This window comes from Gymnoscopelus braueri (genome assembly GCF_963280865.1).
Source record: "Gymnoscopelus braueri genome assembly, chromosome: 7".
Taxonomy (NCBI): Eukaryota; Metazoa; Chordata; class Actinopteri; order Myctophiformes; family Myctophidae; genus Gymnoscopelus; species Gymnoscopelus braueri.
In genome coordinates this window covers 31,115,097-31,259,275 of record NC_137608.1, presented here as the reverse complement: position 1 = coordinate 31,259,275, position 144,179 = coordinate 31,115,097, and the positions used below count along the sequence as shown (strand labels likewise).

At 41.1% G+C, this 144,179-nt stretch overlaps 6 protein-coding genes across 9 annotated transcripts; 4 read left to right on the top strand and 2 right to left on the bottom strand.

Moving 5' to 3' along the window:
* The first annotated feature begins 885 nt into the window (after positions 1–885).
* On the top strand, positions 886–27,000 carry ssh1a (slingshot protein phosphatase 1a). Of its 4 annotated transcripts, none has more exons than XM_080434363.1 (15): positions 886–1,014; positions 5,294–5,331; positions 13,106–13,203; positions 17,355–17,419; positions 17,992–18,113; positions 19,406–19,468; positions 19,655–19,720; positions 20,639–20,830; positions 20,969–21,062; positions 21,668–21,796; positions 22,013–22,059; positions 22,187–22,333; positions 22,847–23,047; positions 23,385–24,066; positions 24,222–27,000. In XM_080434363.1, exons 1-15 carry the CDS (start codon positions 934–936, stop codon positions 25,344–25,346), a joined length of 3,150 nt encoding a protein of 1,049 aa, XP_080290489.1. In that variant the 5' UTR covers positions 886–933; the 3' UTR covers positions 25,347–27,000. The 4 variants fall into 4 exon arrangements, with proteins under 4 accessions (XP_080290489.1, XP_080290488.1, XP_080290491.1 ...); XM_080434362.1 differs by having other exon boundaries at positions 19,400–19,468; XM_080434365.1 differs by lacking the exons at positions 886–1,014; positions 5,294–5,331 and adding an exon at positions 7,539–7,642 and having other exon boundaries at positions 19,400–19,468.
* A 9,172-nt stretch (positions 27,001–36,172) lies between these two features.
* On the top strand, positions 36,173–93,588 carry coro1ca (coronin, actin binding protein, 1Ca). Its single transcript, XM_080432537.1, has 11 exons — positions 36,173–36,301; positions 66,226–66,425; positions 81,817–81,939; positions 83,014–83,143; positions 83,492–83,673; positions 84,264–84,383; positions 85,641–85,745; positions 85,850–85,995; positions 88,869–88,926; positions 89,066–89,308; positions 90,224–93,588. The coding sequence occupies exons 2-11, from the start codon at positions 66,228–66,230 to the stop codon at positions 90,341–90,343; spliced, it is 1,425 nt and encodes a 474-aa protein (XP_080288663.1). The 5' UTR covers positions 36,173–36,301; positions 66,226–66,227; the 3' UTR covers positions 90,344–93,588.
* Positions 93,589–95,168: 1,580 nt separating this feature from the next.
* On the top strand, positions 95,169–99,708 carry tmem119a (transmembrane protein 119a). The gene is made up of 2 exons (XM_080433285.1): positions 95,169–95,299; positions 97,749–99,708. The coding sequence occupies exon 2, from the start codon at positions 97,764–97,766 to the stop codon at positions 98,502–98,504; it is 741 nt and encodes a 246-aa protein (XP_080289411.1). The 5' UTR covers positions 95,169–95,299; positions 97,749–97,763; the 3' UTR covers positions 98,505–99,708.
* A 4,635-nt stretch (positions 99,709–104,343) lies between these two features.
* iscua (iron-sulfur cluster assembly enzyme a) lies at positions 104,344–106,966 on the bottom strand. Its single transcript, XM_080433196.1, has 5 exons — positions 106,828–106,966; positions 106,144–106,257; positions 105,917–106,027; positions 105,127–105,205; positions 104,344–104,953 (listed from the first exon to the last, which is right to left on the bottom strand). Exons 1-5 carry the CDS (start codon positions 106,924–106,926, stop codon positions 104,862–104,864), a joined length of 495 nt encoding a protein of 164 aa, XP_080289322.1. The 5' UTR covers positions 106,927–106,966; the 3' UTR covers positions 104,344–104,861.
* A 967-nt stretch (positions 106,967–107,933) lies between these two features.
* Positions 107,934–122,038, top strand: sart3 (spliceosome associated factor 3, U4/U6 recycling protein). Its single transcript, XM_080434160.1, has 19 exons — positions 107,934–108,140; positions 108,682–108,808; positions 109,376–109,480; positions 109,573–109,757; positions 110,086–110,191; positions 111,241–111,365; positions 111,548–111,703; positions 114,845–114,983; positions 116,376–116,483; positions 116,576–116,653; positions 116,737–116,795; positions 117,510–117,619; positions 117,716–117,828; positions 119,277–119,353; positions 119,441–119,603; positions 119,701–120,164; positions 120,276–120,428; positions 120,816–121,012; positions 121,458–122,038. Exons 1-19 carry the CDS (start codon positions 107,943–107,945, stop codon positions 121,666–121,668), a joined length of 2,874 nt encoding a protein of 957 aa, XP_080290286.1. The 5' UTR covers positions 107,934–107,942; the 3' UTR covers positions 121,669–122,038.
* Positions 122,039–123,466: 1,428 nt separating this feature from the next.
* Positions 123,467–126,152, bottom strand: ficd (FIC domain protein adenylyltransferase). Its single transcript, XM_080434161.1, has 2 exons — positions 125,225–126,152; positions 123,467–125,131 (listed from the first exon to the last, which is right to left on the bottom strand). Exons 1-2 carry the CDS (start codon positions 125,490–125,492, stop codon positions 124,044–124,046), a joined length of 1,356 nt encoding a protein of 451 aa, XP_080290287.1. The 5' UTR covers positions 125,493–126,152; the 3' UTR covers positions 123,467–124,043.
* Between the last annotated feature and the right edge of the window lie 18,027 nt (positions 126,153–144,179).

The following is a 144,179-nucleotide window of genomic DNA, read 5'->3' as shown; positions in this document are numbered from 1 at the left end:
TGAGTTAGTTAGCTAATTAATTGAATTATCTTAGGCATGGTTTAAAGTTCGTCATCATATTATTATCGATGGCCTATACAACATTGTTATTACACAATACGACTTAATCTGGTAATCAATTACATTTGCATGTTCAAATTGTTGTCCAGCTGTTATGAATAATCAATCAATAATGAATAAAGGTTTCCGTGGGGCACTTTTGCAAACGGCTAATATGGCAGATGAAATATTCCATATCGCATCACTTTGGTTGGCGGTCGTCAAGAAAAATGAGGGATTTTAAAAGGCGGTCTTCCACCACTGACAGTTCTGCCTCCGGAGTCCCGATGGAATAATCCTGCTCTCATCCAGTGGTGGAAAAAGTACTCAAATGTTTTACTTAAGTAATATCACTGCAACGTAGAAATACTAAGTTACAAGTAAAAGTCCGGTATTAAATGAAAATTTACTTGAGTAAAAAAGTACTTAAAGTAGAAAGTGCTCATTTATGCAGAATGTCCCATTTCACAAGTTTTCAAATGTATAAAAATCTTTTGAAAATAGCAGATCTACAAGCTCACAATGTGTTGCATAGTGAGGCATTGTGAGCATAGATCTGCTATTTTCAAATAGCCGAAAAGGAATGGGCTGTATGTTTTATGTGAATATGTTTTGTAATAATAATTAAAATCTACAAAGTAACTAGTAACTAAAGTTGTCAAATAATTGTAGTGGAGTAAAAACAATATTTGCCTCTGAGATGTAGTGGAGTAGAAGTAAAAGTTCTGAACATTGGAAATACTCCAGTAAATTAAAAGTACCTCCAAATTGTACTTAGAGTACTACAGTACATGAGTAAATGTACTCAGTTACTTTACACACCGCTCTCATCCATCATCACCCGTTAGCCCACTATAGCAGCGGCCACGGCCAGTGCATCCTCGACTTCCAACCATGGCGCTGGTGACTCTGCAGCGTTCCCCGACCCCCAGCGCCGCGTCCACCGCCAGCACCACCACCACTACCGCGGGGGAGGTAAGATGGACGTGGGTTTAAAGTGGCTCGAGGACGGAAAAGCGTTTGTGGAAACCCGGAGGATGACTGGGAATGGTGCTGTAGTCAGGCCCGACGAATGAAGCTAAACTAGCATAATTCAGCCAGTTGTAACCGGGAAGACTCGCCCCAAAACACGCTCGCCCCCTTTTTTTTTTATCCCCCACGGACCGCTCGAAAAAGTGGTTATTGTATTCATGTATTTGTTTTTATTGAGGATAAGGTTAGAAATAAGTTTATGGTTAGGCATAGTTTTACTGAGGCCAAGTATAGGAATAAGGTTAGGTTTTGGCACCGTTTTACTGAGGTTACGTTTAGGAATAAGGTTGAGTTTAGGCACAGTTTACTGAGGTTGCGTTTAGGAATACCAGGTGGGATTTGTGTTTTGGGGCGAGCGTTATGGTATTCCAGCCAGCGCATTATGCTAGCTATAGCCACATAACGTTTAATCTGTGGTAAAACATGTATTGTAGATAGATTGCTCAGCCCTCCACAATCCACAGTCTCCATTCTCCACACACACCAACATAGCTGCCATTCGTAGGAACCCGCAGGAGGTATGAATTTAACGTTGTTCCACGTTGCGTCTCTTTACTCTGGCTAGGGACCAATTGGAGGTAGAAGCGAGGAGCATATGGAGCTTAGTTAGGATAGCAAAAATGCATAAAAGTGTAGCTGCTTACTGTAGCTAGCTTCTAAGGATATATACCTGACTTACTGACATTCCACATCATGTATCAATCGTTTTTTCCTTTAACATGTTATGGCCAGGTTCGCCAAACGCCACTGGAGTCCATTCATTTGGGCATCATCCATAGGTTAAATGATAATATGCAGAATGATTTATATTATGTACTTGCATGATCAAACTATGTTTTAGGTAAAAGGGTGGCAGTGACCGTATGTAAAAGATTAGGTATCAAATTTCTTGTGGTCTTCTGCTTTGATCACTATAACAAGGAAAGGGGTGTCTGTTATTTATACAGACTGGAAAGCAGTCATGTGGAAAGAGTCAGCTCATATTCCAAATTATAAACCAATTGGCAAGAGGATGTGAGGTGAATGGTCACTCACAATAAGAATTATTTGTTATGTTCATCATTGAACCGTTGCCATAAAGCAATATTTTCACATTGATATTTTCAACTGCAGTAATGTTCCAGTAAGACAGAGCTGTCTCTTATCACACTGTTTCGTTCTACCAGTTGGGGGAGCTAAGTCCTAGCTAAAAACAAGATAACGCTTCAATCCAACCTATATGACTGCACTGGTAAATAACATTTTAGAGCAGTAGATGGATTTATTTTGAACCACAGGTGTTTTAATTAGCATGTATTTAGAGTTGTCTAGAGATCTAAGTGTAGTGGAGTTAGTAGGTTTTGTTTCATTGAACTAGATCAATAAAATAACACAGCTTTGTAGTCTCAGAGTAGCAATTTAAGACATGGGTATAATGAGATTTTCTTGGTAGTTCTTGCATTAGTTTGACAAGCTTTCAGTGCCTAGTGCTCTAATTCACTGTCACAAGTGTAGCTATTGTGGTCCAGCACCTCCTGAGGTGGAAATGACCAGCCTCACAGGAGGCTGCTGCAGCTATGATGTCATCTTCTTATGAGGGGTGGAGGGGTGCAGCTACTGTAGGAAGGAACTGGTGGAAAAAACAATATAGGTAATGATCGGTTAAGGAGACTGTGATGTGAGACATTGATCTTTGTGAGATTATTAGTCATTGCATTGTGAAGGTAATATAATACAGAGTACAGACTGCCTCTGTATTTCATACTGCATTGCTCTTCTCTGCAAACAGTTACCTATTTTTATTTTTAGTCCACCCTAAAGGTGGCATTCTCATATTTCTATTCTATTCTATTCTTACTGCTTCTGTCAGGGTTTCTGTGCTACTAAATCATGGCTGGAATTTAAATTCTAGTCTGTTGAACGAAGCAAAGTGAGAGAAAAAAGAGACTGGCTTGTGAGGCTACACTTGTAGTAACTGCAAGTGAACAGCAACAGCACTACTCTTAAGAATCTCTTAAAATGCTACAATGATGGGAATTTCTTTGTGCCCTTGTGACCTCTCTGTTATCTGTGTCACCAATCATGGTCTCATCAATTTACCTTTTATTTAGGTCTAGGCATTTATTTTCCCTAACTTATGCTTTCCAGTGTGAACATATAAGATCAGCATTATTCCACTATGTTGATTGCACTAAACGTTTTAATAAAGCTTTATCTGGAGTTAGGGTTGCCTTTTGATGAACCACCCAATATAGGAAATATTATCTGTATATTAGCATCTTAAAATAGGTGAAGCTTTGGTTTACTTCTTTAGCATTCACATCCCATAACATTGCCTGATGCCCTTTAGGCTAATGTTAACACTACACTCCACTGTCCCAATACAATGAATCCATCTGTAGTGATCATAATGGCTATTCTCACTATGTAGTGCAACTCGCCTCTCTTAGAATACAGGGGAACAGTTATCAGGTATCATATTGCTCTCATGATGAAATGTATTAAACTATTGTTGTTCTTTTTTATAATATAGGTCATGTAGCTATTATACAGATGCCTGACACTCCAGATATTAACTGTGTTTTGTACTTTTCATAAGCGTTATTTTATATCTCTCATAAAAACTAATTTAGCAGTTCATACAATACCACCATTCTAATTTGTATGGAACATTATTAAGACCACTTGACCTTGTGTAACACCCGGGATTCAAACCTGTGTCTCCCGTGTGGGAAGCCAAACATCTTAACCACTAAATAGGGAATCCCCCATTGGCCAGGGGAGATATATTAGGCTCTTCTACACTCACCCCCCTTTGTTAATATAGCATCAAAACAATGTTTTAAATACAGTTTTATCAGCACATGCATTCCATACATTCCATAGGGCTGGACCACACACGTATAGACAAATTACATCATCAACTTGCAACAGGCATTGTCCCCCTCGAGTAAAAGATGAACTATTTATAAAATATTTAAAGTGTTTTTAATTGTAGTTCTAGAGGGCAATTATAATGATATTTGGCTTATTAGCCAGTGATCCTTTTACTGACTTTATTATCATTTATGATTAGGTAATAGGAGAGCCTACATGCTTTGTCTTGCCAATCAGCTTAACGGAATACTTCAACCCCAAAATGACTAGCCTATCATTGACTCACCCTGTGATGGCTTAAATGCAAGGAGAAGTTTCATTTGTATCACATTACTTTATGGTGAATGAAAAATCCAAAAATGAAGAGAATATAGTTTGGAGAAAATAGGGGTCAGTGTTTAAAAACGGCAATACTTCATCAAAAATCTTATAAATGCTCAGAGGGTTAACCCAAGTGTCCTTTATGTAGTCGTATGTTTAATACTTCCAAAACATCGCTGTTAAGGTGAAGATATTACTTTCTAAATCACTTCCGGTGGAAACCGTCTCATACACTTACTGGGAGGAATGCGCCTGGGCATGCCTGTGGGGATCAACAGGAGCTCAGTTCACACGCATGCGTGCTCCCAGGCGTGTGCATCATTTGTTCTTTCTTTTCAACAATAAAGTTTCAGTGAAATAGTGATATTTTGTAAATACTGAGGACACAGACTGGTTACAAGATACTTGGTTGGGATTACACTGTGAGCATTGTTTTGGAGTTTATAAACAAATGTTTGATAAAGTTTTTATGTTTTTACTCGAGGACCCCACAAGTCAGGAATGATGCAAGTCGGGAACAAATTACAAATTAGTAAGTTGGGAATGCTTACCCAGCCTGGTAATGCAATACCCGTTGTACCCGTCTGTTCGTCCGTTTCCCTTTTATGCCCATAGAAGGGAGTTCTTTGTCGGGCATGCCCAAATAAGGAGTCCAGGCCTGTCTACTGACGTGATATTGATGAAATCAGGGTACTCTATTTATGGGGATTTGCAGAGTTATCAATATTTTTTGGAGATCCGTTGATGCGACTGACTTTCTACTCTGCGGATTATAGGATAGGATTGACCCCTATTTTTTCAAATTCTCAAGAATCAATAAGGATTGTTTTTGTCTCTAACTTATACAAGTACAAGCAGTAGGTTGGCGAGACTTGTTCTGCAGAATTGTGGTAACATAATAATATAATAGAAAATAAGTATAAATAAATACTACGATTTGGGGGTGAAGTATTCCTTTATCCACTGTATTTTCTAACAATGTCATTGTAAATGTATTATTGTAATATTTAATATGTGATATGTTTCCTTCTTGTCTGTATTTCAGGATTTGGGGAGTGATGATGAACGGCGAATAAATCTGAGGTAAGTTTAACTAAGCCTTTTCCCTCAAGTTTCATTTGACAAAATGACGTCGGATAACAGGCAAGTAATATTTGCTGTTGACTGAATCCAGTGTAATGCATCATTATGTGTCTGTGTGGGAGAGTAATGAATTCCCTTGAGCTAATTAGATAACATGTTATTGTCACCAGTCAAACAAGCATGTTTAAAAAAATGTTTTAATTTAAACGGTGTAAGATCAGTTTATGCCTAATTTATTCTTTAGAACTACTTTACAATACTTGACTGACCAAGAACAACTGATTTACAACTTTTAGAAGCCTAGATTTATGCTGCATGCCTATTCTCATTTAAATATATTGTATATGCACACAATATTGCCATCATATCACCCCACATTAATGTTTGAAAAAATAAGAGTAGACAATAACCATTGTGGGATGAATCACAAAAACACTGTTATGTTTTTGTAAATCATGACCGAAATAAATAAACTAACTAACTAACTAATCAAGTTAAATAGTTTGCATATAACCAGTATTCCGTTATTTGGACGGTCGGATCGCGGTTCTGGACAACCACCTTTCCGAACAACTCGACAGCGGGCACTGCACTCCCTCGAGTCCTCGCTGATGCGTGTGCCGAGTTTGAAGTCGGTTGGTCCCAAATATGCGCATAACCATATATGGGTTAAGCCTATATGTAGGCATATCGGTCAGAACGGCGGTTCTGGTCAACCGCCTATTTGACGACTCGACCCCGGGCAGATAAATGTCCCTCGGGTCATCGACGACGTGTGCGCCGAGTTTGAAGTTGGTTGGTTGGACCGTTCTCGAGATACGTGAACAACAGACGGACATACAGACATTTACTTTGTAAGATTAGAATTTTCGTCATAGATTATCGGATTTGTATTTGTGGACTATGGGATTTGAAGTTGCAGTGCCATAGCCTAGACAGACGGTGGGAGGAAATGCATGTATGGGATAGTACAGTGATTCTCAACCTTTTATATTTCAAGGACCCCCCAGTTTGATTTGTATTCGGCCACGGACTCTCATTTGATACCATTTATTATTTTTTTATCTCAGGGATCCCAAATCTGCTCTGTAAAATTCTCAGTGTTAATTTAACTCTTGAGTGTACAGACAGAAGGTCCATTTAGGCCCCTGGTGGTTCACAGACCCCACGTTGAGAACCAGTATATGCATTATTAGTATAGACCAATATATGCATTATTATCCCCGTCAGGAAGCCGGAACGGCCTCCTGAAAATTATGTTTTCACCCCTGTGAGGCTGTCCGTCTGTCTGTCTGTCTGTGAACAGCTCATCGCTGACACCGTTGGACTAATCGGTGTGAAACTTTGCACGCACACTCCCAGAAGGCCTAGGAAGAACCTCTACCCAAAAATGTTCAAATGTTTTGGCCTATAACTCTTGAACTGTAGGTCGTACAATCAAAATCGTTTTTCCTTGGATCAGGATGCAACTCACCACATAGGCCACGCCCATTTCCACCTGACAAGATTTTCGGCCATTTTGTGTTTTCTTCCAATTACACTTTTTGCTACTACTCCTACAAAACGCACACATATTATTTCTGGAGTCATGTGAGCAAGATGTATCTTTATTTATATTTTCAAGATGTATATTTAGCAGATTCCATTCCAATTGGCTATGACTGGCTTCCAAATTTTTCAGGCCCTGGGTAGGCATCCCGGCCTGGCGGGGATCTGCGCTCTGAGGAGCACACTTTTGAATTGTGGCTAAACAGTGAAAGTCAGTCCACGCTGTATGTCTCTTACATGTCATTAACACATGGAATATTATTTGTGTTTGTGTGAATGAATCAGTGGCGATCTTCTGTTTTTTGTCAAGATCTGTCAAGAACTTGACCAACAGCATTTCCTCATTGGAATAATTACATTTCTCATTGTTATAACTCTGATGCTACAAAATTTAAGAGCATTTTTCTGAAGAAATAGATTTTTTCTTCTCTGAATATTATAAGCGTGTTTATTTCAGATCAATCCAACAAATGTTCAACTATTTGGGACAACAACGCAGCAGACCTTTACTGCTTCATTAGCGTCAGATATTTGCTTGTCAAGCTGTCTTGTTGTTATGGTGCAGGCTGTATGACAGAGAAAGTCTCTCTTTAGACCCTTTTGTCCCTATGTCTTTTGTGTGGATCTGACATTATAGTCTTTCTGTCGCTGCTGAAAACAGGATGCCTGAAAACAGGTCACAGCTTCCTGCCCTACTGTGGATAACAACAAATACAGGAGGAACTGGCCAGCCTGTGGTATCAAAGATGGCAATGTAATACTGGTAACTATCAGCAATCACAGGAAGTGGTGAGGTGGCATAGGTAGATATTGATTATGATGTTCAAGTTGCTGTGGTTAGGATTATCAGCTAAAGGCTGTCCCCTTCTGTATCTGGGCATTCAGACACATCTTAGGGAATAAAGGGTATTGTGGGCTACATCTTGAACAATTCCTCTCATGGACCATAATGAAAATTAAATTACACTAACTAGAATGTTGTGTAGCACTTGGAACACATAAAAGCAGCCTGGAAATTGTGCTCACAAGCTGCAATCTATTACAACATTCTACTTTGTTTTCACTCACATATATTAAGAGAGCCTAGTTTCAATTATTTTCCGTAATTGGTCTGAAAGTCATTGGGATCAGCTGCTGTGCATTATCATCTGAACTTTACTGATTAAAGGCTTCACACAGTTTCAGGAGTAGAGGGTGCTGTGAGAAAGCCGATGACCCAGGCTAAAAGCATTGTCGTGACCTTGAAATAAAATGCAGGCAAAGCTATTAAGATTTCAGTTTATCTAACCAATGTGCTTTGCATGGATGGAGTAAAGATCTATGCGTTATGAGTTGGGGCCTGTCTTGCCTCTATATTGCTCCAGTTTCTGGAGGTTACTGACACTATTATGCAATGACACAGCTAGTACAAGCACAGCTTATATCATTTTTCATTAGTTATTAATTTGTAGTTTTTATTTTGAGAGGGGCAGAATTTGCCTGTTGTATATACTATATATTAGGTTGACAGCTATATGAATGCTGAGGGGTGCGTTTGCACTTGCTGTATCCCTCTTGAATTTTGTGTGTGCGTGCGTGTGTTCTTGCTGTGTGCATGTGTGTGGGCATGCCCATGTGAACGCTTTAGAGAGCTTTAAAATGTGAGAAGAGGGGGTCCAAAGAAGCACCCCTCAACCATGTTTTGTCATGTGGGGGTATCATAATGAATAACTTTTGAACTTTATGTAACCCATACTTGTTTACTCAAAAGGCACACTTCAGAACTGCTAATGATCATCATGAAAATGGACTGGTGTGTCTGCATGTGCGTGCAAGGTTGTTTGTGTGTGTGGTGGTTTGTATCAGTGGTGTGCTACTGTGCTTGTGTGTAGAGTGTAGACCGGTCGAAAAAGAATTGCACAAGCCACAAAGGAACTGGAGTAGAACTGGGCCTGTAGGTTATCATTTCTTTAGAACGTGCTGATGTCATTTGTATCCTGTGCTGCCCCCCGCCCCTAACACCTGAGGAGAGTTCTTACTCCATGTACAGTGTGCTCAGCTTAACCCTCCCCCTGCACTTTTCAATGGAGTCAGTGAGAAAGCGGCAACATTATGCAACAGCCAGCCACAAGAAACTGCTTCTCTTCCATTGTACTGCTAGTATGTGCAGATCACAGAGAAAGCGTAATAATAAACTAGCCTGGTGACTGCCTCTGTGTAGCCTCTTTGTAGTGAAGTTTGTGTAATCCGCTGCACCTCTCTCATACACCTGGTGACTCAGAGCAGTGGCTAAGATGACTCCTGCTACTCCTCTGCCCTAGTAATAACCGCTGGCTTACAAAACTGATTTTCATCTCAAAGCGTGGTGACGTATGACAGTTAAATTAGCTGTAACCCAGCCTCCATTCCTCTCTACTGCTCCTGAATCTGGTCTTACTGTATAGAGGCGCTACCTGTAGCAAGCCGAATCCTATTGCCGTACATACAGCTCACACAATGATATTATAATTGTAAGCTATTGACCATTTCGTCCTGTTGACAAGTTAGGATGGTCTTGTGTTATCTACCTTGTCACGTAGCCATTGCTCTCACCAGTGTCCACTGTCTGCAAATTCTCCCAATGCAAGAGAGACAAGAAAGTGGGGTGATAGGGGTCTATGACAGACTGTTGTCCACTGTCTTAAGGCATACCTTACACTGTAACAGGGACCCATTTGTGAGCTAACCTTTAAACAAGTCTTTAGGTTAGCCTTCACATGATTATGTTACATTCTTTCCCTGAGTTCAGTGAATCTCCCCCTCGGTATTTACCACTATAAAGAACAATGATTGTTGTAAGGCTACTCCATCAGACTTCAGCCAGGGGTGTTAAGAAATATGTTCTCCCTATATTATCATTGCACCTTCTGTCAATGTCACACATTGTGGTCAGTGTGAGGCACACTGGAGTGACAGGCACCACCGGCCACTTGTATGATAGCGCCAGCAAGGGAATCCCTCCCCTATAAGCCTGAATGTAATGAGATTTGGAGAGAACCCATTGCCAGTTCATCCAGTCCGCTCCACTCATGCTTGGCTCATGTGGGAAGCTCCCTGGTAGTGCTGCCTGGGAGTCAGTTGATTCTTGGGTTGGTATGCAGCTCTAAAGTCCACACTAAAAAGATCAAGATATCCCATTTGAAGGGTTTGTGCCAAAACTCCTCTTGTTTCCTATTTGTCTTTTGCAGTTTAGAAAGTGGGTGTTGCTTGTGGTGCCAGGCTAAAGGAGAGAAAAGGGGCATTCTTTAATGTTCTGTAGAGCTGGTGTCTGTTGGATAAAGCATTGCAAGGTCCTGGGTCTGGACATGTTTCACACAGCTAAATTGGGAACCTCTCACTACTTAAATCTGAAAAGTAGGACATTGTTTGGTGTCTGCATCAGATCTGATGGAGTATGGTAAACAATCACAGAGTTCATGCTCATGGAATAGGAGTGGAATAGGAAACGTGCGCGTGTGTGCGCACGCGCGAAAGAGAGAGGGAGAAAGTAGTAAGGGAAGGAGACGGCAAGCACAGCCCTCTCAGCCTCAGGCAACGGGTGGAGACTGCAGCAACTCCCTCCAGGCAGGAGCCTGACAAAGCTTTTTCTTATAAGTCTACTCGCAGATGAAGAAGCAGAGGCGGACAGAGGGATTGACATATGAATAGGCAGCGCTTATGCACTGATCAACGCCGATGAGTGCAGACTCCTCAGCTTGAACTGTCTGTCACTCAGAAGTGCGGGATGAGACCTGGCACATTGTATCTACATATTACACTCCATTACTAATTCTCGGAGCTGCTGGAGAGGAGGTAGCTCAATAGTGGAGAGAGCTGCGGGTTCGCCCGGGTCAACAACAGGATGCATCTGGTTGTAGAGTCACCTCAGGAGGCTGTGATGAAGATGCTGCCCTATTTTGTGGAGAATGCTGTGTTGAACCAGCGCGAGATACGCCGCATGTGAGTTCAGCGCACAGAAGTCACTCCAGTGGCTTGGGAAACCGTTAAATAGGTCCTTTACAGATGAAACGTGAGAACAGTCGATCTGAATCTTAAGTAACCTTATGCCTAGTACCATTATTAAGCTTATTTCTTTATGATTCTGAAAGCCAAGCCACTGTTAAACCTTTCTTTTTTTGCAGTTTTTACAGTTAAACTTGTTCAAAGTGTCCTTCGAATGACTTACTTTAGTGCAAGAGTAGTAAATATCTGCTTATGATTTGACGTTTCTTGGCATTTACACCGTAAGCTTCAGAAGTACTTAGAGCTGTAGTGTTGTATCAGACCAGTGAACTGGATCAGTAACTTACGTCCTTGAGTTCTTTTGAGATATTGAACTACAGTCAGAAGGATAAGCTATCATCCCCAAAAAACTATTGTGATTGAAAGGGATACGATGCTTGGGACACGGTGTTGCCTTCCTACCCCATTCTTCTGTATAACCTGATGTCTTTTTTTTGCCATCAATGGCAAAGAGCCTGTGCTGAATGTCTTTGGACTGTAGGTACTGTAGGTTATAATCATGTGGAATCATTGCGGCTCTCTGGCAAGCCTTTCTGTCAGTCTTTGTTTGCCTTGATACCAGATGTATTTTTAGCTGTAGCGTTTGTGGAGAGGCTGATAGCAGGGTGCTGGAGGGTGAGAGACACCAGAGCTGAGGCTATTTAATTAGGCTGTCTGAGTATGGCCTTCAGAGTGGTGGCCACAGATTTTGATTTACACCCCAGGAGAAATGCAAGTTTCACATATCCTCAGCTGTCAAAAGAATGAATTGTTTGCACTGATAGCTTATCATGTATCATTTAAGTCCACTGAATCCATTGCTGGTCTGCCAGATGAAGTAGGTTGCATTGTGACCAGTTGGTGTTTGCACGCAACACTGTGTTTAGCTGAGTTTATATTCTCTAGCCTATGTTTTTCTCTTGCTACTGCAGCTCTTGCCTCATAATATCCATCATCCCCTGACAGAGTAGGCACCTCACAGCTTCATAATTCTCTTGCGGAGAGAGAATAGACAGAAAAGTAGCCAAATGTGAGACAAACACTACCTGAGTGGCTACATATGGTGTTATGGTCACTAGAGAACTTTGTATCTTTCCAGTGGGATTGGGGGGGAGTTTAGTGTGAGAAGCACAAGACGGGGACTGTTGTTCTCTATTTGGTCCAGTCCCGGTCTGCTATACTAGACAATGGAAGTGTGGCCAGAGAGAGGTCGTTTTGAGAACACATCTCATTCGGTCTCATTCGGTCTAAAAATGTAACTATTGATATAAAAAGTCACCCAGATACATCTGTTAAGACCTGGGATTTGCTGGCACGCAGTACTGTTTGTGTTTCTGGTTGGGATTTTGTTATGTTTCAATCTGTCGTCACACCTGTGCTTTTATTTTTATGATGTCTTGCTTTGCCAGATTGAACACACAATACTACGAGTGTGTTCCACCCTGCTGCCAGCCAGGTAGATTTACGAGCGTGCCGATGTAGTGACTTTGTAAGAACAGTCAAACGGAATAATTGATGTAAGCTCAAGGGCAGGACCTCAGTCCCACTTTCACTGTAGTCTCTTCTGCTGTTGTCATCTGCAGATTTCCCAGAAGCATAAGAAACCTGAGAGGATTTTATTTACGAAGGCAGGTGTGAAGGCACACAGTTTTAACATCTCAGAGTTCAATTAACACTTCAGATTTTACTATGCAAAAGACAGATGTATCAGCCATTAGAAACATTTGGTATCACAAACAACTGCAGTTGGGTCAATTATTTAGGTCTGTTTCCCATTAGGGCCCATCCAGCAGCAGACTCGACAAATCAAATCAGAATGCAGCTCATGCAGCACAAAAAAGGCCAGATAAGCATTCGGGCTGAAGCCTGATTTATCACTGCTGCAGAACCATAGGCCTCCCTCTCTATGGTGGCTGACAACTGGGCTTTCCCCAGTTGGCTGTCGTGGTAATGTACCGGCAGCAGACATCCATGATTTATCCTCATCTCATTGCTTTAATATTTGGTACTGCACCTCCGTATTGAAACAGAATGCCATTTGTCTCACTTCTCAGCTACCACTCGGTGCACGCTGAAAAGTAGATGGAGTGATGCTTCTAATAAACAGGTGGAACGCAGTCCCATTTAGAGCCGATGTGCAGTGCTGAGGCCCTGCAGCACAGTGTCTGATGGAGAGTACTGTTACTATAGTATAACGCCCGCCCCCTGTCTCCTGTTTGTTTCACAGCCTAAGCGAGAGCTTCTTCATGGTGAAGGGGGCTGCACTCTTTCTGCAGGGAAGCTGTGCTCAGGGCCAGAAAGTACATCCCCACCACAAACATGCAGGTAAGAACCACAAGGCATGACACTATCAAGTCCCAGCTGAAGTTGACACTGGTAGGCAAACCGCTATGAATACACTTGCTACTGAAGCAGTATTTTTTTTTTTTTTTTTTTTTTTTTTTTATCCCACGATTTTGTAACCCTATTTTTTACACCCAGTGCCAATTGTCTATGTAATCCTGGGCACTACCTTCCCTCTGCCAACCTAGGGAGGCCAGGGCCGAGCTCATGCCTCCTTCAATGCATGAGAGCCAACTGACCTTCTTGTCACCTGACAGGGGAGAGTTTCCCTGGTAGGACGTAGCGCGTGGAAGGAACACGTTATTCCAACCAGTTCCCTTCCCCTCCATCAGGCGCCCCGGCTGGCCAGGGGGAGGCAGTATAGTGACCAGGATTACTGCATGTTTTTGTGAGGGTACCTACCCTAGGAGACACGGGGAGAACATGCAAACTCCACACAGAAAGGCCCTTTCGCCAACCCCACCTAGGGTATGGGCACTGATGACGCGGAGGAGAGAACACACCCCCAGCGCCCACAGCGTCCCCTGCGGGAATCGAACCCAGGACCTTCTAGCTGTGAGGCGACAGCGCTACCGACTGCGCCACCGTGCCCCCTAAAAGCAGTATTTTTTAGCTCATAAACCATTGCCACACAGTAGACAAGTTGCTCTTACTTCATGGTTGAGTCACAACGGCATCTAGTTTGTCTCTTGGACAGACTATGAAGTAAGAGCAATATGCTGAGTGAAAATGGTCAATTAACTTCCTAATTTCAGATGTTTCACTGTATGTAGTGTGTTTGTTTGATAGTTCTTATGTTCAGATGTTTGCTCCTGAGTGGAGTTGGAGGAAAGGTGCCTGGTTGTTAAGCACGCTCCAGTCTTGTAGATTAAGCAGATTAGCAAGCAAGTGCTGTGCACGGTACAACTGTGGGCACACTTTATTTTCACAATAAAGAGAGGACATCAGTGTTTCTGTCCATGTCCATCCACCATCTATTGTATGATAGCGTTAATGTGAATCTAGTGAATAGACTGTAGTAGAAGGAAGGGATGTATACACCATGTGGTGAAGTTAGTTGTGGTGTAAAGAGCAACCTTTAGAAATGACAAACAGATAAAGAACACTGATGACTGGAGCCCCAGTAATGGGTAAACTCCTCATACAGTTCATATAACTTACAGCGTGTGAATGAATGTTTGTCCACTTGTGTAAAATTTGTGTTTGTTGTTTTAATTGTTTAAGATAATTTAGTTGGCGGTTGGAGAAGTTTGCGTCACTGTCCTCTTGTTAAAGACATTTAAATTTTAAATGGGTTAAACAAAAGGACATTAAAGGTACTATGCAGGCTGCAGTCTACTTCAAGTGATTACACATATTGTTAAATATATAGAGAAAGTACATGCTGGCTTTGGGAAATCACCTGGCCTAGGTCTGGTAATCAGAGGTCTCACCTGGCCTAGGTCTGGTTATCGGAGGTCATTTTCAAAGCTACTGATAAATGTTTCAAACACACAGGGCTGGTCTGATTTATCTAGTGGCATGTTGGGAAATCTGTATGCCAGCCACCAGCCAAATCCTCCTACTGTAAGTCTTTGACACCTGCTGGCAAGTTTGTCTTTCTTTTTACTAGCCACTTTGGCAGGTAACCAACCAATTTGGAGGCCCTGGCCTACTTTATTCTACAAACCTAGTTGGCAGGGAAAGCATTTGGGGAATTTACCAGCAGTCACTGTGGCCTTTAGTCAAGAAAGTTGTCTTCTCTGTGTTGTAGTTTGTAAATTACTGCGTATTTACGTTTGTAAGGACACAGCTTGCTTTTTACATGTTTTGCTCCATGACAGCCCTTATGACTTTAGACCCCACAAGTTAAATCTCAGATTAGCAACTCTACACAGCAAAACCCTCAGTGTAATTCAACTCGGAGAGTGTCAAAATCCATGAGTCCATGCCATGGAACTAAATTGCCGGTCCCTTTGACCCTTACCGGTCCATTTGGGTCATGCGATTGTAGATCTTGAAGCTATTACATTGATTGCAATTGAGTCACTGACTCTTATGAATCTGTGAATATGTTTGCACATTAAAGTGAACCCTGTATGACACAGTAGTTGTCCGTTCCCACTTCCCAGAGAGGAAATAAATATGCCCTGGTCCTGAGAAAATCAGCCCACTTTACCTCTGTCTCTTCCCTGTTTCCCAGCAGATTTGTTCATTGGTGTGACATTATGGATTACAAGCTCTGTCTTGTCACTGGGTATCGCCCATAGCAAATACTAACTAGTTCATACATACGTCATAAGAATAATTTATTTCAAAGCTGAAATTCAATGCTAATGTTCTTGCAATCAGTAAAAACCACAGACTCAACTGGCCTTAAGGCCAATTGATAGCAGATGTACTGTAACATACATGGACTAGACCCCGCTGGGGTCTAGTCCATGTATGTGTCTCCGTGTTTGTGTCACACAAAGCATGGCTCGGTATGAACATGATTGGTGTTCTGCAAATGCATCCTTTGCATTTCTCAACAAACTATGGAAAATTGTGCTTTTACAAACGGCCAAACTTGGAAATTCATCCACACAGCATTGAAACCAATAAGCCAAATCATGGGTAGATTATGAAAAGGCAAATGACTGTGAACATGCCTATCCCTGGACTGTCCACACAATGTTTGGGCCCTGCACTTAAAGACTCTTGTCAGTGCCTTCAGACGTCCTTAACAGATATGTGTCTGTATAGAGTAGACGTATGTTTCTGGGTAAGGCAGGCAGACTGCCTCTGAGCTCGACTGGCTGGGAAGAACACCTATGGCCTCCAGCTGTTGTTATCCAGAACAGATGCCAACTTGGCTGCCAAATTAGGTATAGCTATTTGAGCTAAACCCCTGTATGCACTCAAGTGCTTTAAAATATTTTGACAAGCATTGTTGTGGTTCATTGGAACACACTCCGATCCACACTTACTTACATGATGGGGTTAAGACTGTTTTTCAGTCTGACCTACTTGGGATCTGGGATTGGAAACGGTTTGAAAACAACTGAAGGGTTGTAGTTGAGGGTCATATGAACCGGTGTTCATGGAATGGTTAATGAAATGCTATCAACGCATAATAGTATCACTGTACTTAAAGTGGGGTCCCATACATTGCATTAAAATCCAACTCCAAGCGTATTCTAACAGGATAAATCAATCTAGCACGTGCAACTCTGCCAACAGTAAGGAGAGCACTTATATCATGTCTGCCTCATTGATAGTGCTCCTGTTGCTGTCAATGAGAACATTGTGAAGTCCCTGATGCTGATAGTTAAATTATGTTTTTTTTTTTCTTTTTGCATTTTGTGAATGTGCACAGACTTCAGAAAATTGTGAAACTGAAATATTTCCAGAATAAATCCCTTAAATGTATTAATGAATACTATGAGAAACCTTAAATGTATTAATGAATACTATGAGAAACCTTAAATGTATGCCTGAATACTACCACTGTCATTGGGTGCAGAAGGGAGCATGTCCAGGTAGATGGCCTGGCATGTTGTGCACTGTGCTGAAAGCGGTAATTAAAACCACCTAGGAGGGCATTCATTCTTACCTGTTGTGACACACTGAAGCATACTTGGCTCCCTCTCTGAGTCTATAGCTGAATACCACTGCAGTTGTAGGAGATGTCATGTTACCGTAATCCACAGCCCATGTTCTCACCCCATTTTTCTGGGCTAATTTACCTCCACAGAAGACACCAAGAACTGCCAACAGAACACAGGAGGAAGTGTTTTGTTGTAGTTTCATGGTTAACCATGTCATTTGACTGCAAGATAACATGTACCCAGTGCCCACTGTCCATGCACAGACCAGTGCAGATCTGGAGTAGTTTGACTTTAACACCAGGGAGCACTCTAATGTCACACATTGTCAGCCAGATTAGAGCAGAGCGTTACATTACACCAACTCCTCAAATGCCTTGCCATTCAGCAGTTAATATTCTCACATAAAATATCCCAGTAATATGGGCTGGATCTCATTTGGTTTGAAGTTCAGATTAATTGGCAATATGACTACACAGTTTTATAATCACATAAAACAATGTTGTGAGATGATATTGAATCGCCACACAGCTGTTGTCATGGATCTGTTTGTTTGTCTCTCAACAGGCGACTTACCTCAGCACCTGCAAGTGATGATAAACATTCTTCGTTCCGAAGACAGAATCAAACTGGTGAGAGATGACACATACACACACACGCGCACACACACACACACAGAATCAAGGTCAGTGAGTAACAATCTGGCACCCTGGCATGGCAAACTTTCTGAATGCATTTTATTGTGTACTTAAGACTCTCATTTGCTCGCTATAATTATTAGCTCATGAAGACATGTTTGAACACACAGAGGAGAGCATTACCCAATGTTTCCATGGATATGTGTTAAACAATGTGTGTTAGTTTAGTGTTCGTAAGGGTTATGTTATCCACCAGGATGCTCACATTTGAGGACTTAATTGCCACACTATGCTATAGTACCTTTGCACAATCAAGAGGGAAATACATGTGCATACAATATGACCAGGATATTCAGCTGTCTGTGAGGGCACTTGAAAGTTGCTTTGTTTGAATGAACTCCATGCATTTAGCTGAGAGAAGTGGATTGTTGTTATTTGATGCTATATTGTCACATGTTTTTGCATCTGACACAACTGATAGGGATGGTATCAATATACCGTTATATACACTTACAATCAGTGCAGTGGTACACTGGCATGTAACATGTGGACTACCTTGCATCCAGGCAGTGCGGTTGGAGAGTGCGTGGTCAGACCGCGTGCGCTACATGGTGGTGGTTTACACCAGTGGGCGACAGGACACGGAGGAAAACATCCTGCTGGGAATGGACTTCACCAACAAGGACAGGTATGAACATACAACCGGTACAGGAATTCACCTGCCCTGCTTGCCAAAAAAGCAAATATCTGTTCAAGGGGACTAATATTGAAAAAACAAATTAATACATGTGATTCTCAATCACTTAGCCGTGGTGCATTTCTTTTGTACTCTCCAGAGTGTTAAATGAGCACTCAGTGCATTGCTGTGTGATTTGAACTGTCTTGTGCGCTGTCCACGTTATTGCAAAGTCCTCAGGTTTATTTGGATACAACCGCTGTCTCTACACTCTACTGAACTAGACAATGAAGCTGTAATTGTATTTTTAAAACATATTTGTGATTGAGCGCACTCGTCATCTTAGACTCACAGTTCAGACATTGCGTGGTATCAAATTTGGACATGATCCAACAGTGTATTTGTTTGAGGTTTTATACCCAGGTGAACTTTGTTCCGTCGCATTGTTATCACTTAGTCAAAGGAAATTCCCTGCTAGGTCCTAGGGAGTTGTTCCATCGTTTATAATTCATCCCCAGTGGAGCAGTTGCAAAATTACGCATGATCACATTGCAAGTTTAGTGCCACATTTGTCCCAGGTTTGCATATGACCTCTCTGATTTCTAGTTTTTGCAGAAATGTGTTCATGTTCAAAAATATTTCCTGGGCTTTCCCAGACCATATGAATATCATAGCCTGTAGATATTTCTAAACTTAAAGGTAGGGTAAGTGATATGTTTTGGTTAAAACAAAAAGTATTTTGTTAAAAGGTTAAAGCACTATGTTCTGATAGTAATCATTGCTATAGAGTGTTTGTTCCGTAACAGGAGTCTCCCCAGCTCTTTAATAAACAGAAAATACATTTTCCGGTAGGTGTCAAAATCTCAGCCAATCAGGAGAAAGTACCCATTTTTAAGCTTCATTTTTTATAGTGTTCCAGTTCCAAATTTGCCTGCTCATTTCTTAGTGTCATCACTTCCAATTTCACTTGTTTAATCTATATCCTGATTGAGTTCTCTATCCTGATTGGATAAAATTGGAAATGAAACTGAAACTGAAACGAAAATGCATTTTCTGTTTTATAAAGAGCTGGAGAGACAAGGAGACTCCTTTTACTGAATAAACACTCTATAGCAATGAGTACTATCAGAATATAGAGCTATTTAACACTTATTTTGAAGAAAATCACTTACCCTACCTTTAAATTCTGGGTAGGTTTCCACTATAGCCTACTTTTGTAAATGTGTCTTTCTCATTGCAATTGAGCAATTTCAGAGAAACACAGATGTTTTGTATTAATTTGCCATTTTTTTGGTCAGCAAAAGCTGTTCCATAGGCATGGTGCTGCCTCTGTGGAGTGATACAAAGATTCATCTGGACGGAGATGGGTAAGTTCCCTCTGTCACCCTAACCTCCTACTGTCAGGACACAGACACGAGACCTAGTGTGAATATACTGAAATATGAAGATACAGATTATATTTTATGTTCTTTTATAATAGTTCAAGCTAACGTTGTCATGTAGTAGACCTATTGTGCTCCAGGGAATGATCGTCTGTTTTATTTTCTCCCCAGGGGGTTTACAGTGAACACAGCAGGTCGGACTCATGTCTTCAAACCGGTGTCAGTACAGGCAATGTGGTGAGTAACAATCAACCTATGGAGCCACTGTGGCAGCGTACAAATTATACTGGGTAATAAATCAGTCACACGTGACAATAAATCTTCTGACTGCACATGACAGGCATTTGCACCACAACACTTCTAAAGACCAGTCAGTTGAGGCAGTGCAGACTCATTCTGCCACCTGCTGGTACAAGTATGCATAGACTTTAAGCTTTGGTAGAGGTTTTGGTTGGGGAGAGTCTCTTTTCCCGGTGTTTGGCCCAGGTAGACAGGGTTTTGAGGTTAGATTTAGGCATAATTTCTGTGAGGTTAAGGTTAGGGTTAGGTATAGTGTTTGTGAGGTTAAGGTTAAGTTTAGGTATAGTTTTTGTGCAGTAAAATGTTAGGGTTTAGGCGCAACCTTGGCGACACACCAATGAAAGAGGGAGTTCCGTTTTGGTTGTGTGAGTTACCTAGCCATGATGTAACTGCAAATATTGCTGCGATATCTCAAATAGTTGCTCCATAGATAAAAATAATAATAATAATACAAAATATTCTCCCGATTGACTTACATTGGATTCTGTCAATAATAAAATGACAAAACCTGACCCAATGTTTTTTTCCGCCCGTTTACAATGATTGGTAAAGTGTTACCATTGTTGTTTCTTACATGTGCAAAAACAAACACGGTGGTAAGGTCTCGAAAGCATACTGTACCACTACCTATTGGATCTTCTTACTAATTCAAATTGTAACATCAATTAAAATTTCCAAAAAACATTTCAGAATCTGCTTTTGTTCACGTGGTGCTAAAAGTTTGCTAAAAGTGTGACGTAAATTTGCAATGTAAATTTTGGATTATCAATTTTCTTCTAAGCAATCTGAGCCACTATCATGAACTATAAACGTATCGACTCTGACCATTATTTTTTACATACAATCTCAATGTAGGTCAGCGTTGCAGGTCCTGCACAAGGCGTGCGAGGTGTCCCGCAGGTACAACTACTTCCCGGGGGGGATGGCCCTCACCTGGATAGGCTACTATGAGAGCTGCATTGCTTCAGAGCAGAGCTCTATCAACGAGTGGAATGCCATGAAGGATTTGGAGACCACTCGGCCTGACTCGCCAACCATATTTGTTGGGTCAGTTAACGTAAATTGGCTCTGGAGAAGAGTATATGATTCACTCATACAGAAGCCCATGTACTGATTTATAGTAGCCATGTTTGTGTGAATGCTGTTTAATTGTAGGTCTCTAACAAGACTTGTTATCTTTGGTAGGCCTTCAGAACGAGAGAGGACAGAGTGCCTTGTCAAAGCCAAACTCAGAAGCCTCATGATGTGCCAGGATCTGGAGAATGTCACCTCCAAACAGGTGAAAAGAGAACCTATTCAGGAGTATAACTCCATTTAACTTTTGTCTGTGGTGTTGTTGTTTCAATCAATTGTTGGATCAATTTAAACACATTGAATGGCTAGTTTGTTGATGGTTAACCCACTTGAAGTATTTTTTCACTTTATGGAATTGTGAAGTTACATGTTCATTATTTTGAGCACCACCCGGAAACCAAAACATAATGCATTTGTCCTATTTCTTTTTCTGGCGGTCTGGCCATTGACTGACACACGGTATACTTGAGATCACTGCTGATCACTTTCCAAATCCACTGTTTGTTAGATTGTCAGGGAAACCATTTATTTCAGTACGGTATGAAAATGATCTTGCAGAGACTTGAAACTTGCTCGATAAGTAATTAAACACTGAACTTTTTTATTCCTTTATTTTATGCCAAAGGTACCTTATTATCATTGAAGTTTTAATGCATTTTAAAGCACAGATTGATTTGAATGGTCTGTTCATGTACGTTATATGGCTGAAGCTGTGAATAGACAAGGACATGTATTAACAGCTGGTCTTGTAAGAGTATTACTTTTTGAGGCTCTAAAATAACAGCGTCTGCGATCTAATGCTTTTCCCAGATCCGTACAGAGCTGGAGAAGCACATGAACTGTAACCTGAATGAGTACAAAGAGTTCATCGACAACGAGATGCTACTGATCCTGGGTCAGATGGACAAGGCCACACTCATTTTTGACCATTTGTACTTGGTAAGATGCCTCATGTCACTTCCTACATCTGCTGAAGCATTTAGTCACACTATGGTTTACTGTGAAAGGTATTGGTCTCTTGTCCTGGTCAGCTCAGTGAATGTCCGGTGTCTGACTAATGTTGCTTGTGAACCTTTTATTTTATGAGAAGAGAACAATTATACAGAGTGGGTGAAAACAGAGTATAAACAGTACTTTCATGTCATTTGTTGGCAGGGATCAGAATGGAATGCCTCCAATCTGGAAGAGCTACAAGAGACGGGGTAATTATTTTGCAATTACAGAGGCGCTAAGATACAGCAACCTTGTTCAAAACATCTTTCACTGTGTTTTGTTCAACTAGGAATGTTGATGGAAAAGTGTCCAAGTAACACTATCTTTCCTCCCCAGGGTGGGCTATATCCTCAATGTCACCAGGGAGATAGACAACTTCTTTCCAGGCACATTCAGTTATCACAACATACGCGTCTATGATGAGGAGGCCACTGACCTGCTGGCTCACTGGAATGACACATACAACTTCATTGTTAAAGCAAAGTGAGTTTGTTAACGCCACAGAGGTCAATAAGTCACTGCATGTTAAGCATGTTTTAGAAACACTTCGTCATCACCGGAGTCAGACATGCCATTCTTTTATGCTGACTGCCAAATCAGTGAAATCTCATTTCCTATGTTCCTTCTTCGCAAACGACTGGATCATAGAAAATATTACCCCTCTATTGACGAAGGACATAGAAACAGACTATGGTTACAACTATGGTTACCTCAATGTAGCTAGTAATCTTGACCGTAGTCTTGACAAGTGTCGTCCAGTATTCATTCACATTTTACACAGACGATTGCGCTAATCTATTCACCTGTTTCCTAGGCTGTGTGTTTTCCACTTCCTGTCGGATTTCATTGGCTATCATTAGTCATCTGACCAGTTTCATTGGATTTCATTGGATCAAATTGACAGGAAGTGGAACACACACAGGAAGTGAAAAGCCTAGGAAACAGGTGGATAAACCACTTGTTAAGGCAGAGTTATTTTTGATTTATCCTGAATAGGAAGAACCACTCCAAGTGTCTGGTCCACTGCAAGATGGGCGTCAGTCGGTCTGCCTCCACAGTTATTGCCTATGCCATGAAAGAGTTCGGCTGGTCACTAGAGAAGGCCTACAACTTTGTTAAGGAGAAGAGGAGCATCACACGACCAAATGCAAGCTTTATGAGACAGCTAGCAGAGTACGAGGGCATCCTGGATGCCAGGTACAGACCCCTCTAAACTGTGTGTGTGTGTGTGTGTGTGTGTGTGTGTGTGTGTGTGTGTGTGTGTGTGTGTGTGTGTGTGTGTGTGTGTGTGTGTGTGTGTGTGTGTGTGTGTGTGTGTGTGTGTGTGTGTGTGTGTGTGTGTGTGTGTGTGTGTGTGTGTGTGTGTGTGTGTGTGTGTGTGTGTGTGTGTGTAAACTCATTCCTTCTATTGGAATTATAATTATAATAAAATTATAATAATTAATGATTATTGGAATAATCAAGTATATACATTAGTTGTCTTTCTCATTTGAATGCCTCTTGCCCTCATCCTCTCCATTTTGCTGTGTCACAGTAAGCAGCGTCACAACAAGCTATGGCGTCCGGACCCAGACTGTGAAATGACGGAGGGGCAACAGGGGATGACGCATTGTTGCGTAGGGGAGGAGACAGGCCACCCCACCCCAGAGCCAGGCATGTCCCCCTGCTGCGAGGAAGCTCTGACCGACAAGGGGGCGGCATGCCTCACCCCGCACAGGACGGTTGCATTGGAGGTAGACCCCGCCTACAACAACTATTACTTCCGCCGGCTCTCTGACACGGCCCTGGACAGCGAGCCATCGACACCCGTGCGTGGCCCTCCCCTCCTGAACATGGACAAGGTCTTCATCGAAATCGAGGATGTGGAGCGGGATGCCCTGCTAGATGACGCCTTCGAGGGGCGGGAAGGCCCGCCGGCTGCCCAGTTTGCTCCATCCGGGGAGGGCACAGCTGCTCAGACCTGCTGCCGTGGTCCAGAGCCCCTGGAGGAGCTGCGCCTGAGGCTGGAGTTCAGCACCGTGGAGGAAGAGGATGAGGAGGAGGTGCAGAAAGAGGAGGCTGAGATGGAGGTACTCATGCAGCCTGATGGAGGAGGCGGGGGTGACGGTGATGACGCGGAAGAATTGGTTGACACAGAGAGTAACGGGATGGACCTGGCAACCCTGAATGAAAACTGCAACAATAACAACCACTTGAGCAGTCCGCACAACCTCAATGTAAGTTTTGGGCAGCAGGGGCAGTATGTGGTGCTGGATTATGCAAGTAGATAAAGATCCACATTGTAGCATTTTTCAAGTCACGGAGAAACCGTAGTGGTATTCCAGTTTGTAGGAATTTCACTTCACTGCTCCATTCTTCTCTGTGTGTTTAGGAAACTGCCTCTTCAAACCCTCAGCTGGTTGATCCCTCTCTGCTTGCTCGCTGGGACTGTCAGTTGAGGCAGCAAGAAGGGCCTTCGCTTCTGGCCACAACACTTTGCCTTAACACTGACCCTGCTTCCATTGAGCCCCCTGGTTCTTCATACCCGCTCTCGTCCACCTCATCCCCAGATGTCCTGCATTCCTCTGGGCAGCTGCTGAAACCCTGTAGCCCTCTGTGCAACTGTGCCAACTGTGCCATCTCCCCTTCCATGGACGTAGCTGATGCTGACCGAAAGGATCAGCTGGGAGACTCGCCACACATAGCAGAACCTGAGGATGGTTGTGATGGTCTGGAAATGGAGTGTGAGAAGGAGACTCTGCCGTCTCCAGGAGCTTCAGAGGCTCTCCCTGAGTTGATGAGTTTGGCTCTGGAGGAAGAGAAGCCTGTGTTGACATGCCACCTTGGCCTGCAGCAGGAGATGCTAATGCAGCTAAAGAGGTCTGGGCTTGTACGCCGCCGGGCAGAGAGACTGGAGAGGCTATCAGGTTCATCCCAGGAGAGCCTTCCCTCTTTTCAGCATTTTCACTCCTGTTGCAGGCCCAAGAATAGCTCTGTTCACACCGATGAGGAAGAGGAGTTCTCAGTCTTACCTGACGACTTCACTAAAGCTTCCACACCGTGCCAGTTACGCCTCGAGCCACTGGTGGTGCCACCTACCAATGAGGCCTTGCTGGGTGTGATGGGGTCTGGGTTGCTGACGCCCACCTCCTCACCTCATGGCTCCACTCTGACACGTAGCTCCAGCAGTGACAGCCTGCGTAGCGTGCGGGGGAAACCCGGCTTAGTGCATCAAAGGGCCCAAGAGATCGAGACACGCATGCGCCTAGCGGGCCTCACTTTACCCTCCAGACTCAAACGCTCCAACTCACTAGCCAAGCTGGGGAGCCTCAACTTCTCTTCTGAGGACATATGTTCAGCCTGCTCCTCAGATGCAGGCACTCTCCTGCTCCTCTCCCTGTCCCCAGAGCCAGACCCTGGCCTTGATTGGGACTGCCACACCATCCCTGCCCAGCCTCGGCCTGGCAGGGACCTGCACAGCCCAGAGAGAGCACCGGCCCAGGAGCCGAGAAGCTGACAGGAAGGATGGAGGTACACTCCTCCACCCCTATCCCACCACCCTCCCTCTGGTGACTTGGAGGGGATCAGGCAGATTCTGGAAAGGGGAGAGTTGTCTCATGAAATGGATGAAAAAAATGTGTGTGCCAATATCATTGGCTTGTTGACTAAAGGAGCCTGCAGAAAACGTATGCCAACCTTTGTTATGAAGAGTTTAGTATAGTGCCCATCAACACCCTCCTTTGCCACTTTGTTTCTGATACTGCTGCTTACAGTGAGGAGGGTCATATTGCTGTATCTGTCAAGTATGTAAGCCATCAATTCACCTCCACCTTGGTTTAATTCATGGACACTAAAGTGCCTTACCCGAGAGAGCAGAGGCACAGAGCTGTGTGTAAGGCAAGGACTATGATGGGGTAAAACCCTTAACTTTACAGTCTTTTACGCTCTTACTATGACCTCGTATTTACCAAATTATGGTCTGGTACTATCATTACCTGTCTGGTACATTGATGAACTTGAGTTGAAATGTGGAGGAAAGCAAAGTATTTGTAAATTGGTTTCCCACACAATACCTTACTAGATGGTAGAGTGGTAGATTGTAAAATAAAGGGTTACCTCATGGTACATGCATAAGAGTTCTTTCTCAAATCAACACTGGTTTAGAATTTCAATTCAGTTCTCTTATTGAATTCACCAATAAGCTATATAAAAGCAAATAGGAATTTTACAGAAATACATTTAAAACCCATAATGTTAAATTATTCATAATGCATGAATGCGATAGTGTATGTGAGTCTTTGGGTGGACACTGGACAGGATAAGAGTGAAGAGAGAAGGTTTTATCTTCCTCGTACAAGAGTGGGGGTGGGGTCATTTGTATGTATGGTTTTCCTTTTTGTTTGCACTGCTTGTAATGAGTGGATGCTAGTACAAAAGCTATTTTCCAATATAACATGAGAACAATGTTATTGACCTCATTATTCCCTACTGTGTTATTGGGAAGGGCAGGGTGAGGGTCACATTGCATGGCTTGAAATCATCTTACAATGCGAGAGCACCTCTGGTGACATAGACTTTAGGTCATCAAATCAAATAATGTGAAACATTTACGTTTTGTTTTTTTCGCCCAGACTTATGCATTCTGAACATTTTATAGTGTAGAAAACAAAAACCAGAATATTCCATACTGAATCTTCTATGTCTTATATTTTTATGTTCACGAGCATTGCCAAGGTTTAAAACTCATTTGTGCTCATTGAAATGTGGAAGACCAAAGTTCTATGGCTGTCTCAACAAATTGGATACACCATTGAAGCTGTATAAAACTTGTGAGTCATAATGTCAATCATATACAGTATTTAAACGCTGTAACACCTTGTTTGCACCTTTTTGAAAGAAACTAAAGCGAGACAGTGGAGTGTCACTGGGCTCATCAAAGCTGTCATGTTTTTGCTCATATCGTCAATGAAATTTACAGCCGTTGTCACGCTGATGTGACAAGGCTCACAATAGGTTACTTTACAGTTTTTGTAACCATTTTCTTTTTATATTTAATTATGCAGTAACTTTTTTTACTGTACATTTGCTGTAGTTTGAATGCATATTGCACTTTTTATGTTCGTTAAAATGTACTGTATGTGTTTATTATGGAAATAAATACTTTCATAATATTATGATCCCTGTTGTATAATTTAACCAAATCAAAATTTTTATCAACCTGTACCTATGTAACACATTTTGTTAATATAAATCTTTTATACGTATATTGTTGACAATTGAGTCCATTAATGTTGAGTGCTGTTAAACTGTATGAAGACAATGAGAACATTTGATTGTACTACACTACATACGGTAGTTGCATTGATTTGTCGGTCACAGGGCAGGAATTTCACGACGGCCATGGCCGTCGTTGCCCCTCTCTTTGGCCGTGTGCCCCTTGGAAAATTACATGCCCTACTGATGTGTGAGGAGACCGCGTTTTTTCAATTACTTTTTACATTTATTTCTTTTTTTTGCTGAAAATAAGGTCATTGAAAAGACATGGTCTCCTCACGCATTAGATGGACAATATCAGTCACCAGGACCAAGAACGGGTGTTTTTCGAGGAATCCATCATGGTTACAATGGGTTTGTATAGGAAGGTGGCGTGTCTGATAAAATGAATATCAAATATCTAAACACTGAATCAAGCAACTTAAAAACTGTCTGGGGGGCTCACAAAAGCCTGAGCACACGATAAAATTACCCCAAACATGTTTGAATGTGAAATATCCCTTTAATGTTAATATAACAAAGAGAGGATGGGTTTTATTGAACTTTCAGTATACTGGAAATTCTTAATTGATGCACAAACTGTGGATCGATCAGAACCCAAACTTGGGTCACGAGGGATATCTATTGGGTCGTGGAATTGTACTGGAGTTGGTCATGACAAGCATGGATCAGTATTTCCTGGGTCGTCGCTGAAGAAGTTTGTGCCACACTGGAACTTGATTATCAAAGCTTCTATATGAATTACATGTCTATTAAACATTTTAATGTCTGTGAGGTCAGATACGAGACTTACTAAATGGCGCTTCTGAATCTTTGGCTTGTATTGGACACTGTGGGGAGGTTGACTGCCATACCCTTAGAAATCATTTTCAAATAGCTGTTATCTGGAGGAAGATTTGCTGATGATTTACAACAATGCAATGTTCTAAGTACTCTATCACTCTTAGTAAACAAACAGATACCAGTTTCCAGTAGAACACTTTCAGTGAACACGAGCTGTCTGTATGTCAGCACAGTAACCCCTCAGAATCTACACCAACAGGCTGTGGGCTGAGCCCCCCTCCCCTTCTTCTGCCGATGGTGCTGGTGAATTCTTGGCTGCACATGCCTTTGTTTTATTATCTGAGCAAGTATCCTGTTTTGGGTGTTACTATAGAGACTGAGGTAAAAACAGAAATTTCTCAGCTATTGTTCATGTCAATTACACTAGCAGTCCTCCTGGCTAGACGAGCCCAGGATGGTTATGATTTATTTTATTTACAACGAAGGAGAGTAACTCAACCTCTACCACAGCCACACTCCTCTAACATTCCTCTACTTGACTGCTTATCTGAAGGTTTTCTGGCATGACTTTCTGTGTACAGGCCATGGCATTGGCATGTGAACCGTGGTGGGTAAGAAGGAAAGCATACAATTCCTCATCTTCACTCTGATGGAGTTATGGAATTATAGTGTCTGGCTCTACATTGGTCATAGTCCATGAAACCATGCAGTTTAATTCCCCTCTTTCTGAGGCGGTGGGTAAAAGTGTTCTATTCATAAAAAATACCTCATACACAAAACACAATCACTTTTCTTTATATCTTCCCTAATGAATATGAACAAATATTCAGAGTTTTCATTTTTTCACACAGTAGAAAGTAAACCCACAAGTCAGAGCTTTCTCTGATTGTATTAGTCAAATGTGCTGTGACATCACATGGCTAGAATATAAGGCTCCCATTGCTTCTGCAATTGAGGGAGGACTGGACATCACCAAACAACCAACAAAGAGCACTCTGTCGATCCTGGGAGAGCAATCGGGTGGACGACGTCTTGCCGGTGAGTGTCAGCCCTGATAGAACTGGACAGGATAGGACAGGTCGGTACAATATTTGTAAGATCGCAATAGTAGAGAACTGTTACAGTATGTGCCAGGCCTAAATGACTATTTTTCATATCAATCAGAATGATCAGGGTCGCCAGAATAAGTTGTTTGTCTACTTTCTGTTTTTGAACAACTTTTCCCCCAAGGTTTCTTGGTTTGGTTGGCTGAAATTCCTGCATGTCTGTGAATGTTGAAACAGCAGAGCACAAGTTGATCAAGTGATCAGCCTTATGCAGGCAGGGAGGAGGATGCCATACAATGGTCTAGTTGTAAACAGGGATGGGATCCCCAAAGGGCAAGGGATCGTCACGTTAACCATAGTCCTGATGGCGACTGAAGTTGGGGATGCAGTATGAGGACAGGTGATAAGTTCACATGATTTGCTGGATGACAAGACAGTTACTTTGCACGGGTGTGCTCAGAAACAGTACTGTATTTTTAAGTTTAATGTAGGTAATAACATTTATGTTGATTCTTACATTTTGTAACTTCTCCACACAGTTATGGCACGGTGCTAGTTAGATAACATGAGCTCATGTCTCTGGTGAATGTTCAGTCCTGTCAGATGATAAGACAGCCATATGTTGTAACACAGAGGCAGTATGAGGCCATCGACAGGAAGCAGACGCCTGCTCCTGATCATTGTTCATTGTACTTCACCATCTACTCTGCTTACCACTGCAGTTCAGTGGGACAGTGTAAGCTCAGGCGCTTGACAAAAAAACAGCCATAATCTCATGTGATATTATGTCACTCTACATTATGTCCATTGATGCTTGAAGGTATCTCCAACTTTGCTCACATTCAGGAAATGGTCCAATGGTAGGACAGTAGGTTAATGAGGCAATATCATCATGGTCTATATTACTGTTTCTCAGTAAGTGGTCCATGGACCACTAGTGGTATAATACAGGTGTTATGATTACAGGTGGTCCATGGGAAAAAGTTTTAAAATTATTAAAATATATCTATTGTACCTCTGTTAAATGTATCAAAGATATAGATATAATATTTAATTAGATGTTTTTTTCAACTAATAAGTGTAGTGTGGGAAAAAAGCTTGAAATTAAATAATCTGACTCATTGTGAGCTTGTAGATTGGCTACTTCAGGTGCGCATGACTGGCGCGCAACTAAGTTTGAATCCGTATCTCAGATCATTGATGTTAATATTCATTTAAATATATATATGAATGACTATTATGCCTTCTTATATAAATATATACCTTGTTTTGAGGAGGTGGGGTGGGGTGGTCCTTGAGGATTGATTGAAGTATACAAATGGTACAGAGCCCAACAAAGGTTGAGAGAAACTGGTCTATATGAATGGTACTACTACTGCAAATAATAATGATTGTTATTATTACTATTACTATTGTTATTATTATATAATAAAACCATAGCCTTGAAATCCATGCAACAATTCACAATTTGCAAAGTACACGATTGCCATCTAATTGAGGCCCACTAAAGATTGATTGAATGTTTGGGCAGTTGAACAAAATAAATCTGAAATACTTTTAAAAATGTATAAATAAAAAAGAACTTTAATGCCACTACTTCATAAATCATATCGTATTCCAATTCCAATTTAGTAAAGTAAAATGTCAGCAAAATAGTATATTTTTTGTTGGTAAAATGTTTCAGAAGAGCTGCATAAGACCTCATAAGCTTCCAGTACTGAGGATTAATGTATCAGTCTGACTGTAGTCTTCTTATTTCTCTCAGCCTCATCTGCTGATGATTATCCCAAACCAAGAATCAAAGGTTATGCCTTACTCCACAAATCTATCGTTAAATTAGATTAAATTGAAATCATGTAAAATATTTTAGATAATACTTTATGTCTTTGGATTGGATACTTGATATTCACTCAAAATGTCTCTATTTTCTAAGAACAGGTTTTAATTCATTCTAAGTATAGCCTGATATAAATCTGACTTGGTAAAAAGAAAGAATATACATATACATATATACATACATACATACCGGTATATACATATTCCAATTAGTTCTTTTAGAGAGAGAGAGAGAGAGAGAGAGAGAGAGAGAGAGAGAGAGAGAGAGATCAGCCCAAGGAAGGCTTATGATTTGAAGCTTAAGAATTTGATTCGATTTATTTTATTTTATTTGATTTTGGTAAAAGAAATACAAGTAATCACAATACTTAAACCCAGGATAAACACATGAAAGCGTAATGAAACACTTGTTTCCAATGTGGTCCTGCAGTGAGTTTGCAGGAAAACCTGTGACACTAATTTCTATCTTAAAGCTATAAGGGTGAACATTGCAAGAGCATGAGCAATCAACAGAGTTTATAGTGGTTCCAGTCATAGGGTATCTAGCTCTGCCTATTTCCTTGAAAATGGATCCTGTGTGACAATTCATTCTTTTCGAATGGCCACAATGGCCTTCTCTCTCTTCTCTCAAGTCATGCACAATTTCTACTCCATGACAAAAGTATGTACTGTATAGTTTAACGTAACAGGCTCTGACATTAAATGTGGGTGTCTGGTAACTCATTTCACTGCCCATATTTAAATTTCCTAACTTCATTTCCACTTCATGTTCCAATTTGCCACTGTGCTTACAGCAAATGGCTCAGACCCGTAGAATGCTGTTAGGGGTAATAAACGTGGGAGTATGGAGACCAGTAATAGTCGACAGACATAAAAAAAAACTCCTGGGCTGGCATGCCACAGGCATGGCATCATTTGGAAGGACCGGTCTTTTATTGTGAGGTTAACAGCATGTCTCTCTCCGCAGACCAGTATGGGACAGAACCAAGTCAAAGTGGAAGGGGGAAAGCAGGCCGTCGGTGAAGGATCCGAGGAGAAAGGGCCTTGCCTTGACACGGGGGATGCGAGTAATGATACAGGTGTTGTCACGGAGGGCGGAGGCCTTTGTAACACTGGGGAAGATGCAGGAAAACCAGACGCTCAGGGCTTGGATGAGAGCCCAGATGGGGAGCCAACAACACCTTCCTCTATGAAGCAACTCACAGGCTTGCAAAGACGGGTGAGTCCTTTCACAGACGGGGAGGTGAGAGAGGGAGGGGCTGCAGGAAAGGGAGGAGAACACGAAGAAGGAGAAGGAGGCAGAAATGCTCGGCAAGCTCCACAGGAGTCGGACAATAGCCAGAATCCGAAGAGTAGCTCAAAGATCCAGGAGAGGGACAGAACATACACACATCTCAATCAGATCAACAGAGAGAAGAGAGCTAAGCAGCAAACTCACAGTTTGTCAAGGAACAACATGGAGTACAAAGCAGAGGAAAAAGACCTACACTACGAGAACCAACATGGAAATCTCTCACCAGGAGATTCTGATGAGAAGCATAGCCCTTCCATTGGGGGGACTGTGGCCTTTACCTCAGTGGATGCGAGCTCCACTGAAAACAAGGAGGAAGCCTCGATAATGAAGATCAGTGAGGGTGGAGCTCATTTCAGAACTGATGATGACCTAATCCACAGACTAGGAGGAGACTTGGTAATGTCTGTTCAGGATGAAGATAGTAGGCGCTGTGGTGAAACAGTGGGCCATTTGAGTGAGATGAAGGAACTGCCTGTAGCTGAACTCCAACCTCCTTTGAAAAACATTCAGGATAAAGAGTCTTTATCAGCAATAAGTGGTACTTTATACTGCAGTCCTCCAAGAGAGAGGGTAAAAAATAACATGGCATCGGAAAGGCATTCACACGTTAACATTCATACCAAATTTGAAGAGAGCAATCATTTTAATGAGATGAATCCACTGCTTAGTGAACATTTGGAGAGGATGCCAGAACAGTCTGATATTGATAAACAAAGTGAGCTTGTGAACCTGTCATTGCACATGGCAAGAGCATCACAGAATGACAAGAACAACACTACCAGCAGAGATGGCTGTGATATTTTCTCAGAGTCTACAACATCGGAGAACCAGCATCCATCAGCGGATGAATTTCATGAAACCCACAACGCTGAAGAAGACGCAACCATGGATGAAAATGAAATTGATGAAACCCAAAACAACCCACCATGGTCAACCTCAACACCAGCTATGTCCATGGAACCCAGTTCCATTTTAGAGAAGCTACTGAAACGAAATAAAAATGAGGCAACCCCAGATCTCTCAAAGACAAAAGTGGTTGACACAGAACACAAGATTGCCATTATCGTCCCCGAGGACATGAGTGCTAAGCGAAGCCTACATCCCCAAGGTGTGGGGTCAGAAAATGCAGCGAAGATCACCAATGATATTATGGAGGTTAATCAGTCTGACCTAAATATACCTCTGCAATTGTGTGACACTGAGGGGATTATTCTTAACTCAATTGATACAACAGAGACCCCACATGACATAAACCTTGTCCAAAATGGACAGCAAATCTGCAGCACAAAGCAGGCCATGAAGCAGATAGGAAATGTTGACAGCGTGGCATCTGGAGATACTGGGACCCATTGTGAGATATCACAAACAAAATCACATTCAAATGCTGATTGCCAGCATTTTGAGCAGGATGTCAGCACAACATATGCCTCATTCCAGGAGGAGGGGAATATCTTACTGAACGACGCAACCTTTAAAAACATTTCCCCAGAGAACATACAGTCAACTGTTCCTGATGAAAGCGGGCCCTGTGAAGTGAGCGGCATGATCACAGATGAATGCTTATCTCCTGCATCATCCATTGCACCTGACAGCATCAGAGATGCTCAGCCTTCTCCCAAAGAAAAGGATGACCACGCCACAGATTCACTCAGTTTACATAACAATGAGAAACAACGATTGGTCACTATTACCGAAATACCCCCATCTCCATCATGTCCAGCTCAGTCTGTGGAGAAGATAAACAAGATAAAGGACACCATTCAAGACAGTGACAGTCCTTCACTGGTGGCAGCTAGTTTGTCTCAGTATGTGACAGAAAATAAAATGGCAGTGCAGCCTGATCAACATTCTGACAAGGTGAAAGGTGAAAGTGTTAAACTGAGAGACAAATCTCCACACTCTCACAAATCTAGACCTCTCTCAGATCTCATAAAGGGGAACGTTCTTCTTCTTGAAAAGCTGCAGCAGCAAGACAGACCGAAGCCAATAGAGGTCAATCACGATGGGTCCTCTGAGCAAGGCCACTCTGTGAAGATTGCAGAGATGATGGCAACTTTTGACGTGCCTCATAAATCCCCAGAAAAGTCGCTTGAGAGGAAGCCATCTGTGAGAAAAGGTAAGGGACTTCACTACAGTGCCAAGTAAGAAGGTGCATGTTGAATGAACTACAAATAACAGGGCAGAAGGTGAATTGTTTAATCATCCATGATAAATGCAATGATCCAGTGAAGTTAGCCTTCCTGGACCTGAGGACAGGACCTGAGGGTTTGGGTTAAGTTAAAGGAAGGGTAAGTGATATTTTTGGGTTAAAACAAAAAGTATTTTGTTAAAAGGTTAAAACACTATATTCTGATAGTAATCATTGCTATAGAGTGTTTGTTCAGTAACAGGAGTCTCCCCGTCTCTCCAGCTCTTTAATAAACAGAAAATACATGTTCCGGTAGGTGTCAAAATCTCAGCCAATCAGGAGAAAGTACCCATTCTTAAGCTTCATTTTTATAGTGTTCCAGTTCCAATTTTGCCTGCTCATTTCTTAGTGTCATGCATCATTTCCAATTTCACTTGTTTAATCTATATCCTGATTGAGTTCTCTATCCTGATTGGATAAAATTGGAAATGAAAATGCATTTTCTGTTTTATAAAGAGCTGGAGAGACAAGGAGACTCCTTTTACTGAACAAACACTCTATAGCAATGAGTACTATCAGAATATAGAGCTATTTAACACTTATTTTAACCAAAGAAAATCACTTACCTGCCTTTAAGAGATTTGCCACAATCCACCTTTATCTACAAAACAAGGAAGATGATCTTCCATGATGCAATACAGCTGTTTCCACATTTAGATGCCTGACATTTTAATATTTGAAATAGTGCCATCTTGTGGTGTTAAATACATAATAATAAATCAGTGGAGTGGTACATTTTGTTCTGCATTTTGAAATGCATTATTAATACGTGTAAACTATTATTCTGGTTTATTATGAAGCAAATTGTCATATTCACATGTAGAGCCTGCATATAGATAATAATATACAGGGATTTACAACCACCACAACAGAAGCTAGAGAGAAGTCAATGAAATACAAACTTCATTAGATAGGCAAGAGTCACCTCAAGAATCACCTCCTCATTCATTTCAATATGGATAATCTTATTAATTCCGTACACACACGCACGCACGTGCATGCACTCTCTCTCTCTCTCTCACACACACACACACACACACACACACACACACACACACACACACACACACACACACACACACACACACACACACACACACACACACACACACACACACAAGCACACAAGCACACAGGTAATGTCAGCATGGCGTTCTCTGGTCTCACCTAATCATGGTACCTGAAGGATGCAACAGTCAGATCAGACGGGTAGACTGTAGACAGACAGCGGCAGGCAGGCAGCCCTAGAGGCATGTGGTTTACAGTGGTGTAACTAACTATTAAAGTACATTTACTCAAGTACTGTACTTAAGTACAGTTTTAAGGTATTTTACTTTACTGGAGTATTTCTAATTGTTAGTACTTTTATTTCTACTGGACTCTCAGAGGCAAATGTTATACTTTTATTCCACCACAATTATTTGAAAACATTAGTTAGTTAGTAGGCCTGCTGTGCCTGTTACTTTGTAGATTTTTATTATTATTACAAAACATACATTAACCACTTCAACCCTAAATACATTTCGGCCATTTGATAATAGCCGATCCACGAGCTCACAATGCGTCGCAATGGGACACATTGTGAGCTTGTAGATCTGCTATTTTCAAAAGATTGTTATACATTTGAAAACGTGTGAAGCGCGCACATTCTGCATAATGAGTACTTTCTACTTTTGGTACCTTGGTACTTTTACTCAAGTACATTTAGAATTCCTGACTTTTACTAGTAACAGAGTATTTCTACGTTGCACTATTGATACTTTTACTTAGGTAAAAAAAAAATGTGAGTACTTTTTTCACCGCTGGTGGTTTGTTGTTCGTTGATTGGTGGCCGTGGCTGCTGCTCACCATGGCCAGAACCAATAGGGCTAGAACAGAGGCGGGACTAACGGGAGGGCGTGTCAAACTGCACCGCGCAGTGACAGACAGTGAGGAAAGAGACACACAACCGACTTGTCAGCAGCGGCTCGCTCCAGCAGGGTGGAATTAGGATAAACTCTCTCTCTTAGATCATTCATCTTTCAGGAATATTTTTATTTTCACCCGGGAAGGTACGTTTCAATCATATATATTATCTGAATTGGCGGGGGGAGGTTTCTTTCTTCCCGAATTGGTGTTTTTTTTTTTTGCCGCGAGCTTATCTGCTGTGGCCATCAAGACAGGAAAGTGCATGCGCTAGCTAAACGAACTGGACGAATACCAAAACGCTCGCCCCAAAACACAGTCGCCCCGGGGCAAATCCGGCAGTATTCACCTGGTATTCCGGGTAACCTCAGTAAACTATACACAAACCTAACCTTATTCCTAAACTTATCCTCAGTAAAAATCATGCCTAACCCTAAACTTATTTCTAACCTTATCCTCAGTAAAACAAGTAGAAGAATACAAGAACCGCTGGTCTGCGAAGGAAATGGGAGCGAGCGTGTTTTGGGGCGAGTCTTCCGGTTACCAACTGGACTGGTCCATAGAATGTGAATTGGGTTTGCAGCTAGCGTTAGCCGACGGTTAGGTAGCCTAGTACACAACCAAGAATACCCCATCCATCTTTGTGAAGAAAGAGTAATAATCAGACAGTGTTTTGGACTCGTGTCGTCCTGTGTTGTTGTTAGTAGTTCCATGGTAGTTCCATGGTAGTCTACAGTATTATGTCCAGTGAGTCGCTCGTGCAGGGGTGGGGTAGCTAACGCTATTACGGAAGCATAACTTATCAACGATAGATCCATAGAGGCGGGGATACAGGAGGTGCAGGCAGTGCAACCGCACCCAGGCCCGTGGCCATGGGATCTATTCATGTCAACCCCTCCAGCGATGAATAGTGGGCGCCACGACATGAAAACGTGCAATAGATGCAAGACACACTTGCCTTACCCATGCTGGTGAAGTGTGCTTAAAATATACACAGCTTTAAGATTAGCACTAGTCTACGATGTAAGATTGGTTTAAAAAAAGAAAGTGACCTACTAATGCAATGACATAATATGTGGGGTTATGGTCGGTGTGGATGAGGAGGAATGGTGTGCACTGACAGACATGCTTGCAATTGAACTGGGGCCATCATGACCCAGCTGCATGGTTCCTGTGTATATCTGTCATGGTCTTTCGCATTCCGCTTGTTTAGCCATAACACGTGGAAAAGTGTTAGTGCAAAAGTATGCACTATAGTCACAATAACCTAGAATTTCGTCGTGATAGGTTGCTGAGTGAAAACTGAATGAAGTATTATACTCTCGTAAATGTGCTCTTGTACTTCTTTAATGGTGATGGTGATAGAGCTTAGTTGCATTATGTTGAAACCATACTGCTTTAGTCAGAGTCTATTATGAGATTTCTCATGAGGTGGACAAACTGGATAAGAAAATGTGTAAAAGGAATGGACGAGAGCTCTCCCTGAACCACAACAGTTAGCTTATTGTATCTCTCTCAGCCTGGTTATAGGGTGCATATTCGCTGTGTTGAGTGTGCCTTCTATTGAACATCGCTTTGTGATTAGTCCCATTATTTGTCTGGATTCTTCTACAGTGCCAAACAAGTGTAACCAGGGAAAAGCCTATTGAACAAGTCAATTTCTCAAATATAAACATTTTTTCCCATTAATTGTTTTTAATGCATCTGGTTGCCAATCAAGATTGTCAGTTATGTAGCATCAGAAGAACGAATTCAATCATGTGGCATAAATAAGTGGGGTTTGATTGGCCCTGTAATCCCCTACTTGCCTCCTCTGGGAACAGTGCCTAGTTTGAGACAGCAATGGTTATATTCTGGGAGAGCAATATTTTGAAAATTGATTGGTGAACGGATCCACAAATGCTTGCAAATAGTAATACTCCAGTCAGACCATAGTAGCTGGTGATGAACATGGTGTCTATGGTGATCAAATAGTCCTCTGTCATTATTCCATCATTGTGGTGTGGCTGATGTGTTCACATAATGACAATAAGTCAGTTTGAGTTGTAATGACTATGGTTTGTGTACCAAAAGGGTGTAAACTACTCTGTTCAACTATCTTACTCAATGCACTTGTGTAATTGGCTTGGGGGGTTCTGGGAGTTCCCTGGTTGATTTTTGTCATTGTAGAGATGTAGAGCAGGTGAAGGCTGACTGGTAGACTGAATGGTTTTATGTCAACAGTTCTAAAAGCCATGTTTGGTCTTGCTGTCCACTTTAGGCGCATCAACCTCTGAGGGCCCTTTATGTTGCAATACACAAGCTCTTTAGAAGTGGGTAGTCTGAGTTCCCCTGTCTGTTCTGAGAGAGGAAGTGGGTCAGGAAACAGAGGGAAATTAAGCATGAGATTTGAGGAAGTGTTGGTTAGGGGCAGACTTCATTTTTTATTTAACCAGCAGGGCAAGACACAGTGATGTGCCATGGAGAGAAGAGTGCTTTCAAGATAAAATCGTTTAGAAGTCTAGTCTAACTTTCACTTCCAAGGCAAGCAGCTACATGTATGTTGACCCCCATGTACTGTGTGACCATAGCCATACAAGACTTTGTGTGACATTTTGAAGAAGTTGCCGGGCCTTTAAATTGTGTTGTTTTGCTGTAGTTCTCATTCAGTGTTCATGTCTTTTTTATTGTTACTGAAAATCACTATTTTGAGAAAGCTTGGCTGATCAGAGAATGGAATTGCATTTTGCACTTCGTAGAATAGATCTCATGTTTTACCAGACCTCAGTCTGTTCACATGTTTGACATTCCTCAGTTTGTGTCAGGTCCTGTCTGTGTGAGAGCAGATGTTATCAGTCCTCACCCTCAAGTAGCAGTACGACTATTCTTGAAATATTTCAGAATGTAAAGACTTAACTAAGTTTTTGTTTTATTTTACAAGTTTTAATTATATTTTTTTCTAATGTTGTGTGAGGAGGGCAGGTGGGAAGATATCCGCACAGATCAGTACTACTGTACGACATTCTTTATTTGTACTTGCCTAGCGAGTGTGGAAAGCTGCAAAGGTTAATCACACTCATAAGTCATCACTCCCAAACAGTCAATGTTACTGTGGAACACATGTACACACACATTACAAAACAAACATGGGAAGTTAACAATTCAAATAAATCTCAACAGCAGCGCATAGACTACTGTGATTGTTGCGAGACAGTGGCCTCACCTTTCGTACCGTACCTACCTGGCTTACAGTCATAGCCAATGTCCATGTAATACTGTTTTTATCCCCCAATAGCCATTCTTTTGTTTTATTTTTTTGTAGGCAATTTAGTCAGGCATTGGCAATGAGGACCTTTTTGTAATTTCAGAAGGAGTTCAAGTGCCTTTCTCCATTTTGCCCCATCCTGCTTTTAGAGCGTTATGATGCTCTGTAACACAAAACGTCCAGCAGATGCACAGGCTAATAGTAATTCTTCCATTCATTCTTACACCCACATGACAACATCTGGTGAAATGGGGCAGTGGCTGGGAGGACTGTTCATTGGGGGGAGGGGAAACTGGCTGAACAGGAAGAGGACAGAGCAGGCTCAGCCTGTCATATATGGAAGTACTAGAAGTACAGTATTTTATTTATTCTCATCTTCTTTTACTGACTGTGATAAAGTTCAAGTTTTTAGCACTCTATCCGACTACTATTATTAATCAGGCTATTTTTGTAAGTGTAATTCATGTTGGGATGTTACATTTTATCATGAGATTTCCTGCCTTTTATCGCCATTTAAAGTATGTGTAGAGTTTGAAAAGAAACCTACAGTATGAAAGCTAATGATTTTTTTCAATCAAACCATGTGAGTGATCCCCCACTTTTCAATATGAGAAAATATAGCACTTCTTAAAAGTTTAAGTAGCATTATAGTATTTCTCAAGTAGCCTAGACTCTTTCAAAACTTGGAATTAAGCTGGATAAGAACCAGCTTAGGTGGCAGCCTCCCTTTTGAGAGACAGTCAACATCTTCAACTTTGAGCTTTAAATCCTTGTGTTTTAAATGTTCCTGTTTTGGGATCTGGAAATCGGTGCAATCTCATCGTTTGACTCCTGCAGCTATTGACATTTTAGTCAATGTCTGGTATGCTAATTGGCTCAGATATGGCAGATGGTTCTATCTGTTGTGGAGAGATTAATAATGAGGTAGCACGAGGCTATTTGTCCCATTAAGTATTGGAAGCATCCCATCATGGAACACCCATGCAAATTATACATTCTGTTGCATACTACATTGTGTTTCCGTTGTATTTTACAATGAGCAGAGCATGGACCACATGGTTGCTCTGAGGCAGAGAGAGGTGAAAAAGCAGCACCTTAACTCATTGTTGCAAAAAGTGCTGGAATGTAGCTGGAATCTGATTACAATGGTGGTCCATGGACTTGGATACAGGAAGGGGATTTAGGTGGCGTCTCATGCGTTCTTGGTGACAAAAGGCAAAAGGCTGCCAGTGTATGTAGAGCATTGAGGCGACAGCATTGGGGGTGAGAACCATGGGGCAATATGGCCAGCAGACTGTGGGAAAAGAGAGTGGTTGTCTCTGTAGTAAAGATTGTATATAGTGTTATGTGTGTAACAACTACAGCTTTCTGCCCCCCATATTGGTTTAATAGAAAAACACAATCTGCTTTACAGGCCTGGTCCTTGTTGAATATTACAATAACTGTGCTACACAAAAATGAGAAATCACAAGGATGTGGCAGATGTCTCCAAAGTTAACTGCAAAGTGTCTGTATCTCACTCTGCTTGCTGCAGTGTGAGGTCTTAATTTCTGGTCTCTGCCAGGGAAAATTCATCCTATGATGATGAAGAAGCTAGCCTGTAAAGAAAATTGTCTGGGCTACACATTGTAACACCAGCTTCCTCATCATGGTTAATTCCTTAAGTTAAGTTAGTTGGACATGTTTTATATAGAAAGCCTGCATTGCTTATACTTATGCATTTAGAATAGACTCTGATGTAGGCTATATCAAACTTTTGAGCTTTATTGACAATGTTGTTTTTGATAGTCTTGATAGTTGTTTTTGACTAATGCCTAGTACAGGTTTAGAAATATTAGTCGGACACAATTGGGCAGACTGCATTCAGAAAGCCTGAGTGAAAATTTGTATGTTTTACTTATGTTATACGCCATTTATCCTGATTTTGTTTGTGGGACTTCCTTATTATTCCATATCTCACTCACCAAAGGCGGCTTTCCATATACATGGACTTACCTAGCCCCACCCCACACCGCCCACCACAGCAACGGTTTCCACTACAATTAAGTGGGTAGAGTGGTGTGTAAGTGGTACTAAACTGGTGCCTAAAAAGTACCCAGTCTTGGGTAGGTCTGAGCTGGGCTAAGCGGGGCTAAAGCTGTGACTGCTACTGATTGGTCGGCTCACAGCTGTGTCTGTCCACTCAGGTCTCTGTAAAATGTAAACACTACGGTAGCAGTGTTGCCATGTCCACTTATTATAAGCGACATTGGGCTTATGTTTCTGTAAAGTTGCTTGTAAATATTGGTAGTACTTTTACTCCACTACAATTATCTGAAAACGTATTAGTTACTAGTTACTTTTCAGATATAAATGATTACATTATAAAACATACATTAACCACTTAAGCCCTATTTTATACCTAGGCTATTTGAAAATAGCCGATCTACAAGCTCACAACGCATCGCATCATTGTAGATCTGCTATTTTCAAACATTTTAGTACTTACTTTTGGTACCTTAAGTACATTTTGATACCAATAGTTTTTGTACTTTTACTCAAGTAATTCCAGACTTTCACTTGTAGATGCTTCTACATTGCAGTATTGATACTTTTACTTAAGTAAAACATTTGAGTACTTTTTCCACCACTGCTTGTTTCTAAAATGTAGTTGATTATTTGGGGCTTGTTTCCATATGTTGTTGAAACCAGTGGTTCTTAAACATTTTCATGTCAAGGACCCCCAAATTAATATGTATTTGTCAACATTATATATGTATATATTTTTTTTAAATAGCAGATGCACACACTCACAATGAGTCGCATCGCTACGCGTTGTGAGTTTGTAGATCTGCTATTTTCAAATAGCCGTAGATAGTCGCTTCTTTTGGGATTGTTTTCATAGACCTGATTGCTTATTTTTCTCTGCTAAACCTGGCAACAATGAATGTGCGACGATACACGCTAATAATGTTTTTTATATAAGTGATGGCAACGTGTTTAGACACCACACAGGTCTTCCCAACAATAGCGAAGATTAAAGTCAGGGTGAACATGGCCAAATAATAACTTAAGAGCCAAACTAGCTCTGAGGAAGCACGCTAGCATTTAGGCTAACCCTGTAGCCTGAGGCTAAGTTGGTGTGTTAAAGAAAGGGGCGTTGATTTCCTTCGGGAGGGGAGGGGAGGGTGGGGATTTTGTGAGTGGGGACTTTTGTGCAATGGAAACGCAAGAAATTTTTAAGCGGTGAGGTGCGGTTCTGGACTGTACTGGACAGTGTCGTGCTTAAGCTGTGATGGAAAAGCGGCTTAAGAAGTGTACTGTAGTGTACTGTGAAATTTTGCTGCAAGAGAAGAGAACACCAGATGGAGTTTGGCTCCCCAACAACCAGATATGAATATCGAGGAGATGGAGTAGCATGATCAATTTGGACTGACATTGTTCACCTTGGATTTAATCAACGAGCTTAATCCCATCCCAGATAATAATTTGCTATGAGTATGTCAATCCATGCTGTAGGCAGGTTAGCAGTTCTCTGTACCTGGATGTTGGAGCTTGGCACTTCAGCTGACTGCTACTTATCTAGATTTTCAGATTGATCAGTAGTGCCACTTTCAGACATGCACTGTATTATGGAGGTTTTCCAGAGTTCAAACGGAGGGGCTGTATGTATGAACGCAACATTTTCCGGATCAGTTGGATCAGACATGCAACAGACTTCACGCGAGCAGGACCCTTGGCTTAAGTCAGGGTAATGTCCGATTTGGCTCAAACCGCTCTGTGTGAATGGAAGCAGTGACTGTCCGGTGAATTTATTTTCAGCGTGGACGTGTTGCTTCTATTGTTGCCGGGTGGAGCCTCCCCTCCTCCCGAGGTGTTTGGCGAGAAAGAGAACTGAAAACCAGTTTAATCATTCTGCTATTTCTTAGCGTTCGAGTTGGAATATTCACCGATTATTAGCGTTCGAGTTGGAATATTCACAGATCAAACATAAACGTTTCTTTACTACTGCAGTAGCCTAATTGTAAACGAGCAGTGCGCACTTGGCTGCATATAGAGATATATTGCATTTGATCCTCTTATCTCCCTCAGGCTGTGCCTGTGTTAAATTTACGTGGGAGTAGCTACTACCCAGACCCCTCCCCTCACCTCACCTTAGGAGTATTTACCTTAAAACCCTCTGGCGTCTCACATTTTGTTTTAGAATGCCTTGGGACATGGCCTCCTGGGTCATGGGTGTCCTAGCCTCAGAAACCCATGCCTTTTTTTTTGTTACAAAATAAAAAAAGTCTGGGGAAACCATGCAGGAACGGTGGTTTCGGAGTGGGAGTGAACCTTGTTATCTCCTAACCAGAGGGGCAGAGGGGCGTCGCTCTAAATTTGGTGACGTCAGCGTGTTCCCTGCACAGGCCGGGGGGGAGGGGAGGCGGGGACATATATTGGTGAAGCAATAGGAAGCGGCGCTGGAATCCAACCGCCTGGGTTTGGATCCGCCCTTCAAGAGCATCGATAGGGCTCGCTCTAGTAGTTACCCCAAAAAAATATTTTCTATCAATTATTTACCCCATGAAACCTTGAATTCATGGAGATTTTTTAGTTTTTGTCACATTCCTAAGCCAATAATTCGAGGGCCGGGTCATCGGTCAATAGGAGACTCCGCCGTCATCAAATTATTGAAGGATAAATGAATAGGAAATAAGTAATGTTTTGGGTGAACTACTCCTTTAAATGTGTGAATGCATCTAAAACGGACATTCTCCTGCTACATGCTACATGAACGACCAACACCGGACCTGATTCCCCGGACATTTTCCATTGTGAATGTAGGCCCATTTCCTCATTGCTATTGTATTTTACTGTCAGCCCTGTGGCTCATTCTCAGGGTGTGGCAGTAGTATCTCTGTTGCAGCCCTCTCAATGACAAACCAGTTGGAGTACAAATAGCCATTGACAGAACGGGGTGGCCAAAGCCTTAATTAGAATGCATGAACGTCACCATGTATGGCAGGGACAACATTCATTGCTTTAGTCACCAAAAAAGGGTGCTGGAATCCTCAGATGTTTATGTTTGAGTATACTGTACATGCGCTGATGTAAAACCCACACGTATTCATAGCCTAATGCATAGCAGTCGCATACACACAATTTGCAAACTGTACTGGCTGTATAATGTTGTTGAGGACTTGAGATTAAATGTATGAGATCTAAGAGCGTTTTATACACTATATTATATTTTCAGTTACACATGCGTTTCTTGTCTTGTATTAAATAAGTATGGAATTATATTCTAGATTCTAGACCTAGTTAGGTCTCAAACAATAAACAGGCTAAGTTAAGTAGTAAATTATGCAATTAAATTTAGCGTGAACTATTTTAGATTTATGAAAGTATTCCTATTAGAAACTTTCTAATGTAGTATGTCTCACAAACTCACATGGAATCATGGGTTGTGAATAACGTGTGTGGGCCTAAAGGTGGGTTGACTGGATGAGTATTACTATGTAATAAGAACTATTTTGACCTGTAGAGATTTTACAAATAATTATTTATTCCTTTCAGTGACAGGCTGACAGCAGTCACAGCACACAATTTGAGATTGGGTTTTAGCTATTACGTTGGTCACAATGATCATCATTATTACTAAATGTTAATGTATGAGTACTTGGTGGGTATGGGTGACTGATCTAGCCTTTGGGCCATCAGTGATTCATCACTGTTGTGTGTTGAGACACCATCTCCACAGCACAGGCAATAAAAGAAGGCATTCTGGCAATCAGGGCAGATATGAGCCTTCTCTCTCTCCTTCTCTGCTCTGTTCCTGCTTTTCAGTGAAGGCATAACAATTCCCCTTGGTTTAATAGAAGGCAGCCGTTTGCCTCCCTTATTAGTTATGATAGAGTTAAGAAGAAAAGGCTGCAAGATCTTACTCCCTGTGTGCCCTGAGTGACCTCATTGCATTCCCTTATCACTTCACATATTGTGCCCAATCCCCCAGGGTAGCCTTATTGATTATGTTGTGAGATTGTCTAATGTATATGACACCAATGGCACAGGGCAGGGTTGCAATAATATAGCTGCCTCTGAGATAAGCGTGACCTGGTAATATCAGATGACATGATGGAACAAGAGATCTTGGCCTCTGTATGTTCAAGTTTTAGCCAGACTAACTACTGAAAGACACAACAATAAACTTACCATTAATGCCACTCTACAGAGTTTTGCTGTCAGAGCTGTGACAGAGCTCCATACAGACATTCATCTAATGTCTGTATGGAGGGAGTAGTGGATTGCAGAGTAGGATGTTAAGCCTGTACAGTACTCACAAACCACACCACATCACTGTGATTTTTACATCACTTGACAACATGGCAGGCGTGACTGCCAACAGCTAGGTCTTGAGGCTCAGTGATGTTGAAACGCTGTGCATCGCCCGTCTCTGACACATTATTAAGCATTCAACTCATCATCCACAGGACGTATCCTAATACCTTGTTAATGAACAACAACATTTTTGTTGAAACAATCTTAGAAAACTTAAGAAACATCACTGTAAACCACAAGTGCACCTTAACTATGCAATCGCCGAAATTGCTTATTCCTCTTCATAATTCACAACATAGCAGGGTTTCCTACAGGAAAAAACTTAGCCTGGGGGGGTGCATGTGGGGGGTGAATGTGCGTGCGCACTGGGGCTGCACGATATGGACAAAGTTTCATGCCATTTTGGTAGATTATATCTTTCTGACGTTTAGCTAAATTAGTCTGCCGTAGCATAGTGTCATAGTGATATAGTTGTATAACATAGTGGTATAACACTTGCTATGCATCCCATGTCTATAATGCATTATAGACATACTTATAGTGCATTATAATCTGCTTATACACTTACACTTTTATACTTCTGACAATGATCCCCTCCCTCCCTCAGCCTGTACACAGCCTACCATATACACAGTAGAAAGCTGTACTGTCTGCCTGCTATACTAAGTTGACTGTTACAGTAGATACTACAGTTCTATATTCCTTCACTGATTGTTACTCTTCATGTTCTAATAGATATTTTTCTTCGATTCAATTTCGATTTTAAATTTTGGGATTGTCTTTGTTAAATTTTCAGATCAACTGAACATAGTACATACAGTACATGAATATAACCATAATTATAACAATAGGATATCAAAGACGAGTTAAGCACTACAATTTGTCAAAAACACACACCATTCAATTTCCCTGTGACCCACTTGAATGATTCCCATTGGGTCCTGGGACCCATTGCAATGAAAATAGTTCAACATCACTGGAGGCTCGTGAAGTGCACCTGAGTGACCTGCTAGGTGAGTGCTAGGTGAGTGAGTGCCTGCACCAAGCAGCAAATGGCCTCATGCGTTGACAAGCGAGCCATCCCAGTTGGCAAGCTGTGGTGGAGAGACTAGGGTGGAGACGGACAGAATAGGTTATCACCAGTTTCCAAATAGCACATAGTTGTACTTGACAGTGACGCGTGCGTTAGGCTAGCTAACGTTACCGGGTGCACGTCACTTCCAACCAGCCAAAGGGAGGACAGAGTAGCCTAGCCAATGAAAATGATGGGTCGTGGTTTGTGAAATTTGCTGGTGCAAAAGGTATACATGTGATTCCTAAACCATGTCACACTGGTCAAATTTACTGCAAGTCATTTCCTGGTGGGGGCCTAATATCAGTGGTAGGCAAACACAAGGTGTATCTGTCTCTGGAGCTCCTTCTGTCTTCACAGTCAGTCCTGCTGGCGGGTGGGTATGCACTCCTCCATTGGCTTCTTTTCCATTGATCTGACCAGTGGGTCTTTGAGGACTTTCTGCCAGAGTATGCGCTGCTCCAGTGACCAATGACCCAGATTAGTGTGGCCACTGACGAGGCATCACTGCTTGCCCCGAGGATGTGTCTGCCTGTCTGACATGATGTCAGTGCAGTGGCTCGCAGAGTGGTGGCATTTCCTTATTATTCCACCACAGTCTCCATGACTTTGCTGCATGCATTTGCTGGGCGAATCAATATATTGTGAACTTCGATTCAATATTTTAATAATGCTCTGGAAAAGGTAATATTGAGTATTATTTTGTAAATTACTGTACTTCCAAGTTGAACACAAGATTTCATTGTGCTTGTTTTTTTGTCAGTGGCAGCGCTCCTTCCTTGGTATGTGTGGACAACAACAAGGAAGGGGCAGAGACTCCACACCCGCTGCTGAATATAGCTCTCATAGGCAATAAATGATGGAGAAAAAAGATGCAAGCGTGAACAAATTGGTTTAAAAAAGAGACTGTCGTTTGGTAATGGTTTGGTTGCTGGTAAAATGATACCCAGGCAAAAAAACAACCATAGACTGTAAGACATTTGTGAAAGATATTGCGGTGATGACAGGCAAGACTACAAATATGTTGAGTCAGATAAAATGTTATTGAGTCAGATTAAAGTATCAAGCTAAAGAGAGCTCCTTCGTTGAAAAAGTTGTGAACTGTAAATCACTTTTATATGAAGAACGTCCAGTTCTGAGCACTATGTCAAAGATTGGAAGCTGAGAAATATGTGCTTGCAGTCAGACAAGCTACGCACCAGAGGGTCATATAGGCGAGACAGTTACTTAAAGATGCCTTAAAATCGTGGATGTTTTACAAGGAGGGGCTGGTCTGTGTCACCCCCAATAATGGCAGCAATATTATCAAGGCAATTGGCCTAAATGGATGCTAAAGACTGCAATGGTTTGGGCACAAGTTTTAATGCATCATCTGTAAGAGAATGCCATCTCTCATTCTCTCTCACTCACACACTCACACACACACACACACACACACACACACACACACACACACACACACACACACACACACACACAGACACACACACAGACACAGACACACACACACACACACACACAATTTGAAGTCGATCGAGTGTCCAAGTTATGCCCAGGACAGATTTTTTTCACAGGTTCTGTGAATTAATTGATTGATAGATAAATTAGTTTAGTTTATTAGCACATTGTAATATAAAATAGAAACAATACATATCAAAAGAAAACAAGTTATTGTGCAAGAAAAGGAAGAAGCCAACAGGCTTATTTGCAATCCTTTCCTTAATGGAAGGAGTCTATAGCATACATTTAAAGTTCAATAAGAACAATACAAAAGACTTACAAGCTTACAAGGGGACCAGCAGTGCAATAAAGAAATAAAACAAATGGCACAGAAGAAGAAAAAAACTAATTAGCAAAAAGTATACATGAGGATGAAATTATAAGTATTTGTTTTATGTTTCTTAAATATTGGCAAGGATAGTGATGACTTAAGTGATGTGTTCCACAACCGAGGGCCTCTATATTTTTTGAAAAATGTATGTTTTGAAGTACGACAAAAGGGTTAATTAAAGTCGGATACATTATTTATACAGGTTATATAAATATACTCTATCATTAAAACCTCACAAATGTGCACTGGGAGGTGGAGACACCTTCATTTTTGTAGAGCAATATTAGGTGATTTATCAACTTTGATAAAGTTTCACAATGAAGTATTGGTTATGTCGGTACTGTTGCTTTAAGAGATTGCCGTTTTGATTATGTCATTGTGCTATTGTGCTGATGAATGTGTTATTTTTAGCGTAGGTTTGTATATTGCCAACAAACTACCCTCGATGCAGTTATAAATATTAGTGGCATTGAGATCCGTTAAAGAGAGAGTCATTTGGAATGGAAATTGGCCGATTGATTGGCGGCCAATTGATCAGAGCCTGCCTAGTTTAGAGGCATCTGTAGTGCACAGAAGTGGTTCTTTTGGTTCATGAATTGCCCCCTCCCCCTCATCCCATTTTTCTAAGATGCATTTTTTTAAAGAGACAGGCAGTTCTTCATTCAAGCATACAGAAGTGAGCCGTTCTCTCTGGTACAGTGGTCATATGAAGCAACACACATATCTACATGTACTGTATTCTAAACTAGACTTTGATGGGTTTTCACCTGCCTTGATACACAATTAGTGTGTCTATTTAAACATAGCACAAAAGTTCAGAAATGTGTGTTTTGTAGATAATTTCTCTGTTACAATGCTTCTTTGCATTAACTACATTTTCTTCTCTTCCAATGCCCACTCACTCACTCACTCTTCTTTCATTTCTCTGATGTCTCTCTTGCGTGTTGAGTTGTGCCAATGAAATTTGCTCCTTGTTGTTACCGGGTCAACTCCATAGAATTAATATCTAGAGTATGGACGGCCCCACCCCCAACTATTCATGTCAATGAAGTTGCTCAACCAGCGCATGAAGCCATGGAAGTACACTCTACTTCAAGCACCAAACATGCACATTATGATGATACAAGTAAGACGCGCGAACGCAGCTCGAAAATATTGTGTATTTACGGACTTGTAGTGTGTGTGTGTGTGTGTGTGTGTGTGTGTGTGTGTGTGTGTGTGTGTGTGTGTGTGGGTGTGGGTGTGGGTGTGGCAGGCAGGCAGGCAGGCAGGCAGGCAGGCAGGCAGGCTGTTGTGCATTTTAATCAGAGCATTGTCTAAATTCCTGCACTCTGACGCCCTCTGGCGGCTGCACACAGGCAGTGCACGCACGTGAGTCACATGGGGGCGCGAGCCAATGAGAGCGCGGCTGCACACAGAGACACAAACACACAACCCGAGCACGGTTACATAGTAAGCTCCACTTGGTCGGAGGCTTCCGCATGCGCAGTAGCGTTTTAAATGTGGACGTCTTGCAATACCAGATTTGACCACCAGGATATGGCAGCTTCAATAATCCTCTGATCCTGGGGGCTTGGTCAGGAAGAGTAATTCCCCTCTCTGGTCGTTTTGCATGGTTTTCCATTATTTGTGTGAGATGTGCAGAACTATATAGCAGCCACAAGCTGCTGTAAAACATATGTGTTGTAATACAAACAGACACTACCGCCAAGTCGCCTACAGAATGACTCCGCAGTGCAGGCCTATGGCAATCAGGATAAATTGAGTCCTGAATGTTGAGTCCTGAAGAGTTTTTGGTAGATTGGGTCCAAGGTGGATTTAATACACAGAGGCAGCTGAAGTCTCTCATGTGTTTGGCACGACGATGTCATCAAAATAAACTGCACATGTGCACTGATGGCATCCCACTCCCCCAATGAGATGATTATAGTTGGCATTTGTTTTAATAATTGGGTGATGATCATCAATCAGCATTACAAATGCCATGACTGCGACAGCTCTATTAGTATCTCCAGTAGAGCCAGGGACAGCTAGCCATGACGGTGACAACACCATTATCCTTTACTATAAAGGGAACGTTTTGAGAAAGTTATTATCAGGCTATGGCATCACATCACAACTGCCGGCGCCACATAAAGAGGGAATCAGTTGCCACAATAACCTAAACATGTTTTATTTGATTGATGAATGGCCCAAACAACACAGCACTCCTCCCCTATCTGACAAAGTTGACGGCGGTCTGTCTGATACAATAGCCTAGTCAAATTCTTAGATCATTAGAAACTCTGTGGCCGCAATGAGGGACTCAGGTCAGGATTGTATTACATACAAATTAATAGATTAATAAGAATGAAATTAGCTATGTCTCTGAAACATTGTTCAAAGGAGTTGAATGTTATACTGCAGTTTGTATTAGAAGCCTAGTACTTGTAAGTTATTTTTGTTTATGTTTACAGTTAGATGTTGGATTGTTTGTGCCTGTAAGAGTGCATTGATCCACTACTGAGCTTTAGCTGTGAAAGGCACCTTAATTTAACTCTTTTAATATATATATTTTTGGTAATGTTTTGTAAGATGCAGGAGTCATGACAGTACTTTTCAAGGTCACAAGCTGGTATGATATGACAATTCAAACAATACCCAACCCCCTAGTGATAAACAAAATATTGATTTATGGGTCTAGCTCTAAACGGCACCAATGGTGAAGATCCAACAACAGTGAAGTAATGGCGGAAGCTTCCTCCTCCTGACAAGCATTGTCAGGCTACAGCAGACATGGGCAACATACGGCCCGGGGGCCGGACCCGGCCCTTTGACCATCTTAATCCGGCCCGCCTCAAAGTCCTCAAAGAAAACAAAATGACCCCCAACAAAAATGTACATTCTAAAAGGCTGCCATACAGTATGTTAATGGTTTTTAGAAATAATTATTTAACTACACCAATTAATAGGAATTAATGTTTACCATTTGAGTACTATACCTACCTGCATTCCTCCATTCCTAATTAAGAGTGAAGGAGTACTCAAATGTTTTATGTTTATAATGTTACAGTGAAACAGTCAACCTTACAAAATAGATAGTCAAATATCTAAATAAATAGTCCATATTTATAACATTAATGCAATGTATTTAATCAGTGACCCATGGAGTGGTGCATATCAGATAAGATGCTGTATACATTTATAGGCTAATTTAAAAGTTGATACAGCATTGACGTGGATTGTTTTATGCTAGTCAACTTTTTATTGTAAGGCCAGAGTACACCCGAGTGATACAGTAGGCCTACAGCTGTAAAAAATATTATTGTTGTGAAAGCAAGTACCTTATTGTAAAGTATTCTGGCATGTCTACCAAATCCATGCAGTTTTAACGTAATTCAGCACTATGCGTTTCAAAATTCAATTCAATTGTACAATGTGTGGCCCCTCACTCACTTTATGGAAGTCAGTATGGCCCCTTGGAAAGAAATCTTGCCCACCCCTGGGCTACAGCAGTGAATGACACCCACTGGCCAAGCTTCACTGTTGCACAACCAGCAGCACACCCCACCCAAGTCACTTATGTATCCTTCTATAGTTGTAAAAGCTCTACCCTCCCTCTATAAATGTGTAATATATCATGCCTCTAATCTAGCTTCTATAAAAATGTTGGAAGAAGGAACACTGCATTGACTTGAACACTTTGTATAAGCGATAGGTGCTCTGTGCGAAAAGGACAATATTTGTACAAAGTTGCATTGAATTGGTGTGTTACTTTAATCTTATGTAGCCTATATAATAAAGTCTCTTTAGTCTTCTGAGAAGAGAGAGTGCATTGTTTGGAATTAGTTGAATGTTTTCCCTAGTTTATACAATATTCTTTAAGATATTAAAGTATGTGTAAATTTAACCAAAACATCTATCTTTGGATGTCTGTCTTTAGTACTGCCAAAGTGAATGATAAATAATGTCTTTTAATTTAGCCCACTCTCGGAGGCACTCTTGAAAACATCTGCCTATTCTCAGTGTTTCATTTGTCATGTCATCAATGATCACTTGATCAGTGAGAGTTTGTATAGTCTTTGGGCGAAAAATTAATTATGTTTATTTATTCAGCGATAAAAACGCAACGTTTTGGCCTCTACGGCCTTCGTCAGGTATCACCTGGCTGCCGTAGAGGCCGAAACGTTGTGTTTTTACAGCTGAATAATTACATATTTTTGGGAGCATTAAGATGGTGAGCGGACCTTCTCCTTCTCTACAATGTTATCTATTTGATCCAGCACCCGTCGAAATAGCCTACTTGTGGATATGCGTGCACCTGTTGTACTGCTAATAATTTCTGTTTAAACAACATTTTTGTAGAAAGTATATAGTAAATAGGTTTGTAGTTGGTCACTGAATATTCCTCAGACTTTGCTACTAGGGCTGGGGCGGTATGGATTTTTATTTTCCGCTGTAATTACTCCCCGTTACGGTACGGCGGTATTTACCGCCTCATGCACGCGCGCGAAGTTTTTTTTGTAATACCGCAGCCAATTTTAAAGAACCGCGGGTTACCGTTACCGTTACCGCGCCATTACCGCTACCGCGTTGTTACCGTTACCGCGCCGCGCCGTTACCGCGCCGTTACCGACGGTGGGTTTTGTACCGTCGTCATTATTATTATTATCATCACCTATGCTGTTGCATTGTCTGAAGTAAGCCGAACAAAAATAAGTTTTGCTCTTAAGCAGTGGTGGAAAAATGCTCAAATCTTGTACTTAAGTAAAAGTATCAATACTGAAATGTGAAAATACTCAGTTACAAGTAAAAGAGAGAAATACCTGGATGATGTTTTCTCATCTCTCGTAGTTAACCAGTCTGCGTGGCCGACTGGCATCGTTCCTAATGTTTATATTCCATGACCATGATGTTAGCGTAATCCGTTAAAGATTATTGGAAAGCTATCTCAGATAAAAACTATTAGGATTAAGTAAAGTAGGGAATCTATCGTATCCCCGTTTGTTATGAAACTTATGAAAGAAATGAAACCGTCGTATGTTTTGCGTCAGTGCCGTGAATGCCGTCAATCGATTGGTCTCGGGTGCCGGAAATAGCAGATCTACAAGCTTGGTGAGCTTGTAGATCTGCTCTTTTTGTTACGTGATGTAAGACACTATCGTACGACGAGGTATATATATGAGAGTGAAATTACACTGGTGACTCCGACCCAAGCTATATATATATATCTATATATATCTATATATATCTATATCTATATATATATATAGATATAGATATATATCAGAGTCCTGCAACGGGCCGGATACCCGCGTTTGACGGGTGAAAACGGGTGAAAATTTTACTTTGATAAGATAACGGGTACGGGGACGGGCGGTACTGAACTAATCGCGGGCGGGTATTTATTGTGAAAATCAGAGAGCACTGTTTCCGCCCAAACAACGTAACTTGTGTAACTTAACACAGCACAACTGCACGGAGCATGCTCATGCTGGTCAGTTATCTTAACTCACAAAAACACATTGAACATCCTGTTAAACCTTCAAATTAAAACTATGTGATGACGTAAACAACGACACATGTGTGCTGCGTAGATGCGCGTTCGCGCGTGGCTTAAGCTCGCTCCTCCGTCTTCACTTGATTTCTGTACAAACCTGACCACTGAATGTAGCGCTGTTGTTGAAGGCTGCTATCTTTTTCAACACACTTTTCAATAGGATTTACATTTTACACGGATAAACGGGCGGACAACGGGTCGTTTATTTGACGGGCGGGGCGGGTCTGGTTCGTATTTTGAAATAATCACGGGTGATGGGTCGGTCTACGGATCTGAGTATATGTATATATATATATATATATATATATATATATATATATATATATATATATATATATACACACACACATATACACATATACATATACACATATACATATACACATATATATATATATATATATATATATATATATATATATATATATATATATATATATATATATATATATATATATATATATATATGTAAGCTAAGTACTTGAAAATAATGTAACTCAAACAGCTTATGCTTACTTTTTATATGTCTGTGTTGTGTGGGTAGACTATATATATATTCAATCTAACAATTTCTGTAATACTAAAGCCAAGAAATAATTAATTATCAGGCACACACACAAAAGCAAACCCCCAGTTTAATAATAATGGACTGGCCCTGCTCCGACTCCTGTCGACCCCCGGCCCCGGGGTACCTCCACAAAAAATAATTTAAAACATATTTAAAAAATATATATATATATAATTTTTTTTTCTTCTTTTTTTTTTTTCGCGGTAATGAACCTGACGTGCAGTGCGGTATACCGTACCGCGGTATGGCGGTATTGCGGTTACCGCACCCAGCCCTATTTGCTACTATCTATTCTTCAATCCAGTTGTCCTTACATAGTCATAATATAATACAACAGCAGGTCCAATATCAGAACGTAACAGAATTGGCCCAGGTTTGTTCTCCTATCAGTGGTTGGCTTTAATAGCAACATATGATAAAACATATTATTTTGTGTAGTGCTGTGTATGGTGTGTCTGCCTGCCTAGTAAACTTTGTGCAGGCCCATTTGACCTCAAGAATGCAGATTGTTTTGTCGAGGCTGGCTACACTTTTGTGATAAAATGTCATGTTAAAAACTGCACAAAGACAATGCCCTCCTCACATGCGATTTTATTGTAAATTAACAGCCAATAGCGTCCCTATCTATCCAGACATTATGGATACAAGACAGTTTCATTAGCCAGTACAAAGAATTCTCCCATAGCAGGGTGACCAATAAAACATTGGGCCCCGTTCACTAAGCTGGTTGTAAATATCAGTGTAAATAACGTGTAAATAAAGTGACTAAAGGAGGGTGTACTTTCTCTAAGCAAAAACCGATGTGCAATTCACAAAGCAAGGGGTGTGTAAATCCCTGATATGTGCTGATCACAGTTGTTCCTCATTTTTGCCTGAAGGTTCATATGGAAGATCTTTTGCCCCCATTTAAGACCATAAGGCTGTTAACACTCAACATATGGGTGTAAACAGCTTAGTGAATCGGACCCATTGTTTCTATGGATGCCTGTTTTTTCCTCCTAAAAGTCTTACTTGTGCTGTTTCCAGTTTCTATTTTGATCTCCGTTATACATTTATTAATGACTTAATGTTGCATTTGTACTGGCAGGGTTTGATATTGGACATCCAATTATTTTCAGGTTGAGATCAGTAGTTCACAATCTTTGTTGGCTTCAGGACCCCCTTTCCTTGATTTCTGAATCCAAGTACCCCCATTACCCAACTACAATATTTTGTTCAGAAAATTGCAAGAGAAAACCATAGCTTTCATGTGATGCTATGAATGAATGATATCCTCCTACCTTATGAAAAATACAATACTGTCAGTGAGTGAAAGATTTGCAATTAGTGCCTCCTGCCCTGAGCAAATTTATTTTAAACCGTGGTCATAACATTTCAGTTATAGTCACAGTTTTAAGTGTTTTGATGTCAAGATGTTCAAGATAAAAAAGCTTAACAACAAATAAGTACCGCTTTCTATTCAATAACAGTTCACAGTTATGCTACTTAATTTGGTTTAACACTTTACAGATCAGCAAGTTCACTCAAAGTTTGTCGACAGTAAAACAAAGTCTTCCAGTTTCCACTTTATCTCAGGTACCTCTGCGTACCCCGAGGGGTACACACGTACCCCCATTTGAGAAACACTGGTTTAGATAACATTTGTTCCAGACTCCTTAGTGTTTTCTTGTGTCATTTAACAGCAAATGGAGAGTTTAATGTCATGAATTTCAGTTTTCCATTCTATTCCCTGTCTATTTATTTAAAAGACTTCGACAACTACTTGCCTTCTGATACCCTAACCTTACAAGGCATAATTTGTGTTGCTGTTCTTTCTTTCTTTTAATGGCCATGCCTTTTGACCATAACACGTTATGTTTCTTTTTTACATTCCTGTGCTGATATTTTCCCGATGTTGCTAAGCAGCAGCTCTAAGTTAGTAAACATGGCCTGGAGACCTCTTTGCAACTTGGCAGAACCTAGTCGAGTCCAAGGCATGAGTGAGTCACGGCTTGCAACTGACCAACCCCAAATGCATTTTCCTGCAATACAACCTCAGTGACTGAGGTGAATCTTCCACAAACTAAACAAAGCCATTGATGTTCTTTTTGTCATTTTCTCACTTTCGCTCCTTTTACGAACACATTTTTTTTTTCAACCTCATCTGTCACTCTAGTGTTGTTACAATTACCTTTTTTTATCCCTCTCATGAAGTGCAGTCTACCAGGGATCATCATACATTTTTCTTATGAGACATGTCGTTTTCTGTTCACTGTATTCACAAGAAAACTAGAGCGTACATGAATGGCTGGAGACAACATGGTAATTTGCCAGTGGTGTGAAGTTTAACTTTATGAATAGCTGCGAGTTCATGACTTGTAAGATTTGTGAACATGTCATGTGATTTCAAAATGGTGGAATCCGCCGGTGGTGTTTGCGTCGATGGGCGGCTGTTTTACAGTGCTCTCATTGGTCACAGAAACGTAAATGACAGACCTAATAGTCATCCTTTCCTCTTCATAATGATTCTGCTGCAGTAATATACCAATAACGAAACAAAAAAAATCCAAATCATTAAGAAGAACACAAGGAGCTTCATTTTGGTGGTATTTAGTAAAAGCACTTGAACATACTGTATTTGTACTCTTTCCACTTCCCAACTTGCAAGTGTGAAATTAACAACAGTGACATGAAAGCAGCACAAAATTATGCTTTCCAAAGGGAGACACGTGGTTTGGAGATGGAGAGTGATCTGGAGCAGCAAGGTGCTTGCCTGTAGCCTGGCATGGCCAGACTAATATCACCGCGTAGATATTAGTCTGGAATCTCTGTGTGGAACATGAATTTCGGAGGGGCAAATTAAAAAAAATGCCTCTGGTGAAAAACCCACCCCACATTTGCATACTGGGCCCTGATTGGTCCCTCACAACTTCGGAGGGAGGGGGGTTGAGAGGGGTCAGACCTAATCTGCCAAGGGCAATTCTTTTTATGTAATGACAGATTTGTCTGGAACCAGGCTAGCTTGCCTGAGGTTTTCCCAGGGTTCACTGGTTGGGGTCAGGTCTTGAGCAAGCCAGGACACACCATTTGGTCATCTGAGATTCCAGACATCACAGTCACAGTGCCCAGGTGGTATACCAATCTGCACACCCTGTGTCTGTCATTTTAATGTACCATTTTCTCTTGTAAAATATTTGTTAACAGTACTTTGTAGTTTCAGATATAGGACCAGCCCTGTAGTAATTAAAAAGCACTTAAAGGGATATTTCACTTTCAAAAAAACTTTGGGTCATTTTATCATCTACTCTACTTTTGAGAGCCCCTCAGACAGTTTTTAAGTTGCTTGATTCAGTATTTAGATATTTGATATTCATTTTATCAGACACGCCCCCTTCCTATACAAACCCATTATAACTTAAAACTCCATTTTTAACATGTTAAATTCATCATTCTGGTGACTCACCCTGCCCTCCTAATACGCGAGGGGGCCGTGTTTTTTCGATTACCTTTTTCATATATTTTTAATATTTTTGGCCAGATTACTGGCCAAGTAGGTTGTACACACAGTGTCTACACCAGTCTATTGTTGTGTAGTCCTTCATTTCCCTTACCCCTCCCTTCTAGGGAACGCTATACTCCAGCCAAGAGAGCATATGGTCCCATCAGCAAACCAGTAGGAGCTAGTGCTGATTGAACACTTGAAGTGACCCTCATTTAGCCTGTCATAGAACCAAGTGCCTGTCAGGCACTCAGTTTAATATTAATGCCATGGCTTGTGTCTGGCATTTCTGTGGCAAATGCTATATTTCTTTATCAGAATCGGAACGCTTTAAATTATTTGTGAAATTATGAATTATTGTTATTTTTATATTTCCATGCCATATAGGCCTATGCGTGCTTTGATTTAATGATAGGAAATATAGCTGTTGTTTTAATAATTTAACTTAATTATTTTAAATACTGAACTCTGGTTGCAACCAGGGATATAGTGCTATTATGGCAGATTTAGAGCCTAGAGTTAGTCTTTTTACACACTAGAATGAATTAGTTCCATCCCTGATTGGATCTCATGCTGCAGAGGTTGGATGATGGACTGTTGGCTCTGTATGAGGCTTGTGTTTATTACCAGTCCCCTATGTTACGCACAGGTAACAACAGAACCAGGCAAGTTGAGACTACCATTGTTCAAACGATCGATCAAAAGAATCAAAATAATATCCATTACTTGTGTTCTCAATTACATGTTTTAGACACCTCACTGGAGAATACAATAACGACGTTTGAGATGTGTGATATATTGACCAGCCTGTCTAAATTGTGTGTGTGTGTGTGTGTGTGTGTGTGTGTGTGTGTGTGTGTGTGTGTGTGTGTGTGTGTGTGTGTGTGTGTGTGTGTGTGTGTGTGTGTGTGTGTGTGTGTGTGTGTGTGTGTGCTTTTGGCAGGACAATCAGCAGATTGTTCAAATAACTTAGGGCCTTTTCTACACAGGCACATGTGTATGGGTTTGGAAATCCTGGGAAAAGTGAATAATTAAAAAATGTGTGGTCAAATTGTTCCTTTAACATAGCCTAACTGCCATGACATTTCACATTTTCTTGTCAGAACATTCACACACAGGTTGCATAGATGCTGAATAAACATGTTGTTCAAGCACGTGATTTGGGACCCAGTGAGTCTCTCCACTCTAGGCTGACTGTTATCCTTGCACAGCTTGCTACTACGGTAGTAGGCAGTGCTTGAGTTTATCTCCATGTGTTACATCTACAGCATAAGGACTGGTGGTTGCTGGTCTGGTCTCTGTAGTAGTATTCAATAGTTAACCCACATTACACAATGTTGGCTAATGGCAACAATTATTATGTTGCCGGAAATAAGCGGACCAAAGGACAGGGCTAATGTAAGAGAGAGTTGAAAAGGTCAAGTGAGAAAATGTCGGAGGTTTTAACTTTGACTTGGCGTCAGTTGGCCTTCGACAGGCAGTGCAGGATTGTTGATTTAGGTGTGGGTTCACATGCAACTTCCACTGCAGCCCAGCTACCTTTGGTATATCTATAGTTACTGGTGGTCAGTAGGCAAACAGACCTCATGGTTGCTCAGCCCTTAAAATAAAGATGTCCTTATTGAGTGTTTTCCTTGGACTACACTTTGATTAAGAAAGAACAACATTGCCTTTTCCGTGTTTGTTTTAGCTGAAAACCAAATATAAGTGCGCAGGTGAGTAGCTTGAGTTGATAGGTTCTCCCAGCAGTGGCAAATGGGTGACTATGGCCTTCCAATTGTATGCTGTGCAACCAAGAGGTATTAAATTACCTTTGAACTAATTAAGCAGTCTCTCTCCAGTGGCATTGGTCTGCAATGGACGGTGGGTCTTTGATACCCATAGGTACGATAGGAAAATGTCATGTCACAAATTGATATACCTAGCCAAAATAATTGTCATTATCCCTATAATCATCATAATTTGCTTAAAACTCTGAAATTTCACCAAAAATAGCCGATCTACAAGCTCACAAAGCGTTGCAATGTGACGTGTTCGTGTTGTGAACTTGTAGCTCTGCTATTTTTGCCAAATGTTTGCCTCAAGCCAGACAACTATTCCACAATCTCTGAATACTACATAGAGTCTGAAACTGCGCCTCCTGAAAGCTGATGATGAACAGGATGTTGTCATGTTTGTCATTTCCGTATTTTAAAATATCTTTACATTATATTTTTTGAATGTCCATTTCTTCCAAGCTGCGAGCTATATATGCTTCGATTAATATGATTGACATTAGGACAAGTTTGCGCCACTGCAAAGACTAAACGGAAAGTGGGGGAGGCGGGGCATCATAGGATACATGTTTCTTCCCCCATATGGAGAACCATAACGTTGTTGGGTTGTGTCTAATGTCACATCATGCCCCTATACTGTATGGAGATCCTCGACATATATGTGAAGAGAGAGTGAGTGAGGCGGGGAAAGAGGGTGGGAGAGTGAAAGGGAGGGAGAGGGTGAGAAAGAGCCTAGGCTATTTCATCTGTGCAATAACCTGGCCAATGCTGGGTACTGAAACCTAAACACACTGATGCGTTGCTCTGCAACATGTTGTCAATAAACCTGGTAACACCAAGCAAGCTGATAATGTGGCACTTTGTGTCGTGTTTTCTACTTTCTAGGTAATACTTTTAAATGATAAGAGATAGCTTTTTATTGATCCTGCCGGGGAAATTCAGGCGCCAGAGACGGCAAGGTCCTCCAAGGCATAGAAAAGGAATTTCTAGATAAACTAGAAACAAGGCTAGTTTATCTAGTTTATCTAGAAACAAGGCATTTCTAGATAAACTAGAAAAAGTGCTCCTCGGAGCACAGGTCTCCGCCAGGTCAGGTACGTTATTGTGGCCTCCTGGTGGCGCTATAATAGGCCAATGTGAAAAGGGTGCCATTTGTTCAAGGGCTTTTCACTGCAATCGGACAGTGCATTCATGATATGAGGCATTTTGTTCCAAAAATGTGTTTTGCAAAATTAGACCTGCTGGTGGCGCTATAACAGGCCAATGTGAAAAGGGTGGCATTTCTTCCTCGGCCTAATAGAAATGTGCGTGTGAAATTTCACGTAAATCGCAAGCTGCGTTCATGATTTGAGGCATTTTGTTCAAAACGGACCAATCCTGCAAACTTTGGAAGCCAATCTTAGGCAATCAGGATGGAATATGGGAAATCGGATAAATCCGTGTTGATCACATTACTATAGAGATACTGTGTACAGATTTGTGTGATGTTTGGACTAAATCTGTAGGAGTAGTATCAATAAATGTGTTTTGCACATATCGGCCTCCTGGTGGCGCTATAACAGGCCAATCTGAAGAATTTGGGCCAGAGGTTCTGAATAGGCATCCAGGGAGTATGCGTGCAGTTTCGCAGCGGCCGGGCCAACGGTGCCAGAGATTAGCTGGTAACGGACGGACATGACGGACGGACACACGGACGGACGGACAGAGGGTAAAACATACTCTCTCGCCATGCCTTTCGGCCTGGCGGAGACAATAAATCTCCATATTTGGGTGAAGTTTCTGCCCAATCCTACCTCCAAATGACTATAACATAATTTCAGTTCTAAAAAATACAAAATCTTCATAATATGTGAGTAAGACACGGACACATACGTACACACACAGACGCTGTTCTAGATGGCTCGCCTCCAAGGAGCCACGCTGTAATCCGAACAACACTGTGTCATCTAACACTACTGCTAGACTTGTGGCCTAGAGAGTGAGACATGCCAAACCTTGGTCTTTTTCAAGATAGATTGAAGCATGTTCACTTTTTATGGCTTTCTGCCAGAACACTGGTACATTTTGAGACGGCGTTTTCAAGTCACTCGTGAGGATATTCACACTCACCTTAGCAAACGATCATCCCTATAATGGAAACTTGCCATGATAAAAATTATCGAGTGTTATCACGATAAAAGATTAAATCTTAGACGTATTCTCCCATCTGCTGAGCTGTCTAAGATGAAGCTCAGTTGGTAACTGCTTGTCTGTTCAGAGTTCAAACCTCTGCTGGAATCTCATTTAATTTATCAGACACTTTTCATTCAGATTAGTTACACAAAAATATTGCAAACCTACTAAAACAGTGGCTCAGAAAGTAGAGTGGCCTCTTGGGAATTGAAAACTTCCTGGTTCGATTCCCAGCTCCCCCTGGGTTAGTTTCAAAGTGCCCCTGAGCAAGACACTTAACCCCTAACTGCTCTCGATGAGCAGGTTCGTGTCTTGCATGGTCTCCTCCACTGTCGTCGGTGAGAGAATGTGTGTGAATATAATGCACATTGTAAAGGACTTTGGACAAAGATGCTATATAAATGCACCATTTGCATTAGAGGTAGTGCCAAAACATGATATTAAGAAAAAGTTAAGAGGACCCATCAACTGTTTTATCATTAAATAATTCGCGGCCAAGTCTTGGAGTTGTTATCCCTAAATCTTTGTCGAGAGATGTTACAAATGCTCTAAAGATGCATTTAATGACTTACTTCACAAAGGAAAATTGTTGAGAATGCCTGCTACAGCGCCATATCTCTACAGGATGAACTTCCTGTTTGGGATCGGATCCATCCGCTGTAGGAAAAACATGCCATGCATGTATCTCATGCTTGTTCTCTCTCTGTCTATATGTCTCTCTGTCTCTGTCTCAGACACCTTGTGTCAGCAACCTGTGTCCTACATCACGTTTGTGAACCACAGTCAAAGAGACAAAGAGTATCAATAAGGATTAAATGAGCTTGCCTTAACATGCGTTTTAGATGAGACTAGAACTTGATTTTGTACACTGATCTTAAACTGCCCTTTTTTCTGTAGTCTTTGGAGGTGGTCTGTTATTGTAAGCTCTTGTAGCTCTTGGAATAGGATTGTTTGCCAAACCCCTCTTGTCTGCCAACATATTTTTTTTTATGTCTGTCTGGATGAGAATTTCAGCAGAAATGGCAACAAAGTAGTTTTTTTATTTATTATTGGGCGTGTGTGGTAGCAGGTAGTGGATATTCAGCGTCTCTCCACAGTCTGCACCATTTAACCAATTATTATAGCTTGCAGCTGGTTCAGTTTAGGTTAAGCACAGTTAGTAGAGTTTAGCTTGGATTAAGGTTAGGCATCGGTCTGGTCTGGTGGTGTTATGGTTAGGGTAAGGATCTGGGCAGGGTGTCCAGAGTGTCTGACAGCTTAATCGAGTTTCCTTAATCAATGCCATCCGACAGCTGAATCTCCACTGCCTTCTATTACTCGTTGATAAGATGAGGTGTTTTTGTGTAGCCAGGGTTGGCCACACAGGGCCCGCAAACTTTGGAAGTCAGTCGTAGCCAGTCAAAATGTAATATGGAAAAACGTGTACATCTTGATCACCAGTGACACCAGATATAATGTGTACTGATTTGTGTGAGTTTTGAACAAAATCAGTAGGAGTAGTAGCAAAGACTGTGTTTTGCAAAAAACGTGGAAAGTGGCGGAAAATCTTGTCAGGCAGAAATGGGCGTGACCGTGGGAGTCGTGGTCCCAGGGGATTTCTTTTTTCACCTTACGGTTCAAGAGTTAGGCCAAAATGTGAAGCAGCCTGTCATAGCGTCACCATGAGGCCGATTTGAGAAATTTGGGTTCGAGTTTCTTCCTTGGCCTACTGGAAGTGTGCATACACACACACGGATGGATGGACAGAGTCAAGACTCACAGGAGCAAAAACATAATACCCTCATCCGTTCCGGCCAGGCGAAGATAATGAAGCATTTAGAGGAAGTGTGCAAGCTCATTTGTATGTATGGCTAACATACATAGATTCACTATATCCGATCATAGCTTCATTCATTACTCATTGCTCTAATGCGTACACACTGCATTTAGTAAGTTAAATACTTCTTGTTCATGTATCCTGTTGATAGGGCTGTATCCAAACCCTTTTTTTAGGATTCGAACTTCGGGGAGGAATTTCGAACGGACGTTCGAACCATCGTATTTAATTATTTAATTAATGAAACGATGGTTCGAACGTCGAACCATCGTTTTTAATCAATTAATTAACAAAACGATAGTTCGAAAGTCGAACCATCGTTTTATTTATTAATTAATTAATAAAACGATGGTTCGAAAGTCGAACCATCGTTTTATTTATTAATTAATTAATACAACGATGGTTCGAAAGTCGAACCATCGTTTTATTTATTAATTAATAAAACGATGGTTCGAAAGTCGAACCATCGTTTTATTTATTAATTAATAAAACGATGGTTCGAAAGTCGAACCATCGTTTTATTTATTAATTAATTAATACACAGCCCCCCCAAACCCCTAAAATACATAGAAATCTAAGAAATTTATATTAAAAAAGCCAGCCCCCCAAACCCCTGAAATACATAGAAATCTATGCATTTTGGAACAGTTACTATAACATTAGCTAACCTGCTGCTGCAGCCGCGGGGGGAGGAGGAGGAGAGGAGACAGCTCATTCTTTCATTCAGTTTGGGGCCAGGCACGTTGGCTGTTATGCTGTTGTAGCTCAGTCCGTGTCTAACTAACTATAAGCTAGTTAGTATGATATACCGTAACCTCACATGCAGCAACTTATTTTCGGTAGAGCAATGCCAATGTTAGATGCACGTGCACCTTTATTTTATTTCACCCGCTTGAACCAGCGCACATTTTCCCACATACACAATGAGGAAAGTCTCACACAGGCAGACACCAGAGAACGCACACTGCCTGCCCTGTCAACAGAGCGGCACCCCCAGGGTCCTAGCGCCCTTCGCATACAGCACACAAACACATAGGCAGGCAGACGCACAGATTTTTTTTATTATTATATGCATCTTCCCTTTACCGGGACAAGTGAAGTCCAAAACACCGGACATTTGAAGGATTTTATAAACCCCCCCCGGACAGGCCGGACAGCACCCCAAAAGAGGACATGTCCGGGTAAAAGAGGACGTATGGTCACCCTATCATTACATACAGCAGCCAGATTTGTTGTGCCACCGTGGAATGCCATATGTTTGTCGCATATTTGACACACAGCCTTTCTTTTATCCTCTGTTAATGAGAAGTATTTCCACACTAGGGATTTCTTCCCACTTGTTGCGCTTGCAGCTGCCATTATTGATTTCCTGATTATGACCCCTCCTCACCTCGACTCAACTCGCTGACTGTGTGGAATCATTGGAGAGACACACTGTGCGTGCGATGCGATTGTGCGTGACTTTCGTGACTTTCAAATTATTGTCAACACAACATAGTAGACCTACTGTGATATTCTGATATATATCACATTCTGATATATATTTTTCATTTTTTTAAATGAAACGATGGTTCGAACGTCGAACCATCGTTTTTAATCAATTAATTAACAAAACGATAGTTCGAAAGTCGAACCATCGTTTTATTTATTAATTAATTAATAAAACGATGGTTCGAAAGTCGAACATAAAAAGTCGATATATATCACATTCTGATATATATTTTTCATTTTTTTTCTTTTTTTTAAATATATATTTATATTAAAAAAAGCGGAGGTTCGAACTCATTAATTAAAATTCGAATCCCGACATAACGAACGAAGGTTCGAACCTTCGAACGTTTGGATACAGCCCTACCTGTTGATGCGTGTTGTTGGAGCAAAGCAGTGATAACCACCCCATTCTTGCAGCTGAGCCATGTGCTAATTGGTAGCCACATTAGCTCATGTCTGCTGACAGTTGGTGGTCTGTCAGAGTCTCAGAGAGGAGAGGCAAGGGGAGCGTCTGTTACGACACAACTTTGGAGTCAAAGAGCCTCAAACATCTGGATGGGGAATGTTTAACACAAAAAAAGTTCACAGATGATCTCAAGCTGTTGTACCAGCTGCAGTGCATACTGTATGTATCGGGTAGTATCTAGTAAGTTTATCTAGTAAGTTTATAGTAGGTTTTGGTTTTAAAGTAGACACAACATACTGATCAGTGCTCTTCATTGATAAAAGGTTAATGTTGTCAACAAACAATGCTGAATTATCCTCTCACCTCTTCTCTGCACAGATATGTTCAGACGAGTTGTACGGGCGAGCAAATTCCGTCATGTCTTTGGCCAGGCGCTAAAGAATGACCAATGCTACGATGATATCCGGGTATCAAGGGTTACGTGGGACAGCTCCTTCTGTGCGGTCAACCCCAGATTTGTTGCCCTAATCATTGAGGCCAGTGGGGGTGGAGCTTTCCTCGTTCTTCCTCTTCATAAGGTAAGTTTATCTTGTCCAATAAAGGGTTTGATACCACAACGGGTTCATAAAAAATAAATAAAAAATTGTTTCTAATGTTTTAGGGGATATTAGTAAAGTGACTTTGGCCTGCCTTCTGTACATAGTGTTGTTTTAACAATGCCTCAGGCCCTCATAAGGTCCACATACCTTCACATACCTGTGTGGCTTGAAATCCCATCCTGCCACTGATCCAGCACAGACAGTAATTAGACAGTCACACAATGCACTATTTACTGCTTTGCAGTGCACTGAGAGTTGCACACTCAGCAGGTAATCATACATTGATCAGACATGCTGCACTACTAATACAAAACTAGTTACAACCTGTTGCTTATCTTGCTTGCAGTATTCATTTACAAAGAGTACATTCTCCATCCATTCTTTAAAGAGCCATGCGTCAGTTTGTGATTTGCAGAGCTTCTAGGTGTGTGTGACTGTGTGGTCTCTGGTGGCCTGATTGAGTGGTTTTCTTTACCGGTTGGTTTGCTCAGCCGTACAAGACACACAGGTGATCAGTGGAGACATGCAGACTAGACTTGATGTGGAACTAAAACCCAGGTGTTTCACCCGGATGGGCGTGGTTTAGCAGGATTATAGCAGTGCACGCTTCTGAAGTTCTGAACAAGAGGTGGGCTCTGGCCGGTGTGTTAACATTATGTAGCTAGCTTGCCTGCTAACGTTAGATACATTTACCGTAACGTGTGAATCAGGGTTTGAAATGTATTAATTTTTTTCAAAATGGGGAGAATTCCCCGTTTAATGCTTCACAATCACATAGGGGGGATTTATACACTTTGGGGGAATACTTAAGTGTGTGTGTGTGTGTGTGTGTGTGTGTGTGTGTGTGTGTGTGTGTGTGTGTGTGTGTGTGTGTGTGTGTGTGTGTGTGTGTGTGTGTGTGTGTGTGTGTGTGTGTGTGTGTGTGTGTGTGTGTGTGTGTGTGTGTCTTTTATAGATGAGTAGAATGCATTCTAATGCAGATTGTATGAATGTGTACAGTAGACATGAGGTCTAAGGGGCTCGGTGGCCTCACAGCTAGAAGGTCCTGGGTTCGATTCCCTCAGGGGACGCTGTGGGCGCTGGAGGCGTCATCAGTGCCGATACACACCTAGGTGGGGTTGGCAAAAGGGCCTCTCTGTGTGGAGTTTGCATGTTCTCCCCGTGTTCCCTAGGGTAGGTACCCTCACAAAAACATGCAGTAATCCTGGTCACTATACTGTCTCCCCCTGGCCAGCCGGGGCGCCTGATGGAGGGGAAAGGAACTGGTTGGAATAACGTGTTCCTTCCATGCGCTACGTCCAACTAGGGAAACTCTCCCCTGTCAGGTGACAAGAAGGTCAGTTGGCTCTCATGCATTGAAGGAGGCATGAGCTCGGCCCTGGCCTCCCTAGGTTGGCAGAGGGAAGGTAGTGCCCAGGATTACATAGAGAATTGGCACTGGGTGTAAAAGATGGGGTTACAAAATCGTGGGATAAAATTTTGGGGGGAAAAGAAAGAAAAAGACATGAGGTCTATGCATTTCTGTGCCAACTCCTATACACACTACTCCTTGGAATGTCAGAATACGTGAGGGAACTTTTGCCCCTCATAAAACAACGGTAAAGCCTTGAGGCTCGTGAGGCGCACCCGAGCGAGCCGCAAGGAGAGCGAGTGCGAATGTTATGATGACAGTGGCTACTGGCTAGTCAATGTGTTGCAGCACATACTGTAGTCCTGCACCACTTGTCCTTCACATTCCTGAGCTCTGCTGCTGGTAGAATCAGTGGGATTACCGTATTTCAGTCTCATCTTCTTTTTTTCAGTCAGTGCAAGAAGTCACAGTCAGTGCAGAGTCCCTCTTACTCCTCAAAGCCTAATGACCTGTTTGGCTCCAGATGACGTGTACTGTAATCAGAAGTTGCTTTAAAGATGAGATTGTGTTTGCTGCTCAGGGAGCAAGGAGAAATTGTACATTTGATGAAAGCTGTGACATCTGCAGGATGACATTTGAACTAACAAAATGTGGATGTATAGCATGTGACAGAGAAAGTCCCCACCCAGCAGCATAGCCAGCAGAGATTTAAATGTTTACTCTTGCTGGACTGTTTTTGTCATTCAGTCTTTTGTCCATGTCTATTTTGCATACAGTAAATTCTGTGAGCAGCGCTGCTGACTCTTTGAGTGCCTATACATTGGGTCTTAACATTGAGCAGAGAGCTGTTTCACACAGACAGCACAGACCCATCAGAAAGCACACCAAAGCCCGGGAGGGGGACCCGCCTCGATTCTCCTCACCTCCATCCATATAAGGGCCTTGCATTACTCCATTCCGACCACAAAGCGTGTTTGGAACAAGGCAGTGTTTATAGAGCGTTTGCCTGTAAACAATTTAGTTGTTTACACCTGTTGTCATCCCGAGCAAATCTATCTAAATTTTTAATAGTCAATGGGTCAAACACACATCACAACCACTAGGACCGCTAACCGCTCTGGACCCCCTGACCCTGCTCCTATAGGAAATGTTATGATGACTTATGTCAAATTGCTCGTTAGCTGCAGCAGCAGCAGCACACTGCCAATGTCTCTGTGTCAAGACACGACACCATGAGTGACACGAGTGCTGCTGTGGCGTTGACAGGTCCAACCTGGGCCTGTAATTACTGGCGTGTCATATGAGTCGGCTCTGGCACGGGGTACCGGATCCCCTGGCCTGTCATCACACAGCTTACGCCTCTCAGCACCTCGCTGAATGCAGAGCCTTGTCCCAGAGTTGGAGCCGGGAGCTAGATTAGCTAGCTTCACACTCCTTCTGTCCTCCTCTCTGTGTCTCCGTCTTGGAAATGGACTGCCCTCTGCCTGACATGTCGCAGTACAGTGATGGTGTGTTCACGGAACAAAGTCTGCTTTCAGCGCTGAATTAAAAGTGGTCGGAGACTGATGTCTTTGTGTGCAAAGTAAAGCCTGTTCAATTTCCTGCAAGTGAGGGACAGAAAAAAGCTCTTGATTTTTGATCTTCCCACATACAAACTGTCAATGGAGACATGCAGTAATCTCTCACAAAGTGTTTCCTCCCTCTCATTATTGCATGTGTTGAAGAACTAAGGAGGAGCTAAAGGGGAGATTGACTAAACCAGTCAATTAAAGATCCTGTAAAGAAAATGTACTTAGATAAATTTATCATGCTTTGGGCATCCATAGCCGAATTGGTAGAGAGCCTGCCTGGGAAGCTGAAAACAGGGATACCCATGTACCTGTCAGACTACTTCAATAGCGTAAAAGACACACACAGGCACAACACCAGAGGGAGCTTCACTGTTCTCACTGAACCCAGAGTCGCCACAAAATTGGGTCAAATTCGATAAACTGCTATGCCACCAGAATGTGGAATGCCCTACCAACAGACATCAAAAAGTGTGACTCCTTACCCTCCTTCAAAACCGCCATAAAAGAGCACCTGTCTGCAAATGGTAACTGGTCTGATTAACGTCTAAACTTAACACCAGAAATGACCACCCCCCCACCCCCAACCGTTTACTGTACATATATTTTTGCTACTAGTGCTGATGATGTATGTCCTTAAATGTCTCTATGAATTGAATACACAGGAACTCAATGGAAACAAGTCCTCAGGACTTTTTTGGGTTAGCCTTTTAGACCAAGTATATGACTGTACTCGTCCTGTTTGCATTTCTGTGTAATAAAGTATTCAATCAATCAATCAGAATGTCCCAGGTTAGATTCCCGACCGCGTCCCTGAGCAAGACGCTTCTTAACCCCTAACTGCTTCCTGAGCTCTGTACTAATGGCGTTCACTGCTCCTAGTAGTTATAGGATGGGTAAATGAAGAGGACAAATTTCACATATTTGACTCACTCCCACAGCAGGCTCAGTGGAAGGAGCCCCATGTATGTGACATCCAACGAGAGCAGAGTTGCTTATTTTTCGGAAGCTTTTAATCATTCAAATTTGCCTTGTTGGCTAACGACACATTATTCTGTGATGTTACAAACTGAGAATACATATTACATATTACTGCTTTACAGGGTCTTTCAAAAATAAATCAAATATAGATATTCTTTATTAAGACCATAAACTATAGACCATTAAATCTAGCATTTATGATCATCCCTGGTCCAAGGATAGAAGGCCAAAAACTAAGAGCATCTCTAATGAGATTCTTGCCCCATGTTACAATAAATCAGCTCTGAAGCATACATGTAGTGTATACAAATACCCACATGCCACATCACTCTATACCTTCATCCCTGGAAAATCATTCGGTATTTGCCTTCAAATGTAGTCCTATATGCACTGATCAGAGCAACGGTCACCGGGTTATGGCCATTTGAAGTGTTAAACATTGCCCTTATGTTTGCTATTTTTTATTTTTTTTTGTGTGACTAATCTCATGTCAGACCCCTGAACAGTGTTTGTACCATGTTTGGCGCAGATTCGAGCATCAGAGCACCTGTGGCCCCTTGGGGCCCCGGGGGGCCACACATGGCCCCATGTGTGACTATTCTCATGGCAGAGCCCTGAACAGTGTTATTCCGAGTTTGGTAAGGATTGGAACAACGGTGCGCCTGTGGCTCCCGGTGTGACTATTGTCATGGCAGAGCCCTGAACGGTGTGTGTGCCAAGTTTGGTGCGGATTGGACCGTGCAAGTCCGGATGTTACGTTTGTGACATCCACCGTCAAACCATTAGGCAATTTTAATATAAGATTATAAGACTAAACTGTAAAACACAAAATTAATCATTTCAAAACAAAGAAATATGAACGCAAATTTGGAATCTTCACTGCAGTGGTATTCCGTGGTATCATAAGGCTTTTATTACCATATTCTCTCCAAATAACTCGTGTGTGTGATGTTGCATGAAATAAGGCAGGTCCATCTGCTGACAGCGCAGATCTCTGGCTGACTGAGAGGAGAGGCTGTTCTGAGACTAGACTTCCGTTACAGATACACTGCAGTGGTCAGTATTACAGGGTTGCCCTTCAAAACTGCAGTTCTTATTTAATACATAGATGTTCCACCATCGTATAGATTTGTTTCAGAAATGTATAAGATGCTTCTACTACGCCATGCATATGTTTTTGTGGGATCTAACCCTGTGCCATGGCCATTAGCTCTGCACCTCTGCAGGGCACATGGGTTTCAGACCAATTGGGTATAGTTTCCTTTTTGTTGCAAAGACACGCAGCCCTCCCCCAGCGTGAGGGTGCATCTGGCTGGCTAGTCCATCTGCCCATGCTGTGCTGCTCTCAGCCTATGTGGGCAGCCAGCTGCTCAAGGCCTTTGTCCCACACTCGCTCCCAGCCAAGCCCTTTGTCATTGCCACACTCTGGTAGGGGGGGGGGGGGGTGGAGGTACCATGCTCCTATCCCCCCGCCCAAATATGCCTCACAGTATGTCACATTTTCGGCCCAAGATTGTACAACTCTGTTGTTTTAACGTATGATGGGAGAGCAAGAACACTTGAGCTCACTTTATTGAATCGTCCACAATTTGTTCGCATCGTCCGCATTTTGCTTGGTTTGCGTACCTTTGTTATAGGCCACTGTCTGTTGTGTTTACTGTACCGCCATCTAGTTGGACATAGAAAGCATCTCTTGCAGGGGGCAGAGGTTAATGTCTTGGGTCTGTGACCTGACCCGAGCTCTGAGGTTCATCTATAGGAGTGGTCAGTGATTGGAGCGCGCGTGTGTGTGTGTGTGTGTGTGATGAGATTGGTGCTGCAGTCCAGCATGACTCAACTCAGCCATGAGCGAGCATTGTTGCTGCCTCCTGTCAGAACACATAGGGATTTGTGGAGAGGGTGTCAGGTGTCTAGCTAAACACATGTCATTCCCTTCCCTTATGCTTTCAATCTCCCCCTTTTTTCTTAGATTCCCACTAATTTATTCTCTTATTTCCATATGAAGGAAGCTGTGGGAGTGTGAATGCAGCAACTAGCAAGCATGCAGTGAGACATTCCTGCACCCCCCTCTCTCTCAGTGAATGGCCAATTGGCCATAGATGAGATTTATATATTCCCCATGCCTTGAAATCACTTATTTGATGCAGGCAAACATGACATGGTTCTGTTCTCATTCCTTGTCTGGAGTATTTTCATTTTCCGCAAGTGTTAGTTACTGTGTAATATATTTAGGGCAGTATTAGCATCTCTGGCTTCCGCTTTGGGCTTTTCTTTTTTAGATGGTCTAAAAGTATGGCCGTAACACCAAATAGTGTATTGCGTACTGTAAAAGGCATGTTCCATGCTAGCACCTCTGACACCGCCTTCATACAAACAGCACAATGAAATTGGAGTGTGTGTGTTTTATTTGGATCCATTCCCTCAATCCTCCATTCACCTTTACTCAACCTTTGGTGTAAGTAAATCCCTGGGCGTGTGCATAAACACACTCTTTCTATTTCCCTTTCTCAAACATACATACAGTACACGGTTGGCTACTTACTACGTCTCTCATCCTCATTATACACAGAGAAGCACACATAAATACATTCACTGTGTTTAACAACTTAAGACCTATTTACTTAGTCGTACTACAAGCAAAAATACAATAAAAATAAAAGTGATGCTATATGACCCATTATTGTGAGCTTGTAGATGAGCTACTTTGTTATTTTCAAACATGTTGACATTTTGGAAAAAAATTAAGATTATTTGCTTATAATTACATGCCCAAGATAGGGATGGCAGGGTTAAAGTGCTTAATAGAAAGGGTCTTTCCCCATACTCTGCTCAATCTGTATTCCAGGACCTCTATACTGCCTCGCTGCCTCTGCCTTCACCACTGCTGCCGCTGAGTCCTGCTGACTGCAGATTTTACCATATATGGTCATTCACTGCTCCCTGCCTGACAGCCTTCCAAGACCATTTCCTCCCTGCCTTGCCATTGGCTGCTACTAGTAGTGCCGGTACACATGTGAATACTGGGATAGGCTGGAAGAGGAAGCGCGGCCAGGATGACAGAACCGTTTCTAGCGTCATGTGTTGCCTGTGTGTCACAGTCATTCACTGACTTTCAATGCCACATTATATATTATCATTGTTGTCTAATTTTAAGTGTAGTTATTTTTGTGGTTTAGTGAGTTGTATATAATTTCCTTGAGCATTTTAACAGCTTATTCAGATAACCTTGTCACCCAGCAGACAAGTGATAGCATACCATTGACATGTTGCACCAATATTCCCCTTGAGAATATCTATTCAAATCAGTGTTTTTGTGTCCACTGCTATCATAGAAATGGCATAAAACTACACAACTAATTTTTTATCAAGCATCCTTTCTTGTGGAGCAATTGTATTTTCAGTCTCCATTGTCCTGTGCAAATGTATAAACCAGTGTTGGACTCTCTCCAGTCCTGTCATCGTCAGTAGTTTCTGTCCAAAAAGAACCACCAGCTGTCAGTCTATATTGAATACTTTCTGCTGGTTCCCAGCTGTAGAACCAGTGATGTTAGAAAAGAGAGAGACAACGGTAGCATATAATTAGCTGCTGACTGCTAATCATCACCCTCCATGGCCCCTGCTTTAACCAGACAAACCGTATACCAGTGACCTTACCATTTCAAGTACACATTTCAAGTATGTCGTTCAACGTGTAAATTTGCATTAAGTCTGCTCTTACTGTGCTGAACGGTATTGTACTGTACTGTAGTTGGTGTACTGTGTAGGTCCCCTATCATTCAGAAGCTGTAAATTACATATACATAATTTGTGTGTCTGACTGGGCAACTGCTACTGTTACTGTTTCAGCTGTATGTCTCAAGGCAACAGAGGCAAAGGAAAAGTGGAAATTTCCATGGAGCAATGAAGTATGTTGAGCCACACTGATGGAAGATCCTCTAGTGGTCTGTGTGGGTGTGTGTGTGTGTGTGTGTGTGTGTGTGTGTGTGTGTGTGTGTGTGTGTGTGTGTGTGAATCACATGTTGAGTTGTGAGGAAGTGTCCCCGGCCTATCGTGTGAGTGAAAATAAAGTTCTCTATTGCTTTGAGGGACTTTTGCCCTTCTTCCTTATCCATTCCTTTTGTGTATCAGACAGTTTTGCTTTTAGCCAATCTCCTGCAATGATATGCATTCTTATTTTGTATAGTATTTGTTTACAGCCTCATGAGTTGCATAGCAACAAGTGAGTATGCCTTTGCTGCAGACATTCCTCACTATGATGTAAATGTCTGTAGTATAGTCTGTAGTGTAGTTATGGTAGTTATGTTAGGGTTTTTTTCTGTTTTTTTTCTCCAACACTGGAGATATCAGTTTTCTCTGCTCTCACCTCCCTCGTCTGGTCAGAATGATGCTCACTCCTACATCTAACCACACTCCCTCTAGGCTGGTTGCCGTGGTGATGATCACTGCTCTGCCTTTCCTTGCTTGGCTGGTTTATTCTGTTAGCAGCCTTTTTTCCAGTGTTGTGAAAGTGTCCTGTGATGTCACCCACCACCCTGCCAAGTAACCCCTTCGTTCACTTCTAAGGCCCTGATGGATGTTAATGGCTGTAAGACTCTTTATCCATGTCTGATTTCTAACAGTAGGCAACATGGTTAATGTTTAAAGATTCATTTTATGTTTTTATTAACTTTTTCAGCCTTATTTATTGGAAAGTAGGGACAGGAAAATGAGGGCAGACAGAGAGAGACTCCAAAGTCAGTATCGAAACGGGACATTGCAGTATTATGTCCAGCAAACTAATCAGTTTGTCACTGTATGAAGTACATTTAATGTTGTTTATATCAACATTGGAATAGGTTTACCTGGTACTAACCTCTCCTGAATCACAACTTCTAGTGTTTGTGATTGGTAGGACACACAGGTAAAGGGTAGAACATTCTTTAGGGCGTGAATCGGGGTGTGAATATACCCCTTAGGCTCTGACTCTTCCTAGGAGAGAAAACGAGTGTGGGACAGGTTGCCACAGGCCAACTTGTCTACACTGCTCTCAATGTTGATCTCATTGTAGTAAACTGGCTCAGCATTCTGAACAACATTTCATACGGCCTCTGTTACAACCAGTGTTTCATGGCTGTACAAGATGATGCATTTCTAGTATGAGCTTTGTTTAATTGGCGTGGTGACACCTGCTCAACATCAGAGGTGTTTTCACAGTTTGACCGTTTATTGGCTTGTGCTAACCATTATGGTTACCTCACTCCATACGAACCGCATTCCTGCCTTATGTAGATAATCACACTGTTGAATAATGTTTGTGCAGGCTCAGGGCAAGATCCACTTGTGCTCCTCGCTCAGTCCTAGGAATTCCTAATTGTGTATATCAGACACAAACATGATTAACACCTCAGAGGGTGCTACATTTGACACCCCAGCAGCCCCTTGCTCTCATTAGTCATAGCCATACCAGAGCTGCCTGGGGCCGAGGTGTGGAATGTGAGGAACGCCTGGCTCTCTGGTGAACTAGCAGGCAGCTGCCTCAGAATGTGGCAAGAGGCCTGGCGTGCTCTCTGGTCTGGGCCGGTCAGAATGTCAGATTGCAGCGCTTAACTTTAACATCGCTGGCCTACATGGTTCTCGGCCACAAAACCACCATGTACAGTAGGCTGTTAACTTAAGAGCTTGTGATGTTCTTACCCCACATCTGAACACCACCAGATCATGTTGTTGAAACATACAAAATACATAATGGCGAGTAAACCTGATTCTGATTGTTTTTGGCATGATGACCATGAGCAAGCAGGGCTGATATGAGACAGTACTGAAATTCGTATACAGTCCGAAGTTTTTCAGTGTGTCACTGTCTGCTCTGGACTGGATTTTCCAAGCGAAATGTTCTAAGAAATATGGTGTCCTGAGGTCAGAAAACCGATCAAGCACTATAGAGCTTATTTTATTATTTTATATTTATTCTTATCTATCTTCATTTGGCTCCTGACACTACTCCTACCGATCGTGTGTTTCACTCTTTACTATTTACTAGCTGCTATGACACCTGCATTTCCCCACAGGGATCAACTTAGAGTGTGCGGTCCTGATCTCCATAGGCCGTGTCAGTGAGCCATCTGTGAGGAGGATAGCATTAATCAGAGGGAAATACCAGACAGACAGGAAGTAGCACTGCTCTGTATGTGTGTGTGTGTGTGTGCTTCTTTTGGTATTTTCTAGTACTCTTGCAGTTAGTTCGTTACAATATGTGTACATTTCTGCATATTGACCACAAGAGAAATAGAATATTGTTTGTGGAATATGAATGAAGTCTAAAATACACTAAAGTCTTAAGCCTAACTTATATTTATTTGTATGAATGTGTCGCTCACTATAAATCTGTTATTTTCGATGAGCGACACGGTCGTATAACTATGGAAATTCTAGAACAAAGCTTATTTTTAAAAGGTGCATGCGCAATTGCGCATACATTCTGAAACCTAGAGCTCAGGTTGTGATGAGTTTCTACTTTGCACACATTAGCAATCAACACCGACTCGCCTGCTTTTTTACTCCCATTTCATGATGGTTATAAAGCTCTGTAGAGCACTAACTTAACATGTAATCACCCAGTCTGATTAAAAACCAAGAGGATTTGAGAAAGTGACATAATAAGATCAACAAAATAATCCTTTGGTCCTATCATAACACAAACTGTAGCCCTGATTATAATGTTGCTAAAATGAATTTTGATTGAATCAGCTTATCTACACTCACTCAGTTTGTTTTCTATCTGAGCGTTTTGTGCCTTTCCTGCCTCGACTATAACTGATGATCTGTAAAGTCAGCAATTCAGTATTCTCCCTGTTCTACTTCCTGTTTTAAACAGCCTAAACAGAGGGGCGCAGGGAAGAAAACACTGCTGTGAGATGGGTCCATAATCTTGAAACTAAGCCAACTTCTCTTTTGGTTTGTTATTTGAGTAGGCAAAATGTATAAGATCAAGTAATGACAGATTTGAGTAAATTGGGGTTTGTTCACTCTTAAGGTAGCTCTCCACCGCACCGACATCGCGGTGGTAAGTGTTGGAAAGCGTCTGTTGCTGAAAATCTGCTGTTGAATGGGCGATGTGTGCATTGTCGGGTCGGAAGTTGTAGGGAAGCATCGAAAGCCAACCGAGCTTGCGACCGTCGGGTAGCAGCGGGCTGGTGGAGAGGAGATAGAGCTCTCTGGTTGGCTGCTAGGGACCCTTTCTAAAATGCGGTACATTTATTTTGTCTGAATACAGTGCATATCCATGGTATATATTTCTACAGCTGCATGTGTGCCCAAAATGCAGACACAAAGCGTGGGACACGCGCGTGTGGCTCGTCTCATTCAAACACCAGCTGTCAGCTGTCATATTTTCTCTGGAACGAAACTAAGCGTATGCCGTATCTTTAACTTATAAATATCTTAATCACTTACTCCTGCTTTTCTTTAAGGCGAGAGAGGTCTGTACTCCTGCTTTTCTTTAAGGCGAGAGAGGTCTGTACTCCTGCTTTTCTTTAAGGCCAGAGAGGTCTGTACTCCTGCTTTTCTTTAAGGCGAGAGAGGTCTGTACTCCTGCTTTTCTTTAAGGCGAGAGAGGTCTGTAAAATCACTGAAGCAACCAGTGGTATCCTATGGTTTTTTACATGGAGGATAGATTTGGCATTTTATCAATTGAAAATGATGATTATGATGATGAAGCATTGGATGTGCAAGACTCGTGTGGTGAGTAGCCTATCCTACAGTAGGCTACTCGAACAGAAATGACAGGTTTAAATTTTTCGTATCATTCTAGCTATTTATTATATTATATTGATCATTAGCCTAGTAGTTGAAGCAAAATGATATGGTCGTGTGTGCATTGCGCTGCCGCTTGCTGCAGGCACGCTGCTGTTTATTTTTTAATTAACATTAAATATGAAAGATATATGATACACCAAAAGATTTGGCCCATGCCCTAAGCACCCTGCAGTGCAGTAGTTATGTTTATAATTTATCAAATGATTTAAGCATGTACATGTTGTGTATTTGTTGTTGAAAAAGACATCAAGCCATCGGCTATTTTCAGTCTGTCTGTATCGGCCCTCAGGTGCATTCAGCAACTTTTTTTCCACACCTTCCAACCGACTGATCAACCAGAATATCTACATGGAGTATGCCCTCCCAGTTTCGTTCTGACTTGGCTACTGGGTGTGGTTATAGGACAGGGTCAGCTTTGGACACAGTCAAGTCTTGGGATTCTCTCTCTCTCTCTCTCTCTTCGCACGCACGCACGCACGCACGCACGCACGCACGCACGCACGCACGCACGCACTCTGCTTATTTTACGCATGTGTGTGTGGGGTGTGTGTGTGTGTGTGTGTGTGTGTGTGTGTGTGCGCACACACACACACACACACACACACACACACACACACACACACACACACACACACACACACACAGGTCATGCATGCTCACATACACTTACACTGGACTTTGATCTCCAGGCTTGGAGTTGTAGTACAGTATGTGTCACAGGCTAGCCCAACTCTGCTTCAGTCAGGTGATTGCATAAGGGACAGGCCCACTATATTACAGATATTATCGACTTGTGGCTTATAGGCCTCCACTGACCTACTGTAGCAGGTGAACCGTTCCATTCAGTCTAAATTGACTCTGGCCTCGTAAGATCTGAGTCATATGGCAACCACAGTACTGCGGGAGTGTGTTGTGCTGTGGCAGAAGACTGGAGGCGACCTCTGCTAGGCTTTGTTGTCTGCTGTAGCCCAGGCAAGGAAGTGATGCCGAAAACTGGAAATCCTGAACAACGCACTGACTCATATCCTGGACAGGCCGTCTGGTATTCAGGGCCAGATCACTGTTTACAGGGTAATTTATACTAAAAGTGTTTGATGTTTATGTTCAGCTCTATCTTAGATTTTCGAAGAGGTCCCCTTATTCTTGCATTGACAAATTTAGATCCTGGCGTCGGGCATGACACCTACTGGTTGAGATGAAACCCTGTCTGAAGCTCATAAGCCCAACATCTCCTTGGCCAAGAAGGCATTCCGTAGAGGCAGTGGTAGAGGTTTGGTCTCTCCTCTGGGAGACCTGGGTTCAAAATAAATCTCAGGTTTTACAGTTGCAATTACCTCTCTCCGCCGGGAGAAGACAGATTGTAGCTTATACTTTTAGATTGTCACTATCCCTTTTTAACACCTAGAAACTAGCTGTTTTCCTATGATATCTTAATGACATAGAAATGGGTTGTAGTCATTTCATACTCTAGTCTACTTTATTTATTTATTTGGGGGGGAGGGGGGGTTTAGCTTGAATTATTCTTTAGAACAAATTGGTGATTGTGTTCTGCTTTTTTGTTCTCAAACGTACTTGGGAAAAATAATCTGCACTGCCAGAGCATGAGTGAATTTGCATAGTGCTTACTGCTTACGTTCAGCCTATCTGGGGCCATTATTGTCACTGTGCCCAGTCAAATGGTAGATTGACTGTGGGCACTGAGATTGTTTAAAAAAAAATGTATTAGGGAAACCATTATTCTTTAAATAGTGCTGCAGCAGCAGCATGGATCACTGTAGCTGACATCATCTATCTGGCCCTCGTATGGAGCAAAGAACAGGGCGTGTCTCATAATACTCATCCATCCATATTCAATTCATATTACTGCATTGCTCTCTAGGGCTGTCACGATCATGACATCTTTGTCATACAAATAATTGCGATTAGCTATTTTTGGGCATTGGAACATAAGAATAAAAAATAGGCCTAATTGCTCTCAATAGTGTGTTGAGAAAGCAGCTGATATTCCCGGCTTTTAAAGTTAGAGGTCTGTTTGAATAAAGGCCTAGATCTAGCAGAACAGAGGAAGTCATCTAAATGAGTGGAAAAGGACTATTGTCTTGACACAGTTGGGTGTGCATGTCCTTGTGTGACGGTCCTTCAGGGGGAAGTGTATTTCTGGTTGTCTGGTCCAATAGTTGTACAAGTGCATTACATAAAAGGCCCAGTGTAGTGGTTGGTTTGGAGTGATCATTTAAGAAAGGAACGGTTGCAGAAAACTTGACATCTGCTGTCATGCATCAGGCCTGGTAAACAGGGGTGTAACTTTCCATAGATCCCATTCTCTTAATATTTTATTTCATCCTGCACTGTATTTCTTTTCAAATGGCCTTTCCATAATTTAGATGTTAACATTTTATTGCAAATTTTGTGAAGTTTTTTGTTGTTTGATCAGACTTTTCATCCGTTTTATGTAAAGCATAAAAACTTTAAAGCACTTAACTTTGTGCTCTATAAAAAAAAACGTTTCTTTATCTTGTTTAATCTCTGCATGCCTGCTCGGTATAGCACCAATGCACTCCAGGCTTCTATATTGGCTGAAAGATACAGTGACAAAACTAGTCTGACCAATGTCAGGTATTAGTCTTTGGGTTCACACGGCCCTCTCTCAGGGACCTTCTGTTTCCCAGACTGCCTCTCTCTCTCTCTGCACATAATGCGTGAATGGACCATGTAATAGGACTAATAACGTGTAGTTAGGCTTCGTTTACAGAACTTGATGGGTGTGTTCTGTGTTTGGGGGATAGGGCTTTTTACCTTATGGCTCGAAAGGTCTCCTTTTTTTTTAAATAGAAGCTGTTTAGGCAGTTTTGCTTTATTTTGGACAGCAAAGAGAGGCAAGAAACTGATGTCAGAGAGGGATAAAGACATATTAGATAGGTGTTCCAGGCAGCTGAACCATCGATAGGTATCAGTGCACCCCGGAAAAGTGTCATCTTGTCCAGGTCACTGTTTAACACATTCACTGCCAGAGGTTTTTTAAAACCGGGTGCCAGCGTTTTTTTTACCTTTTCAAGTAGTCACAAAATATTTTCCGTGATCACCGTCCTCACAGTGATCCCCTCATTACACAGTCTTGTAGAATTAAAAAAAAAAAATTGGATATGAAAATGTTATGTAAATAATGTTAATAGAATACCTTTTAGATAGATTTCTATTTTCTCAAATGATTGTATGGTGCCATCAATGCAAAGATGTATACATATTAAAGCAGTTACTTAAAAAAAAAGGAAAAAATAGGCTTTTTCTGCCTTTTTATTTGATAGAATACAGTAGACTCAGGAAATGGGGAGAGAGAGAGATGGGGAGTGACACGCAGCAAAGGTCGTCGGGATTAGCAGCCCGGACCGCTATGCCAGCCGTCCGGGCCAGGGGCAGTCACATTTCTTCGTCCTGTCAAGTGTCAACCTATGGCCACCAACAAATGATCACATTTTAGCACTGACAAAATCAACCACTGGATTCATTTTCCACTTCCAGTATGTTTTTGTCAGTTATATATAGTTTGCCATTGGGATTATACTGGTAATTGTCACGTTTCACAACTTCTTCACAATTTCCGCATGGGCTATGTTGTCTAAGCAGAACCAGCAGGAGACTAATCTTGTTACTTGTTTGTTTATCTTCCCCTTTACAGACGGGCCGCATTGACAAATCCTACCCCACAGTGTGTGGTCACACAGGCCCTGTGTTAGACATCGACTGGTGTCCCCACAATGACCAGGTCATTGCCAGTGGCTCAGAGGACTGCACAGTCATGGTAGGTTTGATGTCATCCTGCACACCTTAAGTGAGACAAGTCGTTCTGTGTAACACACACACACACACACACACACACACGCGCACTTCAGCTAGTAACCGACTTGAGACTACATGTTTTGGTTGCGAAATACCAGATTTTCATAGCCCCAGGATGGGTACAAACCTCACCCTCTGGATCAGATTAGGCACAAATATGTGTCATAGGAATCAGAGCTGGGCGGTGATTTAGCTTCTTTATTGGGCTGACGTCACTGATTTGTTTGAATCTAGTGCTATACATACTTTACTGTGTCCTTATTTGGCCCTTAGTGTTGCTACCACTTCCCCTACCTGAAAGAGTCAACTTCCCTGTTTAACCTGCTCAGGGCTATAAAACTACCCAGGATTGTGAATACATGCAGTGTTTCCACAGGCCTGTATGTTTGCAGAAGTTGACCCATCACTTGATTTCTTTCCAGCATTTAGTTTGGGGACAGAAAATCTGAATAGGTTCTGTTTAGTTTTGTATTATGATTACTATTAACTGTGTGTGTGTGTGTGTGTGTGTGTGTGTGTGTGTGTGTGTGTGTGTGTGTGTGTGTGCGTGTGTGCGTGTGCGCGCCCGTGCATGTGTGTGTCAGTTGTATAATTAAGATTAATTAAAACTAAATGTGTCTGTATAGTATATGCCGTCATCAAATCCTATGGATTGACTTCTTAGTCTCTGCTGCCCCCTTCTGGATCTGTGAGAGAATTGTCATCTAATAATAATAATATGGTGGTAATACTCAGGTTTTAGGGTATTTTTTATCACAGTACATTAGCACATACGTGAAATTTGTCCTCTACATTTACCCATCTACTATCTACAGCTCCCAGGGAGCAGTTGGGGGTTAAGTGTCTTGCTGAGGAACAATTTGACTCATAGACCAGGGCCGGGGGTGAACCTGGGACCTTTCCCAGACAGTCTCTCTATCTATTCAAGCTATGGCCGAATGGGTAGACAGGAGCTGTGTGTTATGTTAGTATTATGCATGTATCGCTCCTTGGCTGTCTTTGTTTACTGATGTTTGTCTGTCATGTTTCTTGATAGGTATGGCAGATCCCTGAAAACGGTCTGGTCACCGCTCTGGCTGAACCCGTTGTGGTCCTGGAGGGCCACTCCAAACGGGTTGGCATTATCTCATGGCACCCTACAGCACGCAACGTCCTACTCAGTGCAGGTAAGCGCCTTCCTCCTTGGCCCTGGGAGGACCAAAATAAGATATTAAAAAATATTCTGCAGTCATTCATTTGTAAGCTTTGTGCAAAGCTGAACATTAAATACAATATTTCACCTTGGCCTTTTTTGCTTGACTGAAAATAAATAATTTAATTTAGTTGGAATAGCATGTTATTATAATACGGTGCTGGTGTTGTGGTTCTGGTGTGCTGCGTGCTTATGTGAACAAATCAAGTTCCACGTATCCCTTTCTTTTTCCCTTGCTGAGCCTCAAAGTCAGCATAGATGGAATCTATGTCAAGTACTGTAGCTTTTAATGTGTGCATGCTACTTCTCTTTTTTTTGCCAGGCTGTGACAACATGATCATCGTCTGGAATGTTGGCACAGGGGAGGCCATGATCAACCTGGAGGACATGCATCCTGACGTTATTTACAGCGCATGCTGGAACCGCAACGGCAGCCTCATCTGCACTTCCTGCAAGGACAAGGGCATCCGAGTAATCGACCCACGAAAGGAAAAGCTTGTGGCTGTGAGTGGTGTTTTTGATTTGTTCATGTTTGCCATTCTTCTGTATAGGACAAAGCATCTCACTCAGAATTGAAGGCTTTGACCAAGGAGATTAGATGGATTACTATGAAGAATTACATTTAAAGACTAGGGTAGGGGCATCCATGGTAAAGTCCCTGCCCACCACTGTGGGAACTGGGGTTTGAATGCTCCACAGTGCATCCAGCTTGGCTGGTCGCTTCATGAGCAGAGTTGGCATTCTCTGTTGCTGCACTAGCGACTTCTACAGGTTGTTGTGCAGGGAGTGGATCTGGAAAGGATAGCGTGTTCCTCTGCAAGTGTTACGTCCTCCCGGTGAAACTCCTCACTGTTTGGTGAAGAAGCGGCTGGCAACGTCATGTGTATTGGAGGAGACATGTTGCCAACCCTCCGAGATCAACAGTAGGAGTCAGCAGTGACAAGGACAATACACATTGGGGGGAATTGACATGGGGAGGAAAATAGAAAAGTATAGGGTGCTATTCTTTTCAAATTTAAACCAGGGATCAGAATACGAATATTAACCATGGCCAGATAAGAGTTGTATTTTGACCTGTGACGTATACTTCACAGGAGAAGGAGAAGGCACATGAGGGAGCGCGACCCATGAGGGCCATTTTCCTGGCTGATGGTAATGTCTTCACCACAGGTTTCAGCCGCATGAGTGAGAGACAGCTAGCCCTCTGGAACCCGGTAGGTTGCCATTTCCATGGAGATATGGAATAACATCATGGCATTACTTATATGCTAAATATAATATAAGGCCCTTAACTCTGGGGGTATACTGTATTTTAGGTAAGGGTCCTTGTCATCATGGTACTCCGTATATGGGGATTTGTGGATTTTATATTTCCCACTCGGTGCATCACTCCCTTGGGTTCTCCGCGACCGAGTTTGAAGTCAGTCGGTCACACGGTTCTCCTGGGACACACACACGCGCACAAACAGAGATTTTGCGCATTTATAGAAGGATTTGTTTAATTGAAAACCAAAAAAGCATACAACAGTTTCAAGTCACAGAATGTATTTTCACTTTGTCAGGAAACCAGAAAGAAAAAGCTTGCTTACATTAAATAATACTGTATAGTACATGAAACAAACATTCCTGCTGGTATCTGGAGACCTTTTTCCAACTGTCTTTGATTAGTTGAATATTTTATTAGGCAAAATATTTTAAACAGCACAGTTACATTTAACACATTGGGTGCCAGTATTTTATAATAACAGATTACGTTCGGTGCCAGAAATCTCACCGTTTAGCTGCGCAGCGCTGTTTAAGCTGTAGACTCCACGATGTGCATTCCACGTGAAAAAAAGCATGCCTCCATTTTGCCCAATGGTCCTGGCTAACGCCTGGAACGATAACATCTCTTACGCGAGTAACAATGGCGGAGCGATCATGCATACAAAATGAGTCGTTTTCCCCAGCGTAAAAAGTTTCGGAGTTATAGGGGTTTTAGAGAAGGAGATGGGAAGCGGATGGGCGCCATGTTTTTTGACACAGTGATCCATCTGGCCTATCCTTCTCAGAATCACCACGGGTGATTCCAGAGCTGCTCCAGCCCCTCCCATGTGGAAAAAAAAAGAAAAAAACAAAAAGACACCAAACACGGTTCAGACCGTGTTTGGCACCCGATGTGTTAAAATACTTTGTCTAAAAGGTCAGTTCAAAAAAGTCCTTGCGGTCTTGATTCCATTGAGGTCCTTGGTATTCAATTCATAGTCATATATAGTGGCACCAACAGTTCAAATATCAACACAAAAAATACAGGAAAAATAACGCTATGTACAAACAAAAACAAAAAACGCAGAAAACATTATATGCTATATGTACAACAATGGGGGGAGGATGAAAGTCAAAGCAAAAGGAGGGGGGGGGGGGGTCCCATGAAAATCTCTAGAGTTGAAGCTCATCAGCAGGACCACTCTGACCAGATGCTTAATTTTCAGCAAAGCATGGATGAGGCCATTTCTGTCCATGAAATGGACACCAGCAACGGAGTCCTCCTGCCCTTCTATGACCCAGACACCAATGTGGTTTACCTTTGTGGGAAGGTATGTTGTCTCTAAACAGTGTTCAAATGGAGGTTTAGGTCAAATTCCATGTAGCTCAATGCAGAAATAATATCACCCCTTTATATTTTGTTGGTGATTGATAGGGTGACAGCAGCATTCGCTACTTTGAGATCACGGACGAGGCTCCGTTTGTCCACTACCTCAACACTTTCACCACCAAGGAACCACAGAGGGGTATGGGCTACATGCCCAAGAGGGGACTTGATGTCAATAAGTGTGAAATAGCAAGGTAAGCTTGAAGAAGCAGTTTAATACTGTGATTTTTAAACCTTTTATGCACACAGCTCCTCAAAGGTCACGTCAAAATCCCTAGGCGCACCTGTATTCATATCCATGGAAAATTGCTCTTATCTCTCTACAAATCATTTTATTTACTAGTACCAAATAAGACAAAATATATATATATTTTTGAGGGTATAGAATTTGCCACACCTGAACTGGACTTAATGCACTCCATTGTGTCCCTACAAACCATTTGGGAACCCCACTGGATTGTTTGTCACACCAGCCATATTATTGGCATGAAATAGTTGGGTAAACACAGGTGTTACCAATGATACTGATTACGGGTGTGTTCCATTCAGGTCAAATTGTTGCTATAGAGCACCGAAGTCTGACGTAATTTACGCATCCTACCTGGGTCACGTTTTTTTCCCCCATTCTGAATTCCCATAGATGTGTTTTAATATCGCGTCAAATAAGAACTGTGTTCCAAAAATACGCAAATTATCCTGGCGGTTTGACTCTTATGGATATGAAGCATCAACTGACGGTGAGAAAACGCTAATGTTACTTCTGCTGAATTAGTAAAATTTTCGCCAGAAACAGACTGTATCAAATATGAGTGACTGACTATCACAAACGATACAGAGCCACCTCTCTGACAATATTGCAGAGACAGTTTGTTTATTTTTGGACCACAAGTCTTATGAGATGATTCTAAGATGACCCAATGTTATTCTCCATAGAGAAATTACTTCCGCGACCCAGGGGATGAACGAGTGACCTCAGGACTTTTGTACTCTATTGTCATGGATTAAAGTTCAGCGACGGATTTCCGTTATTTGGATCCCATATAGGCCAAACAGTATATGGGATCAGTGTAGAATAGATCCACAAAAGAGAAGAACAAGTGGTGGTGGGGTGGTAGGCGACAGCAATCAGTAGACATTAGTCGTCAAAACACAGCCCACTGACACCCTGATCTATAAACCATCTAAATAGTTTACGACCCTTATCATAATTATGTTGATTTGTACATAGGCTGGTTGGACGGCGGAGGGACGTCACACCTCCCTGCTGAATCAACAGGCAGACAGAAGTTACCAGATAATATATTAAAATTGGCTTAAGGGAGGACCGGCCGGCATATAAGGAGTTCCCAATGCAGCTACATAGCTAACCTCAATGTGTCGTATGGCATCATGTGTAAACAAATCCGTCAGCTCCATATATGGGCACAAAAGGGGGCATGCCCATATATGGGCATGTACTGATGACATCAGGAATCTCCATATATGGGCATTTCAGTCGGATCTGCGGTGCTGTGTAGGTGTCCGGGCCGCATAGCGCGCTTATTTTATGTTTGTTAATGTGCGCTAGTTGTCAAGCATGTCTCACCACATCTTTCCCTGTCATTCGAGACGTAATTGTGTCATTCTGACTAAATTGAACGCATTTAGTTGCTGGTTAGTAAAGTGATCGTATAGTCTCCAAAATATCAAATTACGGCAATTCTGGAATAACCTGAAGCTAGAAATCGAAAAATGGATAACTACACGAGAGGTAGGCTAATGAATCTAATTATGTGTATGGAGAGAGAGAGTGTGTATGATGTATGTTCATAGCGCAACACAAATTGTTTACCATCGCTCAACCACCAGTTAATAACATTTTAGCTTTTAAGATCATCGATGATAAGAGGGGAACCCTCAAATTAAAAACAAAATAAAGGTAACCCGATTATAACTCGTTTCTCCAATAAAGTTGTTTTTTTTTACAGCTTGGTACAAAATAAAGAATGGATTGGCACATATTCACAGTGAAGACATTAGAGAACAGAGAAGCACAATATTGACGATTCAATGAATGCGAATCAATGAATGCGAATGCGAGAAAATTGTCTTTGAGCAACTGTATAGCCTAACTCTGTGTGGTGTTACCACCCGAGAAATTGGCATGCGCCATCCACTCACTTTGTTCTCAGTTTTTTTTTTCTCTTGGACCCACTTTCATCACTGTTTAGGAAACCTTGTGCGGGGCTTCTTTCATGCCGTTTCACAGATTGGGACATATAGGAAAGGCTCTATGCTAAATGGAACAAAGCTTTAATTAGTATCTTTGGTAACACCTGTGAAGAATGTACTATTTAATGTCATTGTCAATATGGCTGCTGTGGAAAAGATCTACTGGGTATCATGATAATTCAGACACACCATGTAGTCAAGCTCCTAACTCTTACAGATAATCAGCTGATAGCTCAGCTGAGGAAATATCCACATCAGCTGACAACTCAGCTGATTCACGCACCAATCAAATTGAATTATTCGGGTCTCTCTTCATGACAAATAAGCCCTTTCACCTTTTACTAAAGGGGGCAGCAGTTGGTCAGGACATAGAGCAGCCGTCTTTGAATGAGAGGGTTCCCGGCTCGATCTCCGGCTCCTCCAGGCTTCATGTCGAGGCGTCCCTGAGCAAGAAACTGAACATTTAATTGATCCACGATTTCACATGCGCTCACTTGAACGGCACACTGCTCCTAATAGGCTGGGTCAAATGCAGAGAATGGAACCATATCGCCTATAACATCGCATATAATGTTGATAATAAATTTGAACTTTGACAAGAGTGGTCCTGACTCCTGAATGAAATTGGAAATATTTTTTATCTGACGGCCAGAATATATTTTTTTGTAATAGTCAACCCTGGGTACTTCCTACCTTCTCCACTAGGAGGTAGTACTTCTTCACAACATAATCAGTAAGCTCTCTTGGCATACTCTAGTTACAGGGGGAAAAAACGACAACACACAGCTCAGTGAAATTGTATGTTCTTTTAATGCATTACAGAGTGGGTAATCAGCCTCTTCTTGTGTGTTGACAGATTCTATAAGCTGCATGAAAGGAAGTGTGAACCCATCATCATGACTGTACCTAGGAAGGTGAGATTAAATCCTAAACCACACACAAACTGCTATTAGGCCTCTTTTCACCTCTCTTTATTGCTGGTGTCCATGTAAAAAGCCAGGCATGTACCTAAATGTGTTTTTCATGGTGATTCTGTCTTGCTCTACCCTCCAGTCGGACTTGTTCCAGGACGACTTGTATCCGGACACAGCAGGTCCAGACGCAGTTCTGGAAGCAGAAGAGTGGTTTGATGGGAAGAACGGAGACCCCGTCCTTATCTCCCTTAAGAACGGCTATACCCCGGGCAAGAACCGCGACCTCAAGGTGGTAAAGAAGAACATTCTGGACAGCAAGCTGACCAAGAACGCGGAGAACACGGCCCCCCCCATCAAGTCTGCCTCTCCAACTCCATCCATTGTGAGTCGGCTAACCCACACAGTACTCTAATGTACTGATTTGTTCCATGCAGTACCAGATTAGTCCAGTCCAGACATCCACTACATATTGGATGACTGTTCAATGGCTGCTGCTTTTGAAAATGCAAACAAGGATAGAAATCCACTCATTCTTTTCCACTGTGTATAATGTGTCTCCCCACCCTCAGCATGCCCTTTTCCATCACTGCATCTCATTAATGCCCCTCAGTCCCGGATGCATCATGTTGCAGTTGAGTCTCTAGACCAGCAGGGTTTGTCAGGCTTAAGATTATGGGCTGAATTCATGAAGTGTTTTTTAGATGTTTACTCTGACCCACAAACTGGGGGTCTGCTGGTGCTCTGCGCACCCAGCCACTGGGCGTCCTGCCCCATCTCGCCCACAACACAGCCGCCCTCCCTGGGACCCAGCCCATGCCTCCACTGCTCTCTGCAGATTTGGCCTATAATCATAGCTCACTGGCTCCTGAAATGCAGGCTGAAGGCGGTACGCGTTAACCCTCAGGGTTCCAGGCTCTGCCACATGGCATTTGCAGCTCCAGCTGTAGGTAGTGATAAAAAAGAAAAGCTGCCGTTATTAACTGTTTCGTGCAGAGGGCTAGGTTTGACATGAATCAGAATACAGTTGGTAGATTTGCATTCAGGAAATGTGCGTAGCATTTGTTGAAAGATTGATAATAAACATAAACATGGTCATGTCATTAAAATGTCACACATACTAATGCGCGTCGCGGGTTCGAGTCCCGTTCCCGACGAGCTTTGCTGCGTGTATATCCCCGTCTCCCTCACCCTCTTTCCTGTCTACCTTCACTGAAAACTTATCAATAAAGGCAGAAAAGCCCAAAGCAATTTTTTTTTTTTTAAATGTCACTCATACATGTCTTCTTTTTTCCCACAGAAAAGTGAAGCCAAGCTGGAGGAGATCTTGAAAGAAATCAAATCCCTCAAAGACCTGGTCAGCAGTCAGGAGAAGCGAATCGTCAAACTTGAAGAGCAGATGTCCAAAATTGCCATTTAAGGACCCTCCCCAACCCGCTACAATTCAGGACGTTCCATTGGCTGGGAGGTGGGCGGGACCCGTCACTGCCAATCTCAATGACAGCGTTCCGCCTGATGCCTACCTAGCAACAATCCCTAGCAACATTCCAGACAAACTTTTTTTCTTAGCCAGCCCCTAGCCCTCAGTTAACACAGATGGATTAAAGAAGGAGGTGTGACAGATTTTTTTTTTTTATGGAAAATATTCTTTTTTTTTTATGTTGTTGAAAGAGAAATCTATTCCTTTTAATCTGTGGCAGTCATTTTTATTTTGTCCATAGGTTGTATAAACAGTCTTAACTATCCCATTCCTTTTAAAAATTATGACCAAGAAAGAATCCTGTGTGAACGGTCCCATGTATTGGTATACTGAAATGTTGTTTTTTTTCTTCCGTTTTTTGTTTTTTAAGCAGGTATCAGTATTTCTTATCCTTTATACCCCTACTTACGCTGTTGCCAAATTTTATGTAACTTTGTTTACACCTCCTTGACAGTATTTTTGTCTTCTTTTTGTGGGAAGATTGAAAATGCGAACCGTGAGGGACAACACAGTAGACTGCTAATGCGAGGAGGGGAGTTCTATCAGTGAATCACTTACTGCACGATAGCAATCAAGGAAAACGTGACTGTTGGTCACAATCGGCTGACAACTCAAAACTCTGTAATTAGGAAGAAAATCAATATTGACCGTATATACTACTTAAGCTGCCACAGTCTTTCACATCTGTGTAAACCTATTCCTACTCTTCTTGCTTTTCTCCACTTCGCCCCCCTCCTCCTCTCCTCTGAGCTTATCTGTTCTACTATCACTACACACAGCAAGTCATGTAGGCATGCAGTCCTCTCATAGCTGACATAATACCATGCCTCCTGTACTTATAGGAGTATAAAATGATCAACGGCTCGGATGAATCTCATTCGTCATTTATTGGGTGAAAAAGAACACTTTGTAAAATCCCCTCTCTCCTCTGTCAACACTTCACTGTGGTCCATTGCGCCGACTCCGCTCCAGTGGTGGGCTGTTAGTGTGAACTTATTGAGGTTTTGTGGACTTTTTCTCTCCCCCCTCTACGTTCTGCCCTTGGAAGGACCAATGACATTGTGGATTGTCAATTTTCCAAAGAAAAGGCCTGTGTTAGCTCTGCTTTGTTGTCATAAGGGGTTCAGTCACCAACCTCAATGTTTTGTATGTGTGAGGTTGCTTGTGTTCCAAGACTACGGCATGATTTATACTTTGTTGCGAGTTGTGTTGTGCACTGAAAATAGCTGAACTACAAGCTAAGTATTGCAGCTGTGATGCGTTGTGAGCTTGTAGATCTGCTATTTTTGGTGTGCGACACTGGCATGCAACTAAGTATAAATCGGGGTTAAAGTGTAATCAAGTGTGGTGGGGATTCTCTTGCCATCATTCCAGTCCATTATATGCCACCATTCTTGTTCATATGCACAACCCAGAACATGTCTGACAGGAATGTGTGCAAAATAATGACCAATTGATCTCCCTTGATTATAACTAGGTTTTGGTTGATAAATGCACAAATTACTTCAGTGTAGCGTGAGGTGTCAAGTGTATGTGAAAATGTGCCTGGTGTCTTTGGCCTTTCGGGTGTTATTGCAAGGATGTACCTACAATGTTTCATGTGCTCCTTGTCTTGTTTTGTCATGTCTTCACACACAGGAAATGTGATGAAGCGGTTGGTTATTAAATGAACTTACAGTGGAATGTGACAGACTTGCCTGTAACTACAGAGAATTGAACCGTTGATTCCTTGCTACATTGGTAATTTTAGTCTCTTTCTTGCTCAGTTGTGCTTGTTTCCCTCTTAGCACTATCACCTTTTTTTTTATGGTTATGTCTTAAATGCCCCAATTTTGTATGGCCAAGTAATTAGAGCAACCAGGAAGCATTCGGATTGTTCTGTTAAAATATTTTCATTGGTTTGCCAACTGTGATAAATTGTTTGTTTTGGTTATGGATGTGTTCTAGAAGGAAGGTGAGACCGTTCAGTCTGTTGTTTGCCTTTAAAGTTTGTTACCACTGAAAAGACCATAGAAAGTGCCATAGAGGTGGTGCCATGGGAGTGATGAATAGAGTTGGTTTGAGTTGCATAGGAGTGACATTGGATAGGTTGGCCAAGTTTCATGTTGAAGGGCTGAAGAAAGTATTTGACACAAATCGTCTCCTTAATGGACCCTTTATTTTCCTATAGCGTGTTAGTCCCCTGGATGACATCATTCAGTCCTTCCCATTCCACATTCCAGTATACTGTTTGTACTACACAGAATTTCTGCTAAAATATGGGTTGATGCATTCATAAATCTTATCTCTTCCTTTTGAGTGACCGTTGAATGCACACAAAGTTTGATTGGTTTCCACCAAAACATGAATATGGGAAAACAGTAACCACAACAAAGCAAATACAACCCAGGCAGCTGCCGGCCACGTTAAAGGCCCACTGATACATGTTGGGTTTCAGCACCATTTGTTCACAGACCACTAGTGAAAGTAAAACTAAAACATGCTAAAGAAATGAGTCTAACATTAAAGGACAATGTGTCATGTTGAATCTGTACTGCCCTATCTGTACATTAGACTGCTAGTCTTTGGTCTCTTCATAGCACTCTTGGAACAGGAGCTATGATTTATTGAATGGAATATAATGAATAGTTTTTCAAAGGGACACTGTAGGTCGGAGGAATGTGCAGTTGCAAGGTAGAAGTATTTGAAATAAAGGCCTAGCAAATTGTTGAAAGCTGTGTAAATAACCTCACCATGTTGTTTTGTTTTGTTTTATTTTTGTCTTAGTTTTATTTTAATTATTTTTGTTTTTTGTTTCTTGTGGTTGTGCTGAAGAGGGTATTGTATGGGAGTTGGGTTATTAGCCATATTCACACAGTGGCCATTTTACTCTTATTTAATTAATTACTTAATACCCAAGTATTAAATAAAACAAAATGGCCACCTTGTGAATGTGGTCAATGGCGTGTTTTAAATGTTTCCCCTTTATGTTCCTGCGCCTTGCCATAACCCGTCATGTGATTACAAAAAAAGTCTCCACCTTATCACAGGTATTACACATATGTAGAAACAAATCAGTCACAGAAGAAAACATACCAGGATTAAGCCTCATGTGGAGGTGTGCTCAGCGTTTTTGTTCATTATTCCTGCTTCAAGTATCAAACGTTGATTATAAGAAATATTAATAAACACATTTTAAAAAAGTGGCTTTGCTGTATAATTCTCAAATATTGGGTTTTATAAGTTTATAAAAGTTGAAAATCTATTTGTATGTCTGCACATCAATTATTCTATTTGGTGGCGATTTACATTGGCCTTTATCACATGCCAGTTCAGACAGACGTGCCTCAACCACTGTCATCCAAATAACGGCATGCCTCCATACTTGGCCCACATGTCACCTTTACCTTCAGTTTTCCCAGTGGAATCTTACCTGTGTATGTTTTCAGTCTCACACTTGTGTGTTTCAGTTTCAATTTAGGGAAATTTTCCTTTTAAGGATGTGATGGATAGTGCAGATCCAATATCCAGTTCCATTTTTAATGGCACTCCATTAACTTAGGCTGGGTGTCAGCCGTTTGACTTCACTGTCCTCATCTTTTGTGGAATATAACTCAAGACTGGACAAATTTATCTTCAATTGTTATCTGAGTCTGTTTCTGTTACTTCATGTACTTTTTTGTTCCCTTTTCCTGTTCTCTTTTGAGAATGTCACTGTACTTTGATTTACAAATATTCTGTATGTCCTCTTTTATTGCACTTTTATCCGCAGGCCACCATGGTTCATATGGACCTTTGTACATGCTAATAAGAAGTAGTGCCAAATACTTTTATCTAATATTGAAATAATGTATTCTTTACTTGAATACATAGCATCAAGGCACATTATTTTTTCATATTTATTTGGGGAAATATATTCAACTGACATAGCCAATGTATAGAGTTTGAAATGTAATATTCTCAAAACCTTTTGATGCATATGGTATTGTCCCTATTGCTTGTCAAATACAGCTATAGTACATACTTTACAGCTTACAATAGTTGTAGGCTGACCCGCCATAATATCAAGATCCTCCACCAATTGTGAACAAAGATGAACATTTTCAGATGAAGATGAACATTTTACTTACTCCAAACAGAAGTCCTGCATAGGTCTGGAGCTAAATACTTGTACAAGACCATATAGCGTATATGTTCACTGTACATATGTTTTGGGATTAAAGGCGTGCCTACTCTCTCTTCATAGGTCTTGTATGTCCAATCGAGGCAGGCTGTAATCAAGGGAACTTAATTAGAGAGGACTCAGTGGGAGGCAGAGAAATCTAGGGACTCGCCCTGCCAAGTACAGAAATACCCGCTAACCTTCACCATAGGAGCGATGCACAAACTGTAATGGTTTTGGGAATCTCACGTGGAAATTGGAAATGGAGTGTGATGATCATCAGTGAACATAATCACTGATTTAATTTTTTTGTATTAAACAATATAGATCAATTAGATTGATATGACATTCATTTGATTTTAGTTCAAGACTTAATCATGTATGAGAATGTTTCAAAAAAGTCCAGTCACTATGATATGGTGTGTCCTTCTACAGCAGTTTAGGAAAAAAATCTGGTTGGATGTGGACCTGGAATGGTTCCTGGATGCGGATGGAGGATGGGGGTGAGTATAGACTGAGAGGGAGGAGATGATGAAAATAGAGGGATGGACATCATTTTGCAATGAACAGGCTTTTTAGAGCTCAGGGAAAAAAAACTCAGTATAATTTCCAAGCAAGGGCAGGGCGTATGCTTGGAAGCTCTCATCCACCCTCAGTTTCCTCTCATTACTCTTGTCTCCCCCTTATTCTTTCTTTCTCCCTATTTCATTCAAGTTGTGTTGTGCTCAGAGGACAAGCCCAAGAAATCACATCCTGTAAGTACTCATACTTACATTTTGTTTCATTTTTACAATATTCATATTTGATTACATTTAATTGAACTTGCACATAACGAAGAGAAAATTAAAGGTAGATATGCATACAGTATTTTGGGTGATGCAAACTGTACCCCAAGTAAGAACATTTGCATCACTTTGCTGTTCATGTTCAAGAGTTACAAAGACCTTTTCTCAGGATATGCTGTGACTGTCTAATCTTTTGTGTGCTTCTATTGCAAGCAAATACAAAAGAAAAGTTTGTCTTTTTCTTTTTTAAAGCTAAAGTAATTGATTTTTTTTTTTTTACGTTTTTTTTTGGTTAAATAGTTAAAGGAGAATTTTGGACTAAGTTTTTCTTACCTTTTCTATGATGTTATGATATCTTAGGATGAATGGTACAGTAGAAAAATGTCATAACTCCATCCCAGGTCCGCCACAGCTTAAAACGTGCGTGGATAGGCCTTGCGCTAGATCGCATATTTGAATAGCTTTTTTTTTTATTATTTTTTTTAGATCTGACGTTCATAGTGACAGAACACTATGCAACCAAAAAAAAAAAAAACTAAGTCTCGCTAGACGAGATTGAGATCTCGAGATTGAAATCTCGTCTAGCGAGACTAGTTTTTTAGTTTTTTTTGGAAAGTGTTCTGTCACTATGAACGTCAGATCTAAAAAAAGAAAAAAAAATTATGAAAATATGTGATCTATCTGATGTCCTAGTAATCATTGTTATAGAGTGTTTGTTCAGTAACTCTCCAGCTCTTTAATAAACAGAAAATACATTTTCAGGTGGGTTGCCATTTTCAGCCAGTCAGGAGAGAGTACCCATTTATGATTTATCAGCTTAAATTTTTGTGTTCCAGTGTGTCATAATTTCCAATTTCACTTGTTTAATCTATATCTTGCGTGAGTTCTCTCTCCTGATGGGATCAAATTGATATCTCAACCTGAAAATGTATATTCTGTTTAATAAAGAGCTGGAGAGATATGGAGACTCCAGTTACTGAAAAAAAATCTGAATATAGAGCTATTTAACACTTATTTTAACAAAAAGATATATCACTTACCCTAGCCTAGTGTACTAAAATAATTACTTTTCCAATCAAACTACCAGTTTTATCCAGTGAATATGTGAGTTTCTAATTATATATTTTTTGCATTCCTCTCTGGTGTGAAACCAAATGACATACTTTACCTTCTATCAATACCAACCTCTATATATACGTGCGTGTGCACGTGTGTGTGTGTGTATGTGTGTGCACTTGCGTGCGTGTGTGTATGTGTGTTTAAACTCATGAAAAAGTAATACTTTCATGTTTGGTTTCTCAATGTCCTTCACCTGAAGGTTTAAAGAATGACCAATGATTTCCAAGAGGTATGATTATGTCTAGATTATGTCTAGTTAATACCATACCTTGGTGCACTGATGGGGCATTATGTACTATAGCTGTACTGTACATACAGGAGTGATGTGCCAGCCAATCATCTGGTTTAACAGTATATATTACATATAGAACAGTACGCCCACACAAGTAGACATTGGGAAGGAAAAAAATCAGGATTGGTCGAGGTCGCTCTAACATGTTGATTAGTAGCTTGACTTTTCAGTTAAGCATTGTCTAATTACATACCATATTAAGATATACAGTAATGACTGTGCTATAGGTTGCAATTTTTACTGTAGGGCAAGGTTTTATAGACTTCACCTACAGTAGCTTACTGAGAAAAGATGGATGGGTGGGTAGATAGATAGATAGATAGATAGATAGATGATATATAGATAGATAGATAGATAGATATATTGATAGATAGATAGATAGATAGATAGATAGATAGACAGACAGATGGATTTATTAGGTGTATGGCTGTATGGATGGATAGGAGAGAGAGAATAGAACTAATAGTTGGTAATGTAAAACATTAAAGCCAGTTAATTTGTACAATAGTGATTGAAATCCACAACACCCTCCCTGTGCCTCCCTGTATGCATTAATATCTACTGCTAGTACAGTCTTTTGTACAGCAAGCTGCTGCTCTGTGTAAATATAGAGGCCACAGCCACAGGTCTCCCACGCCTCTCTGCTCCTTGAGGAATATATAGCTTCCTCTTGGCTTTGGTGTGGTGGATGGGTGGCCTCCCTACACTTTACAAATTATAAGCCCTACAGCACCAAACTCACAGTCTCCACCCCGAATAAATGGTGCCTAGCCTGCTCACTCTGAAAATAGATGCAGGGAGAAAAGTCGTGGATGTTTGAATAACTTTTTACTTTTCTTTATTTTTCTTTTTTTTAAATTGAAATATTTTCTGAAACATGTACCATAAATGTATAGAGTATGTCTTGCATGGGAAAGTATGCATCTCTCCTGTGATTAAGAGGGTTATGAAGATCAGATGTGGCACCTTCTTTGTGCATTGAATCAACACAGTCTCTTGTGTTTGTAGGATTGGGAAGAGAAGATGAAGTCCCACTTTGTTTTGAACCTGACGTGCGTGGCCCTGGTATTGCTCTGGGGCCATGGAGGCCATGCCTCTCCTTTATTGTACAACATCACCATGGATGGCAGTGGTGACGGAGGGGAGCCTGAGTTCCTGTTCCCGGTCGCTGTCTCTACTCGCGCCCCTGTTGACGTCACCTCAACCACCGATGCTCCCACACTCGTCAACACCATCACCACCACCATGATCCGACTCAAGGACTTTGTCCTCAGCCGAGTGGTGGACTTCTTACAGGAGAATCTACTCATCATCATTGTTGTGACTTCTCTCCTCATTGTCATGGTCTTCATCATCTGCTGTGCCTCTGCCATGAGTCATAAGCGCAAGCTGGAGGCCTACAAGCCGCCTGCAAATGCCCCCAGGAAGCACGTGGCAGACAAGACTGCAAGTGTCAAGAATGCAAGTGAGCTCCAAGACAGGCCGTATGCTGTCGACCACGTCAAGAGAATTCAGACGGCATCACCCAAGAATCTGCGCATGCCCTCTAAGGCACTGGTGGGCGAGAGGGGCAGGGATGTCAGGTCATCTCCTCGACAGGAGGTCCGAAAAGTAAGAGAGGCAGAGGAGGTGGAGAAAAGGAGGGACGAGCCCAAGTACAAAGAGCCGTCCAAGCAGAGAGAGGAGGTGCACCACAGCTCCAGTCCAAGCACCAGCTTCAGTCAGCCTGTTGTCTGCACTTGCCATCTGAAGGCCCACCACTAGGTTTGATATACCACTGCTGTTGACGTAAGAGGTGGTATGTTGGGGATCCAACCAGGAAGTAAATAAACAAGGAGGAATTTGTTTATTACAACACACAGGGCAAAAATAAAAAATACCTCAAAATGTATTATAGCACAAAGTAAAATGACCATTAAATGGAATTATGACTGCTAACGAGAATTGAAATATGTTATTTGTATCTTAAACAAAAACAAAAACATTGAAAAGGCGAATAATACTAGCTACTGTTTAAATCTGAGGTCAAAAAGAAAGATAAAAAAGAAAATGCAGCAGACACAAAATGGAAATGACCGCAGGATGTTTCTTGTTGGATGTCTGCCAAACCATAGTACCCAAATTTCCAAGTAATACATATTTCAAATACATTGTTGGAGTTGTTGCATATTTCTGCCAACACATTGGATTATTTTTAAACATTATAGAATTATACTGCTGTAACCCAAAATGTGTCTGCTTGAACTTGTTATTAACTAGGTTTTCTACTGCATTATTATTATTATTCTAGCCTACTCTACTGTACATGCCTTAGTGCTCAAAATGGTTGTTGTGAAATATTAGATTTGATCCTGAAATATTGATAGTTGTGAAAGGGAGATGGTGTGTGTCCATATTGCTATTTGTGAAGATGTAGTGCTTGTTTTGGATCATTCAAATAAGCATGTTGGTGCTGTAAATCATGCGAAATGAAAAACGTACAATATGTCATTTGAATTGAGTGGCGAAAAAATATTTTACCCTCATTAACTTTAATATTAACTTTTAATTTTTTATTTACATATCATATTGTATTTCATTTTGAGAGCCTAGTTCACAAAGCTTTAACTTACTAAAGATTGCACCTGCTGTTTCTGATAAAACATTATTTTGCAGACATTTCCTTTCCTGAATATTTATTGTCAATATATTTTGGATGTGACTCCAAACTATTATTTCTTTTTTTCATAAAACAGTTTTTTGGAATAGATTCTTTGTGAAACAGCGATCAAATTTTTCATAAATGACTCATGGGCATATTTATATACAAGATAGATTTTAGCTTTAGAATTGTTTTTATCTGCAGTCAAAAACAAATATTGGGACTGGAAACATTTGCTTTTCTATTTCTGTTTTTCTTTTGCACGTACCTTTGTTTTAACATGGTTAAAAATGACTCATGGAGGGCAATAAAGACAACTAGAAACAGTTTTCTTCTTATTTCTCTGTTACATCTTATGATGGGAAATCCATGTTACACAATTAGTCTGCAGGGAAATGTTTCATCTGTCTGTCCCACAATACTGTTGGCTGTAGGTATGTAAGTGTGTGATATTCTGTTACTGTAAAGGGAGGAAAATGTGCTAATAATGGAATTGTTTTTTTTGTAGTTTAAACCCAAGATTTTTAACGGGTATTTCCTTTTTTTGTATACATGCATCTTAATTTAACTTTTAAAGTTTAATAAATTGTAAATCTTGATTCATCATTCATCGTTTTTGAATTACAAAGTAGAACAAATGTAAAAAGTTGTCATACTGAAAGACCCATAACTACAGTTGGCCTACACCTGGGATTAAAATAGGTTAGATACAAGGAACAAGGGATGTTAGTAACTATAGAAGTACACGTTTAACTATAACTGGAATCTATAATTGCAAGCTTTCAGTTCAAGAATAACTGTTTATTTTTAAAGCAATCCCAAAGTCAGATGTATCTATTATTTTGTGTGACACAAATTCTACAGCTTTCTGATCAATTAACATTTGATTCTTTCCCATTTGTGTGCTCCCTGCAACAGAGTGAAGGCGCGCACACACACACACACACACACACGCGCGTGTGCCTGCACACCCTAACACACACAGCTACAGTATATAATGTCATACACAAACAAAAGAGAAAAAGGCACTAGAGCCTATAGATGAAGAGAGCTTTTCTCATCCTGTTGGTTATGATTGCGGTATAAACATGATTACATACATGTTTCAACAGTGGTCAACCTACCATAGGCACGGAACATTTGGCTCCTAAACATGAACTTACCTATTATCTCTATATGAAATCTGTGGGGAGACGTATATTTGTTATGGGATTGCTTCCTCAATTAACATTTTAATGATGGGTGTCACTAGTGGTTTCAGTTTAACCACATTAATCATGATCCCTAGCGTCCCTATGGGGCAAATATTCAGTGAAAATAGCAGATCTATAAGCTTATGAGCTTGTAGATCGGCTAATTGTAATTTCCGTGAATGTATTTGGTGTATAGGGAGAAAAGTGGTTTACGTGGTTAATGCTGCCCTCAAGTGAACATTCCCAAGTATTGACAGAGATTACAACCAGATTTAAGTTGATTTTCGAAGCTATTATGTATAATTTCTCCAGATTTTTTAGGTATTCTGATCTTCTTCTACTGAATCATGTTTCAACATACATTATTTAAAAAATCTATAGCAGATTTATTTTAATGTAAAAGAAAAAGAAGGAAAAAAAGAACAAAGGGGGTGGGGGTGGCACTGTAATTGCACATTTTTTTTAAACAAACCATAATGGTCTCGTCCAGATAACCCCCAGATCTTCAGTGTCAACTTACCAAAGAGCAAACATCAAAGATGAAGGCAGAACAGCTCAAAGCAGGTGTAACCTTGTAGTCGTGGAAATGTGAGCTCAGACAGGGCCGTTGCACTAGGGTCAGATTCCCTACTCTTTTGTCAATGAGGTGCTAAATAATTCTGGAAAATACTACTATTACTTTCACTCTTCCCACTTAGCGATAGAAAGGCACACAGCCACAGTACCACCCAATAAGGTTCTGACAAAGCCCAGAATGCAGACACTATTAGTTCAACTTATGGACCTTCAAGCCGCAGTAACCTTTCATAAGATAAGAGTTAGGGAAACTGCTGTGTTGCTTTTGGCACAGCAACTATTGCACAATTCTTTGGTACATTTTAATGTAGCCTACCTGTGTGTTTGTTAACGACAACTAACGGCAATGTGCGCATTCAATTTGAATGATGAAGAGGATACAGTATAGGTAATAGAGCACCTTAAGGGTATGATTAAATTTTGATGAGCATCTGCTTGGAATTCTGTCTAAGTGGTGGTTATCTTTAGAAACTGACAGACTACAGTCTTATGGACTCCTGGGAAACTTGCTTGTCTGTCTCTGAGGTGCAGATGATACAACCGAAGGAGAATGGTAAGTTAAGATGCTTTGTATGGTAGTGAATCAATACTTTATTTATTATGGCTAGAATTAATCTGTTCTGTAACGATGCACTGGGATTCATAAGTACAATCAGTACACATTTACACACCCTGTGTCACAGGGTGTGTAAAAGTGTACAATTTCGTACCTTTTTCACTCTCTGAATTAAATTTACGTTCAGGATTTTAGTCTCTAAAGTATTTATAATATGCTTCTACTAGTGTTTTTCTCGTGTCATCTTGTCTTTCCTTCACAGTGAGTCATGCCTTGGTGCCCATGCAGTGTCCTACTGGCAGGCCTGGCCAAGACTCGCACGTGTGGTGGCTTATGTATTTATGTTGCGTTGATCTGGCACACAAGTAAACATTGTATCCCTTCTTGATGCTAGTTTACTATGCAGATATATCTTGGCCACTTGTTCTCATGTTGTGTTTCTTAGATTAGTTTTTTCTCTACCACAAATGTTAAGAATGTTATTTAGATAGCATTTTGTTTGCACAGATACAATACATTCATTGTTTGCCTGGTAGCCTATCCTATAGTTTCAAATGTACAAAATATGATATGCTCATTGTTTGCCTAGAACATAGTTTCTTTTAGGCACTACACTGTTCTCGCTGCACTAGGTGACTATTTACCTGGTTGTTTATTGACTAGAGCAGGGGTCTTCAAAGTTTTTCAGCCCAAGGACCCCCTAGCTGAGATAGAGACGAAGCATATTGTATAAAATTTTGTTGCAGATTAAACTTTTTATAGATGTTGGATTCATGTTCATGTTTATTTTCAGACATTTAACCACCCACGCCGTCAATACTTAGTAAACTAGACCTTTCACTCTGTACTTGGTCTGTTCTTTTTTCCCTCTACACCAAACCTCTTTGCCGAAAATAGCCGATCTACAAGCTCACAACGCTGAAGTTCTCCTCAGAAAATGGATGCTAGGGTTCAAGTGGTTAATGTAAAAAATATATCCTATCACACAAAGATTTGGCGGCCCCCCTGTAGTAACTCTAAGGACCCCCTAGGGGTCCCGGACCCCCTGTTGAAGACCTCTGGACTAGAGCTCATGCTTACTCTGCATATTCAGATTTCGCACATGTAAGTCGCTCTGGATAAGCATCTGCCTAAATTGTCAATTGTAATGGTTCTCTGTGTCTGTCCTTTAGCTTGCCCAGTGATGTCCCTCTGTCCCCCTGGTTGCTGCTGTCCTCGTCCAGGACTCCTGGTACTTTGTGACTCTTTGGGCCTGAAGTCCCTCCCTCCCTTCGTCCCACTCAACACCTCAGTCCTCTCAGTGGCTAGAAACCAGCTTTGTAATATAGACCACATACTTGGGCCCTTCTATGGTCTGCAGGAGCTCAGGCTCAGTCATAACCAGCTGGCCCGTTTCCCTCGTGGCTTACCTCCAAGCCTGGAGACCCTGCAGCTTCAAGAGAACCACATCACTTATATCACCTCTGGTGCCCTGCGGCAACTGCAGAACTTAACTCGCCTGGATTTGGAGGACAACCGCATTCGTGTCATACAGCCTGGAGCACTTCAGGGACTTGGGAGGCTGCTGATCCTGACACTGAAGGGAAACAAGTTAACAAGTTTACCTCTGAATCTGCCAGCCTCCATCACCCACCTAGACGTGTCCAAAAACTGTATCAATGCCCTCGACCTGCCCTCGCTGTCCACACTGGTCAACTTGCAAGTGCTGAAGATCAACAGTAACTGCCTACGTTCAGTCCCGGAGAGTGCTTTTGACAGTCTGCATCGACTCCGATCTGTGGAACTGGCAAATAATTTGTGGGTGTGTGAGTGTGACATACTGTATCTTTATCGCTGGCTACTGAGTGGCAGGCTAAAGATGGCCACTGATCTTGTGTGTACTGAACCAATTCATCTTGCACATCGTCTTCTACTAAACCTGTCGGTCATGGCCATCTGTCCCCGGGTCCTAAAGCCAAATGAGCAAGTCCCAAGGCTTAGTGTCTCTAGACTGGAGAGAAAGTTGAACTCCTTAGTGGAAACCACAGCACCCGATTTCCAATATTCATTTGTAAATAAAAGGCATTTGGGTGGTCTGATAAATATTCCATCACAGAAAAAATCTTATGAAGCGTCCACCACCTCTGAACCGCTAGGTCAAATTCATTATACTAACCAGGATGTTCGTATGACTCATATATTATCCGAACACAACTCTTTAGACATGCTTAGCTATGAGGATTGTTTGTCACTCAATATAACACAGCCACTAACTCCACTCCTTGTTAAACCCACAATCTCTATCCCCGATGAAGAACCACCAACGTGGATAGACAACATCACAGTACAGTACCCTGTGAAGAATTCCACCTCACTTGTAACAGGGTCTTTACTTCCCACATACAAGGCTGGCTACTTGCCTACACCCAACCCTGGACCATTCTCTCAACAGTTATCCCCAGTAATCATAGCTCTGCTGGCTGTGTTGTGTGTGCTGGTAGCGTTCCTAATATTGGGAGTGTTACTGGTGCTGAAAATGGTTCTCCTTCACCACCAGCGGGTGGCTCCACTTCAACAATCCTAAAGACAACTGACTCATGGAAAGTAAACATAATTTTGTAGATATGGTTGATGTCAGCACAAAAGATGAATGCAAAATTAGTTTTTAAAGTTTATTTCAGTATAACACAAGCATATACACAACAGTCTATTCTCTGTTAAATTTGTATTATGGCTGTGTATTTACTTTATCTGATGAAACACAACTGAATATGTAAATTCATCCCATAATATGCATACATCCAGACTGTAAAATAATATATATAAACACCTCAAATTATAAATGCTTATTCATATACCAAAGAGATATGCATTGTAGATTCACAATAGAATTGTAAAGTGTTGATGTCTCTTATCCCTTTCCTGATCAGAAATATCAAATAGAGATGACATAACTTTGAATTTCCTCAAAACGTATTGCACTGTATTATTTATGTTCATTTTCAACAATGATCAAATTAACCAGCAACAACACTCTGAACTTATATTCTGTAAAATGGGCTACCTGTTAAATTTACTCCACACTCTTGCAGCAAGTTTTATTTAATTTCTAAATTAGAGTGGAGTATGTGGAAGCCATAACCCATGTACCAAACCATGCATATTTAACATTGGCACTAAATGCTGACTTCTGCAACCTCCTTCTTCTTGTCCACTTGTTTGAGTCTGTAGTCTGACAGTGCTGCTTTGATGGCATCTTCAGCAAGCACTACAAATAAATGAGTGAGGTTTTTAAAATGACATGAGCATGAACTTCAACACATTAGAAAAATACGGAATTTATAGAATTTATATGGGACAATAACCATAGCAGTACAATCTATGGATGAACCAAACTAACAATCCAGGCAACGGTTAGCTTTTGTTTCCTTGCAAACTTACTTGAGCAATGAAGTTTGACGGGAGGAAGGCAGAGTTCTTTGGCAATGTCTGTATTTTTTATCTGAAGAGCTTCATCAACCTGCATGAAAGAATATAGAATATGAAGAAACCCAACAAAACAACTGGAGCATGATATAATGGGCTTTGCTTACTTGTAAGAGGGATAAACCTATATCCCTAGAATGACTGATATTCCATACATTGCATGTATTCCATATACACTGACATAGAAACACTTGGTACATTTCCATGGAGGGACTCATCTCTGGGGTGTTCTAATTTGCAGTGCTGCATGTGAACTTAACTTACCTAATAACGAATTGCTGCAACTTAGGGTCAGCTTTTGTCATCTAGAATCAGTTCCATTAAAAAGTTCTGGCAGAAAACGTATTTAGTAAAATATTTCAAATATTCCATATGATTCACAGTCTCTATACTGTGTCATAGGTATGGATTTTGTGTGTCCATACCCATGTGCTCATTGAAGGATTACATGTGTTTAGCTGTGAATGCTGCCCCGTTGCTTACAGAGAATGTGGTCCGTGTGAATCTCATGGAAAAGTGGAGATATTTTACTAAATACATGCTTTCTGCCAGAACTTTCAAATGGATGATACTAGATGACAAGTACTGACTGCAAGCCGCAGCAATTCATTATTGATTGAGTACACACAGAGTGCTAGAAGTTAGAACAATCCCTCCACAGAAACGCAATGAGTGTTCTATGGCTGTGTACACATGTAATGTATGGAATATTAGCCATTCTAGGGCTAGGGTAAGCCATACTTACAGATTTCCCCTTCACCCACTCAGTTGCTAGAGAACTAGAGGCAATAGCTGAACCACAACCAAAGGTTTTGAATCTCGCATCCACAATCTTTCCATTGTCATCCACCTGGATCTTTAGACAAACAAGAGTCACTGTTTTGTGAATGTTAACAGAAAATGAATAGTTGGCATAGGCTTATGGGCTATAAAAAAGACTGGATGTGGACAGCCATCAAAGGGCTGGCATACCTGAAGTTTCATTACATCACCACAAGCTGGTGCGCCCACTAATCCTGTCCCCACATTTTTTGAGTTTTTGTCAAGGGAACCCACATTTCTTGGGTTCTCATAGTGGTCCACCACCTTAAGACAGCGAGAGAGAGAGAGAGAGAGAGAGACACACATGGATTAAAGCAAAAATAAAATCTCAAGACTGATAACATGTTTTAGTAATATTGGTCCTGCTGTTCTACACACTGCCTACTAATAGGTGAAGAAATCACAGACTGAAGCCTTAACCTTTTGCTTTTACGAAATATCCGAGACCATTAGGGTTTTATGGAAAATGCTTCTTAACAAGTTAGCTAGTTTGACCACTTAAAATGCTCTAATCTTTAAAACAAATAACCAAAGATAGCCTATTTACAAGCTTTGAGAGCTTGTAGATAGCCCATTTTCGCTGAGCAACATGCTTTCATAGAAGACATGCTGGCTTCTATGGAATCCAAAAGACTAAAATCAGTCGTGGCGGCTGAGAACTTTAATCCATGCAGACGGAAAGACAAACGTGTTGTTGTTTCTGCTGCAGTTAGCTATGTGGCTACTGTCTATAGCTAAAGTGTTACACCGTCGACAAACACACGCAAAATATACGTTATTCAAGGTTCATGGCATGTGAACCTAAATGGTCACAACATGTTTTTTTTTTGTTACCTTTTCGTGATATTGGCAAAGCGCCTTTAGCTCCGGGAACAATAACCTTCGGCCAAATAGTACCAAGGAGCCACTCTTTCGTAAGGACACCAGCGCCATGTTGTTGACAAATGATGATTGACGGAATCGCACGACCGTAAACGAGTCAAATATCACAGCACAGCGCTCTGTGCAGTGTTGCCGGATTGTGTGAGAGAAATAAGCAACGAGGTCCATGAAAACAAGCGCAAAAGAAGCTATGTCCATCAGCTATTTGAAAATAGCCGATTTACAAGCTCATAATTTGTAGATCTGCTATTTTCAAAAGAATCTTGGGAAAAAGTGAAATCTTTTTTTAACATTCCAAACACAAATTGAACTACTACCAATATTTACAAGCAACTTTACAGGAAAAGAAGCCCAAAGTCGCTTATAAATAAGCGGACATGGCAACAATGGCTCTGTGACGTCACCATGCAGTTGTTGTTTTTCGGCTTTACCCATTCCTTGCTTTCACCACTCTACAGTTTTTTGATACTTTGGTGACCCCGTCGCCGTGTTGCCAAGTCCACTTATTACAAGCGACGTTGGGCTTCTTTTTCTGTTAAGTGGCTTGTAAACATTGGTAGTTCCGTTTTTGGGGCCTTGTTTTAAAGTTCAAAAGTGCAGTTGCTTATTTTGGCTTGTTTCAAAATAATAATAATAATTATTATTTAAACCAGTTCTCAAATATTTTCATGTCAATGACAAATAATGTATGTGTTGTCCGTCCCCTAATTTCCTCTTTCAAAGGGAAAAAAACAGCAGAGGGCGGTTTTTCCCCTTTTTTTTACTCTGGGTTCCCAGATTGCTTGTCCCCTAATATCTGAAAGTGTTTTGTGCAAGGGACTCACCTACCAAATTTGTGTTGTTGTTTAAAAAATATTTAAATTTTTTCACATACAAATAAATAAATAGCAGATCTACAAGCACGTTGTGAGGTTGTAGATCTGATGATGAATACTCTTTTGGGCTTTTTTTCATAGACCTGGTTGCTTATTTTTCTCACACAATCTGGCAACGCTGCCCGTCGTACTCGCGGACAGCGTGTTGTCAGAAGGCTGTTAGTTACCAGGCAGACGGACAGCCCTTCCAACATGGCAGCGGCAAGCAGCAGCAACGCAGAGGAAACGCACTTACAAGAGATGGAGGAAAACGCACGGATGGAAAGAGAGATGGAATCGGACGACGACGAGGAGGGCATGGGTGTCGAAAATTCAGACGACGAAGACGAAGGCGAATCATCAGAGGATGAGAAAGAAAATGAAGCCGAAATCCAACGTCTGGAGGAGCAGGTAATGGACAACGAATGAATGAATGGGTGGTAAACACAGCAGCTAGTGTTAGCAAAAGTTAGCTGTCCCGGATCCTCAAAACAGCCTAAACCGAATCTGAACATAACATTTTATGCAATGCAACCTTATCGGAGCAAACCAGTGCCTGCAAGTGCATTACAGTTGGACTCACAAGACACCGAGCTGATCAAAGTTAACCCATTAGCTTTCTAGCTAATATCGATGCTAATAGTTAGCCCCCAGGTGACCACCATAGTACCCACGCGCCCTTTTTGATGAAAGACTTTGGACCTTTACAGTCCAGTCAGTGTGGAAAATACAGTAAAATCATACTGTAGCAACGTCACAAGTATTGCTATTTAGTATGCCAGATTGCCAGACCGTACTAGTGCAGACATTTACTCTCGTCTGATCTCATCAGAGGTGGATATTGACACATCTTATTGTTTACGTTTGCCTTTAACGTTACTTGTCTAGCTGCAGATGTGATCACCCAGCCACATTTGCCAAGCTGTATTGATTCTTTTTTGTGTGATTTCAGTTATCCATCAATGCGTTTGACTACAACTGCCATGTGGATCTCATCAAGCTGTTAAGGCAGGAGGGAGATCTGATCCCTCTGCGCAGGGCAAGGCAGAAAATGAGTGAGCTTTTCCCACTCACTGAAGGTAGGTTTATATAAAGTTAACTGTCTTGACATGCAGGTCAGCAGATGGAGAGCTCTGACCAAGTTCAGTAATAATATATTGGAAAATAATTCCACCCACTTCTTTACACCGTAAACCTATGATTTGTTCATAAGGATGATTCTGTTTCTCATTGTTCAATTTGGTTAACACTATGAGACTCGGACTCGCTTGGTTGCCAGTTGCCACTCTCTGAAGATAACTGATTTTGAGTTATTTTCGACCAGTAACACGGTTGTGATAGTTATTTTTGGGGAACCGTCATAAGAAATAATAATATAATATTATGGTCACCTTTCCTTTGGGGTATTGTTTCACAGTACATTTGCACATAATGTGAAATGTGTCGTCTGCATTTAACCCATCCTAACTATTAGGAGCAGTGGCTAAATGCCATTAATATCGCACCTGGGGAGCAGTTAGGGCCAAGTGTCTTGCTCAGGGACACACAGACCTGGGGCTGGGGGGCAAACCATGGACCTTCTGTTTCCCAGGTGTCCTCTCTACACATGGCTGTAACACAAAGTATGAATTATCTTCACCCTGCAGAGATCTGGCTAGACTGGCTCAAGGATGAGATCCGCCTAACCGAGGAGGAGCCTAACCGGGAGAAAGTTAACGAACTCTTTGAGAGGGCCGTGAAGGACTACATCTGTAAGTGCTTTATATAATAGTTAACTGCCTTTGGTTTGACACTGTCACTGAACAAGCATTATATTTATTTAGTTCATTGTCTTTACATGCAGGTCCAGATATCTGGCTTGAATATGCCCAGTACTCAATAGGTGGAATGGGATTACCTGGTGGGATGAACAAAGCGAGGTCCATTTTTGAGCGAGCCCTGACAGCTGTGGGCCTTCACATGGCCAAGGGAGCGACAGTGTGGGAGGCTTACAGGGAGTTTGAGAATGCCATACTGTCCACAGTACAGGTCTGAGTTTCCTTCCTTTGGCACTGATTTCACTAAGCGTTTATTCAAGCACGCTTGTTTTTTTGTCTGCATGCATAGGTCAAATGCAAGTTGTCAGATTTTCTTATAGAAGAAGAATCATCTCAGTCAAAATGATCTGGTGTGCCCCTATGATAGTTTTTATTTATTTATTTTAATAATGAAAACAATAATGTTGTACCATGATTTCAATTTGTGGTGGCTCACTGTTGCTCAATAATAGAATATGCTAAATTCAATGTGCATGATTGAAATCTTGGGATTTTAGACAAAGGTATGGTACTGATATTTTACCCTCACGTCATTTCAGCCACCCCCCGGCAGTGTTCCCTCCCGTGATCAGCAGGAGCTACTGAACACTCAGCTTGAGCGCATCCATACACTGTTCCGCCGCCAGCTGGCCATCCCCTTAATGGGTATGGATTCCACCTCCTCTGGTCAGAGGGTCTGCTCTAAATTGGGGAATGCCCAATAGTATCATGACTAGGACTGTCACGATCATGAACCTTTACTTGATGATTAATTGTCCTATAAATAATGCCGGTTAACGATTTTAATTGCGTTTTTGGCATTGAACTTTGAATGAATAAGAATTACATTTCCGTTGGCCTTTTTAGGCTTTGTAGACCAAATTGCACAGGGCAGATATGACAAATAACTTGAAATGACTGACATTAATAATGTTATACTTTCAAAATAATTAAAAAAATAGTGGACAAAACGATCTACAAGCTCACAACGCGTAGCGATGCAACATATTGTGCACTTGTAGATCTATTTTTGCAATTTTTTTGAAAATGTATGAACCTTTTTTGCATGGAAATTATTATGACGATTATGTAAAATAATTGCAACTATTTCAAATAATTGTGATTAAGTGATTATGCAATAATTGTGACAGGCCTAGACTCTGATACCTGAGGAAATACTGAATTGCTGCTTTTGAAGGGATTATTGTGTGTGTGTTGCAGTGTGGCTTTTGAAAAAGCTTTACATGTTGACAAAATGAGCACTTCCGCTCCAGGCCCAATTAGCCTCTTGGCTAAGTGAAGGACTAAATACTGTGCGAGATAGCCAGATGGTTTGGCGTTGCCCACTTCCTTTTTTGGGTCCTGCTGAATGCCTACCAGAGGCATTTCTGGGGATATTTCTGGATGCCTATCTTGTTAATAACCTGTGCCAGCTCTCTGGCTATAGTCACTCCTGAGTTTTATACAGATTTTGACACAAAGATAATTGGAAAATAAATGTCCACTTATGTAGGAGTTGATCTAATACACATTAACATAATTATGATAAGTAAATCATAAATCTAAATGTTTGGATTTCTATTCTATATTGTAAAATACAGCTGCTGCTGCTGCTACTACTACTAATAATTTGCATTGTGCTTATGTTTATATTTATCTTGATTGGGAAAAGGATGTCTTACAAATTGAGCCAACGGTCTTTTGCGTTCTTGTAGACATGGAGGCCACCTATGCAGAGTATGACGAGTGGTCTGAGCAGGGGGTGCCTGAGAAGGTTTCAAAACTGTACAAAAGAGTCCTGCAACAGATGGAGAAGTCCAAGCCATATGAAGATGCTCTGGTACCTATTTTATAATATATATATGAAAAAAAACGAAATAATTATGTCTTGTTACCCATTATTATATGGGTAACAATATATATTATATATTAGCAATTCTGTTTAAATTACATTTGACTCTTAAATTATATGCCTTGGCATTACAATGCTTTGATATGTCAATGTCTTATGTCTTGCTGCAGATGATAGCAGAGCCGCCCAAGCTGGCAGAATATCAGTCCTACATTGATTATGAAGTGAAGGAGGGCGATCCGTTGCGGATCCAGATAATCTTTGAGCGGACGCTGGCAGAGAACTGCCTTGTACCAGACATGTGGGCAAAATACAACACCTATCTGGTGAGTATCCCCTCCCCCACTCCAAGCTGCAGTGTGGGGCTGTGTTTCACTGTGTTCATTTTAATTACTCGGACATCTATCTATCCTGCATCTCCTGCTGAAATTTATTCATGGGTGTTTTAATTGCTTTAATGGGGTGATAATGAGATGCTGACACGGCAAACGCTAAACCCAGACAATAGCCAATAATTCATCAAGATGCTGGTCATATTACGTGTCTGATTGGTGGAAAGATACTTTAATGAATTGGTTCTCAACGTCGGTCCAAATAGACCCCTTACATGACCGTAACTCCATCTACTCTATAAAATCTGCAGTGATAATTTAACTCTTGAGAGTGTACAAATGGACCCGTACAAATGGGCTTTGGTTCCATTGGTACGTTATCAGAGTTACAGACCTGTAAGGGTCCCTGGTGGTCCCCGGACCTGACGATGAGAAACAGTGCTTTAATGGAATGGTTGTAATCCATTGGACTCGGTCACAAAATGTCTTTTTGGACCCTTCTGTTTCACCCTTGGATTAAGAGTGTGTAGATGCAGAGCCATAAGGTCACATACATGGGCCCCTCTTGTATGACAAAGGTTTCTAGGCATATGATGAAAGTCTCCTTCCGATTACTGGGAGAATGGGACAAGTAATTCAATTAATGGAAGTACAGTGTGCCCTAATTGAATTGCTTCAGTTTAGGAATTCAGAGTCATATTTCAAATTATGATCAGGCATTTGTATGCTTTATTTCTTAGATAGGAGATGGTAGAGAGACAGGAAACCAAGGACAGTGAAAGAGAAGAGACACGAACGGAACGGAACAATTGGCCTTCTCCGTTCTCTACACTGGCTCCCCGTAGCGGCTCGCATTCAGTTTAAAACCCTGGTGCTAGCCTATAGGGCAGTGAAAGGAACAGCTCCTTCTTACCTCCGGGCTATGGTCGATGCTTACGCGTATATATTGCACTTTTACCTTAGCGCTAGGTATACTCTTGGTTGCTTGTTTTTGCAGAAAATGCACTTAAGACTTCTGGTGATTAGTAGTTTCGTTCCCTACCTATGTTGAATGCACTTATTGTAAGTCGCTTTGGATAAAAGCGTCTGCTAAATGACTGTAATGTAATTGGCGACGCCCCCTTCTGTGACGCACACGGAACTGCCTCACATGGGCGGACAGTGCTGAATAACTCCCAACGCCCCTACAATACCAGGTGGCACCAGGGCGTCAACGTTAAACATTAGTCTTCCAATCCCAGCGCCCGGGGGTCGAATCCCTCTCATAATACTGTTTATTTATTATCCAATACGCGTCGCAAATTATTTTATTAGGATTAAGGTTAGGTTTAGGCATAGTTTATGTCGCCCCCAGCGAGGCGGACCATTCAGCCCACCCGCAAAAAACTGTTACAACGACGTCTCTAGTGGACTTGAGCAACGAGAGGCACCGCCGAGTGAGTCGCCGTGCCGAACGTTGTGAAGTCCACTAGAGAAGACTCCGTTTAAGCGCCATTTGAGTTATGTACCGATAGGGACAGAATCGTAAATTGTAAATGGCAGTGCCAGCACCGAGCACTATTTTCCACCACGGAGAAAAGCCGGCCAGTGCTGTCCTTCTGGAATGTGACACAGTGACTAGGGGCGAAGCAGTTCCGTGTGTGTCACAGAAGGGGGCGTAACACAGAAGTTACTACGACTGGGTTGGAAAAGCCCGGTCGCAGAAGAGACGAGTGAAACCAGGAGTTGGATTTGAAGTGATGTACTCAGGCTCTCAAGGAGGATCATTATGTGGGGTGTCTATTGGCTCAGACCATGTGGTCTGAGCCAATAGACACCCCACATAATGATCCTGTTGATGTGTTTGGTAATTTCTCTTTTATTTTTTGCTAAGAGATATGGCTTACATCAACGAGGTGGAACTGAGGCCCTAAAAAATTTGCAAGTGTATGTGGATTGTTAGAAAGTGCGACAATCCACAATACACACATGAAATCTAACAACTAAAATTCCATTATTCAATTTCTTTAACTCATTGGCCGCCATTATCGCATTAATGCGATCTAATAAATAGCGCGCCTGGCCGCCAGGATCGCATTAATGCGATCTATGGTCTTTATTGATCTTTATGCTCTGATCACGCTATTCTGTTATGAATCAGGCTAAGTTTCAGGTTCCACTTACTTCAACCACCACTGCATCCGGTTTCATGACTTGGGTTCCGTTTCCGGTTTTACATTTTTCCCCCCAGTAATTTTCGACCATAATAGGGAAACAAACGTTTTTTCACACGCTATATAAAACGATCGGAGACCTCCCCTCCTATAATCTATGGTCTGGGTCATAGATATATATAAAGACTAGATGACTCACCCGCGCTGCTGGCCAATGGAGTACGACGTTGCCACATGGCGGCCATCTTGAAACAGTCATTCATAACATTATGTCTATGGTGCATATACTTTAAAATAACCATAGCGTGCTCAATTTTCATCCGATTTTCAAACGGTTTGGTGTGTTGTAAACACCAAAGATGTAATAAAATTATAAAATTATAATATTATATAAAAAAAAAAACATGATTGTAATTTTAAGTATGCAGTATCATAACTACATCTTTGGTGTTTACAACACACCAAACCGTTTGAAAATCGGATGAAAATTGAGCACGCTATGGTTATTTCAAAGTATATGCACCATAGACATAATGTTATGAATGACTGTTTCAAGATGGCCGCGGTTGAGCTACGCTTGCGCCGTCCCCTTGAGCCATCTAGCCTTTATATATATCTATGGTCTGGGTGACGAACAGTCATCCCCGTTGTGTATCACATCGTAATTTTCGCCGATCACAGAATCTGAGACATTTCACTTCCGGTTCATGTGTTTGACTGTGTGAGTGGGTGTGGGGGGGGGCGAGTGTGATCGAGAGGCGATCAAGCTGGTATGTGCTGCTCTCTAGTGGTGGAACGATCAAAACGATTCAACTGTCCAGCTAGACTTTCTATATGTGAATTAAATAACAAAATAACGAAACAAAAAAACACGAAAATCGCTGGCAAGGGCTGCTATGAACGAGGTTTTAACTCTGGCAGTCAATGAGTTAATGACCATTAAACAGTCTTTTTGAAATTCTGTTCCCTCTGGGCTCCATAGGACCGCCAACTGAAGATTAAAGAATTAGTTCTTTCTTCTCATGACCGTGCCGTCAGGAACTGCCCCTGGACGATGGGTCTGTGGAAGAGCTACTTGCTAGCCCTGGAGAGGCATGATGCAGACCATCAAATTGTGTCAGGTAACCAATAATCTCTAGGGCTACTATGGTGGTACATTTTTATTATAATCAATCAGGGGTGCAGTGGTCTGCTACGTGTTACACCTTTCTTGACCAACACGCACGCGCCCACAGATACATTGGCATTCACGTGCATGCCTGCGAGACTGTGTGCCCGCTACATCGAATCAAGAGGTGTGGCTGTGAATGCCTGGGTGATTTGCATACATACTGTATGCTGTAATAGCTTAGCATGCAGCTTTGTTGTTGGTACTTAATGAAACAATAGCCAGCAGTTAACGGCACTTTGCACCTCACCGCCCCAGTTTCTCCAAACAGTGATGTTAACATTGGTCCCAGGCTCCAGCCAGAGCAACGGGAGTTCATTTCACCTCTTTGCTGTCTGTGCTTGTCTTCATGGAATAATTACAACAACTAAACATGGTCAGGTAGCTAGCCTACAACAATGCTGAAAACTTAAACTGAGTTTCAGAATAGTTTTTGAGTGAAAGATCAAACACGTTTCTGAAGCCATAATCAGCCTCACACTGACACACACCTTAATTAATTGCATGTAAAACGATCGTTGTTTTTGTTTTTCCACCTATCCTACCTTTGTATAGCTAAGGCATTCCTTGAAAAACTTTACAAAGCCTAAGGAAATAAAAACGAACCAAAAACTAGTCTCTTTCTAACAAACTACTTGTAAACTTAGCAAAAATGTATCTAACATCAAACTGAAACATTTGAAAATGGCCTGGTCGGAAGCGTCTTGTGCGCATTCGCAATCGTGCACATATTCGTGCATGTGACGTCATTAAAATAGCATGTGCCCAGCTATAAAATCAGCACTACAACACTGATTATATACATTAAAGATTTCAGACATTTCATATGGTCAAAGCCCTGAGAGAGAATGTTGTTTAATCTTTTTACACTCATATTCTTTACGTTAATTTACTGAATTGTTTGAACAGCATTTCACTGAAAGACATAATTATTCCTACGTTTGGTAGGAATCAGTCTTACTGGCTCAAAACCTGGAAATATGTGGAAATATGTAGTATTTGTGTGTGTGTGTAATTTGGTGTTAAAATGTCTTCCACTAAGTAGGGTTGCTCATATCAGGTTTTTTTAGACCAATCTCGATCTCCAATTTTTTTTCCTCTCACGATCGGCATGTCTAGGCCTGTCACAAAGATGCAAAGTGATATTATACTATATATCTGATTGACATTTATAACACTTAAATGATGCAGCTCGGTCATAAAAGATCGGTTTCTCCGATCTGCCGATCACCTATCGAGTCATTTGGAGTGAAAATCGGCCGATTTTTTAAAAATCGGTGGCCGATCAACCGGAGCACCTCTATAGGTAGGCTACTATTAATTCAGTTGGCTGTTTTCTTTACAGATGTTTTTGAAAAGGCACTGAATGCTGGTTTTATACAAGCGACCGATTATGTGGACATCTGGCAAGCATACCTTGACTACCTGAGGAGGCGTGTCGATTTCAGCAAAGGTGAGCTAAGATTTTATGAAAATATAGATGTTTTTTTTGTATTTTGATGATCAGTGCCTTTCTGATTAATCTGCTTCTCTTACATTCCTCAGAATCAAGTAAAGAGTTGGAGGAGTTGCGGGCCGCCTTCTCACGGTCTCTGGACTACATGAAACAAGATGTTGAAGAGAGTAGGTTTTGATGTCATATTTTAATTTAATTTCCTAATTATAGTTTCATTCACTTAATTTCACTCACTGATGTGCACTTGCAGGGTTCAGTGAAAGTGGAGATCCATCCTGTACCATAATGCAGATCTGGGCAAGGATAGAGGTAAAAAAGAAAACTACTACTAATTGATAGCATGTCAACATTACATTGTGATATGATATCGTTTGATGCATACGTTTTGATGATGTAGCAGGGAAAATATTTTACTGCATAAAAAAATATATATATATATATTTTTTTAAAGTCTATACATACAAAGACAGGTAAAAGACATTCATTGCTAGTGTTTAATATGAATATCTTTGTTTTGGTGTATTCTGCCTCTGAATACAATTACAATTTTGGCACTTAGCTGAGCGATAGAATGCAGAGAGACAGTGTAATGCCTCAAGAAAATAGTATCCGGGTAAAACCAAGACCCTAGCATCTGTCTAAAGTTAAACAATTTATACTATCAAAATAATCTGTACATTGAAACTATGGACCTAGCATCTGTTTAAATAACATGCTATCTAAATTACATTCTTAATATTGTGGTCAAGAAAAACAAACCTAACAAAAACATGAATTAGTGACGAAGATATGTCTGCATGGTAGCCATGTCTTGGTCAATCGCTACCATCAGTCGGGACAGAAGGTGACAGGAAGGGGTACAGGGAGAGTGAAGTGCTAGGGGGTGAGGTAGAGTCTGAAGAGGTGAGTCTTCAGATTACGGCGGAAAATTGGGTTTGCAGTTCTGACTGCAATGGGGAGTTTTAGCTAAAGTATTTGCAAATGGTACAAATAACTGTATTTCTTCTTTCCTGTACTTGCCAGGCTCTGTACTGCAAGAACATGCAAAAGGCCAGAGAACTGTGGGACAGTATCTTGACAAAAGGAAATGCCAAATATGCCAACATGTGGTTGGAGTACTATAACGTTGAAAGGTCAGCCAGTGATAACCAGAAATGAAGTTGCAGAAGCATACTGTGTAAGCAATAATGTAACTAGATGCATTTGTTTGTTTTTATTTATACATATAGGTCGTATGGAGATCCCATGCACTGCAGGAAGGCCCTACACCGGGCTGTCCAGTGCACTACAGACTACCCAGAGCATGTGTGTGAAGTCCTGCTTTCTTTTGAAAGAGTAGAGGGTGAGTTCAGTTTAAAGGTGAAGAATGGAATGTGTTGGTTCCACAGATACATCTTAATGGCAACTAACACGGTGTATCCACCAAAGAAAAGTCCCACCAGCGCCGTTTTGGCATCAACTTCCTGTGGAAAGTCTGCACTTTTTAGCACTTTCAGACAGGGACCTGATCTCTCTTTAGCACCACCACCCTGTTCTGATGTGAACATTTTTAAACATAGCTCTTATCAATGTCACTTCAGAGCTCAGAGCTTAATAGATTAAGAATGAATAGATCAAGAATTAAATCCCTATATCTCTGAAACACAGTGTTTAAAGGAGTTTGAGGCACTCCACGCTATATCCATGTCTCGTTCATACTGTTTCCATCGTTCGTGCTGACTGCATACAGTGATACTATACAGAGAGACAGGAGACAGGTTCGTTCAGCCCTCCCCTCCTGTTCTCTCCACTGAGTGTATCAATGAATAGGCGTTAATTACTTGACATTCTTCATTAACGTCATCTATCTATTCAGGCCATTAATTGTAATTTGACCTTTTGTTTTCAGTAGTCTAAAGGCTGTAGAGTATAATCAAATTTTTGCACTGCAGTTTGCACTAAATGTCACATGTACATTGAACATGATGCTGCGACTAGCCTACTTAAAATTTGTCAGAAGACAGAAAATAAATATGGTAGTAGTGCACAGTTTTTCTTGACAATAATTTGGCAGTGAGCACCCTCTTGTGGACATAATGGTACTGACCTGTTTTTATAACACATGCAGTCATCTTCTATGGGGGAAAATTCAAAATAATAATGCGGCAAGCTGTAATTACATTTTATTTCAAATCTTGTTTACAGGTATTCAGTGGACACAGCTTCACAGACTTTGGGCAAGTGGTAGCCTGTATGTTATAGGATGAGCTTGTAACTACCCTTTAGTAATGCTCCAAACCGTCACCAGGCTTTCCACACGGCAGAAAGCCTAGTTTTCATTCTGAACTAGTGTGGTCTGGTCTAGGCTGGATACAGATTCGTTTGGGAATTAGTACCCAACTAATATGAAATTATCCGGTTGGGCACCGCAATGTTATTGCCAGATGAATGCCAAATCGAGTAGCCTAGTGTCTGTATGAGTTAGAATAAAACATGGACATAACAAAGTATACCAAGATTAATTCGAAGAAACTGGCCAGATTCATACGATTTCAGAGGTTTATGGGTAGGCCCTACCACTATGACACCCCTGGTTTCCTATGGAATTATTTTTTTGAAACAGGCCATGTTCGCACTCGGTCAGAAAAGTGCAAAACAAGTTGATCCCAGTCTACTGGTCAAGTGTTGCAATTGTATGAATGTAGTACAAACTGAGCACAGTTTCTTAGCAGACTGTCACCAGATGAATACAAATGTTGTAGTATAGTGAATACATTCATCGGATGTTCTTGCGCCCTCTGTCACCTTCAGGTTCTCTGGAAGACTGGGACGCAGCAGTGCAGAAGACGGAGACTCGATTGAACAAAGTCAATGAGCAGAGAGTCAAAGTAAGCACTCTTGTCTGCACGACACAGAACAGATACCCTTTTTTCACTGCTGCCTGCTGATATTAATCTCCTCCACCCATCCCATAGGTGGCTGAGAAAGAAGCCACCCAGGCACGTCAGGAGGAAGGGAAGGTCGAGCAGCGGCAGAAGTCTAAGGCAGAAAAGAAGTCCCAGAAGAAGGGTCAGAAAGGAAACCGAGCTGGGGACAAAAGGAAAGCCAAGCAGGAGGATGAATGGGATGAAGACTCTGGTAAAGACATTTTTGTTGTTTTTTTTTCTCTACAAAACACATTATCAGTGGAAATATATATATATATGACTATAACATAATAATCCTTGTGTGACAGAACAAGCTCCTAAGAGGCACAGAGGAAATGCTGACCCAGGTACAGAGGACCAAATGGAGACGGAGATGGGATTATTTGGGCGTAAAGGGGCCACTGGTGGTCACAGGCCTACACCACCTGGTGCTAAAAGGGCCCAAATGGGATCAGCAGCAGTCACTGCAAAGATGCAACAGGATGACAAGCCCGAGCTGCGCAATGATAACCTCAGTGTATTCATCAGCAACCTGGCATACACACTGCAGGAGCCAGAAAACAAGCTCCGGACTCTGTTTGAGCCCTGTGGTCCCATCCAGCAGGTGCGCCTCGTCTTCGGCAACAAGGGGAAGTTCAAAGGTTATGGTTACATACAGTTTGAATGCCAAGCATCAGTCCCTGAAGCCCTGAAGCTGGACCGACAAGAGGTGGAAGGAAGACCTGTATTTGTATCACCCTGTGTGGACAAAAACGCAAATCCTAACTTCAAGGTAAAATGACAGTTGTGTTTGTGTTGGTTTAATAGCTGGTAAATATAAGGTTGATTTTATTTGCACTGGACTTTTTGTTTTGTCTTAATGACTACTTGATTATCTCTATAGGTATTCAGATACAATGACACTATGGAGAAACACAAGATCTTCATCTCAGGGCTGCCTTACTCATGCACCAAGGAGCAGTTAAAAGAGATCTGCAAGGATCTTGGCACTGTCGTAGATGTCCGTCTGGTCACGTATCGCTCAGGCCAACCCAAGGTGAGCTGCTAGGACAGCACGGCTCTTTTTTATGACTGTTCTGAGGCCTATTGACCCCGCACCGCTCCGTTCCATGATGGAGATATGTGAACAGTTATCGTTTGTGGTCTGATTAGCAGGGGACCTGGAAACCGGAGTAGGAAGTCCTTTAAAAGCACTACAGTGATGTCACTAAGTTTCAGTTCTGGGACGACAGTAAATGACATTAGGGCTATTCAAGTTGACAAACAAATTATGTATATATATATGTACTAGTATTACTGGACCATTGGAAATATGCTACTGGATGATTTCAATCGCAAATCTAAAAGCTCCAGTGAATGTTAGGGCATGCATAGCAGATGTGCAGTGTAACATGCATTACATCTCTTTTGCATTGTTTTACAGGGCCTGGCGTATGTTGAGTTTGCTGATGAAGCCCAGGCTTCCCATTCAGTGTTGAAGTTGGATGGTATGGTTGTAGAAGGCAATACCATAGCTGTGGCCATCAGTAACCCACCTCGAAGAAATAAGGATAACCTTGCTTCTAGTGGACCCATGACAGCCATGACAGCCATGAAGCCTCGCTCTATGGTCTATGGATCGTAAGTTTGCTGATAGCACACCTCATACTTAAACCTCTTGAATTGATCAATTTTCATTGTAAATGTTACCGCTTACCACTATTATGAACAATTAAACAGCTGTTGTCCAGTGGGAAATCGAATAGTATGATATCTGATTAGACTGATTAAATTGTATTTAGGCAGATTTGGTCTTAAAAACACAATTAACATGCATTATAAACAGATTTAAATCATATTGCCGAAACCAAGGTGGATTTAGCAAAATGATTTCATTCTCTTTAGGATATCTGTCTGATTACTCAGATGCATTTTAATACCAAGTGTAAACAAGGTAGTAGACTATGAGATTCATCCTCATACCAGTCATTGGGAATCCAGATACTATCTATAGACATTTGCTGGAGTTAAGAGTGATATTGTCAGTCTTGCAACTGGTATTGTAATTTACTCTTTTTTTTTCCAGGAGAGGGAGAGGACGCACACAGCTCTCATTACTTCCTCGGTCGCTACTACGACAGAGTGGGTCTGCAAACAAAGCTGAGAATGGGACTGCAGCTAAACCCATACCAGGGACAGGCAGTACAGTTGTCAATGCAACTGGAGAAACTGGGGTTGAGGCACAGACAAAACCCTTGTCTAATTCAGACTTTGCCAGAATGCTTCTCCAGAAGTGAAATGATGAAGGGGAGGAGGATGACAACCTTTCTTACGGAAAGCCATCTTGTGTCCTTACAGATTAGTGATGGTGGTGATTTTACTGTATTGAGCACACTGGAGATGAACTCCCCAAAACTATGATGCAAGAGCAAAATGGTCACCATGTGAATATGGCCAATAGGTTGATTGACTTCCCTTTAATCTAGTCCTGTCCCTATGTCAGTTCCTGTGAGAAAGCCTTAATCCCACTTGATCGTGTCCTATTTAGAAATCCCTTTCAACAAAGATGGGAATTCTTTTTCACCAGTATGATAGAATGTGTAACGACCAATTGTTGTTTAGCTTTTTAGGGGAGGTTGGCAAATATATTTTATAAAGAAAAAAGAACTGCATAATGTTTCTGTGTAAATATATCAAATTATACACCTGAAGTTGCAGGGTGTATTCTTCTGTTGTGCTGACTTGGTGATAGGGAATTAAGTCTGGCAAATCCATAGGGGAGAGTATTTTTTTAAATGTTCACAGCCAAACATGATGTATGTTAAGAAGTTATATGCAAACATTTGATATTTCAGATGTGACGTGTTATAAGTGGTTTGTGTGTGTGTGTGTGTGTATACAAGTTGTATTTATTACAATGATGTAAAGAAATACTTTAAGGAAATCCTCAAAGTTGTGCAGCTTATCTTGAACCCCCGAGGACGCAGCTAACATACAGTTGTTTTGTCGGCATCATTTTTTCCCCCTTCATTACTTAATTTAATCTATGAGTTACAATAACCTGTATGACGTAATGGAAAACTGCAAAAGCAAAGGGTGCAGAAAGATAAGTTAAATGCCTGCCCTACACGTCATGTTAGTGATGAAACTCAACAGTACTAATACCTGAGGGTTGGGAGGAAAGTTATGGGTTTTCATTGCTGAAACTATAGTGCACAAGGCTAGGCTGTTATGTGACAAAATGTTACTATATAACTAGGAGGGTATCAAACAGGACGTAGGTCCAGTTGGATACTGTGTTAATTTTTACATTTGATGTAAAATATACATGATTGGAATCCTTTAGTTATTTGCAGTTTGCAAATCATTTCAGTTGCAGACATTTATGATTTTTACAAAGGATTGTATTGCCTACTGTATGAAGCTGCTGTCCCAGTGGGTAATAAGCTGACAGCTCTGAAATATTCTGTAAAATAGCATAATACTACACGTTTTAATTTGGTCCTGCATAGTCCACTATTATTAGAGGAAAGAAAACTATGCAGCATTACAAGTAAAGCGTTAAAATGGCATCCTTACTTTTTTTTCACGGAAAGGTTTTGTCCTTGCATTGCTAATAGCATTCCATGTACCATGGTCAGTTAATTTGTCCTTTGGATCAGGAAGGATATTTTCTATGTGCTATGTTCATTGTTGTAATTTTCAACAGGTTGCCATAGTTTTGTAAACAATTTAGGACTTTCATAAAAGGAGGAATAAAAGCTATATGTATTGATGTTATCACCACAGTGGCCTAATTTCAAAAAGTATTGGTCTCTAAACATCCTACAGAAAAGGCGTGTTGTGCATTTTTGAATAATTTAAAGGTCATATTTTTGACTTTATATGAAACGAGATGGCTATTTCAGCCAAGTTGAACAGCTGATCGGCTAGTATTTGATAACTTTAAATTTACCGCTCTACCCTTTTACTTTGCTGTAAAATGTCATGTCATGCTATTTTGTTGTTTCTGGTCTAAGTTTTAATAAATAAATAAAAACCTTGTTCATAGAGTGATCTTCAGTTTGTTCTTGTTGACAGCCATTACAATGGGAAGCTAATAAAATAGTTTATTTAATAATAAAATAATTTAGAAATATGAAAGTGCTTGACAGTGTAATGAGAAATGATCTTTAGATAAAGGAATGAGCACCAACTACACATTTTCAATACCAGTTGTCAGCATTGTGAAGCATCCCAAATTAAGCATAGACCTCAATGCATGAGACCGTCTTATTTTCATATACAAGTGTAAATAGTACTACATGCATATATAACATTTTAAAATGCCGCCACATTTCAGCAGCAAAATTCTTAATTGAAAATAAACAAACTAGAAGTGTGAAGTTTTCCTTCTGGAGATGTACAGGTATCTGTTCACAAGCCCAGCAAAAATCTAATTTCAGTTTGACACGGCCTATGGCAGGAGTGAGACAGGACACCTAATGCCATGCTATGGAGGTGCCAACATTTTCCTGTAACAGTGTCAGAGTCAAAAACAAATAAAAACTATTTATTAAGCATAGCCAGGTGAGTGGCCAACTTAAGAAACATAAATATGTTATTAAATAATCTAAAGACAATAGTATGTATGAACAACCCTGCATGTCCTATTTGATCATGATAGGCTCCATCACATTTCCCAGGTGTGTACTGGGATAGTCTGTTTGCAGTCAGGGCAGGCCTGGTGATCACTAGCTCCTGGCAAACCCGCATGCTCAGTAGTAGCGATCAACAGTGTGTCCAGAGTGATCTCGGTGCATTTGGCTATGAAACGAATGAAAGGTCGAACATCACCCTCGTTGGCCGTGTCCAGAGCTGCGTAATACTCAGACCTTTGTTCTTTGCGAATTGTAATGGGTGGGTATCGTGCCTGCATGAGTACCAGGTTCATTAGCAGCCGTGATGTGCGCCCATTGCCATCGACAAAGGGGTGTACATACACCAGTTTGTAGTGGGCGAGTGCTGCATACTCAACAGGGTGCAGCTGAAGGGCCTCCTCAGTGTTGAGCCACTCGACCAGTTCTTGCATGTGTCGGTCAAGATCCTGAGGGTGGGGTGGAATATGGTGGCCTACAAACACCTGGCTGGTGCGCAGCCTCCCTGCCTCCACAGGGTCAGCGTAGCCAAGCACTCTGCGGTGGATCTCCAAGATGTCTGTGACGGCGATGTCTCCAGCTCTAGACAGCAGGGTGGTGTTAATATATTTCATGGCTGCATCTATGCCAATGGCCTCGTTCTGCTCCTGCAGGCTCTTGCCAGGTACGGCATAGCGCGTCTCAATGATGTGGCGGATCTCGGATAGAGTCAATGTGTTACCTTCAATGGCCACTGTGTGGTATATGTGGTGGTAGTAGGTTTCCTCCATTACCCGTCGGAGGGCAGAATTACCCTTGGGAATGGACATAAGCCTGCGCACTTTGCTGTCGATGATACCAAAGTGACGTTGGTCAATCTCCTCCACCAGAGGGAGGGTGCGGTCTCTGCTCACCAGAGCCCTCTCATGACAAGGTGAGATAGCCAGGGCCTTGGTATATAGGTGGTCTGCTTGAACAACATCCTTCTCCTCCTCTAAAATGGTCCCAAGCTCTGTCAGGGCATCCACGAAGTCAGGGTTCATGTTGAGGGCATGCATCAGCAGCTTGTGAGCCTTCTCTCTCTTCCCTTGTTTTTTCATCTCCAAAGCCTGCTGCAGAGCTGCTTTGGACTCCAGCACAGTCTCTGAAATAAAAGCAGAAGATACATTATTGGCACTGCAATATTTTAACATTGAAAAGCACAGCCTTAATTCTGGAAACCGAAGTAACTGCTTACCTTTGCTTGGTTTGGACCTAAGAGGCAGGACATCAAGGGCGGTAAAGGGAACAGTGAGACTGGTTGACTGAACGGTGGGCTTTTGGGAGCTCCCCCAGAGCTGGCAGCGTAAGTGGGCAATGCCCTTCAGCATGGAACAGCACTGGTCTTCTACCCCTACCATTGGCATCCAGAGTGCCACCAAAGACCCAAGAAGAACACACAGAAGCGGACCCCATCCTCCAAGGACACGGCAGCTGGTGTAACGCCAGATCATTATAGCAGCCATCACCGGTTACATACATTTTCAAATGACACATACCCCATCTACTACTGCACTTTTCCAGCTAATGGTATACAATACGTTGCATGTGAGAGGAGTACAAACACATTCAATATATAACAGCTGTCAAGACTTCACCATCAACTCACATTACATTTCTACCATGTAGCTAACTCTACTTAGCTTTGCAACCAGTGGCAGTGACAACTGGATCGTGTTGTTGTAACCAGTGACGAGTTAAGACGGGTCTAATAAACATCCTGGCTTCCCTGTGGTTCTGACGTCATGTCGATGGCGTCACCAGTCTTGCCCAAGTATGGAGGGACGGCGGATTTGAGATTATGATTTCAGAAGGTGTGAAAAATATTCCCACACACACACACTCACAAGACCACAATATGTGAGGGGAAAAATCGCTCGGCTTACACCGGGAAAAAGAAATGTGGCGCCGATCGGTCCAGTAGTTTGTTAGCGAGATTAGCCGCAGACACACAGACAGTCAGACACGGTCCTCTTCTAGAGGGATTGCCTTTGCCACGCCGTAATAAGGAAAATGAACAACCGCTGTCTTGTGAAAAAAATCGGACGGTAAAGAAATGAGTGATACGATAACCCTAACCCCTTCTCTCGAAGTCAAGGCCGTGTACCAAAATACACATCATCAACTTCCTGGAACTGAACAAAGGCTGGACTTGTGTGAACGTATTGCAACATGATTGGTCGGAACCATGATGATAGATGTTGCGGATTGGCTGAAAACGCAGCAATACAAGAACAGGTTCGTAGCAGTCAGTGATTGGACGGAGCGGACAGGAGGGGTTGGAGGGTGGAAACGTCACTTCGTAGCTCAGCAAAGCCGCCCACAACTCACATGGAAATGTATGTAGGCCAGTAGCCTGGGCACCATTCCTTTTCGGGTATATGATCCGGTCGGGAGCTCTACGTCATCCGCGTCATCAGCGACCGGATCGCGACAAACCGGAAAGACGTCTCACCCCAAAATAGGTCCGTCCTATAAAATCCTTGATGCGGCGTAGTTTAGCTTATTTTTTAAATATAAATGTGAGTGTACTTTCCGGAGACTATTTAGCGTCTGTATTATCCGTATTATCCCACGGGGAAATTCTATTCCATTTAAATAGGGATTGGGGAACCAAAACAAAGCGGCACCGCAAAACCGGATCGCGACAATCCGGAAAGAAGATTCTTTTTTCTTTTTTCTTTTTCAGTAGGCGTGGCCTAGACCGGATCATATGGGTCTTTAGTAACAGACACCAGGCTTTCCTCCGAGGTGGAAAGACTGGTGATGCGAGGTTAGTAGGCCAGTGGTGGAGATAGAAGAAGTACTGATATTATATTTAAGTAAAAGTAGCATTACCACAGTGTAGAAATACTCTGTTACAAGTAAAAGGCCCGTGTTCGAAATGTTACTTGAGTAAAAGTACTAAAGCATTGCCAAAGTACCTAAAGTAAAAGTACTGAAATGTTTGAAAATAGCTATAATAGGCTATTTTCAAATAGCCTATTATGTATGTATGTGTGTATGTATGTATGTATGTATGTATGTATGTATGTATGTATGTATGTATGTATGTATAGTATGTATGTATAGTATGTATGTATGTATGTATGTATGTATGTATGTATGTATGTATGTATGTATGTATGTATGTATGTATGTATGTATGTATGTATGTATGTATGTATGTATGTATGTATGTAGATGTGGATGGATAAAGAAAATAAATATACAATTATACATTCGTATTTGTATAAATTATTTTTCAGCAAGCATGTTTAGTCAAACTAAAATGGCATTACTTCATGAATCCTCTAGGAAGCACCATAGACTTATATGGGTGCGGAAGTACTGTAGTCAGACTTGATAACCTATGCTTGATAACAGTACAGTATGACTTATTTTTCTAAGCCATATAGTATGATTTACTTTTATGCACAAGTGTAGCATGATGATTTTCCCCTGATAGATTCTACAGTAGGCGAGAGAGATAGCAGTAGGCTACTATCCATACTGCTATGATGACATACTATGGTATGGCTATTTTTATGCCAAAAGTGACTGTTTGACATTTATATTTTCTCACTATATAATTTTATGACTTTCTTTTAGAATAGTATTACTGTATTTTGATCACATATTATTGACTTGTTTTTTATTTGACAACATAGTGTACAGCTTTGTCTTACCACATGGTATGACCTTTTTTCATTTATTTGAATAGCCAAATTATTACAGAAGCCATGCTTTTTTCCCCTTTTCTTCTTTCCTTAAATGGGATCATTACCTTCAAACAGATGAGGGCGGTATTGCACTGAGTATATAGGCCACTGTAGAGTAGCACTATATTGATGGTTACAGCAGCAGAAAAAAAAGCAAAACATATTTCTACTATTTGTAATTGGGATTGCAATGTTGAGCTTTCACTGATTTAGTTAATATATGCCCTTGATTTTTTTATAATATCTGTATATTTGTGCGTGTTAGATATTGAGTGACATGTCCTTTATACAAATTATTACTGAATAATGACCAGACTGTGATGATGATGATAATTGATTGACTGATTGATTTATTGTCAGTAGAGGGCCATGTCAAGCCGTTAGCTATAACATATAGATCCAAACATAACTACAGGCTGTTCTATGTTGCTGTAAACACACATGCGGTCAAGGTCAATATAAGACCTACCCATGGCTGACTTTAATTTGTGAAGGAGGTATGTCCATCATGTCAGTCTCACAATATACTTAGGCAATAGCCACAGTTTAACCATGCTCACACAACCACAGGGTGCCCTGGTATAGCTTTTTCTCGCTCTGTAGAAATACATTAAGACTAGGCTTGGACTATTATTTCTTTGCTCCTGCTAGATGCATGCACTATTTTCTCACACACATCATGTTTCACCAAGCAGTCTGTCTACATCCATCCTCCTCTATAGGTCTAATGGGAGAGTGGTATATGTAAAATATAAAATATGTTAGAGTACTCCCTTCAACCCAGACCACTTAATGGCCAAGTGTATTTAGGGTATTTACACTACAGTTAAGTCTACTTCTCCTCCCTCTCCCTGAAATGTATATAGGGGTGGAGATGGGAGAGAGAGAGAGAGAGAGAGAGAGAGAGAGAGAGAGAGAGAGAGAGAGAGACACACACACACACACACACACACACACACACACACACACACACACACACACACACACACACACACACACACACACACACACACACACACACACACAAACAAACACAGATGTACTGTAGACAGCGGTGGATATGAGAGAGAGAGAGAGAGAGAGAGAGAGAGAGAGCGAGAGAGAGAGAGCGAGAGAAAGGGAAAGAAAGTTTCTGTATGAGAACTTCAATCACAATACAGCAAAGCACCAGGCTACATATATATTATTACAGGTTCACTTGGAAAGAGCATGCACTCCATATTGCATGAAATGAGGCCCATTGCTGGACACAGCAAGAAAAAGACTAGGCTTTCATATTTAAAGCATTTGTTCTTTTGTTTGAATTTTTTTGCAGGGCACAATGTCAAATCACTCATTTCATTTGTAATTATGATTGTAGTTTTTGTTTGCATGTTTGACAATGGCTGTGTAGTATACTTACTACTATACTTTACTTTTTTTTTTACCATTTACCATAACAATAATAATAATTCAACTGAGAAAGCCCTACTATATGTATATGTTTTGTGCTTTAAATGGCAAACCCGGACCTGAGGGAGTAGGAGGGAACATGATGGTGGAGGAGGTCAGAGAGGTAGGGGGCAGCTAGGTTGGACCTTGTATTGTGATTGTATTGTAGGTGGTGAGGAGTATTTTGAAATGTATTCTGTATTTGACTGGGAGTCTGTGAAGGTCATGGAGGACTGGTGTGATGGTGTTTCTTGAGTGTTTACTGGGTAGTAGGAGGGCAGCAGAGGTTTGTATACACTGTACTTTATTGAGGACTTTGGTGGTGGTGCCGTAGAGAGGAGGTATACAGTAGTCAAAAAAACTGGATGTGATGAAGCCATGAATGAGTTTCTTGAGTAGTGTGTGAAAGTTTGGGTCAAAGGCCGGCAATTTTGCTGAGGTGGAAAAATTATGTTTTGGTGATCATGTAGATCAAATTACAGTTAGTTACTCTGAGTCTGAAAAGATACAGACTAAATCATTTGTAATGGTGCACTTCCTTCAAAAGACTGTGGCTTTCTTCATGTCTGTTATACAGGAAATGCCAGGGATAGGCATCAATTTAGTGTCAGGTGTTCACCACAAGCAACTAAATTAGAATTTACTGTAACTGAAAAAGATAAGTGTGACTTCACTAGCAGAAAATTCTCTTGAAAATTGTTTTGCTCAGGTCAATGCATACATTCAACAAGACAATACATAAATAAACACCACAATTAAAACACCTAGCAAAGTACTCACCTAGCAAAGTACTCTTTCTCTACAAAAAAATCTAAAAATGTAAAAGAGACTTTACATTTTTAGATTTTTTGTATCTTTTATAGAATTGAAGTACTTTGCTAGGTGTTATTAAGCTTAAGCTAGATAGAAAGCTAGATTTGCTACGATTTGCTTCAAAAAATATACTGATGAACACAGCCACAAGACCATCGCAGTAAGCCGCTTCATTGGAGGGTTTGTTATCCCGCTCTTCATTATCATAATCTGCTACTCCATCATTATGGTGAGACTTCGGTCTAGTAGGATGAACAGGTCTTCCAAGCCCTTCAAAGTCATGACAGCCCTCATTGGCACATTCTTCTTCTGTTGGCTGCCGTACCATGTATTTGTTCTACTGGAGCAGAACCACCATTACCACAATGAGATAATTAAGATTGGACTTACAGTGGCCACATCTGTGGCTACAGCCAACAGTTTCCTGAACCCGGTGCTGTATGTGTTCATGGGTGGTGATTTCAAGCGGAAGTTCAAGAGTTCTGTGCTGTCTAAGATTGAAAATGCCATAGGATGGCAGGGCTTCCACACACATCTCCATGAATAGAGTACGTGAGGTACAATTGAATACAATTGAAACAAGCCAGTGTGGCTTTTCTGGGCTTTTCAATCCTATTTAGTTGACCTTGTATTGAATTTGTGAACTGTACTTCCATGTGCTTTTTTCTCTGCAAACTTCTAAATAAAGTATTCAATCAATCAATCAATCAATCAATCAATCAATCAATCAATCAATCATCTAGTATCAAACTGGCTAAATACTGGGGATCTGTAGTGCACGTTTATCAGTAAATGGTCTTTTGATGATATCTTTCAACAGATGACCCAAATTTTGTATTAGCGACACCAAAACATTTTCACATGTTCTATGGTGATTTTTAGGGAAATGAGCTGCACTAAAGCAGGACTATGTAGATTACATTTTAAGATTGGATTATAAGAGAGGCTTGTAAAGTAGTGGAATGTTTGGCTTAAATCAGAAGAGATACACACTTGTACTCCACTTCCATCTGCCTTTTGTAATATGAAGAGGGTCTACATTTTAGAAGATTGTTTTCTTCTTCACCAGGAAAAAAATATCATTTTACATCTTAGGGTACGGTCACACTGAAGTTTGATTCTGCCTATGTGGCAGATTCTGCCAATGCTTTTCAATGGGAACGGAGCGTTTTTTTTGCGGAAATCTGCAAATGGCAACAAACCTCTCCATTCCCTCTCTCCATTGAAAAGCATTGGCAGAATCCGCCACATAAGCAGAATCAACGTTGATTTGATTGATGTAGTTTATTTAGTAAAACATGAGAATAGTACATGACAGTACATAACAGTACATGGAAGTACAAATTCACAATACAAGGTCTACTAAACTGGAACTCTCATTAAGCACTAAGCTTGTTTAAAGGGGTAGTTCACCCCCAAAATAACTTTTTTTCTATTGATTACTGACCATCTGGAGCCTTGAATTCATAGATATTTTTTTGTTTTTGTCACATTCCTAAGCCAATAATTTGATTATAATAAATGTGTCCCCATTGATTCCGGTAGGAGACACAAATGCATTTGTGTCTCCTACCGGAATCAATGGGGCTAAATTTATTATAATCAAATAATAAAGGAAGGAATGTGACAAAAACAAATAAATATCCATGAATTCAAGGCTCCATGGGGTGAGTAATCAATAGAAAAAAAGTTATTTGGGGGGTGAACTATCCCTTTAAGATGAGAACCCCATGCACACAAATCATGATGTTCGGTGTCATCGTACCCATACACACTTATCTCTCTTTTTCTTTATTCATGAAAACACCAATGCAATTGAGTTTTTACATTTATAGAGAGAGAGTGTTTAAGCTTTGTAATTTTTGTGATGAACATGATGAATGATTGCCCATCCATGATTTGTTTTATTAATATCATTTGTATCTAGAAAAATAATATTGCATTTTGGGTAGATTTACTTGCAGTAAATGTTTAAAGCTGCTATTAATAGGGCCTTGTTCTGTCATCTCTGCAAATTACAATCCTACTCTCATTTGATTCAAAGGACTGTTGAGGAAATATCAAAATTGATCAGCAGTTCGCAATATTTTCTGGATCAGAACACACTTTCACACGCTTTCATAATTAAAGCATTATTTTATTATACTATATTATATTTTTCGCACAAAATCATTTTTAGCAGAGATAGGCCAACAGCTATCTCAAGGAAAACATGACCTATGCTGTCATGCTGAGTGTTTCCAAAGACACCATATTTATGATTTAATTAAAGGAGTAGTTCACCCCAAAAATTACGTGCAATACGGTCTGTTCAGTAATGGTTGTACCTAAGAGGAACAGTTGCATCATACTTATACCTACTGGAAGGTTATGACATACAGTATATACCAGTTAACATTCATAAATGCCAAAGGTATAGTGAAACAATTAAGCAGAAAGGTAGGAAGCTTTATCCACATGACCTCCTGCCTATCGTCTGGATAGAGTGGTCATTATTAATTCACTTTATGCTCTCTGTCCTTCTCTGTAACTCTGACACAGTCCCCTGAGGATAGGCAGTTCACATAGCAGCACCCTTTATGAATGACTGAACAAAGAGAATAGAGCATTTGCTTGAGCAAACATTCACTTGTGAACATCTAAAATAGCACTTTGGTGCAAATATTCACATCTGTGACCTTTTTTCCGGGTGATTAGCATGGCATTCATCAGTATTCTTTTCATTGCTTATTTGCCAGATGTACAAACTTAAATTATACTACTATTGAAACCTGATTACATAAAATATTTGAACCTTTATAACAGCTAAAAAGACTAATATTGCGTTGCATTAAATAGAACATACATCTGCATGTGTCATATACGCAGAGAGATCTTACAACATGGGAGAATGTCAATTTTGATGCAGTGTTAGATCCTACTATCCTATAAAATGAAGAAACCTCTGTCTGTCTGTCCGTCTGTATGCCCTCATCCATTTTTCTCCTCAGTGGGTTAACCAATTGATCTAAACTTGCACTGACCATTGACCATTGCCATATGAAGAGAGTGACAAAGCCCATTTTTTACTTTCCCCAAATGTAAGCTGTTTATTAGCCCAAGTTCCATAAATAATAATTCATTCATTAACGTAAATCAGGCCGTGTTAGCAATATCCTTAATACATAAAACACGTAATATAAAATAAATAAGAATAGGAGCACATAGCTCTGTTACAAAAATATAATAAAGAAGAAATACATGTGAAATGCACCTATGCCTATACATGTATGGCATGTCACAGAAGGACCTGAGTGAGCAAGGTGAGCTAATCTTGAATGACTAGGCCTGACTGAGCCACGAATTTGGGTGGAAGATTATTGTCTCCCCTGGTAATCAACTTTGGGATTTTTAACACATAACACAACCTCGTAGTGATGTTCTCTCTCCCTGACTGTCAGTCAGAAACTGTAGTCTCCCCAGCCTGTTTCACATTCTTGTGAGACACAGCAGGGCCAAAAGGTCAACAAAACGATCTAGTCAAAAGACAAGAGGCAGAAATAGAGACCAGCAGCCATTGTCAGAGACATCCCACAGGCACTAGTTGACTAGTTAATTCACATCCGCACCACCCTGTTCCATTCAGGAGTGTAGGTGGACAAACCACTGTCTCTGGCACATGAACCAATTCTAACACCAATAGACACTCACAGCACACACTGCACACGCACGCACGCACCCACCCACGCACGCACGCACGCACGCACGCACGCACGCACGCACGCAGGCACCTCAGCATCTGTGGGTGGCTCATTATCTCCTTCACCCACCAGGGGGGGCCGTATGGCTGGATATGCTGCTTAGTGCTGTTTAGTTTTGCCAATTATTTTGGGGCCCACTTGCAAAACCCTCGTGGCACACCAGTGGTCCCCGCCCACAGGGTGAGAACAACTGTCACACAACTGATGTCACAGGCTGGCCACATGAGGTAAAGCCTTGCCGTTCAACAAGACTTGACTATGTTTTAATCATTTATTATTGAACAGCAGTGGTGGAAAAAGTACAATTTTTTTTACTCAAGCGAAAGTATCAATAGGCCTACTGCAATGTAGAAATACTCTGTTACAAGTAAAAGTCCGGAATTCTAAATTTACTTGAGTAAAAGTACAAAAGTATTGGCATCAAAATGTACTTAAAGTACCAAAAGTAGAAAGTAATTATTCTTAGTTTTCAAATGTATACAAATCTTTTGAAAATAGCAGATCTACAAGCTCACAATGCCTCACATCACGACACATTGTGACCTTGTAGATCGGTTATTTTCAAATGGCCGAAATGTATATAGGGCTGAAGTGGTTAATGTATGTTTTGTAATAATAATCAAAATCTACAAAGTAACTAGTAACTAAAGTTTTCAAATAATTGCAGTGGAGTAAAATTATAATATTTGCCTCTGAGATGTAGTGGAGAGTAGAAGTAAAAGTACCGAAAATTGGAAATACTCCAGTAAGTAAAAATACCAAGAAATTGTACTTAAGTACAGTACTTAGTTACTTTACACTACTGCTGAACAGCATGTAATGTAAAAAGAACAACAAAAGATTAGTTGATAAGCATTATTTGTATAGCAGCTGGCAGGTGGTGGATGAGGGACGGGGGGGCATCTAATGGCAGTCATGTCTGATTAATCATTCCAAGCCCAAAATATGGTAATTATGCATGAGGTTCCCATCTGGAAGCTGCCTCCTCTAGATGCTCCCAATATGCAGTATAATACAACAGCAAATACATTCCCTCCAGCATCACATCTGAAACACTCGCACATCAAGTCCCTGGAATCTGGGTGCCAGAGCGCTGCGATTTACTTCTCTATAGTTCAATGCGTCAGAGAACAGTGGTCTTTGGTCCAGCTGCCTCTTAGGCTTGCGTGACTTGAAAGACAACACAGGAGTTCTTGTCATAATTGTCCTACCATATTATTTATTGATGGAAATTAGTTTCCAAAGCACATCAGTGAACAGCATTTCAGATAATTGAAATCTAGATGCTACATAACAAGATCATATAAGATAAACCTTTATTGATCCTCAGGGGGAAATTCAGGTGTCAGCAGCAGCAGTAAATTGGACTAGAAAAGTGCACTCCTCGGATCTCCATCAGACTGGGTTGCCTACCCAGGGCTGTGTCAGTCTTGGGGTGTTAGCCCCAGCAGATAGTGTCGGCCGCACGCCTTTGGCCTGGTGAAGACAATAAAGGGCACTTAACAGGACAAGAGGAAATCCTCAGCAGTGCATAAGATTGGGAACCTAAACCCAAAACCATGTCTTTGTATTATGGGAGTCACATGTTATCCTCATCATCTTGCTGGGAGGGACATCCTAATAGTATTACATTCTGATTAAATCCCCTTTATGATCCTTGGTTCCTATGGGGATTAGTTCCACTAATTGACTTTCCTGTGGGATATTTCTGATTACTCTAACAGGATTTAGATTTTAGATGGTAAAAGGCTACACAGATGATAACATAAAACCATGTCATATTGGCTTATAGAATAGGTGGCATGATGTAAGAAATATCTGTCAACGCCTTAATTTCATTTTCTTTTATCCAAATGCTGTTTTCCTATCCAAAGCTTAAATCTATGTTTTTTTTGGTGACAGTTTAGACCTGCATTTTTCCTGTTAAATCTACTGATATTGAGAAAAGAAAATGTGTGCTGCTGCATTGCTAATAGTCTTGGTTGCTCCATGTAATTGGGGAAATCGTAAAGTAATATTCTTAGATTTGTGACGTGTTGTTGTCTGTCTACAACTGTGCTTACAGTAACAAAATAACAGCAAATACTGTTGTTACAGTACAAACAGCTTTTTCAACAGTCTTCTATAAATACTCCAACAGTCAGTATATCACCTTTGGATTCTATTATTGCTGCGGAAAGCTTTTCACTTCACCAGCGACAAAGGGTTACCGATACGCTTCGGAACCATTTTACCGCTACTTCAGTAACCCCAGGACACTATTTTGAATCAAAATCAGAATCAGTCAGACTCAACTTTATTGTCACATCACAGGTTTACAGGTGTAAAATAGTAGGTGAAATATTTTTTGGGGCAAGCTCCATCGTTTTTGTTATTTCCATAAAAGAGAAAGGGAAGAAGAGGGGGGGGGGGAGGGGAAGATAGAGAGAGATCAATAAAAACAACAATTTATCCACATATTTACTCATAGTATATCTAATATCTATCCGGTGCGGTAAGCACCTGAGGTAGCCTAAAACATAAGGTACCTGGTAAGACATAAAGGTGCGTGAGCATAGCAGCAGATATATACTGATGGCTATTTTCACCCATATAAAGTACAGATAACTTTCAGAAAGGCAAAAAGAAAATTCATACAGCTATTGAGTGTAATGAAATATCTTGTATTTCTATTGAGACAAAGAGAGTAGGGAAGGTTCAGTATCAACAAGTGGCAGGCAGCATCGGGGTACCTCTCTCTCCCGAGAGACAGAAAAGGACTGGGTTTTAACATGACCCGTTATCAGTTTGGTAACATAAACATAGGACATAATGGATGTGACAGTGGTGAGCTTCCGGGCATAGGTGGAATCCTGTCATTGGATGAGAGGGTAGGTGATGATGAGGAGGATGAAAGATGATGACCCCAGCGTCGACGTGACTGGGTCAAGACATTGACCTCGGCTCTTGACCGGGCACTCAGTTGCCAGTGTTATTGCATCCGAGGGACACAGAGTTGTAGTGGGCTGAAAACATTTCCTTCTAACTCATAATATTATAAATTCCAGAAGCCGGTAGATAGCAGACAGAATGAGACATTTCTTCCTGTAGAGAATATATTATCAGACAGTAGAGCAGGCACCCTGATATCATACAACTCTCACAGCAAGGCCCTGACTTATGGGTGAAACATGTCAGGTTGACAGTGAGAAGACATATGGAGCCAGGCTGAGTTAGTCCAAAATATGACACTAAAATATGATATGATGACTGGTTAGATATATATCAATGTTGTCCACAAAATACATAGTTATCAGACCTATCATATACTGTACATGATATGCTATGGACGTTAGATAAGGTGAGAGAATAATACAAAATCAGCACGTTGTACATGGGATTAAGGTGCAGAAGTGACAGCGTGTGTCGACCGCATAGTCCACAGAACTGACGCTGGTATAATCCACAGGTAGGTCCAAGAGGAAGAGCAAAAGTCCAAAACTAGCCTGACGACAGGCGGTGATCATGCCTTGTATCCGGGTGGAAGCTGTTCATGAACCTGGTGGTGTTGCCCTTGATGTATACTGCGGTAGGCCTCCTTGCCCGGCCGCTGGCCAGGCGTTTGATGCCACTCAGAGCTTGGTGCCCAGGGCTGCAGCCCCTAATGCCCCCTTAAGCCAGGCCCGGAGATGGATTGCTGAAGTGGAGCACAACACACCATCGGTTCATACCACACGTCATAATTACCCAAGACGTGCTACTCATACGCTGAGTTGGCGGTGCCAGGAATCGAACAGTCCATAAGCGAGTGCTCTACTGACTGAGCTAACCAGAAACTAATGTAAAGATGAAATATAATGTTAAGGTAAAGATTCATCAAGTTAATGTAAAGATTCAACATAAGCTAATGTAATTATTCAACATAGTATGTTCATGTAAAGATTCAACAAGTTTATGTTAATGTAAAGATTCAACATAATATGTAAACATTCAACATAATGTTAATGTTCGACATATGTTAACTGATTGACTGACTGACTGATTGATTGATTGATTGGTTGTTTGTTTAAATTGATTGATTGATTGATTGACTGACTGACTGACTCAATCTGAAAATGCACATATGAACATATATGTGGACATATCTGTCAAAAGGATAAAACACACAAAAAAAGCTTGAGAGCCTACTTCCATTGTGGTCCTTTAACACAGGGCTATACCATCAACTGTGACAAACCACAAATCATTTCACAAGACTTCTCATTTCACAAGACAAAGAAAGAAGGAACCGAAAGGAACAAACATATATGGTTGACATTTCTTAACCATGTGTACATTTCATCAAATGCCGCAGCAGGATTTTATGTATTTGTCTCATCATTAACAGCAGTTTTAGTGAAAGAAAGGGAACTTGGAAAGTTACTTTCCGAAAAACCACAAATCATTTCACAAGAATAAAGAAGGAAGTGAAATCTCTCTCTCTACACACACGCACGCACGCACGCACGCACGCACGCACGCACGCACGCACGCACGCACGCACGCACGCACGCACGCACGCACACACACACACACACACACACACACACACACACACACACACACACACACACACACACACACACACACACACACACACACACACACACACACACACAGCTGATAATTGTTAAAGGTTCTGAGCATGGCTGCAGCTGTAGAGTGCTCCAACTTATTGGACTATTATCGTCTTCAAATTACCAATTTCATCAGTAGCTCTATTCAACGTTTATAAATACTTGTATTTTTAAGGTAGTTTGGTATCCGGACACAAACCATGACCAAGACAATGTGATCCAGCCAGCCTGTAATGACATGATAAGTTGTTCCTGTGACACTCCATAGCAAATAACTGGTATTAAACATTAATGATCATAGATGGACGACAGTCATTATTTACATAAGGGCTGCTGTTATATTCCCAGGGCGCAACACAAAGTGATGAAAAGGACCACGTTACCATTTCAGAGCTTGCATCCAACATATATGATATACAGTGATAGTCTATCATGACATGATAGTCAGTCAGTCAGTCAGTCAGTCATTCCAGAGTCACACTGCGTAGAAGGCCGGTGTTTCTGTTGATCTCTGATGGCAGCTTGAAAGCTTGTATGTTAAAACTAACACACAAATTGCCATATTGACCTTGAATATTGTCGACCTTGTAACCAAAACCGTGAAATAAAAAAAGGAATCTGTGTTCTAATGGAGCCAATGTAATTATTATTTAGACACAAGCTCTTGTTAATACTTTTCATTGTTAAAATTTTATAAAACCCACGGACTGACTTAAAGAATAAAATGAATGAATAAATAAATACACACTTATTTCCATTGACAATGGAAATGTCCATTGACAATGGAAATAAGCTTTCCAGGTCACTTGTGTCTATCCTTTTGACCCGTCTTCACTTGTACATGCGAGTTGTCAATACAAAATGTCTGTCAATCAATCAATCAATCAATCAATCAATCAATCACATTCAATTTTATTTTTCAGAAATAGCAAACATAGATCTACAATCCACAATGTGTCACGAATCACGATACAATGGGTTGTGAACTTTTAGATCAGCTATTTTTACTACTTTGGCAGACGAAGTAGGACATTAACTTACATAAAAAAATGAAAGATTGAAAAAAGGAGATATACTGTATGGTTTCTGCTCGACAGTAATGATATTTATCTTTGTAGAAATATACAACATCAACTAATCCATACATTTCCCTGTTCTCTTGCTTGCTATTGCATTTGTGATACTCACCCATAGCAAGTGGGCTGCTGTGGCTTCTAGATGAAATACAGCCCAGGGAACACTTACAGTAGTACCAGTGGATCTCACACAAGCAACCCTACCCAGGACAGAACAAAGTCCATAACCTTTCTGGCTTACCATTCTGCTGAGATTAAACTGTGCCTGTAACTCACAAGAAGAGGAAGGTGAAGAAGACAAAGGAGGGAAAGAAGAGAACAATATCAAGTTCAAGGACAGGTATGAGAAGACACTCCTCCTCTGTCTAAACCCTTTTCCAAATCATTTGTCTAGTTGGTAAGTTTTATACACAGTGCTGTCATCCAACATACGTCATCTATCACACCCATTTGGGCAGAGGGAGAAGTAGGGGCAGGGCTTAACAAACATTAGAGCAATTCTATCATAAGAATAAGAATAATTTAGCGTGCGTAGGCTATATAACTTTATTCAACCAGGAAGTCACATTAAGATTATTTATTATAAGTGAGACTTATAAAAACTAAAGACATGAAATACAAGACGTGCTACTCATACGCTGAGTTGGCGTCATCTAATTAGATGACGTGTTCAAGTTAGAGTTTTGCCTTCAGATCAGTCCCTAACCGTAGGCCTTGAACAAGCTCATCTTGCCTGCCTCAGTTCTGACAACAGATATTACAATGCAACCACTTAAGAGATTGTCATTTCTGACTACCTTGAAAAAACAGCAACTAGAAATTACGTATATGGATAGTTTACCAAGAATAGCATAAAAAAAATAATATATATATATCCTTCCTAATTCCGATACCCACAAGTTGCAACTCGTGTATCGGTCAATGCATAATACAAAAATCGAGGAATAAATAACAATTCCAGTAATAATTGTTAAAAGTTAGTAAAATAATAATGTAAATAGTTTAGTAAAAGTATAAAATAGAAGTGCAACATCAACTGAAATATCAACATGTAATAAATTAAGTGGCATCGGATTGGCCAATACCGATAACAGCCTTTTAAGCAGTATCGGCATTTCTTCCGATAGCATACTGGTATACCGATAGCATACAGTTCTGTGGCAGTATGGTTGTGCTCCTATGTCACACGTGACGTGACATGTTTGGAGAGGTAGAAAATATATGTACAGTAAGTGACATCCTCTTCATTTACTACTGCATACCCAGATCTGTTCTGAACAGGTGATTTTGTGTGAAGTTATTTTATTACACATTATTTCTGCGTTGAAGCCTACTCTTGATTGCATTTTAAAAGGTAAATATTTCCATTTGGACTTGTTACAATGAGTTAAATGATTATTTCAAAGAATCACAGCCTTAAAGCTTTCTTTTTTCTTTATTTGAAACAAAAATAATATTTAAATGTTCATGTTCATTTGGACTCATTTAGAGTAAAAAATAGAGAAAACGGTATATCCCCTAAATCTACAGTGGTAAACCATATAGGTAAAATTTTTTTTTTTATCAGCAGCCCAAATGTGCAACTGATATGAATACATTTGTGGTATTTCCTTTTCTACAGCAGTGCAGCATTACCATCTGTGCCATCACCGTTACCTACCATGACATCTGTGCCATCACCGACTCTGATTATATTTACAGTGATCCAACTCCAAATAGCACTGAGAACCCTTCACCATTCACCATGTGCAACGACGCAGGGTGTGTCACCCTGGTTGTGATAAATGTGATCATCTTCCTGCTAGGGCTTTTGGGGAATGGCATGGTTATCTGGGTTGTTGCCTACAAGATGAAAAAGAAGACAGTCCATACAACGTGGTACCTCAGCCTGGCCCTCTCTGACTTCATCTACTGTGTAACTCTCCCTTTCAACATCACTCTGGCAGCAACAGGATCTTGGAACTTTGGACTTTTCATGTGCAAGTTTACATCCTTTGTTTTGTTCCTCAACATGTTCAGCAGCATCTTCCTGATGGTTGTTGTGTGTGCAGTTTGGGCCCAAAACAATCGTAGGCTGCAGTTGCAGTTGTTGTTGCCTGGCTTTTTTCTATGCTGCTGAGCATTTCTTCCTTAGCGGTTCGTGATATCATAACAGATAATCAGGTTACTATATGCTACAACAATTTTGACTTGATACCCCACAGCAATAGAGCCTCGGTCTATCGTTTTGTTCTAGGCTTTGTATTTCCACTGATAATCATCACAGTGTGTTATACTATCATTGTAAGGCTACAGAAGAACAAATTGGCCAAGTCAACTAGGCCCTTCAAAGCCCTGATAGTCACATTTGTCATCTGTTGGCTTCCATACCACATCTTAATTTTACTACAGATGATCGATAATAAGGCTGTAGCAGCTATATAGGCGACTTTTGCAAGCGCAAATAGTTGCATGAACCCGTTTCTCAATGCATTCATGGGTAGAGATGTTAAGCAGAATTTGTTAAGTTCTTTTGTTTCAAAAATTCAAAATGCTTTCATGGAAGAGAGGTCCTGCGGAACAGTCACAACATCTCAATCTTAGACAGACTACTTCATATTTCTGAGCTTTAGAGAGAAGTATGTTCTCAATATTCATGTTGATATAAAACAATGTCTCTGCTCTGTGTATTATTATTTTTTTGGATATTTAGTTTTTACTTTTCTCACCATTGAGCTTAAAATAGGATGAATGCAGCAGCTGTAACATGGTCTAATGAGACTATTGTCTTCATTCAGTGCATGGAAAGTTAACAGTGCTACAATGTTGTTACCTGGCACACAAAGATATTTGCATTTTATACTCCACCCCATTTAGAATGTTTGAAAGGTTCTGTATTTATTTTTCTACAATAACTGAATATAAAAAATGACACCTGCACTTATTTACCAACTCATCTTCTGAGATGAGTTGAAATACAAATTTTCAGCTTCAGAAAAAGTAGGCACTGCAATCGCATCATCAAGCTTTATATAAGCAAATGTAAAAAAAAAAATTAAGATGGGACTAGAAAGATGTCCACCAGGGGTCCTACCAATGTTGTGCTATTCTACTGTAGGAAAGCTGACCCACTTTTTGCTTTGACATTAGGCCAAAGCACCAGTGGTGGAAGAAGTACTTAATTCTTTTACTTCAGTAAAAGTAGCAATTCCGCAATGTAGAAAAACTGACAGGTGCGTAGGACAAAGGTGCCAATGTTCAAAAGGGGATCTCTGATAATCAAACCAAAGAAAGAGGTCCCACACACTGTCTGGAACTTGCAAATATGTTGCTCTTTATTTAGGTCGATGTTTCGGTCGTTAGACCTTCATCAGGACAAACAGATCCCCTTTTGATCAAAATATACTTAAAATACCAAATCTAAAAGGACTCATTAAGCAAAATGTCCCATTTCAGATGTTTTTTCAAGTTTTCTAAATTTGCTTGATTTACAAGCTCACAATGCATCACATCACGACATAGTGTGACCTTGTAGATCAGCTATTTTCGAATATGAGGTAGGATAAAATAGGGCTTAGTTTGTTCACTTTTTGTACTGATCTTAATCTATAAAGTAACTTGTGACTAAAGTTTTAAATAATTATAGTGGACTAAAAAGTACATTTGCCTCTGAGATGTAGTAGAGTAGAGGTATAAAGTACTGCAAAATTACGTACTTGGTACTCAAGTAAAGTAAAAGAACCTCAAAATTGTACTTAAGTACAGTACTTTTATGTTCTTACTTATGTTACTTTCCACCACTGGAATGTGACATTGACACAAATTATGTGTGGCATTGCAACAAGACAAAGTACTCAACCCCAGTACTTGAGTCAAAGTATAGATAGATACCCCACGTCAAATATTACTATTATTAAAAAGTGAAAGTTGCTCAGTAAAATTTGTACTTAAATATTAAAAAGTAAATCCTTTTAAAAAATACTTCCGTTTTCAAAAATACCAAAATTCATAAAAATATAAATTATAATGAAAATAGCACATCTGCAAGCTTGTAGATCGGCTATTTTCAGTGGTTAAGTGGTTAATTCATAATGTACTTTTTCCGTTCCTAGAAATGTAGTGGAGTCATACAATGTTTGTCGTTGAAATGTAGTGGAGTCATACAATGTTTGTCGTTGAAATGTAGTGGAGTGAAAGTCATAAGTATGCAAAAACACAAATACTCAAGTAAAGTACAGATACTCAAGAAATTTACTTAAAGGATGACTTCACCCATTTTCAACCTATCTCCATACAATTAGTCCTCACTAATGCTGATGATGAACTGGTACCATTTTTGTCTACCCGGTCTGTGTCTCAGAGGAGGGCATCCTACCCAGAGTTGTGTAATGTCGCTATTCCACTATATAGGAACTTAAGGCTGATGCATTTTTTTTTACATCAGGCCAGTGGTGGTGGCACTACTAGTTAAGACTCTGTTAAGGCCAGTCCACACTAATGATTCGCGACGCAACTCCTTGCAACATGTAACTACTTGCAACTACTTGCACATTATCCCCAATGACAGTTGCAAGGAGTTGCGTTAAAACGGTTTTGTTGCAAGGAGTAGCGACTAGTTGCATTGGTGTGGACTATGGCCTTTAGAAGCAAAAGTCTTGTTTTCAATATTTTACTTGAGTAAAAGTACAATAATACTTGCCATCAAAATAAGCTTAAAGTACCAAATGTCACATTTAACAAATTTTGTAAAAATAAACACCTCTTGCATTTACAAGCGTCATAGAGAAGACCAGCAATCAGGGCTACACTCCTGTCAAC

Coding starts and splice junctions, on each gene's coding strand:
- tmem119a (XM_080433285.1), top strand. CDS start 97,764: ATGAAGTCCCACTTTGTTTTGAACCTGACGTGCGTGGCCCTGGTATTG.
- ficd (XM_080434161.1), bottom strand. CDS start 125,492: ATGGCTGCTATAATGATCTGGCGTTACACCAGCTGCCGTGTCCTTGGA. Junction 125,132..125,224: donor TAGGTCCAAACCAAGCAAAG/GTAAGCAGTTAC, acceptor CTTTTATTTCAG/AGACTGTGCTGGAGTCCAAA.
- coro1ca (XM_080432537.1), top strand. CDS start 66,228: ATGTTCAGACGAGTTGTACGGGCGAGCAAATTCCGTCATGTCTTTGGC. Junction 66,426..81,816: donor TCGTTCTTCCTCTTCATAAG/GTAAGTTTATCT, acceptor TCCCCTTTACAG/ACGGGCCGCATTGACAAATC. Junction 89,309..90,223: donor CCTCTCCAACTCCATCCATT/GTGAGTCGGCTA, acceptor TTTTTCCCACAG/AAAAGTGAAGCCAAGCTGGA.
- sart3 (XM_080434160.1), top strand. CDS start 107,943: ATGGCAGCGGCAAGCAGCAGCAACGCAGAGGAAACGCACTTACAAGAG. Junction 116,654..116,736: donor GAAACAAGATGTTGAAGAGA/GTAGGTTTTGAT, acceptor GTGCACTTGCAG/GGTTCAGTGAAAGTGGAGAT. Junction 121,013..121,457: donor CGCTCTATGGTCTATGGATC/GTAAGTTTGCTG, acceptor TTTTTTTTCCAG/GAGAGGGAGAGGACGCACAC.
- ssh1a (XM_080434362.1), top strand. CDS start 934: ATGGCGCTGGTGACTCTGCAGCGTTCCCCGACCCCCAGCGCCGCGTCC. Junction 1,015..5,293: donor CCACCACTACCGCGGGGGAG/GTAAGATGGACG, acceptor TCTGTATTTCAG/GATTTGGGGAGTGATGATGA. Junction 22,060..22,186: donor GAAGAGCTACAAGAGACGGG/GTAATTATTTTG, acceptor TTTCCTCCCCAG/GGTGGGCTATATCCTCAATG.
- iscua (XM_080433196.1), bottom strand. CDS start 106,926: ATGGCGCTGGTGTCCTTACGAAAGAGTGGCTCCTTGGTACTATTTGGC. Junction 106,028..106,143: donor GTGATGTAATGAAACTTCAG/GTATGCCAGCCC, acceptor GTTTGTCTAAAG/ATCCAGGTGGATGACAATGG. Junction 105,206..105,916: donor AGTGGGTGAAGGGGAAATCT/GTAAGTATGGCT, acceptor TCTTTCATGCAG/GTTGATGAAGCTCTTCAGAT.